At 38.5% G+C, this 110,000-nt stretch overlaps 10 protein-coding genes across 23 annotated transcripts; 7 read left to right on the top strand and 3 right to left on the bottom strand.

Moving 5' to 3' along the window:
* Nucleotides 1-5,067: 5,067 nt before the first annotated feature.
* si:dkey-33c12.4 (uncharacterized protein LOC560112 homolog) lies at nt 5,068-12,426 on the bottom strand. The gene is made up of 18 exons (XM_043255960.1): nt 12,239-12,426; nt 11,855-11,898; nt 11,676-11,751; nt 10,834-11,003; nt 10,677-10,760; nt 10,519-10,587; nt 10,201-10,386; nt 9,967-10,119; nt 9,214-9,277; nt 9,038-9,128; nt 8,809-8,950; nt 8,601-8,705; nt 8,352-8,442; nt 6,926-7,076; nt 6,761-6,835; nt 6,550-6,652; nt 6,268-6,374; nt 5,068-5,846 (listed from the first exon to the last, which is right to left on the bottom strand). The coding sequence occupies exons 1-18, from the start codon at nt 12,264-12,266 to the stop codon at nt 5,732-5,734; spliced, it is 1,854 nt and encodes a 617-aa protein (XP_043111895.1). The 5' UTR covers nt 12,267-12,426; the 3' UTR covers nt 5,068-5,731.
* Nucleotides 12,427-13,170: 744 nt separating this feature from the next.
* Nucleotides 13,171-25,163, top strand: alms1 (ALMS1 centrosome and basal body associated protein). Of its 5 annotated transcripts, none has more exons than XM_043255608.1 (19): nt 13,182-13,276; nt 13,976-14,135; nt 14,393-14,510; nt 14,595-16,488; nt 16,596-16,755; nt 16,863-17,801; nt 17,909-18,027; nt 18,928-19,837; nt 19,918-20,037; nt 20,791-20,916; nt 21,098-21,954; nt 22,582-22,702; nt 22,807-23,034; nt 23,120-23,379; nt 23,590-23,749; nt 23,841-23,898; nt 24,063-24,119; nt 24,575-24,674; nt 24,828-25,163. In XM_043255608.1, the coding sequence occupies exons 1-19, from the start codon at nt 13,211-13,213 to the stop codon at nt 24,870-24,872; spliced, it is 6,498 nt and encodes a 2,165-aa protein (XP_043111543.1). In that variant the 5' UTR covers nt 13,182-13,210; the 3' UTR covers nt 24,873-25,163. The 5 variants fall into 5 exon arrangements, with proteins under 5 accessions (XP_043111546.1, XP_043111543.1, XP_043111542.1 ...); XM_043255607.1 differs by having other exon boundaries at nt 23,838-23,898; XM_043255611.1 differs by lacking the exon at nt 13,976-14,135 and having other exon boundaries at nt 13,171-13,276; nt 23,838-23,898.
* A 311-nt stretch (nt 25,164-25,474) lies between these two features.
* Nucleotides 25,475-30,552, top strand: bbof1 (basal body orientation factor 1). The gene is made up of 12 exons (XM_043254662.1): nt 25,475-25,582; nt 25,694-25,946; nt 26,602-26,667; nt 27,026-27,169; nt 27,263-27,343; nt 27,420-27,490; nt 27,604-27,748; nt 28,268-28,608; nt 29,371-29,502; nt 29,614-29,715; nt 29,909-29,971; nt 30,220-30,552. Exons 1-12 carry the CDS (start codon nt 25,542-25,544, stop codon nt 30,314-30,316), a joined length of 1,536 nt encoding a protein of 511 aa, XP_043110597.1. The 5' UTR covers nt 25,475-25,541; the 3' UTR covers nt 30,317-30,552.
* Nucleotides 30,553-31,173: 621 nt separating this feature from the next.
* On the top strand, nt 31,174-34,304 carry zgc:123321 (Protein YIPF5-like). Of its 4 annotated transcripts, none has more exons than XM_043254657.1 (6): nt 31,174-31,274; nt 31,353-31,476; nt 31,567-31,700; nt 32,604-32,749; nt 32,867-33,048; nt 33,954-34,303. In XM_043254657.1, exons 2-6 carry the CDS (start codon nt 31,358-31,360, stop codon nt 34,114-34,116), a joined length of 744 nt encoding a protein of 247 aa, XP_043110592.1. In that variant the 5' UTR covers nt 31,174-31,274; nt 31,353-31,357; the 3' UTR covers nt 34,117-34,303. The 4 variants fall into 4 exon arrangements, with proteins under 4 accessions (XP_043110592.1, XP_043110594.1, XP_043110593.1 ...); XM_043254659.1 differs by having other exon boundaries at nt 31,176-31,274; nt 31,357-31,476; nt 33,954-34,304; XM_043254658.1 differs by having other exon boundaries at nt 31,187-31,282; nt 33,954-34,304.
* Nucleotides 34,305-34,480: 176 nt separating this feature from the next.
* On the bottom strand, nt 34,481-36,071 carry grxcr1b (glutaredoxin and cysteine rich domain containing 1 b). Its single transcript, XM_043254661.1, has 2 exons — nt 35,576-36,071; nt 34,481-34,741 (listed from the first exon to the last, which is right to left on the bottom strand). The coding sequence occupies exons 1-2, from the start codon at nt 35,975-35,977 to the stop codon at nt 34,706-34,708; spliced, it is 438 nt and encodes a 145-aa protein (XP_043110596.1). The 5' UTR covers nt 35,978-36,071; the 3' UTR covers nt 34,481-34,705.
* Nucleotides 36,072-37,044: 973 nt separating this feature from the next.
* pomk (protein O-mannose kinase) lies at nt 37,045-40,075 on the top strand. 4 transcript variants are annotated; one of them, XM_043255796.1, is made up of 3 exons: nt 37,045-37,187; nt 37,427-37,704; nt 38,565-40,075. In XM_043255796.1, the coding sequence occupies exons 2-3, from the start codon at nt 37,444-37,446 to the stop codon at nt 39,330-39,332; spliced, it is 1,029 nt and encodes a 342-aa protein (XP_043111731.1). In that variant the 5' UTR covers nt 37,045-37,187; nt 37,427-37,443; the 3' UTR covers nt 39,333-40,075. The 4 variants fall into 4 exon arrangements, with proteins under 4 accessions (XP_043111731.1, XP_043111732.1, XP_043111729.1 ...); XM_043255797.1 differs by having other exon boundaries at nt 37,060-37,187; nt 37,430-37,704; XM_043255794.1 differs by having other exon boundaries at nt 37,081-37,239; nt 37,430-37,704.
* A 731-nt stretch (nt 40,076-40,806) lies between these two features.
* Nucleotides 40,807-46,702, top strand: wdr32 (WD repeat domain 32). Of its 2 annotated transcripts, none has more exons than XM_043255793.1 (7): nt 40,807-41,412; nt 42,404-42,517; nt 42,737-42,934; nt 43,702-43,904; nt 44,751-44,822; nt 45,103-45,248; nt 45,328-46,702. In XM_043255793.1, exons 1-7 carry the CDS (start codon nt 40,997-40,999, stop codon nt 45,697-45,699), a joined length of 1,521 nt encoding a protein of 506 aa, XP_043111728.1. In that variant the 5' UTR covers nt 40,807-40,996; the 3' UTR covers nt 45,700-46,702. The 2 variants fall into 2 exon arrangements, with proteins under 2 accessions (XP_043111728.1, XP_043111727.1); XM_043255792.1 differs by having other exon boundaries at nt 40,808-41,412; nt 44,748-44,822.
* Nucleotides 46,703-47,535: 833 nt separating this feature from the next.
* On the bottom strand, nt 47,536-55,847 carry cpxm1a (carboxypeptidase X (M14 family), member 1a). The gene is made up of 13 exons (XM_043254503.1): nt 55,541-55,847; nt 54,729-54,838; nt 54,502-54,641; nt 53,577-53,661; nt 53,237-53,387; nt 52,566-52,654; nt 52,370-52,493; nt 51,181-51,377; nt 50,847-51,026; nt 48,898-49,192; nt 48,671-48,810; nt 48,470-48,572; nt 47,536-48,160 (listed from the first exon to the last, which is right to left on the bottom strand). Exons 1-13 carry the CDS (start codon nt 55,791-55,793, stop codon nt 47,838-47,840), a joined length of 2,190 nt encoding a protein of 729 aa, XP_043110438.1. The 5' UTR covers nt 55,794-55,847; the 3' UTR covers nt 47,536-47,837.
* Nucleotides 55,848-56,957: 1,110 nt separating this feature from the next.
* On the top strand, nt 56,958-70,436 carry slf2 (SMC5-SMC6 complex localization factor 2). The gene is given in 23 exon segments (XM_043255946.1): nt 56,958-57,037; nt 57,611-57,652; nt 57,846-57,888; nt 58,380-58,783; nt 59,623-59,856; nt 59,955-59,988; nt 60,111-61,078; nt 61,180-61,259; nt 62,773-62,883; nt 63,097-63,264; nt 63,534-63,636; nt 64,147-64,234; nt 64,318-64,459; nt 64,614-64,707; nt 65,085-65,261; nt 65,493-65,587; nt 65,680-65,767; nt 65,971-66,078; nt 66,202-66,279; nt 67,288-67,374; nt 67,477-67,545; nt 68,686-69,636; nt 69,639-70,436. Coding segments are annotated over 22 exon segments (4,275 nt in total). The 5' UTR covers nt 56,958-57,037; nt 57,611-57,637; the 3' UTR covers nt 69,777-70,436.
* Nucleotides 70,437-70,490: 54 nt separating this feature from the next.
* sema4ga (sema domain, immunoglobulin domain (Ig), transmembrane domain (TM) and short cytoplasmic domain, (semaphorin) 4Ga) lies at nt 70,491-102,428 on the top strand. Of its 3 annotated transcripts, none has more exons than XM_043255104.1 (16): nt 70,491-70,583; nt 70,818-71,018; nt 76,264-76,559; nt 85,688-85,836; nt 86,694-86,756; nt 86,832-86,930; nt 87,032-87,125; nt 87,210-87,323; nt 88,429-88,583; nt 91,140-91,315; nt 94,645-94,792; nt 95,560-95,782; nt 95,884-95,999; nt 96,189-96,343; nt 96,691-96,752; nt 97,333-102,428. In XM_043255104.1, exons 3-16 carry the CDS (start codon nt 76,433-76,435, stop codon nt 98,247-98,249), a joined length of 2,598 nt encoding a protein of 865 aa, XP_043111039.1. In that variant the 5' UTR covers nt 70,491-70,583; nt 70,818-71,018; nt 76,264-76,432; the 3' UTR covers nt 98,250-102,428. The 3 variants fall into 3 exon arrangements, with proteins under 3 accessions (XP_043111039.1, XP_043111040.1, XP_043111038.1); XM_043255105.1 differs by lacking the exon at nt 70,491-70,583 and having other exon boundaries at nt 70,639-71,018; nt 85,688-85,733; nt 85,821-85,836; XM_043255103.1 differs by lacking the exon at nt 70,491-70,583 and having other exon boundaries at nt 70,640-71,018.
* The last annotated feature ends 7,572 nt before the right edge of the window (nt 102,429-110,000 follow it).

Genomic DNA, 110,000 nt, shown 5'->3' with positions numbered 1-110,000 from the left:
TATTCCTATCCTTGTGACGACACAATAACGTGATAAATACCAGGTGAACACAAACACACACGGACACGGACACACACGCGCACACACACACACACACACACACACACACACACACACACACACACAAAGTACATAATAGACTCCAATTAAACTGTATAATAAAAAAAAAAATAATGAACATAAAAGTCTTGTTACATTTGTAAATTTCAGATCACAAAGAAGCTGGCCGGCCATGGACGGGGGACAGCACTCTGGGTAACCTCCATTGGAAATGAGGTTGGCCAGATAGTGTAACCAATACAAAGGGCATTATATACTGCCCCTCTGTAGAGACACTACCAAAGGAGCAGTGGTTGGAGAATATTAAAACAAAAAATAAAAAAAAGAAACTTTAAATAAGGTTTTATTTTGTGTATAGTTTTTTTTTTTTTTTTTTACAGAAGAGAAATGGAAACTTTTTATTTATGATGTTTATTTATGTGTAAAGAATATAAAAAGTTTCATTAATCTGTATAGCTTTGTTTTTGTTTGTTTTTTTTCCGAGAGGCATGGTAACTTTTTTTTATTTTATTTTGTTTTTTTATTTATATTTAGTTTTATTTATGTTGAAAGAATGCACAAGACATTTTATTTATGTGTATAGTTTTGTTTTTTGTTCTTTTATTTGTGCCAAGAATGCACAAGTGTCATGGATATTTTTAAGGTTTGTTCATGTGTATTGTTCTGTTCTTTCTGTTGTTTTTGCAATAATTGGCTATGACTAATTGAAAAATAATAAAATGGTCCTGATTACATAACTCTCTTTTCCATGTTTTACTTTTCTACATTTTCATTCATAGGTTATCGACATTTTTAAAAAAATAAGAGAAATTTTAGGATTGTTTCAGAAATAAACGGACTATTTATACTATTTTATTTAGAAAATAGCTGCAGTAGAAGTGTAATTTAAACTAAAAGTGAAAAACTGAACTGAAGAGAATATTGACAATCAGCAACATAAAATTAATAAAAGGTTTATTGGCAATTTCAGAAATAATTCGTAGCATTAAGTAACGACTTTTATTCCTGGCAGCAGCGGGATTGAACCAGGTACCTCGTGATCAACCGTTCTCCCTCACAAATGAATAAAACAACAGGAAAACGTTTTTTAAAAGCAATTTATTGCAAACAAACACTTACAAAAACATTGCTTTGGCGCGCAAAGGGATTAGAGCCACTTTCCTCCTCATTTTCCTCTTTTTCGCCTTTTTTCTCTTCTTCCCCCTTCTCCCCCCTTCTTCCCTCGCCTTCCATTTCTTCCCCCTCTAACAGACTAACAAGAGACGAGCGTCGCTCGGCTTGGCGCAGTCAGATCGTCTGTGTTTCGCGGTCGAACATTCCGTTTCGTTCCATTGTTGGGGAGCCAATCAGATCGCTCGCTGTCCATTGTTGGGAGCCAATCGCTCTGTGTTGCGAGAATGGACGTGAGCCAATCGCGTTGCCGAACCAAGTGAGAATAAAAACTGCTTAGTTTTAGCTGACTTTACGCAGTCCTGAGGAAAATTGACAGATTTCAATTCGACAGAAGAAAATTGCATAATTCGACAAAGTAAGTATTAAATGTTTTTTTGCTATGTTTTTGCACTGATAATTCATTACGTTTTCGTCCGTCGTTCATGTTTTGCGTTTAAAAACTATGACTTCGTGTAACGACTTTTGAACATCTTCTCTATAATTACAATTTGCCTTTAATCTTATTTATTACATTCCATTTAGTCGTTTTATATCTCGGGAAAAAGCGTTACAACTGTCATTAAATTCCCCGGGGAAATTCAAAATGATTTGACTTGAGTGACGTGTGGTGTTGTAACCATGACGTGTTTTGTCGTCGCATTGTTTGCCTTTAATCTTAGTTATTACATTCCATTTAGTCAGTTTTCAACTGTATAAAACAAAGTTTTGCTATACATAAAAATCTGAATGAAACAAAAACAACGTGACGCTTGTAAACATTTACCATGTGCAATATTTACTATAGTGGAAGTGTAGTAAAAGTGTTTTGTTAGCATAGTTTCATAGTGTATAATTTCACATATTAAACTCTTATTTGCCTGTAATTTTGCACGTTGAACAAGATTTTTAAAAGTTTATTTTGGGTAAAAAACAATCATTTTACATCAAAGTTTGTTGTTTTGCTATAGTGTAAATGTAGTAATCCTATTTTTTTGTTTGCAGATTGATTACTATTTGTATAAACACATATGCAAGTGCTAAACATAATCATTTTAAATGACAAAGGAAAGTAATACATCAATTAACCATAGATATAAAAACGTGCAGTTACAAAAAGTGTAGTTACTATGAAGAAACATACGTTTAACCACAGTTTTGAACTGAATTAACAATGCGTTTTATTTTTTAATGTCATTATTACACACTAAATGTAGTAACTAACATAACAGTAAATTGGCATAATTGGATGTAACTATTCAAACTAAACAAAAACTAATCTTACCTCTATTGTAAGCGCATTTAGTAATAATAATGTTCAAATACTGTATAATTGAAGTGTAACACTTTAAAAACAAGGTTTATTTATTATTTATTTGTAGTAAAATAATTTTCATTTGCTGTAATGAGTGCCATTATTTAGTTACCTTGAATGTGTATGTGTGTGTATATATATATATATATATATATATATATATATATATATATATATATATATATATATATATAATTGTATCATTATAAACAGATTGAAATTGTCTGTGTAGTTGTCTAGTACTTGCAAAAATGCACATTATTTAGAGTTATTTCCAAAGTATGTTTAGATGAGTACCAAGCCAAAGACCCACAAGGCCATGGGTGATGGCGAGTGGATGACCAGGTTGAGGGCTTTTGCAAGCTCTGGTGCATGGCCTTCTGGAGGCAACAGACCAGCACCACGGCAGCGGACGTGGTATGACCTCTACCAGAAGGTAAAGTTACCAGTATCTCATTACATTGTACGGAGGTGAATCAAAACCTGTAAATGAAACAAATCTTGGATTTGTTTGATATGATTTACAAAATTGACTGGTATTCCTATCCTTGTGACGACACAATAACGTGATAAATACCAGGTGAACACAAACACACACGGACACGGACACACACGCGCACACACACACACACACACACACACACACACACACACACACACACACAAAGTACATAATAGACTCCAATTAAACTGTATAATAAAAAAAAAAATAATGAACATAAAAGTCTTGTTACATTTGTAAATTTCAGATCACAAAGAAGCTGGCCGGCCATGGACGGGGGACAGCACTCTGGGTAACCTCCATTGGAAATGAGGTAGTGCCCAACCAATACAAGGGCATTATATACTGCCCCTCTGTAGAGACACTACCAAAGGAGCAGTGGTTGGAGAATATTAAAAAAACAAAATAAAAAAAAAGAAACTTTAAATAAGGTTTTATTTATGTGTATAGTTTTTTTTTTTTTTTTTACAGAAGAGAAATGGAAACTTTTATTTATGATGTTTATTTATGTGTAAAGAATATAAAAAGTTTCATTAATCTGTATAGCTTTGTTTTTGTTTGTTTTTTTCCGAGAGGCATGGTAACTTTTTTTATTTTATTTTGTTTTTTATTTATATTTAGTTTTATTTATGTTGAAAGAATGCACAAGACATTTTATTTATGTGTATAGTTTTGTTTTTTGTTCTTTTATTTGTGCCAAGAATGCACAAGTGTCATGGATATTTTTAAGGTTTGTTCATGTGTATTGTTCTGTTCTTTCTGTTGTTTTTGCAATAATTGGCTATGACTAATTGAAAAATAATAAAATGGTCCTGATTACATAACTCTCTTTTCCATGTTTTACTTTTCTACATTTTCATTCATAGGTTATCGACATTTTTAAAAAAATAAGAGAAATTTTAGGATTGTTTCAGAAATAAACGGACTATTTATACTATTTTATTTAGAAAATAGCTGCAGTAGAAGTGTAATTTAAACTAAAAGTGAAAAACTGAACTGAAGAGAATATTGACAATCAGCAACATAAAATTAATAAAAGGTTTATTGGCAATTTCAGAAATAATTCGTAGCATTAAGTAACGACTTTTATTCCTGGCAGCAGCGGGATTCGAACCAGGTACCTCGTGATCAACCGTTCTCCCTCACAAATGAATAAAACAACAGGAAAACGTTTTTTAAAAGCAATTTATTGCAAACAAACACTTACAAAAACATTGCTTTGGCGCGCACAAAGGGATTAGAGCCACTTTCCTCCTCATTTTCCTCTTTTTTCGCCTTTTTTCTCTTCTTCCCCCTTCTCCCCCCTTCTTCCCTCGCCTTCCATTTCTTCCCCCCCTCTAACAGACTATTGTGGCGCATACCCGGACGGCGGCATTCGAATACGGGAGCCAATCAGATCGCTCGCTGTCCATTGTTGGGGAGCCAATCAGATCGCTCGCTGTCCATTGTTGGGGAGCCAATCAGATCGCTCGCTGTCTGTCACACACATGGACATGCACACACACATACACACACACACACACACACACAGAGAGAGCTGTCCACTGGCGATCACTAACCTCAAACTGAAAGTGAAAAGGCATATTTTTCTCCGTAGGACTTTGGCATAGTCATAGCCAATAAAAGTTTTGTATATTTCATAACCATGAATGCCATGTAAAAAAAAACCCTAAATTTTAATAACGAATGACATAAGGCTGTGTAAATGTAAGAGGTACAGCTGTTGTGAAATACCATTAATAGGCCTTTGTAACGTGAATGTTTATAGATAGAAAACATAAACAATCTTAGTCATAATAAAGAGACATATGAACAAATGTACACCAATATATATTTATTGCACAGCCAGATTGTCCAATACATTAACACTAATTAGTTTTTAGTGTCCAATGTATTATTATTTGAGTAATTTGGTAATATATATATATATATATAGGCTTTTTAAAGAAATTTGTGTGTGTGTGTGTGTGTATATATATATATATATATATATATATGTGTGTGTGAAAGGTGAAAATATAAATACAAATCCAAGACTATCCCCATTTTTAGAGTGCATTTTATTTCATTTTACATTGCTTTACAGAGATCAATTGCAACTACAGTCCATTTATTTTTTTTTACCTCCTTCAGATAATCTCTACAGCAGAAGTGGCCCTGTACATCAAAAGTTATTGACGAATTTCAATTGTTTTAACTTTAGACATTTCAGCTTTTACACAAGCAGGTTAAAACCTGCAGATAAGAAGTCCAAATAAAACCTCTCAAAATGTAACAATACTTAAGGTTTAAAACTAGGGTCAAAAAGGCAAATATTTTCACCCCAGCAGCTATGTAAAAAATAAAATTAAATTCTGCAGTGGCCAATCATTAAATTTTTTACGGCCTTATGCCTTGAAAGACATTAAATCCAATAACTGACATGATTAGAAGGAATGCATTTTGGTGTGGGACGAAATAAAAATAAAATAAGATGAAATGAAATAGATTCAAATGCAGCCACCATTGTCCAAAATGTAAACTCTTCGTCTTTGTGTACTGGCTGATGTTAAGACATTTTTTAAAACAGAAACTATTAAATATTCAAAAGAATGAGCAAAACAAACACCAAAGCCCCACGCTGACATTTTATGCATGTGAATTTTTACTGTATCCAACTAATTAGAGTGATTGAGATGATTAAATCTCTGTCTGTGTGCAGGGAGTCAGGGGTGTGATTTGACTTGGTCAATGCCTTTGTTTTCTGGTATATGCTTGTAAGTGCAGCCATTCTTAATGCAGCCATTTGTCCTCCAAAAATAACATTCATCGGGCTGTTTGCTGGGGGAAAAAAAGTGGAGAAAAACATTTTACAGATTGAAATATTATTGCATTGCTCACCAATGGAGTGAACAGGTGCCGTCAAAATGAGAGTCCACACAGCTGACAAAAATGTCACAGTAGTTATAAAGTGACTATCTGCTTTATGTGAACGTGAGAAGTAGTAATAACAACAACAATAACAATAATAAACATATTTCATTCAGTAAATTAAAACAAAACATTGTAAACATCCGCTCCAATGAAGAAACAAACATCTACATCTTGGGTGTTAAGCACATTTTCAGCATATTTCTATTTTGGGGTGAACTATCCCTTTAAAAGTTGTTCATTCTGACTGACAGCTTGAATCAAAAACCTAGACACCAGTCATATCACGTGCAAACAAAAGACACGCATGCAAAAATAAATGTTCACCCACCCATTCTTCCCTGGGGAATCTGTAGATGCATCTCTGGACACTCCAAGACGTGTGTGAATCCTATCTGGATAACGCACCACTAGAGTTCTTCCATCAATGGCATAACCCTGCAAACAACAAAAACAATACAGACTTATTTCCCCCCTCGTTGAAAGGACAAAACTGATGCAACAAGGAACTCCAACCACTGATATCAACAGAGAAGGCTTAGACATGATTAAGCATCGGTATCTCTTACATGCCACGAAAAACAAAACAAAACAACAGAACAAACATACTCACATGAAAAGCTTCTATGGCTTTCTCACAGTCCTCCTTCCTGGTGTAGTTAACAAATGCACAGTGTCTCATTTGTAACACTCTTACACTATGGACATTCCCAACACTGTTTCAAAAAGGAATTTACACAACTTAAGATGTGCTCCATCACTGTGTTGAATAATGCTTTTTACTGGTTAAAAGACGTTTGCAAATCAAACAAAAGGTCACTTACGATCTGAATAAGTCATAAATTTTTGGCTCTGTTATGGAAGGCGCCAGATCTCCGACCCAGATGGGGAATAACTCTCTGATCGGGGATAAAAGACGTCCAGAAATAAGCAATTTTAAGGTGAAAGGTTGTATCCCAAATGCCTGTATGTGTGTGTGTGTGTGTTACCGAGGATGACGATGATCTGGAGAAGTGGTTGGCATACTGAAACGAGGCTGATAATGAGGAAGTGGTCTGAGAGGGAAATTAGCCGGGGGTTGTGGGTTTTGCTTTACGGACTTAAACTCATGTTCTTTGGGCACTAGGACGGGGATTAAACCTGCATAGAATGAGAGTTAGTTACAATGCAACCTCACTGTTTCATTTCTATTTGTCCCCTCACTATTTATATAAACATGCACATTCATCTATGGATATCAGCAACTTTCTGGAGGAATAATAATATAATAATAATAAAAAAAAAAAAAAAAAAAGACTAGGAAGTAAAGATCAAACAAGATGTGTGAACAAAACATGCCCTTGCATTTTTACATTAAAAAGTGTTGTTGTTGTCAATTTTAAAAATAAATAAATAAATAATAATAATAATAAAAATAATTCACATATCATAACCAAATCACATAAACATCAGCTGAATGAAAATGTATACGTTCATCTTCCGAACAGAAATTTTTATGAAATCCGTCAGCAATCGAATGTCCAGAACGTCCAGATCTTAATATAGTCCATGTGACATGTCATGTTACAGCCCTTATTATACTGTGATGCCATGTCCCGGCAGGACCATACAAAAACAATAAAAGACAAAAATTACACAAGGTTTTGTTGCATCCAGTGGGGACATAATTACTGATTACCATGACTTTTAACAGGACTTATGTGTCGCATCACGCCACGTAAACATTGCGATGTCTGTATTCATGATCGGAGAAGTGACAAACAATCACGACACTGCTCTAAATTTGCCTTTGAATAGCAATTAGCAGATTCTTTTTATAGGAAAACTAAACTAACAGGTTGTGAGTGAGAACCGAAGTGCCAGACTGCTTTAACAGAGTTAGAAATGCCTCACTCTATAGCCTCTGTAAAGCCAGCATAGGCTGCTCCCAGGTTCAAGAATCAGTTCTCTCTGTAAAATGCACTGAACACATCTGATTATTTGGCTTGAACTGTGTTGTAAATACTAATTAACCACTGATTTCTAGTTGTGTCCTCTTTTGAAAGAACAAAGTAGTGTCACTTTCACAACAAAACATCTCCAGAACATGGTGCCCGCAGCAACACTACAGCGAGAATAATAGCTCCGCCTTCTTTCTTCACGGAAACATTTGAGCAGACATTTATGAAAACCCCCCCACAATGTTTAAACAAGCGGTTTTAGGAAGACTTTAGTCTTCAGGGATCTTGTAATACTCCAAAGAGGAAGGAAAACCGCATAATGCGACCCCTTTAATTTGTGTTCTGAAGATGAACAAAGGTCCCATGTGTTTGGAATGACATGAAGGTGAATAATTAAATGACAGAATTGTTATTTTTGGATGAACTAGCCATAAGCATAAAAACATTTTTCAAAATGTTTTATCAAGACTTATACCTGACAGGCCAGAGAAACTTTCTAAGGCTTTTTCTACAGTTCCATGAAGAATAAGGGCGTTTGAACTCTGCTCTTTAGTGAGTCCCATTTCCTGTTGATGAAACGAGCATTTCTCGACATTATCATTCCATTTCTTTTTTTTTTTTAATAACAAATGCACAACATAAAACCAATACGCTGCTACTCACAATATTCAAGAAGCATAGCAATAAAAGAAAGTGTGATCCATTAGCTGCTCTCACCACTCACCATGAGCTGCATGAGCTGCACCCTCATCATCTCCTCGGCTGCGTCCTTACACGTGCTGTCCAGTTTTAACACTTCATTATATATAATTCTGGCTTCATAGTATCTCTGACAGAAGGGGAAACAAGGAGACTGTGTGAGAACAAATCAGCAGTGGGGAATCTGAGGATGAGCACGTACTCTTAAATGATGGATGACACTACAGTAATACCTTCAGTCCTACAAGAGCTTTGCCTTTTCTGTAAAGACCTTTAATCCACTTGGGGTTCATAGAAAGAGCAATATCAGCATCATTTAAAGCTTTCTCATACTGCAGCATCTTTTCATAACAGAAAGAACGATTCCCAAATAATCTGCACCAGACACAAACGAAAACACGTTACTGTGCAACCTCCGATCTAACTAGAGGTTTTGTTGTAATTAAAACGCTCAACACCTACTTATACTCTTTGGGATTGTGTTTTATAGCATCTGTAAAATATTTCACAGCCATTTCCAGGTTTCCTGAAGCGGCATACTGGTTTCCTACGACTATAGAAGAGAAGATTGAATCAGGAAGTCATTGAATAAGCCAGTTTTTTATTATTATTAAAAGAGAAAAACACCACTCACCCACCTGCCAACTCCATGCTTCTCGTAATCAAGTCATCTGCACTGACAGTCTCCTCCTTGATATCAATCTACAGGAACGACAGGTTAAAGTTCTATGAAGATAAACGGAGCACACCAGGAACTGGTTGCCTCCACAAAATGGTTCAAGAGGATTACGGTTATATAAAGTTTTCTGCAAGAATGTATACTGCCATTCAAACAATAAAAAAAAGCTCACCAAGGCTACATTTATTTAGTCTAAAACAATGTAAAACGGTTAAAAAAATTACGGTTTAAAATTAGGTTTCCAGTTTCATTAAATTAAATGCTATTTACGAAGAAAGATTTTTTTTAATGTACTTCATATTTAACAACTATTCACTGTTTGAATAGGAAGTTTCCAATCCAAATTTAACTGACGCGATGAGCGACCCACGACAAAGCAAAGATTATTTAGAAAACAAAATGCATTCTATTCAACTTTAATTTCGTAGTTCCTCCTCTTCCTTCCTTTGGAATTTTCCCAGCATTATTAACCTCCTACTTGGTGTCTGTGGGTGGTCCTCAAAATCATCACGCTTTCAGCGGCATGCAGTTAGACAGACTGATACTTGTATAATTATAACTATTAACTAGTTCCTTAACCAGTAAACGTTCACGGTAAGTCTTAAAAAAACAAAAACGCATGCCAAGAACAACGCATCACACCTACATCGGTCATTTTATAATCTCTCCACACAATCAAAACCGAGTGTAGTTAATGAGCCTCCCTACCAACCTGTTTTTGTGGTGGAGTGGTGTCTTTCTGCTCCGAGCCGCGCGGTTTACTTGAGTTGGCTTGAGCGTGTTTGTCAGGTTTGGGTTTTTGCTTCAGTTTGCGTTTGGCGATAGCGGCTGCATTCGACACAAAGCAGCTATTCATGTCAAGCTCCTAAGACACACAGAATAAAGCACTGCCATGAAAACCAGCATCTTCCACTCTCTCTATTAAAAAAAACCCCAAACAGCCCACCTCTGGTTCCATAGCTGATTCTTCGTCGTTATCATCTTCGCTGTCCTGACTGCTGCTATCACTGCTCTCCACAGGTGCTGAGGGACACTTAGGAGCAGCAGGCACAGGCGAACAGTTTTTGTTTTTAATTTTGTTCTCATTCTTATCAGCATGTTTAGTCTTTTCCGGTCCAGGGTCGACTTGAACCTTACGTCAAAGAAAGAAACAACAACAAACACTTAAGACACCTATAAGATCAAATCATTTTGTTTCAATGAGAGAAGCGCAAAATGATGGAGGTTTAATGCGTCAAACTACAAACAATGAGATTTGTCTCACCGGTTTATTTTTTTCTTTATCTGCGTTCTCTTTTTCTAATTTTTCCAGCCGACGTCTTTCCTTCTGTCTCTATTGCGGTTATGAAAAACACAGCTTAACAATATTCACACTTGCATCTTTCAGATAAAAAAAAAAAGTCTTGTCGTTTATGTCCTCACCATCTTTTTCAGTTTTTTCTTTTCTGCCTTTTTCTTAAGTTTTTCTTCTTCATCCACCAGCTCTTTCGCATTTCTTTCTGCTTCCTAAAAAGGAGTTAAACTCTTAAAGATCTTACTATACACAATAATGATCGAATCACAGGTGTTCGACACAAACCTCGGCTGTTATATGCTTGGAGGGTTTTGGTAGTTCTCTTTCAAGGAAGTTGCGAGAAAAGCCACAATATCTGTTGTTTGTACGAACGGCATAACTATCATCGTCATCATAATAATCCTCATCAGATGAAGCCTCATGGCCCGTAAACCGAGATCCAAACCGGTCCAGGTCTGGAATTTTAATACAAAAAATTGTATCACTTGCCCAGCAATCAAGTCTATAATCCATAAAGCTACCTCACTTTTCTTTCAAAAACCTTAAATCAAGGAGAAACGCAAGTGTCCCCAATCTCTCAACACAAGTATTTCTCTATCCTCTATCCGATTTCTTTTTAATGGTAGTGCACATATTTCATTTTTAGGTTTTTTTTAATACTTCAAGGTTCCTTAATTGAAAATGGGTGGCACTTTTCCCTTCACAATACATAAATGAATGGACTAACGTCTTGTGCGTCACTATTCAAATAACATCCTCACATTCTGACGGCACCCATTCACTTCAAAGAAGACAAGCAGTGAGCAAGCATTAACTAAATCTTGTTCTGAAGAAACTAAAATTCTAATCTTTGAGTTAACTACTCCTTTAACATTAAGGAAACTGATTTAAAAAAAGAAATATCGTAGTAACAAAGAAAGGAAAACGAGTTCATGCAGAATGTTATACTTAAATATTTCAGTCTGGTTTGCTGAATAAATCTTAAGAGTACCGGAACAAGCACAATGTTAGGTGTAGACTGAAATTAATCATGCTCTAAATAAAAAAAACAGGTTTTATTGAAGTGATCGTGGCTGACTACTGAGGCGTGCGTCAGGAAGATACAAAAATACAAAAATACAACTTACCAAAGCTATAACCAAAACTTAAGGCATCTAAAAAGCTGTTTCCAGGTCTATCATTTATAAAATCGACCACTGCCTCCTAAAGAACAGCACAGAATACAGCAGTTACAGACTGAAAGGCAGATTAACAAAAATAATGCTGATTCATCTCTTATAAATGAATTTACAGAAACTCGACTTACGTGCGTCCGCATGAGGCGCTCATTATCACTCATCCGGAAGTTTTCTGAAAGAGCCACAGTGTCAAACACATTTGATCGTTTTAACACGCCTTACACAGACACAGACCTGTGTGGGCAATCCTGCAGCTTTCAGCAAAGCGCGACTCTTCTTTCGTACACTACACGTTAGTTAGCTTGTGTTTTAAAAAAAATAATAAGTATATAAAATCTACTAGACTCACAAGACGACGTTAATATAACAGGAAACAGACAAACCCGCGCCGTTTTCAAGTACGTGTAGTTAAGCGACACGTCTCCTGTATTGTTATTATAGCTACATGTGTTTGGGAGCAGGCGAAGTTTTAGTGGACGTCATAAAAAAAAAAAAGCAGAGCAATGTCTTACCTGGTCCTAGGGCGTTCTTTCTTGACATTTTAGCGAATATATTTATATATATATATGAAACTAAGTAATTCTAAATTGTGAAAAATTTAAGCAACTTGCAAACGATGTAACATTCTTCCTAAACGTAGTGTTTTCTCGAGATTCTTCCCCACCTTCGCGCACAGCGCTCGCTCACACGCATGCGCAGAAGGCTACGAAGTGCGTCACGTGGCGCAAGACACATATCTTTACATTGAAAAACTAATACGCGTGCGTTTACGTCATATTGTGAAAACTACTGTGTCACATTTAGCGTAGGCTATATACTTTAGCCTAAAGACTTCCCCCCGTTCTGTGTTCATTTTTGCATGTTAATGCTGATCAACAATTATTACAATTCCAAAGCAATAGGTAATATATAGGTTTAGTTTCAGATCATTTGTAAGCCTTAAGTAAATGTAAAAACGGGTATAATATAACAACTGAAGCACTGACGGTTAACCTATTAACGGTGATTTTATTGTTTAAACAAGGTAATTTGGGACTTTTAAATGTTTGTTTCAGTCATCAAATGACGTTTCTCACATACATCCAAGGCAGTTTGAACCATTAGATTTTAGGTTCTGCTTATGCCTTTTTATTTATTTATTTATTTATTTATTTATGCATTAAACAACAGACGGCCCTGATTATGTCAGGAAACAACAAACGGGGAAAAATGTATGCCAAGTTGTGTACTTTCCATACTCTCAAATCCCGCGCAACACCGCGGGTTTTTCTTGTTCCCATAGCAACAGCGTCATTTTTGTCCTGAAAGCTAAACCCTCTGTGGCGTTTTTCAGTTTAACAGAGTGCTTAGAGACACCTCAGTTAAGACAACTTAACACATTTTGTTATTGGTACTCCTTTACATACCAGTTACCCATTCTAACGTGCTTATTATTATTTCTTTGCTCTGTTAATTCAAACTCCGGTGGGGTCAAGCAAGTGCGCATGCGCGTTAACGTCTGCGTCAGTAACGACATGGATTCAGAGGAGTGTGCTGCGGACGTAAACAATGTAAGTAGATTGAAATTTTGGTAACGTAGTAAAAGTAGAAATATGGCTTAATTGCGCGTTTTATTCTGAAATGTACGAGCCTTCGATATAATTGCTAAACTAACGTTAGCTAATTAGGATAACCGTGTAACGTTAGCTACTATTGCTGCATGGCAAGTGAGCCTTGCTCAAAGTTAGCCCTACTGGCTGTGCTATCCTCTGATGGCAGTGAATGTATGATTATTATTTTATGTAGTAAACATTGAACAGAAAGCACGGGAGCATACTTGGATGAACTTTAGAAAAGGCTTTGTAGTCACCGTCTAATGAACTGCTGACTGGTTCAGCGGGTAGCAGTTCTTCCAGGCAGAACTGTTTTATATATTTTGGTCATATGTAACTGATAACAGAAGTACACTTATAGACACTTGCATACATTATGCTTAGATACATGTGTCGTACATCTATTCCTAATGATGTGATTCAGGCAGATGAAAAACTGGTAAATGAAATTGTATTACAAAGATAAAATTCGAGCACAGTAGTTAAAAGTCAGAAAATATAGACATAAAACGGAATCGCAAATCAGATATTTGACTAATTTAAATTCAGATAAGCATACAAGGAATAGTGTCAGGGCCATGAAAGTACTCTTGCAACCATTAAAAGTTGGAGCGTTGCAGACACTTAAGTTTACTTTTCCTCTTTTTACTTTTCCAGCCCCCTGCAGATATTCCCTGCCAGCAGCATGGACAAAATATGCATGATTCAGAGGCTAGCAGACCATGCACAGATCCTGATAATGATGAAAGACCATTTAGTAACACTCAGGATTCAAGTGTGCAGCCACTCATAGACAGATCTGAGACTTTACAACTGGGTACAGAGAGCAGGTGTTTTTTACAGTGGGCTTCAAACATCTAAGATCACATTGAAAATCTTGGATTCCAATTTATTGAAATCGTAAATAAAGAGTGTTGGAATTTCGGGGGAAAAAAGTCTCAGATTTTTGAAATCCACTGTACCTTATATCATGCCAAAAAGCATTTTTTGCTGATATGTTGTTTTTGTTTTTGTTAATGGATATTTACCATATTTATTATAACTGATAATTATTTAATTTCTTTTCTTTTCCAGAGTTTCAGAATAGCCAGTTGTCACCTGCACTTACCCTGCATCCCTGTCTGGACAAATCTCACCTTCTTTCTGACTCCACATTTTATCAGCATTCAGATGCAGAATTTGTCCCTCTTCGGTACTGTGTGTTTAGTCAAGTTAACATTTTTCTACACCTTTTTGTATTTATCAATTATATTTTCTCTATTTTTTGTGCACACAGGGGATTTCCTGACTTCTCAGTGATGACTGAGAGATGCCCCAGGACTTCAAATGTAGCTGTTACTGATGATCCCCACCTCCAAAATACTGTTCTTGACCAGGCTGTGCTTTCCCAGCATCCGTTGGAGGCACCAACAGTCCTCTCAGAGGGTGAAAATAGCTGCTGTTCACTCTCCCAGCACAGCCTGTCACCTGGAGACCATTGCAAAGAGCGTGAAGATCAACGGAGCATTTCATATGGTGCTGAGGACAAAATCATCAGACATATGGAAGGAGAGGAGCAGACCACTGCTCAGCAGCTTAGTGATGGAATGTCTACTCGGCACTTGGTAGTGTCCAGGGAAGAGGATGTTAGTGACAACAGTACCATTTCCTCCACCTCTGAATTTGCCACACTTCACCAAAACATAGATAAAATCCAATTAGATACTTTCGTGAATCTTCAAAAAGGCAGAGAGCAGCCCCAAGGGGACTCTTTGTCATTATCATCTTCATTTCGAAAGGCTGCAGATGTTTCAAATATAACTTTTCGTGATTCACGGATACTTTCACATCAAACAAATGATCATCTTCATGATCATCTGTCTGCAGGACAGAGAGGCTCAATCTCAGCTCCTGCAAGCAGGCACCATAGTGGGAACAAAAGCTCTCTTAGTGGACTGTGTGCCACACCAGCTGGTGAAGGTTTAATGCGCGTACAAGATCTACAGAAAGTGCTCTGTAGCTCTGGTCATCTAACAGCAGCAGATGGTTCATTCTTGAGCTCTCAGCCTGTGTCTCAGTCCACACCTGCACTACCTCTCATGAGACCCCCACCATCATTGACCAAACTCTCACTCATACACTCCAAACAAGAGGCTGCTGCTTCTGCGGCTACATCCTCCCAAAACAGCCAATGCAAAAGTGGCTTAATTCCATCGTTGGACTTAAGCGATCAACGTTCCTCTCCCATTCACTCTCAAACAACAGCTACAGTTCCTTTAGAACCTTCAGAGACTGTGCAAACAATGTCACATGCCCATCCCATTTCAAACAAACAAGTTCCTCGTCCTATTTTAAATGCATCTCACCCCGATACTCAACTTTTTTTCTCTAGTGCTCGAGATCAGGTTCCTCTTTTGGCCCTTGGGAGAGTACATTCTCTTCCCAGTCTGAACTACTTACAAAAAGTGGATGCCTGGAAAGCCAATCAAAGTTCTAGCAGGTCGTTTTATGATAATTTGGCACAACAAGGGTTTGATGGTGTTTCTCCCAAGAAAAAAGCAAAGGATGTTGTGTCTGAAGAACTTAACCACATGCTCTCTCGAGATACACATCTGACATTTGGTACTAATTTCAGCTCCCAGATGACTCAGCCACTTTCCTCTTCTCATTCTGGAAGTGGCTCACCTCGTCGGGTGGATGTAGTCGGGATGGGTGCGTGCAGAGGACAAGCAACTGAGTCGCCTGTCAATCGCTCACACTCTCACTCCTCACTGAGCTCTGTGGTGACATCTATTCAGAGAGACACCGTTCCACACAATCAGCAAGTTCCAGTGGCACAATCTATTAACATCATTCCAGCTACCAGTACATTGGACTATCAGTCGTCCTTCAGTTCAGGTGGAAGGTGTGAAGGAAAGAATATCTCAGCTCCTCAAATTGATAAAAGCTCAGTGAAGATGTCTCATATGCCCAGTTTGGGGCACTTCAGTGATGTGTCATCAAGCTTTAACATGAGCAGCACTCTTTCAAGCTCTCAAGGCAGTTGCCGTGATGAACAGAGTATGCGAGCATCAGTGGGAGCCAACTCTTCGGTAGTGAGTCTTGAAGTAGATAATTATGCACCGTACTGGACCTCCAGACCTGCATCCCCTCCTCACACTAGAGAACTCAACATTGAGGACAGGATCCCTGTAAGTTCATAGTGCTACCAAGAACTTGGCACTTAAATTCAGCATGAATAGAATTTCCTTTTTAGAATGAATAAGTGATGTTTAATGAAAATCTTTTTGTTTTATAGTTGTATCTCTTAAATTTGGGTATCGATCAGTCACCTTCAACAATCTTAAATCCATTTACTCGTCGAGGACCGATCAGAGAGCCTGAATTCTCTCCTACTGACTTATGTACCATCAAAGGCTCCATAGGAACACCAACTAAAAGCACACAGCCATCTGAAGGTGAGCTACGGATATTTGATGTCTTTGTGCACTGTCAAAAGGTATTACGATATGGTTGGATTCATTTTTACAGTGTGAAATGATGTTCTGTTTTTTTGTGTATATAGTTGACAGTCTTCAGAAGGAGACATTCTCCAGTTCTAGTCAGCTCTCAGCTGACTCCAGTGCTTCTGTCACACAACGATTGTCAAAGCATGTGCAAGGCCAACCAGCCAGTGACAGAACTGTAAGGAAGATGTTCAGCCAGGCGGATACTCAACCAATTCTTCATTCAACTTTACATCCTTCATCAAGCCATCAAAGTGAAGGAAGCTCTGGCCTTCCTAGCTCAGAATCCGTGCCTCCTCCAGGTCCCAGAGAGGTGGTGAAGGAGGAGGATGACTCTTTTGTAGGCTCTGGAACACTGCATGAAATCAGACGTCTGCTGGGCCGGGCAGAAAGCTTGGTTTCTGGTAGATCTTCTCTGACATCTTCTCCTTGCTCACACCGCCTCTCAGAAAGTGACACATCCCTTGTTTCGTTAGGACGGAAAATTAAAAGTTATCATGATGACACATCTCTGTCAGCTGGTGGGAATCTTTCTTTGATGCTGACACGCTCTTCATCAGATTCGGTTTTGAAAGGAAGCTTGTCATCCTCCCAAATGCCTCAACAGATTGACCACACAACTATAGAGCCTACCACTCTCTCTTTTAGCAGAGAGGAAAGTTTGAAGTCACGTGACCTCTGTGTGACCCCAAGGCGGGCTGAACCTGAAGGCTGCAGTGCTGCAGACCCAGACAAGGCAAAGCCACCTACAGTCACATCTGCCCTGCAGATAGTTGTTCCTTCGATAGCAGAAACCCAGGACCAGACTGAGGATGCTCTGATTGGCTTTTCTGAGAATAATTCGTCTCAAGTCTCAGTTGAGGTTGAGAGTATGAGTGACAGTAGCAGCGAGAGCTCATTGGCTGCCAGAGTTGCCAAGCTCCTGCAGAGTGAGTCACCCGTTTCAATGGTTACAAGCCGTCCAAGCACCAGTGATCCAGAAGATAGCCGAGCACGAGGTAAAAAGCTAATTTTGTCATGTACTGATTTTGTCAGTACCAGAGTAGTTTTTAACTTGTCAGTGGTTTTTACTTTGAGAATGACTGGATTTGGTTTGTCTCTTCAGAATGGATCCTGATGAAGGTTTCTGGACGCCAGTGTGAAAGCTTAGAACTAAATGCTGAGGACAGAGAGAGAATTGAAGACATCAAAAGAGAGCTTCTACTCAACACCAAATACACCAAGGTAACATGCATATACTACCAATTTTATTTATGAATGTCAGCATTTTTAGTGACTTGCTGATGTAGGTCTATCTGTCTGCCAAACTTTTGACATCTCAAATAATTATCACAGGGTATGTGCCATTAAATCTGATAAGCTTGTATATCTATGATATCATTGAAGCAGTATAGCAGAATACTTACATTAAATGCATATACATTTTAGGTGTCATGCTATATCTGTCTATATGTAAAAGTTTATATGTAAATGCTTAAATTTATGATCAAAGCTCAGTAGTTTAAATTATGTGGAATTTTTTGATGCTCGCATTTTATTGTGATTTGTTAAAAAAGATGTATATGAATAATCAAGTACACTTTGATAAATCAAATAAGTAGCTTCGGTCTATTAAGTGTTCATCTTAAATTATTACTGTCAAGATGCGCATAATATATTGAATATATGGTAGTATAACGTTCATAACACAGTTCAATGTAATCTTTAGCAAATCTCAAAATATATATATATATATATATTTAAATACAGCACATCATAATGTTGTAAACAGTGTAGCAGTTTTTTTAAATAATTTAGACAAAGTAAGATTTTTAACCAAACTGGCTTTTAAATATAGCTATTATGATTATTTTAAGAACTTTAATAAAATTTCACCCTCACTGGAGAGTCTGAATTAATATGAGCTTTGTTTCTGGTGCGACAGACTGTATTATGGAAAGTGCTGATAGAGAGTGTTCAAGGTAAAACTGTTGTTTGCATCTGCGTGATTTATTCTGTGCTCTCATGCTTGCAGTGTTTCTATTGAATTTATCATTTATCTGCTTCCAGCAGTCCTCCCCAATTCCTAGTTCTTATCAGTAATAATAACACATCTTGTTCTCTTTCTCATGCTTTGTTTCTCAGTGGAGCTCAGATTCTGAGGGCAGTGCTCAGTCAAGTGTTGGTCCTGAATCTCAGCTAACAAAGGGTGGAGGTGGACTACGTAACATGGAGAATCATTATTCAGATCAGCCGCTGATAGTCAATCCAAAACCGTTGGACACAGTTCCTCTTTACATTCCTATCCAGCAGGATCTAGAGGCCAAAGTTCGCCAGATTGCCCTTAGAGAGGCGCTCAGTTCACAGACTTTTTCTTCTGTTACTATATCTACCACTCGCCGCACTCCATCTCCACAGCCACCATCACATTGCCCTATTAGTGCTACTGAGGAATTGAACAGTGTTAGTCCTGACCATGTGACTTCAGAGAGCATTAGCCAAATGAGACTTCATCAAACTGTTATACCCAATGAATCTGGAATAGAAAAAGAGACGCTGAGAGAAGAACAACAGAGAGATGAGAATAACAGAGAAGTAATGCCGGATGACAACAAAGAGAACATTGTTACAAAACATTCCCTAAGAATCCAAAGAATACCTCATATGGACTATCATGTCACTGGCAGTAACCAGATATTATTCAGTGCTGCATCAGATTCAGACTTTGACAAGAAGCCCCATCTCTCTCAAATGCACTTCACCTTATCGCCCAAATCGAAAAAGCAGTCCAATCCAAACTGCTTAAGCAGACTATCCAGTGAACACTCCAGTAAAGATGTCCAGTCTCCAGTGGTGTCAGGCATGAATGATCAACATCTGCATTCCTTTCAGCAAATTTCAAAATCAGATCCTGCCAGATCATATGAACACAGAGAGTCAGTTCAAGGCCAGAATGCTGGAAGTGTCAGTGCACACTTACAGGCCAGATTCCCACAAACTTTTGCTCCCTCTCAGAGGCTTCCTGGGACATCCAGATCTCTCTCTGCCCAAGCAGGTATATGATGTACATTTTGTATGCTTTTCAGTGGCATTTGATGTTGGTAAATTAATGTTGTTGTTTTTATTTTTCTATAGCTGTCCCTTCCCTGTTGCCATACAAACCTCATGGAAGCTCTGAGCTGTTCTACGTCCCGCAGGCTGATCCAGAGCTTTCTCCTGGTCGCTCTGACACCACTGTAGAAAGCTCGCACCCAGGTATGTTACAGAGAACTTTACTCAGTTATTACAGTTATTACACTGTACTACATAACAAGTGTATATGGAATGTAGCCAAAGCTCTTTTGGTTCTACAGCTAGGGTTACTTATGAAATAAATAACTAAATGGATTGGATATATTTGTATTATTGGATATTTGAGTCAAAAACTTAAAGCCATGAAACAGCTTAAGAGTACATAATATACATAGTTTCTGCCAGTCTCATGTTAGTCTTGAGTACCTATTGAGTAGTATTGCATTCTTCATATCTCTGAAGCGTATTTAGTTTGATCAGATTTCTAAAAGAAAGAAGCGGCTGTATTGCTTCTCTCTGAGTCGAGGTGCTGGAGGCGTGCTGTGTGGGGAGTTAAAGAGTTTAAAGAGCTTGCACAGCTTTTGCGTAGCGATTGTCTGCAACTGAATATTTGACCACAAAATGCCCTACTTAATGAAATAAAAGTTCTCCTGGGCGCTGTCTAATAATAAAGTCATTATGAAATACAATAATCATCCTTTTCATTTTCTGAATGCGTATATTTGATCCTTTTAGTGTAGTAATTTTAGTCTTGTAGATGGTTCACGCTCTCACCCTGTCCTGCATTATTCATGGTCTTTGTCCATGAGAAAGCCAATCCAGCAACACAAGCCTCATCTGATCCACATGCCAAACCCTTCTGGGCCCCTCTGCTTCAGTGCTGTTGGCTCTTTGTTTGATCCAGTTCTCTTTTGTTCTTTCTCACTCCCTCTACAGGTTCTGACGATGCTGTCCCTCCAAACTTTAATACAGACATTTTAGGCTCTAGAGAGCTAGAAGACAACATAATTACACCAAAACACAAGGAAGGCATCTACAGTAAGAGGGCCAATATGAAGAGAGGTAAGATTCACATTAGTGTTTCTATTAATACAATATTTGTTCAATTTAAAGAATAGTTCTAAATTAAATTGTTGTTATTTACCTCTCTATGTGCATGACAATATGACATTTTTGTAATAGAAACTTTGCCGGGGATTGTAAAAAACATCACAATATACTGTTCTTTGTCCCCCCCACTCAGTTTCCAGTGTGTCTGAAAATGGTCTCCTAGAATCAGTAGCCACATTTGCTGACCAGAATGACAATACTGCTCCTGAAGCTCATGTTCTTGAGAAGAACATTGATACTGTTGGCATAGATGATGAGTATAGAGATGAAGAAGAAAATTTTGTCCCCTTGCCCATGGAGGCAGACTACAGTACAGATGACGTGCATCTGCACACTAACACTATTCAAGAGCCCAAATTACCACTTGAACCACATTATTTACCTTCTCAGCCAATCAGAAAGTCCTACAGGGGTGACAAGAAAAAGGAGGACAGAACACCTCATGATGTTAGCATAGAGATTAGCAGCTCTCTGGACCAGCTGTGGCGGCGCTTCAGTGAAAAATGGAGCATGGAAGAGACAAGACCAACTGATAAAGGAGAAACGTCTCTGCTTGATAGACTGGAGCGTCTGTCTCGTCTCATTCACAACACTACTCCAACAGACCTAACTATACAACAGTCACACAGCAGGAAAGGAGGGTGTTACAGGAGGAGTGATCAAGAGGATGGGACCACAGAGGGAGAAGAGCAAAGAGAAGGAGTTCAGTTAGACATGGCTCCACAACAAGCTTGGACTGAGCATGAGGCGAGTCAGGACAGAGTGCATCGCTGTCCTGCTGAGAGAGATGAGTCTGCGAGTGTGGAGACGAGCAGTAGCCTGTCCACCGTTGACACAGAGCGGCTGCTGCAAGCTTTTGGACGTCACCGGGTCACCAGTAAGGCACTGAAAAGCAGTGACAGCATGCTTAAACCTGGCAGAAGGAAACCCCGTACTAAACATGTTGCCGTCTCTGTTGCTACCGATGATATGAGCACTGATGACTCCACAGTAAGTCTTTGCTTGTTTGAGTTCTTTAATTCAGGCCTGTTTACATTACTGCGTTTTTGTTTTAAAACTGTGTTTTAGAATTAAAACGATCCCCGATTACATTTGCGTTCCGCTATGACCTCAGTTTACTCTACACAACCTAAAATGCATGTCACATGACCATTCAGGCAAGTACAACCAGAAACACAAGTTTCAAACTAAACTGCGGTCTATAGCATTTTCAAAAGTCTTCGTTTTTGAGTAATGTAAACGGTAAACGTAGCAACGGTAATGCATTTTAAATGAAAATGCACTAGTGTAAACGGGGCCTTCGTTTTGATAGAGAACCAATTTAAAGAAAGATGTTTTATTTTTACACATCTCAGTATATTCTAGCTGTTTGAAATATACATAATAATAATAAATTTATAATTTTAAATCATATTTTTTGGATCAATCATTTCAACAAACATTGTAGCACAGTTTAGAGTGAGAAGTTAAGTGGAACTAAAATTTCTTAATAATTTTCATTTTTGTTCACAGCACATACAGCAGAATTAGCTTTTTTTTTTTACTCTGCATATTTGAGTGAGAGACCGTCATTCTTTCCTTATTTTGTAAGTGTTTAATCTTCCGTTAATGTTCCAGGTCTCTGCTGATTCATTGTCATCTTCAAGCGCTTTATCCCCTCATTCTCAAAGAGGTCTTTCCCAAAACCTCAATTCCAAAAGGTCAAAGGTCAAACTGGTCAGCAAAGGTGTGCAGGCAGGTCAGTTACACAACAGTGGTCAGCTTTTTAACTGAAACCAGCGCAAATTAGACACAGTAACTGCCACAAAATATGTCATGTGGGATTTTGTATTCTTTTCGCAGGTGATTTGGAAATTGTTATAAATGGCACCCGCAGACACACTCGGGACGTAGGCACCATCTTTCCCTCACCAGGTGCTTTCAAAAATGTCCGTTCATCGATCACATTTGGCAGAAGCATACAGAGTGGCTTTCCCATCCCCACTGCTTCCACATCTAAACCCACCCAAACCCTGACTTCTCTGAAGAAAGACACCAGTAACAAGAGCATCCGAACTCGCTACCCGAACGGTGCATATTAAATGTTCAGTGACCCAGCATTTTCCTACAACTCATCTTTCTGTCTCACTGTTTTATATATCACTTTCTCTTTAAGGTGTCTCATGGTTCGTCGCAGCTGATGAGCTTAAGTGTGATGGTCGCAAGGAAAACCAGCCACAGACCGAATCAACACCTTGCCCAAGCCAAGTCTGGTTTCAGCCTTACACTAGAACCAGACCCTGGAGAGAAATGACTAGAGAACCACTGAGAGAGCGACAGAACCAACAAGAACAAGAGAGACCAACAGAGGCATTAACAGCTACAGAGACGGATGTCAGTGACAAACCCTCAGATCTTGTTCGACTTTCACTGCAGGTGTGATGAGCAAATGTTTTATTTACCCATTTTAAAAATATTCACACCAAGGAGGCAAATTATAATGATACCCAAGAATGCTAACCAGAACAATATCATTGTTTTTGAATGTTCATTTTAGATTCTGCTGTGTGTTTTTAAGGAGTGCATTGAAGCTGATTGTTGGTTTTAGTCTAATATTGAGCATTTATATTGATGGTTTTCCTACAGGAAGCTCTGGAGCTCCATCGGCCAGAGTTTGTATCTCGCTCAAGGGAGCGGATGAAGCGTCTGGGCTTTCTGGTGGAGGAGAGGAGGTTACAGGCAGTCTTCAACAGAGAGAGAGAAGAGCTCTTCAACTGCCCCGCACCATCACGTCCATATAGACCAGGTGACTATATAACATAAGATATCTAGTGATACTTTACAAGGTTGATACAGTTTGCATTGAGATGTGAACTAAAGCATACCCCTGTCAGCAGCTCCAGTACCACGTAAACGAGTTGTTCCAAGAAGAGAGATGATCCAAAGATCCAAAGAGTAAGTGTCCTTTGTGTTTTTTTCAAACAATCTGGATGCTTTATGAAAGACAGTGCACATGTTACCAAATTATGCATATATGGATCATTAACACATTTAAAAGGCATTCCCAGGCTTTTGATGGTTTATTTGCAAGTTGTTTTGTGCCTTCTACATGCTTTCAGTTGGGTAGGGAGGAAATCACACAGTCAGAGAATAGTCAGGACAGACAGACTCAAGAGGTAATAGTGTGTGTGTGTGTGTGTGTGTGTGTGTGGGGTTTATGGGGAATGACGGAGGTATTGCAGTTTGAAAGTGGTTTGAGAGTTTATTACAAAATCAGTACAAGATGTGTTAAAGTAATTATAATGTAAAACTATATAGACCTATTTTTTTAAAAAAAATAGAAATAAAACTCACAACTGAATTACTACATTTAATAGAAATTTTTATTCAAAATAAAAAATGTAAATAAAAGTTATAATAGTAAATGCAAAAGTAAATAGTACAAATATAGTAGACAATGCTGCTAAAATAATACAGATCTCTATCCAACTTTTATTCTATTTTTGTGTAATATCTGAGATTCAAAATAGGCCCAGTCAGAGGCGTTAAGACCTAAACTGCAGTGTATGTTCATATTTTATTTGGATATGATTGATTCTGACAATTTTGAAATAAATGTGTATTCCTTCAGGAAATATGCTCAACTTCCTGAGGTCCAGAGGAGAAGGGAAGAGGAAAGGAGACAGGCAGAGCACCGCTCGTACCGCCTAAACGCTCAACTCTTTAACAAGGTATTGTTGAAAGGTTCTGGAGAAGGTGTTACACATAATAGCCCAGACACAATAATACTGGCAGTTTTTAAATCACTATTATTTCAGCAATTTCAGGTATACAAGTAACGAGTTTGATTAACCTTCCTAATGCATGTCGTCTTTCTTCTGCAGAAAGTCACCAATCGAGTTTTAGGAAGGAGAGCACCCTGGCAGTGATCCAGAAAGCCTTACTGTTCTTTGAATGTGACAGGTCCTGTGGGTGTTTTTATATGGGGTGATATTTTATAATGGTTCTCTTTTGCAAGTGTTGTTAGGTATATGTGTGCGTTCGGGTTTTAGATGTGAGATTTTAACCAATTGTGATCGTGTCTTATTTATGGAGTTGCAGTGTTGGATTGTTTTATTATGACTATTATAATTACAAAATTATTTTTTACTATGTCTGTCTTTGCTCAGTTTGAGCAATATTTTTATGAGCTGAATAAATAAGCAGGTATTTGTAAGAGATTTTGTGTTTGTGTGCTTTGTAAGCTTTTAAAGCGCAAGTAGGTGAATGGTGATTAACATCAAAATGGTTTGTTTTCATATCCAAAAAGAGAATGACGCTACAATATTCAGTTCACGTTCAGTTCACTACAAATAAAATAAAGTTGTTGGGTTTTTTTATGTACACTATTACAATATGAAATACATGTACAGAACATACTTCACAAATATTTGATACCCAATTTAAAATAATTAAAAGGTTAATGATTTTACGGAGAAAAAAAGTTTCCAGCTCGTATGGAGCGACGTGAGTGACGTGTGACGGTCTCCATGACAACAGGCGTACACAAACTAATCCTGAGGGGAGATCGTTGAACGGCGCCGATAAAAGCACAAGAAATGCCGGTTAAAAAAGGAAAGAAGGGAAAGAAAGCAAAGGGGTGAGTAAAAAAAAAACGTATTGATCTTCCTGCTTATTTCGACATGCCCTGAATTTGAAAACGAAAACAAAAAACTTTGATTTTAATATTCGCCCTTGTCATGTTTTTTAGAAAAGGAAAGAAAGATGGCAAGCAAGAGTCAAAGCGAGATAAGGAGTCTGATGTAGAGAGGGCGAAAGCAAACGCGGCTCTGTGGGAGGCCAGGTGTGATTTGACGGAGACTTCGCGCGTGGAGTACCGTGAAGCGGCCCGAAGACTGAGCAAAATCAACCAGCAGCTCACTGATGTACAGAACAACACTGAGAAGAGCAGCATCGAGGTCATCGCTGTTCTCAGGAGCAAAGACGTGAAAAACGAGGAGAAGGTGTACAGTACACATGCCTGCTAGTTTTTTCTTTTTATTGTTAAAGGGTTCATTGGTGCCACGGTGGAAACTGTCATTACCTACTGACCATTTCTTGAAGTTTTGTTCAACTTTAAAACGCAAACGAACACTTCTGCCTGTCCTTCTACTGAAAGTCCAGTTGTGGTGCTTCCTGAAATGTGATGCTTTTTTTATAAAGAGATCATAAAAGTAATCCAAACAGTTTAGTACATATCTGAGAAGGCGCACATTCCTTCATAAAACAGGGTTTGTTTTATAAACATTGATCAACTAACACATGGCTTGTAAAATATTATAAAACTAAACGTGTCACACTCAAGAACCAATGAGGTTCTTACAAAACTGAGCTTGAGCCTCCTTTACCATATAATGCCCTTTGTCTGTGTGTTGATCAATGTTTATGTGAATAAAAGACAAAATTATAACTGTTCACTATCATATAAGACTTGGAATAACCCTCTTGATTCAATTAATTTATTAGGTCTTGGTACATTTTTAGTGTTTTTATATAGACTTTTAATAGAGGGACTGAATGAAACATCATTTGTGTGCGAAGACGACAAACAAAAGTCTTAAAGGTTTTTGTAACAACATGTAACATGTAAAGTAACACTATAAACTGATGCTTTCTCAGATAATGGCACTGGAACAACAAATAAAGCTCGAGAAAACAAGGGCTTCTCAGGAAAAGGTGAATTTGGTAAGAAATGCCTTTCTTTGTATGGGAAAACAAGGATTAATTCACTCTTTGTTCTCTTTGTGGGTTGAGGTTCATATAGCCAGTTTAATGTATTAAACATAAAAATAACATTTTTGAAATCATATAGAAATAAAAAAGGGATGCATTTAAACGAAAAAAATAGTAATTATTTTTTAAATTCCATCTATGCAAATCAAAGATATTGATGAAAGAATTGATTTTTGTATAACTAAACGTTTCCTATTTGTGAACGTTAATTTGAAAAAAGGACAATGTATCATATTCAATACATTTATAATACTTTTTGTTATAATAAACACAATTTCTCAAGTCCAGTTAATCTCTGTTAATGTCACAGGCCTCTCAGTACACGCTAAAGATCAATGAGCTGGAGGAGAAGTTTCAGAAGAGGTCTAGCGAGTTTGACGTCATTCAAGAGGAGCTTAAGATCATCAATGACTTCCTTAAGAAAAAGCCTCAAATGGAGCAGGAACTCAAAAATGTATAGTTCATCCTATTTATTTCATGTTCACAGTTATGCAGAGGTACTAGCATAAAATACTAAGTCTGTTATAACCACTATTGATTTGTACAGATGAAAGAAACTATGGACAATGCAGATCTAGAACACAAGAAAACACTTGCAAGAATGGAGCAAAAGTTCTTCAATAATAAGGTTACAAATACAAACGACATTTCAACAATATCTTTCTTGTTCTCTTTCAGTGTCTCTCTCATTCTGCATTCATTAGGTTCATCTAGAGAAAGAAGCGGAGCAAAAGATTGCTGTGCTTGCAGAAAGAGCTCACAATGAAGCCATCATGTAAGTGTCTTCTCCCAGTATCCCAGCACCGCTACACATCTCTCTCGGATGCCTTGTGGGATACATTTAGCATGAGACAAATGAGGAGACATTCTCCGTCTTGGCCCTATCAGACAGCTGGATGACGCATCTCGCTCGATGTTCAAGGAGAATGTGCGTCTCAACAAGGCATTGGGTTACCACATCAAAGAAGTGGAGGATCTGCGGAAGAGAAATGCAGCGCTAGCAGAAGAGAACAACATCCTTAGTCTGCAAAAGGTGACAAACACCATAGTTTTTTTTCTCTCTCTCTCTCTCTCTCTCTCTCTCTCTCTCTCTCTCTCTCTCTCTCGAGTTATTTACTGTTGTTCAGCAAGGATGCATAAAATTCTTTAGATGTGATGATAAATTAGTTTTACATAATTGCATTGAAATGTGTGTTTCTTTTAATTAAATGCACTTACTATTATAATAACAATAAATTATCAATAATTACATGCAAGTAACCCAAAGCAAAACACTAATCATAACCCTAACCATGTAGTTATAATTATACATTTAAGTTCTGAGTAGTATTAATTAACTCAGTATTTAAATGTATAGTTACTCTGACGACCTTATAATGCTATATCAGTAAAAATTATAATTGCATCAACTTTCTTGTGCACCCACAAAAACACTCGCATATATACGTGCATGCACAAATTAAAAGTAGCTTAATTAGACTCTTGCGCACAAAGCAGTATACATTGATATCGACCACTTTCATTGAAACTCACAGTTTCCTTCACTCTGCAGGAGATGAGTCTGGACACCTCAAACGAGACCGTGTCTAAGCTTGCAGCCCAGCGGAACACAGTCTCTGGTCTGAGGGCGAAGGTGTTCACACTGGAGCAGGCCTTGGCCAGCATGGTATCTGAGTTTGAGTCGAAGAAGGCTGATATCAAGCAGCGTGCTGCTGTCCGGTCTCAGGCCGGCGGTGTGGAGCTGGACAAACTGCAGAAGCTCCTGAGCGTACGGGACAGGGAGCTGAGTCGAGTAAAGAGAATAGCCCGCAGCGCAGTGGAACAACGCTCAGACATGGAGGTCCTCTTCCATGAGGCTCTGAACCACGTGAAGCAGGAGATGTTGATGCACAGGTGCAGTTCAGCATTCGTTCTTTCACTCTATTTGCAAAACATGCTTTCACTGTATGATGTAGACTATTTGATAGAAAGCAGTTTGCATCTAAAATATAGAGGATTTATAGGATCATTTTCCCCATGACTTGTGTCTTAAGTATCAGTTGATATATTTAAGCAATATTATACAAGCAAGAGTGCTGTTTATCTTGATTATTGGAAAAATTGTGAATGTTGTGTTTTGTTTTTATTAACGAAAATGAAAATTTTTATTAAAATGTGCATTTTTAGTTACATATTAGACAATATTGTACAGTTTTGCTTTATTTTTTTCAATGAAAATTTCCAAATTTTGTTTTGTGTCTCCAACAAAACATATTGGTGTGTTTTTTTTTTATTATTATTATAAATCCGCATTTTGAACAATTTTATTTAATGTAATTAAATTTTTATTATTCAATGACTGATTGAATTGGCTTTTTGAACAAATCTTTTGAATGAATGATTCAGTGGTTCAACATGTTCAGACAGTGACTTGCTGCAACCTATTTAGATTCATATTTAAATATAAAATATTTCAAATAAAAAACAAAATGCATAGCATTCTTTATATAATTGTAAATGCAGTGTAAATACATTCAAACCACCAATGAGCTGCATTAAACGGTCTGTAGAAAGGGAGACGTTTGTTCTAAGTTAACAAGATCCAGGCTCCATTTTACTGCAAAACCTTCAAACCATTTTTAGATCAACTATTATAATCTACGTTATGTTATCCAGGCAGGAAGCGGAAGTGAATCGTAGCAAGCGGATGGATGAGATCCTATCAGGCAGAGCGGAGAACGATCACATTCACACCATCAACAAAACATCCCACAGCACTTCCAGTGGTACAGATGGGGCTGAAAAAGGGTGAGGAAACTTTCAAAACTCTCTCTTGATGAAATCTAAAATTGTTATTACCTCAATGATGCTTTTTCCATTAGCAAAACTGTCCGTGACGATGCTGTGTTATTTCATCAGCCATCTGAAGAAAGCCAAAGTGAACATATCAGAGATGACCTGGGATCAAAGAGAGAGAGTTCTTAGACTGCTCTTTGCTAAAGTGAATAGCTTGAAATCAAAGTAAGTATTTATTATTATCCTACATATTGAGATAAATCGTAAAATACATTTGGTGAGACAATAGTGAAAAACCCAAGCTTATTTGGACCTCTCACGTTCTTTGTACACTGATTGTGATGTGTACAGGACATTGACTTAAAGGAATAACAAATGTGTATTGTCCTGGAACTTTGTTTTTTCTACTATTCTGAAGGAAATCGATTCATGCTCCAGCTCTGACTGATTCTGAAGGGAACCGGTGTAGCAGCAATCCAGGGTGAGAAATGCCTACAGATGTGTAAAAAACATAAATAAGATAAATAAGGTTGATAAAATAAGAGTGGACACTTACATTTGTCAATTTTGGAAAATAATTCTAAACAACAAGCATTATTCATACAAAAGTAAAAAAAAAATATGTCAGTTTGTCTTTGTCAGAGCTTATCAGAAAAAGAAAAAACAAAGATTTCTCATTCTGCATCGTCACATAGAGAACTTGCAGTGATCTGTCTGTCTTTTCCACAGAAATGAAGAAGAGGAATCCCATGCGACTTTTTTGACCCAGGCGGCAGTTTCCAGCATGAGCTCCAGTGGAAACTCCAGTGCTCTGCCAGACCTGTAGACCATCTGAGCTCATCACGAAGTATAAGTTAAACGTTGCGTATCAGCTATGAAATACCAGTAAGTGTTCAGAAGTGTCTAACCTACAACTCAAAAAACCTGCCGTGGCATTGAAGTTTAGACATGAGGGAATATTACCAAAATAAGATTAACGGAAGACTTAAAATGTCTTGGAATAAATACACCCACAATATATTGCAAAAAAAACAAACAAATCAAACAGTATTTATTATAAAAAAAAAAAAACATGGCCGTAACTTTAACCATTCTTATTTATGTCTTTTGATCTAGTTTTATAGCTGAATTATTTCACAGACATTGAATTACAGAATAACTAAAAAATAACATGTTACTGGGAAGATGGTAAAATTGTTATTATCATGTTATTGTTATCAGGGTTATTTTCCTAAGAAATTATGTATTTCTGAAAATCCGAGAAATATTATGCTGTTTCAGTAAGCAAAAACCAATGTACTGTATTATTTTTTCCTATAAAACAAATATAAAAGTCAATGTTGTTTTTAGACATTTTTATGTTGTATTGGCAAACATTTAGCCTTCTGTGAAGATGCTGCATTTCTTGGTTGTTATAAAGCATCAGACATGATCTTTACTGATGTTTTGTTTTTATTATAAGACTTATGTCTCCAAATGACGCGAATGAAATTTTTGTCCTACCCATGTTGCAAAAATAATTTTGATGGACATATACAGAATGTATCATTTAATTGTACTAAACATTGAGAGATCAGCATGTCACCAGTCAGTAGATCTAGAAATCATCAGGATGGCTTTACAAACACGATCTCCCAGCACACTGATAGTGCTGCTCATGTCCCACAAGTAAATTTAGAAGACTATTAATAGCTTCTCATGCACACATACAGCAAAACAGCTGCTCGGTGACCAAGCAAAGACTCAGTACAAGATCTTCAAATCAAACCCTGACTTTAAAGAAGGTAAGAAGGTAAGAACTTAAATTCAGAACAGGTTTATACTACAGACGAGCTTGTGTACACACTCCTCATTATTTAAAGGCAGAATGGGAGACTTTCAAAACTTTGAACAAGACTTCTATCAGTCTGGATATTATATGGATGGACAGCAAGAGGATGCATATGGCTATGATCCAGCCTACGTCAATCCAGACTATAATGAAGCGTGAGTGTAATGTAATATTTCATTTATTCGTGTATATGTTTCTGTGTGCAGTTTAATTGCTGATTCATAATTTTACTGTCTGATCATCAGCGATAATTCCACACATTTAGCAAATGAATACACCACTACGGCATCTTATACCGGACAGGTGTATCAGCCTGGAGCGCCACCGGAGCAAACAGAATATATGGACTCATACGAGGAAGAACCACCGCTCCTAGAAGGTAAAAAGTATTATGTGTTTAACCAGCAGAAAGCTACTTGGTTAGAAAGGGACTTCTGTGTGAGCCGTGCTTCATACATCACTGCACTACTATGAACTCTGTCATCATTTACTCGCCCTCGAGAGTTTTGGCAACCAAGCAGTTGCCTGTAATAATATAATATAGAGAAAAGAGCAGATGCGGATGACTACTGGCAAATGTTTGGATATGAACACTCTTCAATATATGTTTTATTATGGACAGAGGAAAGAGGTTAATACGTTTGGAACAACAGTCAGTAAATTATGACAAAATGTTCTTTACTTGCATACTTCAGCTTCAAAAATGTGCAATCTTACGCATTAAAGTGACCCTATCATGGCTTATGAAAGGTTCATATTTTGGTTTTGGGAGGCCAAAACAACAGGTCGACATGTATGCATGCAAAAAAAAAACCCCAACAACATTCATTTTCTCATAATATGCATTTATTTAACCTTATTTGTTTAATCATTGCCGAACTATTTTTCCTAACCCCTCTGGTGATTGGTCGATTTCATTTAAAGCAGTGTTTGTGAGCTTTTAACGCTACAAAAGCGGCACCTAGTGGCAAAAAAAATTATTTCATAATAACATTTTCATTCAGACAAAAGTAAAAAGCCAACAAGTGGGCGGCCAATATGCTAATATTTAATTTTGGCGTCAACATGAAAAGTTTTAAAAAGACTCGTTTGAATGATTCAGAGTCGACTCTTTCTTTTGAGAGACAGTGCTTTCATTCACATTGCGCCACACACTAATGAAAGGTTGTTTTCAAAAACCCATAATATGGACGCTTCAATCAAACCTAAAATAAAATGTATTTTAAAAACGTATTTTTGTATTTTATACAAAAGTATAAAATGTATATACTTTTTTCCTCAGAGTTGGGCATTAACTTTGACCATATCTGGCAGAAGACTCTGACTGTGTTAAATCCACTGAAGCCCGCGGATGGCAGTATTATGAATGAGACAGACCTCACCGGGCCCGTTCTCTTCTGCGTTGCACTGGGAGCCACATTACTGATGGTACATCCTGAACCTTTGTGAAAGCATTAGCTAGAGGTATACAGTGACTTGTATCGCACAGAGTAGGTGAAAGCACATGTAAGGTCCAGAGCGTGTACCTGTGTGTTCTCTCGGCAGGCAGGGAAAGCACACTTTGGGTATGTGTATGGCATCAGTGCTCTGGGGTGCGTGGGGGTGTACATGCTGTTGAACCTGATGAGCAGTTACAGCATATCCTGTGGATGTGTGGCGAGTGTGCTGGGATACTCTCTCCTCCCCATGGTGGGACTCTCTGCCTTTGCTGTTCTGTATTCCCTTCAGTGAGTATCCGTAACATTTATTATTTATTTGAGTGTTACAGTCACAAAAACAACTGTGATGCGATGCAAAGAAAATTTGACCTTTTTATGTTCTGATCTCACACGTGCAAAGAACCTTTTTCTGACGTCATAAAGCTGGATTCAAGCCCTTGACCGACAGTTGGCTGATTTTCAGGAATGGAATTTTTTTTGAAAAACGGGTTTAAAGACGAGTTTGGCTTCATTTTGTGGGTTTAACGAGAGCTGTGGCGCTACACTGCATCATCACACCAAAAGACTAACGTTGGCCTGAAAAGGACAGTTTTCCGTTGTTTATCCTGGGCATGGTCTCTGAACTTCTGATCACCCCTTGTTTGTTTAGATAGCACGAATAATGTCCCTCAGAGCAGCGAGCGCAGCACACCTGTGCATATAACAGACTGTAATCAGACTCCTCCTCTTAACTCCATCATCTGATCCTTCATCTGTCGGTGAGACATCCATTATAACATCGCTTTAGGGCACCGACATCGCCACGATTGAGCAGATTGAGACGACCAAACCTAATTTCGACAAAAGAAAAATGACTTTGACCTATTTTTCGAATTGACTGAAAATGTCCCAGCGCGACATCCCGCGGGTTTTTCCAGATCCTAATTTCAGACAACATTACTCACGGATTATTGCGATGCTTTCATCACGTGTTTGGACTCTCAGCTGGCAAACATGGAATGCAATGATGAATTTCTCCCAATCTGGTTCTTTGCACTGTTATAAAAACTTGGTTTTTAAAGAACTGTTTACTGAAAACTTATGTGGGGAGCAAATTTTTATTTATTTATTTTTTTTTGCAACCTTATTATTTAAGAGCGTATCATTTCAGGTATATTGCATTTGAATAACAAGTGGCTTTTGTGTTGATGCAGGGGGCTCTTGGGAACACTGTTGGCCTTGTTTGTGATTGGCTGGTGCAGTCTATCAGCTTCTAAGATCTTCAGCTCCACTCTTGACATGAGTGGGCAGCAGCTGCTGGTGGCCTATCCCTGTGCTCTCCTGTACGGGGTCTTCGCTCTCCTTACTGTCTTCTGAAAGCTATTCTCGACAACCGTCTCTCTAAGATCAGATGATCAAATCCAGTTGCACGTAATTCACAGCTTGTCACAGTTGCTGCAAATGAAGGTTACTTTACAATTTTGTCAACAAAACTCGAGCTGGGTTTTCAAAATAATTTTGATATTGGAATGCATGCAAAAAGAAAATGTAATAAAAAGGTTGGTGTGACTTTTTTATTTTACTGCATTAAAACATAAAAGATATGTATAAAACTTGTTCTTTTCTAAAAAAAAAAAAAAATCACAAATTCATCACAAACACTGAAAGGTCCAAATAAAGAAAAGGCAACTCAAACCTAGGCAAAGAGTACGTTCTAAGCAACCACTAGACTTTACAGGTCCCTTCAGTTCCTTTTTTTTTTTTTAACGCTTTTGCAAAAAGTGAATATAAAATATATTTACAGAACTACAATATACACAAATATTGAAAAGCACTTAAAAAAACAAAACAAAAAAAACATTGGCCGCTGTTCATCACTTTCACACGCTCCAGCCCGTTGGTGATCTCCTGATCTGATCCAGCATCCTCTGCTGCAGGACATCCATCCATGCTTTCAGACAACATCTCATGGTCTTTTAGGCCGGTTCATAATAAGGGAATCCTTTGAAAGACACACATTATATAGATTAATGGTGAAATAGTGTGAAACAACCTCAGTAAAATTGACAAGTAACATCTTGAAAGTAACTTTTAACGTCATGACTATGAACAAAACTGAAATGAACATATATAATTAGCAAGAAAAATGTGGTTTATTCAAGAGCAAGTGTGGCCTACCGACCAACTTCAGTAACATTGCTATTTTATACAAAGACAATCCTATTCTAGCTCTGAATTTATAAGATAATTTTTTTTAACTCTTTGATTTAGTAGTTTCTACACAAATAGAAATTACGCCACACAAGTTTTAATATAGTGTACTTTTTTTAAGACAAACTTTTTATTGGCCTGTGACACTTTCACATGGTAATGTTATGCATCTTGATTATTATATCTGATAATGCCTGATACTGTATATATATATATATATATATATATATATATATATATATATATATATATATATATATATATATGTATGAAGTGGAGTAATGCTTTTTCTCTGAATTATGAGACTTTATTGGGTGCATCTCATGAAAACACCCGGCAATCAAAAGGAAAAATAAAAGATACTCTGTATTTTCTATATTGTGGTGCTTAACTGCCTGTAGCAACAGTGCACTACAGTCATTGTTTTATTATTTCTTGTGATTTTTAGGTGAAATATAACCTGGGTATGCTACTCTGTAAACATGGCCTCTTTCTTTCAGCAATTATTCGGTCATTAATCCTGAATGTCTTAATGAGGCTGATTGAGTTCCTTTCCCCAGCCATTATCTTTCCTCCTTTTGGTCTTCCCGGCTGTATACATATATTAAGTGATAATAAAACGTACCCCATACATCTTGGACAGGTTGTTAAACAGCACCTGTCCCGCGCTCACTTTGTCCCTCACGCCCCGAACCGTCCCGTTCTTGCTGAAGATGTTCACGCGTTTTCCGGTGAAAAGCTTCTCCTGGGTTGCGCTGGCGTACACGAGCAGCTCGTCCGGTTCGCTGCCGCTGTCGTCCGGTTCTGGCCCCAGCAGCAGGCCGCTCAAGTGGCCGTTGACCTCCGTGATAACGGGGGAGCCCGCGCGCTCCGGCTCCGAGCTCGCGGTGGTGTCGGTGTCCGCGGAGTCTTCGAGCGCGTCTCTGAACACCTCCTTCAGGACGCGGCCGCTGTGCGCCGACGCCACGCGGAAGCGCACTCTCTTCTCCGCTCGCTCCTCCTCAGCGCGGGATGTGCGTCGCTCCATTCTGCCAGCGGAAATCTACATTATACACATTATTATGGTCGCCTGAAATTAGAGTGCGCCCCGGGTAAAGTGCATGCCCTGACATTAAAGGTCCTGCCTGACGCGCGGATAAAGGGCTTGTGGCGCCAGGGTGTCAATTCGACACCGCATGCTTCAATATTTAATAAACGCTGTCCATGGAAACCGTGGAGACCGACTTGCGTTCTCTTATGAATAAAAGATAACTCACGTGCGGCTTAAAGGACATGTAGTGTCTAAACTAATAATAAAGCGCCTAAAGTGTGAAATAATGTCTCCCCAGTTTTGCTTTGAAACGACTGCAGAGGCCTTTTCAGTTTCATCTCTTAGTAATAGAAGTAGTGAAAATATTATTGCTTTTTTATATTAATGTGCACTACCAGTGCTAGGGGTAAGAAAGAAAGGTAAGGTTACCATATTTAAAGTAAGCACTTCAAAACGAACACTTGAAAAATATTAGAATAGATGCAACATTAAACCAAGTAGCATCTGTATATCCTAGAGGATTATTCTAGAGGTTTTCTCACAATTCACTTTTTGTTTCAGTGTAACCAGCTGGTGTTACGGTCAACTTTTAAAGTCAGTTTAGTGTCCAGACACAATATAAGACGTGTACACAAGTTTAATCATGGCTTAGATCTACAAATTCAACTGGGGCCACTGTATTAAGTATTTGGATATTAATGCATGTCTGTTTTTTACACAGCAATACATTGACAACACTATTTGAATTATTGAACTAGTCTATTTAGTGTTACCATTAACATTAAACTCTGTTTTACATAAGGATAAGATGTCAAAGAAATGAAAAATATTCATTCAAAACATTTTCATATATATATATATATATATATATATATATATATATATATATATATATATATATATATATATATATATATATATATAGCCTATTTAGCTTATATTAAACGCCCATCTGGGATAATTAGTGTACTTTTCCTCCTCTCCTCCTCTTCTGTGTCAGTGGAGATGTGGATGGCGCCTGACCGAGGTGTTGTATCCTGTGGTGCCGCTAGATGGCGATGTGTTTCAGGGTACAGTGCGGTGCTCTTAATAACTTCACAGAGCAAGACAGTCCGGAACCACAACATCAGGGAACCTGACGGCGTGTGAGATCCAGAGATCTAGACCAGCAGCTGGTGAAGCGGTGCACTCCTGCGGATGCGAGCTGGTGCGTTCAAGGCACGCATCCACAAAGTCATATCAGACAGAACCTTGCTAATGTTAGTATTAAAAATATACTAACGGTATATTTAGACCAAATGTATTATAACAGCTAACGCACGAATAATGCATTTAAATGCATTAAACAAAGTCTTTATAGATGTTATGAGTGATATGCTACCCTCGAACCCATTATAACCCCTGACTGCTGCTGTTTGTTTAAAGCTCTCCGTGTGTGTTGATCAGCAGGTTAAGATGTCATTATGGGTGGCACCTTTGGGACGAGGTGTGGACTGCCTGCGGTCTTGCTCTGTCTGGCAGCTCTCCTCTGCGCCAATCTGCTGCTGTATTTCTACCTAGACGCCCTGTATCAGGACACTGACCCTCTCTCAGCACACACGCAGTGCCCGCCTCGCCACTTCAAAGTGGGCACCATGACCACCTGCACCCCTTGGCTTCAGTGCCCCCAAATCCGGGCCGAGGTCCGCCGCGTGAAGCTCATTGGACAGGGGGCTGTGAAGAAGGTGGGTTAGGCTGCAACCGATGACTATTTTGTTAAACACTTAATCTGTCCATTCAGTTTTTTTTTTAATCATTTAAACTAATAGAAAACAATATCGTCCGAGATGTACAATGGTGTCCGGGATTATTAGAAGTAATTTCACCAATTAAAAAATGGTTTGAAGTCAGTTGTATCAATCTTTTGCTGTATTGAGTCAGTATTTCCAGTGATTCAGTATTTTAAGCCTTTTTGCACTTTTGTCTGGAATGACACGAAGAAACTGAAGAAACTGAGACGGACTGCATCTAAAAGAACAATGGCAGCGGTACTGCAGTACTGTTAAAAGTTTTATGACCTTGTGTAAAAATGCAGCAAAATGAGGATGCTGTCTAACATAATGTTTAACAGATTTTGAAATCAACATTTGTGTTTTTTTGCGTTTAATACAGCTTTTGTCCAAATTGTGCCCTTCAGGTAAGCTTAGCAGGCATGAGACATTGCCACAGTTTTCCGGAAATCGGATCTCCGTGTGGAGCGCTGGCTGTTTTCAGGACCTCGCTGAGTTACAATTAATGGCAAAATATATCCTGCCGATCCAATATATATCCTACTGACTCGCTACAGCAAAAGATGGAGAACGTAACACTAAACGTGGCCTCCACTGTAGACGACTTCAGTAGATTGCTAAATATGATTTTTAGCTTAACCCAAGGTGCTTTATGATTCATGCAAAAAAAACAACAACCCACGAAACGCAAAAGCTGATGACATATCAAGGTCTTCCGAAGTGAAACATTTGGCTTCACCGTTATTTCTAATATAGTTACTTGTATATTATAAGGGAACTGTGATTCGTCTTCTGAGCCGTCTACTGGTTTCTAGGTTTATTTGTCTGAGTGGCGAGGACAGAAGGTGGCCCTCTCGGTCCTGTCTTCGGAGCAGTACACGGATGATTTCCTCCACGGACTGTCGATGCTGCGCGCTTTGCAGAGCTCCCACGTCGTGACGCTCGTCGGGGCGTGCGAGGAAGACGGCGTGTTCGTCGCCGAGTACCACCCTCTGGGATCAGCCCTGACGCTCGACGCCACCCTCGCTCAGGACCGATACCGCTGGAGAAACTCCTGGCATACCCGACTGCAGCTTGCCATCGACTACGTGGCCTTCCTGGCCTACCTGCACAGCAGTCCGGTGGGCGTGCGGGTCATGTGCGACTCCAACGACCTGCACAAGACCCTCAGCCAGTTCCTGCTGGCGTCCGACATGCGCCTGTTGGCAAACGACCTGGACGCGCTGCCCGAGGTGGAGCCGGGCCGCCGAGGGGTGAAGTGCGGCCACCAGCAGCTCACCGGGGACTTCGTGGCCCCCGAGCAGTTGTGGCCTCACGCCGAGGACGTGCGCTTCTCAGACGAAGCCATGCCCGGTTACGACGAAAAGACGGATGTCTGGAAGATTCCGGACGTGACGCGCTTTCTCTTGGGCAGCGTCCTGGGAAGTGATGTCATCCATTTCCACTTGTTTCAGATCTACACCGAGTGTAAGAGGAGGGAGGCTCAGATGCGGCCCACGGCGCTGGAGGTCCTCGGCGTGTACCGCTCCGTCTATGACGCCATGATCGAGAGCCAGTCGCAGAGAGTCAGAGACATGTTGTAGAGCGCGATTAAAGGGGCTCATCCTCGTGTCTCTCCAAACCTGCAATGGACACAAAACACTTTCTGACCCTCCGTAGACAGCAGCGGAAATACCATTTTTAGATAAAGGGTGTTATTAAAATGACAAGGGTGCTAAAAAAACGAGTTCTTCTCTTCTGTGTCGGTCTTTGATAAGAGTACCACTGCAATTAATCTTACAGCTTCTTTAAATTAAAGTTGAACCACTGGTGTCACACGGACTATTTTAATGATGTCTTTACCGCCTTTCTGGGCCTGGACCGTGGTAGTTGTGTTGCTGTCTATGGAGGGGGTCTATTTCAATGTCTTAAAATGAGAACAAAGGTCTCACAGGTTTGGGATGACGTGAAAGTGAAAACTTTCACTTTTGGGTGAACCTTCCCTTTCCATTTAAAAGATAGCACTCCAGTGCAAAACTACACTGATGAATATGCAGCAACTGTATGACAGCGACGTCCAGCAGAGGAAGAGATGCAGCATCTCAGGGCTTCAGGGCTGAATCCAGCTTCAAATTCTCGACTAAGAGACGTTTCCTCATAACTATACCTCACTAAAGTTCTTTTCACTGAAGCGAACAGAACTTACCTTACTGATGCAGCGATCGAAAATGTGGAGTGATCTTATTTTAATTTCAATACGATATTGGTTATCATTCTTTAAAGGAACCTGCGCTTTTGTTCTCTTTCAGTCTTTGGAAGCCTTTAATAAATCGTTTTCTAAAGAACACTCCGATTGTGTCGTTGGTTTAACAATTAATGAGTGTTATGAAACATTTTGCTTGGAAACATTGTTGATCTTTTGTGTGCAGTCAGTGGTTATAACATGATTGCTGAACTTAAACCATGTTTCAGAAACATTTCAAAAATTAGATATTATGAACTATTGTCTAATGGTTTTACCGCAGTATTTATTAATCGGTTGATTTTTTTTGTGTGTGCATTAAAAACAATCTGAGCTAACAGTGTTCCTGTGTAAATATCTGTGTAGATACAGTATCAGGTAAGTTTGGGCGAGGTTAAACGTTTGTTAGTAAAAGCTCTAGTTGTGCACACTGAGGCCGGTAGATGTCGCCATTTTTTTGAGCGCTTCGAATCAGTGAGTCATATCATAAAGTTGATTCAGTGATTCGATTCCCAAAAGCTTTGTATCTCTCATCCCTAGTTGCCAGTAATGACTACGTGAATCCATCATGTATTATTCATCAGTCCATGAATACATTAAACTGATACATAAAACAGGCTCTTCTGATAGGATTGTGTGTTTTAATCTGGCTTGGCACATATCGGCGCATTCATAATACTTATTTAAAAGTAACACGTTACCAAAATAATATAACGCAGTTAAAGCAGTTATCTTAAATTTTAATATAGAAAACCCTTATTTTTTAATATAGACCGATAAGCCTTAAAACGAACAAAGAGCCCTGTCGAAGCCGCCTCACAATCTCAGTTCGGAACCGGAAACACGTAGTCTGTTGTGTGCGCGCATATCCGCAGCACTCTTGTGTTTGTATTAATGGATGTTTAAGCGGTTTCTGCACACGCTGCAAGACGGCCTGGCTCGCAGGTCCAGCGCCTGTCCGCGGACCGCAGGAGGGTGAGTTTGGGCGAGCCTCAAAACGGAGCCGCCGGTAACGCTCGTGCAACAATGAGCTCGGGACAGCCGAGCGACGGCGAGGAGCCGCGCGCAGATCCGCTGCGCGAGGAGGAGGAGGAGGAGGAAGAGGAAGAGGAGGAGGAGGACAGCGACGAAGACAGGTGCTCCAGCAAGCCGTCCTCTCCGCAGGCGGGCCGCGGGGGCGCCGGGACGCAGGGCGTCTGTAAGCTCGGGGCGGCCGCGGACGGCGGGACGAGCTCGGGGGGCAGGGGCTCGAGCGCCTGCGACTCTCTGTTCGCCTGGATCTGCGGGAGGACAGTCCGCAGGGGGCCGTTTGTGGACCCCGCGCGGGATCATTTCCGTACCATGACACGGCTTTATTCGTCCATGAGCCCGGCCGCGGATTCCGTGAACCTCAGTACAAAAACCCACGGAGCTGTCTTCAACTTGGAGTACTCTCCGGATGGGTACGTGTGTCCCGTTGCCCGGTATTGTTCGGGTGTCTCTATGACTGCTCATCATTAAAACAACACGAATATTTCAAAATGTATTCTTTGATAAACTTTCTTATGCTATCCGGTGTGCTGGAACGCTTTACTTGCTACTTAATAGTCAAGTAGTTTTAAGTTCAGTTCAGGGGGGAAATAAATACTTGAGCTGGGAATGACAGTTATGCTATTACTTTAGAGTTATCATATGAGTGAGTATTTCAGGATTTTTATATACATAACATAACTGCAACAGGATGTTGAAAAGTTGTTAGCTCTTTAATTGGACATTTATAAGTCATAAATTTAAAATGTCTGAACATTCTGTTGGATGCAAAACGATCTATTCAATTATTAAAATCTGTCAGTTATGTGTATATATATATATATATATATATATATATATATATATATATATATATATATATATATATATATATATATATATAAAATGCTTGTATGTATTCTGCCTAATTGACAAGTTTGTGCATGTGTGTGTCTTACGGTATTATTGACTTTTCCTAGTAGACTTTTATCTACCGTTCAAAACTGTTTCCAAAATGTTTGATGCATAAACGTTCATCTAGACAGAATGTGTAAGTATATAAGGCATAAGTTGCTAAGCGGTCGGTCCGTGTCAACAGACATATAAAGAAATGTTACTTATTTTCTTTTAAAGCATGTATTCAGTGTTTTGGGTCACTATGTTTTGCAAAGCACAATAGAGTTGTGATGTAAGTTAAAAATTCTACTCACTTTCGTAAAAGTTTTAACATCCTGTAAACTGTGAGTCAATTCTATCGTTTAATTAAGGTGATGCTATGTTTTTAATGCTATTTGTCTATTATATATTAAATTAAATCCTTGTTTTAACAATAGGTTAAAACTTTTTTTCAAGGACAGGAAACCTCTACCACAGAGAAAGGTTGTGTCATAATATATAAACACCTGTATAATGTTTTTTTTCTAGGTCAGTGTTGACGGTTGCTTGTGAGCAGACAGAAGTGCTTTTGTTTGACCCCGTTTCTTCCAGACACATCAAAACCCTGGTGGAGGCTCACGAGGACTGCGTAAACAACATAAGGTACATGTGCGCGCGATACGTAGTCGATCGAAGTGTGCAGAATCAGTTAATTCAGGAGCGTCGGCGTGTTGCACACGAGGGTTTGCATGCTGCTTAATTTGCCTGTCGCCTCTGTAAACGTTCGTTTTCCCGTCTCTCACGCCACAACGTGCGATGTCTGGCAAAATCACTCTGGGATGACCGCGGCGCCGTCTAAGCATGTGTTTGTTTCCTGTCCAGGTTTCTCGATAACCGGCTGTTTGCGACCTGCTCTGATGACACCACCATTGCATTGTGGGATTTGCGTAAGCTCAACTCGAAGGTGTGCTCGCTGCACGGCCACGCCAGCTGGGTCAAGAACATCGAGTACGACACGCACACGCGCCTGCTGGTGACGTCAGGGTTTGACGGAAATGTCATCACGTGGGATACCAACAGGTACTTCTTCTGGTTTAGAGCTGTGCGGTTCCTAAATTTAAAATAAAGAAATAAATGCATTTGCTGAAAATGTCCTCGCCCTCGAAGGCCAATCCGTTGTGTTTCTTCATCAGAATAGATTTAGAAAACGTTAGCGCATCGTTTGTGCAGTGAATGGGGGGCGTCAGAATGAGAGTCCCAACTAAAAACATCACGATAATCCACAAGTTCTCCACAGGATTGCAGTTCATCCGTTCATGTCTTGAAGTGAAAGGCTGTTCGGAAGAAGTGCATCCATCTGTCACCAAGGAGATCAATTCTGACCAAAATGTCCATAATCCACAATAATGCTTCCTTCAGTAAGTCCATCCCCTGTTCTCTCAAATATTTGGTTTCTCTCCTGATTCAGACGAGACCTTTTATTGACTAGAGAAAGCCATATCATGGATGGAAGACCCGTATCATATCCAGAAGCGATAGTTTTCAGTCAAAAGCTTCCTAATGACATTAGACAGACATAGAGTTATATGAATTGCTTGATGTTTTATCAGTCTCGTTCTGACGGCACCCATTCACTGCAGAGGATCCGCTGGTATGTAAGCGAACAAATGAATTCTACGTTTTTCCAAATCTGTCTTGATTAAGAAACGAACTAATCTACATCTTAAACGATTCTAGAGCGAGTACGTTTTTAGGACATTTTCAGTATTTTTTTTTTTTTTTTTTTTTTTTGGAGATTGCCAGTGGTTGTGTGCAACTGTGCTTCATCGCACCTGCTGTTTGTTTAGGTTCACAGAGGATGGCTGTCCACACAAGAAGTTTTTCCACACACGCTATCTTATGAGGATGCGTCTGACTCCCGACTGCAGTAAGATGTTAATCTCCACCTCCTCTGGTTACCTCCTCATCTTACATGACCTTGATCTCACCCAGAGCCTTGAGGTGGGCAGCTACCGCATCCATCGCGCCCGCAGAGCTCCACTCAGCACAGGTACTTACAGAAACTAACACGCGTGAATCTGAAAGGACGATTGCTAAACGCCGAAATGCATTCAAAGGGTGAATCTTGCTGTAGGTGGGAGAGGGCGACATTTAAAAGTTTCTTTTAATTTGAACTGATATTTACTGCACTGCATTTCAAAGAAATTCGACACAGACTCGCATAAAGAAAGGATTATTTCATGAATCTGACACCATTAATGCAAATAGTTTTTTGGGCGTGGTAGCCTTTTTCATATTGTTCAAAGACGGGGTTCAATTAAATTATAATTATAATGGGTAATAAAATTTTTCCACTGGGCCGTAAAATTATTAAATACAATGAAACGTGTCTAAATTGGCTTTACACAATAAACAATAGAAACAAAGCATGAGTTAATTAAATAAATTTTCAGCATCATTACTTATTTTTAGTGTCACATGATCCTTCAGAAATCATTCTAATATGCCGATTTGTTCCTGAACATTTATTATTGTCAATGCTAAAAACAGCCGTGTTGCTTAACATTTTTGTGGAAACGGTGATATGATGTTGTTTTTTCAGGAGTTTGCGATAAATTTAAAGTCCAAAAGTACAGCATGTCTTTGAAATAGATGGACAACATTACGCATGTCTCTTTACTATTATTTTTGATCAAATTAACTGCAAGTTATTTGATAGAATTAATTTCTTACATTTTTGCACAGCACTTCATGTTGTGTGTGTATATGGGTAATATAAAACTTAAGTTATATCAATAAAAAAACGTGCTATTGAAAACTGCTGATTAATTATGTTGTGAATCCTGTGCCCATCATCTTTTTTTTTTTTTAAGATCAAATCTGTTTTTTTCAGAAGGTTCATCGGCAGGTTCCCGGTCAGGAGGTTCCCGTCACACCATTGACAGCAAAACACATCCACACAGAGAGGGTAAGACTGAATTTAATAAGTTATTTGTTTTTTCATTTAAGATTTCTCCTAGAAAGATGAAAGATTTTTGTCATGCATTAAGCTGAAAGACTCCATGTAATTGTTTATATATATATATATTATATATATATATATATATATATATATATATGAAAAGTCATGAATATAGCCACTGATGCTCTTTGTGTTAAATTATGAATAAATAAGCTATTTAGTAGTTGAACCAAATAGTACTTATCCTACAAAGTTTTTATTCCAGTGTTGACCTGTCTTTATCCAGGCCTGTCTCCCAGAAACAGTCTAGAGGTTTTAACCCCGGAGATCCCAGGCGAGAAGGATCGTGGGAACTGCATCACCTCCTTGCAACTGCACCCCAAAGGCTGGGCCACGTTGTTACGCTGCTCCAGCAACATGGACGACCAGGAGGTCCGTGCCGCAAGCTACACCCACGAAGCGCAGTACAAACTAACGATCAAAGTAACCGTCTGCTTTCTGTCTTTCTCAGTGGACGTGCGTGTACGAGTTTCAAGAGGGCGCTCCTCCTCGACCCCCGGTGTCTCCTCGCTGCTCTCTGCGTCTCACGCACTACATCGAGGAGGCTAACGTCGGCCGAGGCTACATTAAGGAGCTGTGCTTCAGCCCGGACGGCCGGCTCATCTGCTCCCCGTACGGTTACGGCGTGCGCTTGCTGGCGTTCGACGAGCACTGCGCCGAGCTGGCGGACTGCATGCCTGTGCGGACGGCTCTGCTGAGGGAGATTCGCTCCATCTACTCTCACAGCGACGTGGTGCTCACCTCCAAGTTCTCACCCACTCACTGTCAGTTCGCATCGGGCTGCCTTAGCGGACGCGTAGCTCTGTATCAACCTCACTTTTAACATTCACTTACACTGATCGCTGGACTATTTGGAAGACGATTCTGATTGGTCGGGCAGATAATGGGAGAACGAAACTACCTTAAACAGAGTGTGTGTGGGTTTTTCTTTGTGTGTGTGTGTGTGCGTGTGTGGGGTCACACTGCATGTGAATGACCTTCTACATGTTTGTCATTTTTTTTTTTTAGATGTAATTGTTCCGTATGCTGTGTAAACCTAACCGTACGTGCGAGAAGGAAAGGAAAATGCATTGGTTTTTCTCCACGATAGAGGCTGAACGAGTCACGTGAGCAATTAGAGAATTCTGGGAGAGTGGTTTTTTTTTTGTTTGTTTTTTTGCAGCACTGCAGTAACCGCTTCAAGCCAATCATTTTCACGCAACTGCGAGCAGTTCGAGCCGATGGCAATTTTTGCATTTTGCCAAACGTTTTAGACTTTGCAATGCCATATTCGTTTTCAGAAACATTTTATTTCTGGAAGCGCGTCACTTTTACTAATCGTTTGTTTTAATTTTGGACTGCTTGTCTGTAATAACACTGAGGTCCGATTCATAGATTGTCAATGCAGTATGTACCATGTACGTGTGAGTGAGTATTGGGATGAATACGACTTCTGCTGATAGTTGACTGAATGGACTGGGAATTTTGTAATGTTTTTCATATGCTTCTGGCCTCTACGTGGACAATCAGCAGTTATGAAATGTTTAGATGCTCGCATCGTTGGGAGCTTTGAACTTGAACGTGAGGATGATGGGAGAAGGGCGGGTTTAATTGTTGGATGAGTGTTTTATACGGATGAGTTTAGCTTTCTTAAAATGAAAACGAGGACAAAATCTGAATGTTCGGCTTTTCTGGGACTAGTATCAGTTAGTCATCCTTCTCGGTTATTAAAATATTGACAAAGTTACCTTTATCCTCCACGATTCTCATTCGATTCACTTTATTCATGTTAATAACACTAAGGATGCAGTGGTACAGATATATTGAATAAAGAAACCCTTTTCATATCTCTTGTTTGGCGTGAGGGGAAAAAAAAAAGCTGTTTTTAAGCAAAAAATGAGACTTAGCAAACCTTAGCCTGACAGATTGCACGGAATATGCATTGCCATCTGGGACGTTATTAAAACCTTATTAAAATATTTAGGACAGGCGTGGCCCTTCGGGTCAAGCGCTGGATGGGGGAAAACGTCATTTTGTTAAAACTCTAGTGTTCATCATCCATAGGAAATAGAAAATATGTAGAATTAATTCCGTATGACAGAGTTTTAGATAATATACACAATACCGTTCATAGGATTGGAGTCATTAGGATTTTTTAAATGTTTTTGAAAGTCACAGTAAACCAGCAATATTGTGAAGAAGTATTATTATTATTATTATTATTTGAAGTGACTTGATGTTTGATAATTTGATATAAACCCACAGATGTACTGTTGTAGTATCTTGTAGTAAAAATCACATTTTTTGCTACATTTAAAAAAAAAAAAAAAAAAACTTTTATTTTTATTTACTTAAGTTTTTATTTTACATTACATTTACATTTATTTTAAAGCAACAGAGTGATCTTTTATGCTGATAACCGCAGGAACAGAAACGGATATATTGGTTTCCAAATCTTAATGAAAATGGATAAATGCTATATTTTAAATCCAGATATCCAGCTCTGAAAGTTTTCCCTTTCTTCTTGATGAACTGTCTAATTTCCATGTGTGATAGCAAGAGTTGTCCTCTGGTACACAGCTGCTTATCAGGCATCATGAATATGAATGTGTTTTACTGCGTTTCAGTAATGATGCAGTGCTGATGCCAGCAAATGAAGACAGCGGAGGAAACCAAGAGGTGCTTTCTGTAAAATCTTTTATTAGCTTTATTATAATATCATCATTACATTCTGAGCGTAGAAACCAGCTACGATCTCAGAGTCTCGCTCACAAGTGAGGCGTTTGTAGAAATCTCTGTTAGGAGTTTAAAAAAAAAACATTCAAATGTTGAACAGCAGAGAGAGAAAATAAGTAGCTTTTAAATCATTCATAAGACTCGACCGACTTTGGGGAGCAGTTTTCTCATTTTCATCTTTTAGGAGCGTGGAGGAAGCCGTTCCGTTAGTTTACAGCCCAGCATCTCGAAGTCAAGCTCATTATTTTATGCTCCGGCTTCTCGTTTCCGTCTAACTTTGTTGAGCCGCTGCTGTTCCCGGCGGCGGTTGAGGATCTTGGTGCTGGCGCGGAGCTTGCGCATTCTCATGGCCCGGATCCGTACCTGATTGTCCCGGGGGATTTTCCCACCGCTGGCCAGGATCTGTTTGAGACGGTCCTGCGAGGTCTTGGTGAGGGCAAAGTCACAGATGGTGGCGTGGGGCTCTGACCCTACGGAGCAGTGCCGGATGCGCGGGAAATAGCCTTCTGCCCACACCGTTATCTTGTACTCGCCTGGATTCAACAAACGCCAGTAATCGCCGTCTACAGCTGCAAGCATGTCAAAGAAAGGAAAACATCATTATTTTTAATATCAACAACTGTAGCTGAATGTAGCGATTTCTAGAGGTATAACAGGCTTATTATAATTGACCAAAGCAAGAAAAACTTTTACAGTACCTGAAATTAAATATTAAGTGAAATAAAGACAAAACAAATACAAGGAATCCTAAACTTATTTAATCTTTACATTTTTTTTAATGTAATTCTACTGTGAAGTGTGCAATCTTACATACTGCACCTTTAACCAATTATAAATCCTAAATATATCAATTATATTAAAATAAAGTAGAGGTATACCAGATCTTATGTCATGGTCCAGGCCGTCGACCTTAATGACAGCATTTGCGATGCCAACTTTAGTGTCCTTGTCTCTGATGACGCCCTTTATGCCTCTGTGCACCTGCAGAAGCCACAGAGAGAGAGAGAGAGAGAGAGAGAGAGAGCAGATGAAAATAGAAATGTGTTCGAGCAGGTTCACAGTCTGTGCGGTCACCTGACCTGCTCCATGTACAGCAGGAGAGACTCCTTGTTGTTCTCCCACTCGACAGGAAGCTCACTGGCATGTGGGAACTTATCACAGGACAGCTCTACAGTTATTTCGAAACAATTCGTGTGAAGGTAACTGAAGTCATTCATACCTATAATAAAGCAAAAATGGAACGTAAGGCCCTGATACGAGTAGGCGTGCGCACACTATATGCATGCGTGTTCGCTGTTTGACTCACTCCCTGGCACTGTGTGCCAGTCGGCTCCGTTGATGATGTTGTTGTGCTGCTGGAAGTCTTCAGAGTGACAGATCCTCCGCTCTGGGTTAGCCATCACCAGATTGGCTGACGCATAGACGGTGGCCAGCCAGCGGAAGAACTCGTCGTCTGCGGTGGGCGTGTCCTGGCGAGGGACCCAATCACGTGTGCAGTCGAAAGGGTAAGTGACCACCAGTTCTCCCCCGTGCAGATTAGCACTTAACACGAACGGGATGTCCTGCATCCAGCTGATTACAGCACGCGTCTCTGGAGCAACCTTAAACGTCAACATGTGCACAGGTATTCATATTATATACCAGGGTTATTATAATGAAACTAAAATTAAAAAAGCTTACCTGAAGGAAAATATTTTCATTAATTTTACAAAAGCTAGTTGCCAAAACAAAATTATACCTATATATTTGGACACAAATGTTATTATTTTAGCTGTTGATCAAAACATATTCAAGGTATTATATAATGAGTATGACTTAAAGTGCTCAGTTTTTACTGAATTGCAGCTCTTTGATATGCACCTCCCTCTTTTTAAGAGACCATAAACAATTGGACAGTATTTTTTACAGTTCATATCTTGCAATTGAGCTTTTCTCCCAAAATTGCTGAGAAAAAAAAGGTCAGAATCATAAGGTCATTTACCTAAATTTGTGCTCTCTTGAAGCTTTTATCTGTGCCATCCGAAAAAGGCACACAATTACACAAAAACAGACTTTTTACGACCTCTGGGAATGACTTGCCCAGCTCAATCCAAACAGCTGAAACCATTTTCAAGAAACGGCAAAAAACACATCTTAATCTTTATTTGGCCCTCCAACTCCAACTAGTACTCTCTATTCAAATTCAATTTCATTTATCTTTCTTATTTTTACTTAAAACACACACACACACACACACACTCTTGACCCTCTATCAATTGCATTTTTATCATCTAACTACTAGTTTTTCTTTAGAAACTAACTCTAGCTTTCTTTCTTCTATTCCGTTTACTTTAAATAAAACAGTAGGTTTCTTTTTTCCCATATTCTGTTATATTTTTGCTAACTGTACTGCATTAAGATAACTTGTGATAGTGCCTGCATGTTGTTGGTGTTTTGTTGGTTTTGACTGCTAAATGACTGACATGTATATGTAGATGTAAAAAATTAATAAAAAATAAATCTATAAACTAAAACTAATAAAGAACTGTTAAAAAACTATAACAAGCAACTATAAATACAATAAAATGGTGTACTACACAAAAACAACTAATCTATCTAAAATAACTAAATCTACACTATAAAAAACATCTATCTCAGGATCTGGTTTAGGGTCTAGTCTAGGATCTTGGTCTGGGTTTTGTTTCAATGCGAGTCTGGCCCCAGTAACCCCTCCTCAAGCACAAAAGTGAAATGTCTGCCTATAATAACCTCATAATCCACAGAAAAGACTTCTCCGTTTGTGTTGGTTTTATTACATATCAATCACCGTTCGGGATGAAGTTTGAATTTAATTTCTAATCTGTTTTCTTCTCTTTCTCTGCTGTGTTTTTGTATCTGGGGCCCCACCGCAGGGAGCTTCAGCTGACAGGAAGTGCTCACATTCTTCAGATCTGCTTGTGCACAATGCGTCCTCATCTCTACGGCACAGACTAACAGACTATTGAAAAGTTCAATCGACACTTAAACCTCCTTTTCACTCTGCGTCCAAATAAAGCAAACGGTATGAGTGTACATAGAAACCCCCGAACGAGCCCAAAGCTCCGCCGCTATCTTTGTCAAACAAGACGGATTCATTGGCTTCTCTAAAAACAATTAACACTTCCGACACAAACATTATAAGCTCTTTTTGAAAAATATTGAGACAACTGTACCCAAAGTGTCGTTTATAAGAAAGTGCCCAGTATGAAAGGTCCAGAAATGACAGTTCTTACGTACTAACGCTTCGGTCGAGGTGTAGTACTCTGGCATGGGAATGTAATGGTTGCTCACTCTCCTCTTGCCCATGGCTAACTCCTGAGCATCCCACATGATGTTGTTAAGGTCAGGGAAGTTATGGTTCATGTCAATGCCTTCAAAGCTGTATCGTCCAAGAGCCCAGCCTGACAGTTCTGAACCCTGTGGAAACCAACAGATGCAAATGTAAATACTAGAGTGGAAGATCACGCTATACTTTAACTGTAAATAGAAGGTGTGATCTGTAATTATAATAAAAACTCTACCACCTGTGACTTCAATGCTTTTTGCACATCAGTGCTTGGTGTCAGCTTACCTTCTCATAGGCTGTTTCATACCCGTCTGGGTTCATAGATGGTAACAGGTGGATGCGTGTGTCCTTCACCAGCTGTAGGACGCGCTGATTCCCTCGGGTATATTCACGACAGATGTACTGCATGAGATTTAGCAAAAGCTCCCGACCTAAAACTTCATTGCCATGCATCCCGGCAACATAACGAAACTCCGGCTCACCTACATGCACACAGTGTTATCACAAACAGTAAAATATGTCTATCTAGGAAAAAGAGTTCATTTAAAATCATGCATTCACAACCTTTTTTCCATTCTTTATGCACTCAAATCAATATTTAGGCCTAATTCTGAATGGCACAGATAGGTTTTTACCCCTAAACAAACTAATAACCTTAATGTGATGTGTATTTGATGTCAGGTCTTTTGTAATAGTACTAATTAACCAAATGAACAGTTTTTTTGAATACACAGTAACCAGATTTATGTTTTTCAACAATAAATCCAATTTGTTTCAATCTTTTTAACTGTTTGGACATTACTTGCTCCAGATCTATTCCTATTTGAAACATGCTCGTACTTTTTAACAGACTAAATATAACTGTTTTCACAATGAACACTTATGATTTCAAAGAATTAGAAAAAATGCTTTATGAAAAAAAGATGTTTTCAAATAAAATGTATCCCATGATTAGTCCAGCGATTTTACCCGTTTTTACCCGTGTAAACAACAAATATGCAACACATTATGTTTATGTATGTTAAACTAGAGGGTTAAACGTAAATTGAGGGTTAAAGCATGTGATGTATTTCTGAGTTAAACAGCAGCCAGAAATAATATCAGGCTGGTCTAAAATTCTCATTTAAAGTATCAAGGAACAATTTAATCGTAACATTTTCCGCGATCAAAGAGAGATTAAAGCATTCAAACTGCTACAATATGCTTTTGGTGCGTCCCCAACTAAATCTGATCGATGATGGAATGTTTATTCTGGCCAAATCAGTGATGAAAAGCAGATGTGTGACAACAACATGTTACATAAAAGTATGATGAATAAGCAAAAATGAGCCTAAAAGCGAAGAAAACATCTACTATCTGTGTCAAAGAAAAAAAAATGGTCATGAAAAATTCATTCTCTGGGAAACCGTTACTGGAGCACCAGATTATGTGTGTGGTCTATTATAACACCGGGGTCTTAAAAGTGAGCGCTTACCAAGCTCGTGTTTTCCTGGGTTGTCGGATATTTCCATAACATAAAGTTTGAGTCCAGTGTAGCTCCTTCCAATGGTGTAGATCCGTGTGATATTGGGACACTCGTCATTCACAGACTTCATCAACTAGAGGGAGAGCGATGTCTGTCAGTCCACTCACATTAATAAACAGAATGAATGTGAAGGTCTCAGCCCAACCTTCTTCATCTCGTTGTAATTATGGTGTCTGAAGTCAAGGTCGTCTGAAGATCCGCCCTCGTCCTCAGAAAAATGTGAGCTGTCAGGATCTACACATATAGACAGGTTTTGTCAAACCGCACTTTTAATGAATTAACTATTAAATAATTTAAAGCTGCAAAATAATACACCCCTGTGTTGTAAGATGTAACCCCAAGGTTGTTGAGGTGTTTGGCTAATAATTCTATGAAAGTGGAGAAATACACTGCCATTAAAGTGCCCATTATTTTTAAAAAACTATCTTTGCATGCAGTGTGTAACACAGCTCTAAGTGAACGAAAGCATCCTGCAAAGTTTTAAATCTAAAAGCGCACCGTGCATAAAGTTATTGTTACACGTAATAAAGCTTTAAACTCAACTTTGCATCACAAGAATTTGTCAAATTTTAACATGCATCCAAAAAGGATCAAAATTGTAAAAATATTTCACAATAGAACTGTTTTAACTTTTTTTTAATCACATAAATACAGCCTTATAGTAGGATGAGCATAAGAGACTTCTTTCAAAAACATTAAGAAATCTTACTGGCATCAAACTTTTGAATGGCAGTGTATGTGAGAAAATAGCCTGATGCATTTATATTCATGCTTAAACCCAATTATATTTCAAAGTGCAGTGGGTTAATGTTGAACCTGGCACTGGGCAGCCCAGCACTTCGGCGCGGAGGCAGATGGTGCCGTTGCTAAACCAGGTCTGTGGGTTAATGCGAATGTATTGTGCCACCGAGGGCTCGGGAAACAGAGCCAGAACCGGCGTCTCCAGATCCTCGTTCCCAATAAACACCTGCACAGAGATTCTCACATCAGGAGAAACAATATAGCACACAACCAGAGCAGAAAAACCTGTGCAGGACAACATTGCTTTACAAAAGATAGGCTTTAAAGAATGATATGCCCCTCTACTTTTATAAACCTTAAACGGAAAACCGTGGTGCAGAAGTAGTTTACCATTACTTATAAAACATAAACTTACAGCTTCCTCTGATCCGTTCATGCAGGGCCGCCAGACTGAAGAGTCATTACTGAACTGCACCTTATATGTGCGGACCCAGTTCAAGCTGCACACAAATAAAGACGAGCACTATTTTGGCAAGACGAAAAGAACGAAATTCATATATCTTAAAAAAAAAAGACTTTTAGTCAGCGTAAGCATACTTAGTACAGAAGCGCTTATTACAGAAATTATATACTTATAAATAATATAGGACTATTTAAGTGCAAACTGAATGTAATGTTTTCGGACACTGCATGTAATTTACATTTAAATATAAATGTATTATAATTTTTATTAAGCGTGACATTTTGCACATTTATGATGAGGTTGCAGTTTAATACATTTAAAAATATTAACTACATTATCAAAACAACATGCTACATTTAGAGCTAAAAATTATAATCAGGAACTTTCCATCTGCTTTATTCCTGCTAAAACAAGACAAATCATTACTGACACAGTGGTTTAAAATGTGCTATAAAATTATACATTTAAATTGACTTGATTAAAAAACATAGAATACATTAAGTGGCCTTTTACTTCATTAATGTCACATGATCTGCAAGTATAACATTTTTGTTTTAATAACAAATTTTACATTTCCAAGCACACTAAAACCAAACGATCAATACAATTAAGTGCACTATTGTTTTTTTTTCAACTATGTTGCTAAAACCAAACTACATATTTTAAAAGAGAACTGCGAAAGTTACATGAAGTAATAAATGATCTAACAAATCAAATAAAGTAGTAAGTAAAAAATAAAGCATAAATAATAGCATATATAAAAACGACCTATCAACGGTAAGCACACCTATGGCTGATATAATGATATACAAAACGACAGATTTTGAGTATAAAACGGTTATAGCTGATTGGTTGTAGATTAAAGACACACACCGACCTCCAGATAGAGTTTCGGCCCTGGAGGATGACGCCAGTAAAGAGGGTTGGTCTGAGAGCATTCAGCTGTAACCACTGCTCCTGATCCTCCTCCCCAGCGCACCACGCTCCGTCGTACTCATCCTCATCCTCCAGACCGGACTGCACACAGCACACGTACGCCAATCACTACACGCTTCACCCAATCCACCTCCAAAGGCTCCTCAAACAGACTCGCGGCGGGCTCACCTGTATGTTCAGGCGTCCTCGGTGAGGTCCGAGCCCAACGCTGAAATACGAGGATGACTCCAGCTGATCATCGGAGACTTTCAGGGACTCCAAACCCAGCGGTGGACAATCTGATCAAGTGAGATTGAGAGAGAGAGAAAAAAAAACATATTTAAGACTCCCAGGGAGGAGCCTGGCAGTGTTTAGAAGTTTAGGGAGCAATTTTCTCCCCCTTCCGAAACCTTTCCAGAAGTAAACATCTTCTTCTGGTGGGAATGCAGGAACGCTGAGCGTGCGAATGTCCCTTTGATTCACAGTTATTGCTCAAAACAAAGGCTGCTGAATCAGCATAATGCTTGTTGCTTAAGCATTCCTGGATTCCCACAAATTCTTGACCTAATTTCCCCTTAAGTATAGAGCCTGATATTAAACAGATGCCATCAGGAAAAAGAACAAACTTTTGCAACACAAGTAAAACACAAAACGACTGGCATTAAGTGAATAAGTATGTGCTACACTAATGTACTGAATAGACACCAGACACTACTGAATAATGAACAGTGACTAAATATTACTAAACATTAGACAAAGTCACTTTTTTCAAAAAAAAAAAAAAAAAAAAAAAAAAAAAAACTGAGACATTTCTCTAAATATCTTCTTTTATGTTCAATCCCTTACAAACATTACTGATCGTTTACTTAAGTAGTAAAAAGGTCATAAACGGACTCATGGTTGTTATTTTTAGGCATGTTATAACGGCGTGCCATAGGATGTTTAAAGAAAGCCGTTCTGAATGTATATATACTCCCAGACTGATCATGAACTCAACTCGCCTGCTTTTGCTCCTCGGGTCTCTTTGTTCATCTCTTCTCCATCTCCACTGGTATTCCTCTGAGCGTGGTCTTCGTCGGCTCTTGCTGGGTCCAAACCCTCAGTAACACTCTCAGCCAGATTTAATATTGACTTTAACTCATTAGATTCAGATTCGGTAACGTTATAATTAACTGTCTGATCTTCAGACGAAAAACAGGCACGTGCAAAGCAAAGTATTAGTGCGGCACAAACGTGTGCTCTTTGCATCGTCATTTTCCTTCTCCGTTATCCTATATTCGCGTCCAAGACTACAAGCAGAATTTAAAAGTCAGATATTGGAAGAACGCCCCGTAACTCAATACCGGACCGCGGCCGCTACCGTAAAGTGTAGAGTAGACGCGTGAGGACTGGGCTCGGGTTTTCAAGATGCATCTAAACCCTGGGCACCCTGCTGTATCGCATCGATGCATTTCCAAGGCCTTTAAATTATCAACAAGATCAAACTTTGTGAAAGCATCGTTGTACACAATTTTCATGTCGCCCTCTGATAGATAGTTCATACTTTTTTGGTTAAAAAAAAGAAGAAAAAGAAAAGAAAAATGTATTTATTTATTTCGTGACGATACAATTTAACGTTTCAGTCATGCATACTGCATTGCATTATGTATCTTGTCCCCCACATTTACAAATGAAAGAGCTCTGATTATAAAGCTTTTTTAAAAAAATCATTATATTGGTGTGATTTTTGGGAGATGAGTGACAACTGACAATTTTATTAATAAATCTGATCCTGTCTCGGAAGTGTAGCTGCCGTTTTGTTATATAAATAGCATATTTCTAATAAAAAATGTATGGCTCATGAAATATTATTCAACAAAAAAACATATGCAAACATAAAAAAATAAATAAATAGGAAATGCCTAAAGGTTTCTAAAACTACTCCATTAAATAAACAAATATTTTCGCATAAATATTTTCGTTATACGAGGCTTTACAGGGTTAACAGAGAGGACTCGTTCATGTTTTGGTGTTTGTACTGCTAGCGTGCTCAACAAGTGTGTCACGTGACCTGATGTGAGCGACACTTACAATCTGTAAAGCGTATTAATAGACCTAATCACATATTTAATCATTTTTGTGTAATTCTTGTATTTTCTTTTTGTAATCGTGTATCATGTATCTTTTGTATCGAGTAAACATGCAAGATATTCCAAGCGTAACTATTGTTTAAATGTGTGTAAAACGGCAAATAAAGAAACGGCATTTTGGGTATATTGTAAGAATTTAAATCGGTCTACCAACATTTAGTGACTCGTATGTTTTATTTATTTTTTAAATTTTTAATTTTTTATCTCTACTGTACCGCGTCTATGATTTTGGCGCTCCTTCTAAACGCCCCCTAACGGCCGTTTCCGGGAACTACACCGCTCGCTCCTCCCACCTACAGATGGCGGCTTCCCACAAACACAACAGCACTTTCATCATGGAGCGTATCAAATAAATTTCTGCAATGGCTGGTACGCATCGCATTATCGTTTTCTTACAGCGTGTACATAGACACTTTCGCTCTTTTCGGAGCTGAACGGACGTGTGTGGTAAAGTCACCGGCACTCGCGCGGTTTGACAGCTAGTGCGTTTTTCATTCACTTGCGTGACGTTACTTGCCAAATGTACTGTGTATAACGTTACATAACGTTTAGGCGGAATTGATCAAGTTTGTGAAGTTAGAGATGTCGTTGGAGAGCTTGTTTTCGTTTGATTGGGTAGTCGGTAAAGCCTCGTGCTTTAAGAGCATCTTGTGATTGGCAGCGTCTTCCGATAGACGGTCGGCTTTCTGTGTCATTTATTGTTTACGGAAGGATTTGACACAAAACATCAATCACTTCGGCCGAAATAACCCATTTCAATGACTTGAACTGTTGCCAGTAACGTTACTTTCGTTTTTCAAGACTAGCATACTAGCGCCCGTTCCCGCCCATATACATTTCAGTGACAAAGTACACATACTGAAAGTGCTAAAAGCAGGTATTTCCTTTTCTTTTCCAAGACCAACGACTAAAGTTTTCTCCATTGTACTTTTTTTTTTACAGACACACGCCCACCTGAATGCAAACTGGATGCGTGTAGCGCAGGTCTGTTGAAAACCATTTATTTCTATAGAAATACTGTAAATGTGTTGTGCATTGTAAAGGCACAGACTTCGCAAAACATGATTTGGTTGTGTAAATGTGCTATTTTGCATGCGCACGTGTAAGTTCACTTGTTTTAACACTTTTACAGATCACTCGGAAGACTTTTTAAAGGCACCTATCTGTGTTTCCTCAGTATAAAATGTCAAGTTTTCTCAGGCAGCACATCACCTCTATGGGTGAGAATGTATATGGTATATTTTGTGCAAGGATGCTTGGTGTGTCGGGCTGCCGTAGATCTGCTTGTGGGCTTATTGTTGTGTGGCACGATGGTAATACTGGATACGTTGACTTGCGGATTTTGCCTCCTGTTTTCTAGACTTAAGGCTGGAATGCATTGCACCAAAAAGGCAATAGACTAGCCATCATACAAGAAATAAGTGAAAATCAGACCAAAATAAGAAATGTGCTTGGACTGGATCGAATCATAGTTTGAAGCAAATTCTGCAGACTGCCTCTGACTCCATCAAACTGCAGATTGGGACAAAAATCATGTAGTCATGTAGTATATTCCAGCCAATGTCAATGCTTTTTTTATACGTCAGTCTGATTTGTGCCAGCTGGTAATGGTTATAAGCACGCGTTAATATTGCTTGGTGCTTCGGCTGCCGTGATCATATAAAAAGGCTGAATGTCTGAATGTCTGACGGTGGGTTTGTTTTATTTTAAGTGCAAGAGTTCATTCCGCTTGGTGCCCCGCGACGTGACGGTGTATCTGCCGCACCACATCCTGTGACAGGCAGTCCTCGCATTGAACCTCCTGAGAAGACTCCAAAGCTCTTGAACTCTCAGCCTAAATGCATCCCGCCCGCCAAACACCCTGAACAGGAGCAGAGGGACGAGTCCACTTCAGCCGCACTCAAGACCTCAAACAAGAGACCAGTACAGGACAATATTCTCGATTGCAAAGTTGTTGTGAGAAAACTGCAACAGAATAATGGCAACATTAACTCCAGGAAGAATGGCTCCGTCCATCCCACGGTTAAAAAGGATAAACTGCAGAGGACACTTTCTTACAACAGAAACAAAGAACTTTCTTATGCTCTCAGTAAGGAGCTGAATGAGAACTTGAGGGTAAATACAACTATTCATTTTTTTCTTGATGCGTTTTAAATATATTATCTACAGACTTTTCCAATGTAGACAGGACTGAATTGGATTCTTGTATGTTGTATTCTGTGCAATAGCAAGATAAAAATGGAAAATAATTTAATGCAAGTATTGCCATAACTTTTATATTTAATTAATTCCCATCAATTTCCATGACTGAATAAATAATTGCTGTACATCCTGAGATTTTAAGTTAATATTTCAATAATTTAACGACACATTTGCATGTACACACTTTTATAATTTTGATTAATTGTCCTATGACATGCAGGTAAACAACCTAAAAATTCTATATCAGTAGTATTTTATTTTAATATTAGTTTTTATTTAGATGTTTTATTAATATTTAGAATTAATTTAATGATTAGCTTATCACCTCATGAACCCCCTGCAGTTCTCTTAGCATTGTAAACCCTGTATTCCCTCAATAACCATACTACACTATACATTGCCTTATCTGTTCACAGTTTTTTTTTCTCATGGTGAATAACTTTAGGGCTTTGGATGTCAATATTCTAGAATTATAAAATGGGGTTTTCCAGGATGTACAGTCATTGAATCTTTGATATTGACTATAATAAATCTTTTTTTATTAAGATCAAGTCCAAATAGTGAGGTTTTAAGTTCTTTTCTGTGAATTGTCAATTGGGGGTTTGCCATAAATTTCAATAATGCATCTGTCGCAATCTAAGGCCAAAAATGTGGGAATCCTGTCATTTAGATGTTCTTACACCATTGGTATAGCTTGTGGTTGGTGTTTGTTTATTGTACTCTAACTTCGTAATCCTCTTTTCTGTGTTCAGCTTGGAGGAGGATTGTTTCAGTCAGATGCTGCGACGGTCCAGAGACATTCACTTCCTTATACATCTAACTCCAGGCGTAAGTCTGAGAGTAGTACTTCCTGCTTACTTCAGCAGAAACCTAAAGCATTACTAAACACGGGGGAGCGGATCATCCACCATCCTGATCAGAAAAAAGATGCAATGGAGAATAGAGACCACAAAACCTCCCATTGTAGCTACGTGTCCATACAAAAGGTACAGATCAAGCTTATATATATATATATTTTTAGGTGTGATCTCCACCTTTTTTTTGAATATGGATATCAAACTTATTTCCATTGATTGTTTAACAGGATTTAAGCACCCCTCACCACAAGACTAATCCTGGTAAGAATTACTCTTTATTGTACTACTGATCTTGCCCAGCTTTTTAGTTCATAACTTTTAACAGAAAAAAAAGTTAAAAAGTTGTTTCTCTTCCTATATTAAATGCAACTTTTTGCCAACAGAGGGCAGGATGTTTCTACCTGTAAAGAGAAAAAGGGAGAGTAGCACAGACAATGAAAAGGAAATGAAACGCCCATGTGTTGATAACCAACTCACTTCCAGTTCTTCCATCATAAACTCGCCTAAATTTGTCAAACGGGCGTTCGTGAAGTGCAGCAATGAGTCCGTAATAACTATAAAGGAGAAACTGTCCCCTAAAATGCTTCCTGCTGCACCAAACAGTGACAACAAACCCGGCCTTCTGCCTTCCTTCTCCAGCCGGTTGTTTAAACCATGTAAGGACTCAAACTCTGCAAGCGACAAACCTAACTCTTGTCAAACCAGTAAATTACACAAAGGCGCAGAGCCGAAAGATGCTATGGTGGCACATGCCAACAAAAATCCCAAAACTCCTCCCAGCCAACCACATTTGCACAAGGTCTCTCCGAAGTCGAGCACAACGTTCGACAGCATCGACACAGCGCTCTTTACGCCAGACTGTTGCCTACCATCGCCCAAAGCTCATAATAAAAAAACGAACGCAGAGAGAGAAACTTGCACACGAACAAGTCCCTCTTCCAACCATAAGGAGAGCGTTAAAATTGTCTCGTCCCCCCATCATCCCAATCTAAGATCACCCAGCTTCACAGAGCAAGCCGGTTCTTGTAAGATGGAATCGGATGAAAGCACGCAGTTGAAAGTGGAGCAGTCACGCAGCCCCAAGGCTATCATGCCTGCCCCAGCTGTGTCGGTAAAAGTAGAAGGATCAAGAGAAAAGAAGTGCTGCCCCCAGTGGAAAGATCCCTTAGATATTGAGTTGGGAGACGACTCTGACGGTGAGCACTGCAATATCAGCCTGAGCAGCAGCAGCAGTCACGAAGATGAGCCGCTGCCGTCTCTGGAGAAGCTGATGAGTCGGAGAGACCATGTGCCTGTTACACCCGGAAAAGATGCTTTTTCAGAGCCCAACACGCCTGTTTCTAAAGCAGCAGTAAGTTTAAGATGTTCAAAAAAACATGTCATGACCTCATGCGTCATTAATCACTCTTGACAAACACTTTTGCTTCTTTTTTCTTTTTTAATCTGTATTAGCCCGAGGCAGTGAAAACCAAAGCCGTTAGTTATAGAAATACACTGGAGCAGATGCTGCAAGAGAAGGAGCAATATAAGAGGTTGGTCTGAAAACCTGATTTCTTTTTCTCCTTGAACCTGATTCTCAGCATGTCTTAATTTGAGCTTGGCAGAAAATGATTTGTTGTGGTTCTTTGGATATCAGTGATTGAGAGGTCAAAGTCTCAATGCAGACGACTTTTATTGGTGGTGATTACCAAGGCAGGCCTGGCTATTAAAAGTGTGATTCACCTAAAAATCAAGTCAAGTCAAGTCAAGTGGCTTTCATTGTCATTTCAACTACATACACTGTACGCTGTGCAGTACATAGTGAAATGAGACAACGTTTCTCCAGGACCTGGTGCTACATGAAGTCACACTTACAACACAATACAAAAGAACTCACATATTAAGTTAAGACAGTGTCTTAGCCACATAAAGTGCAAAGTGTGCAGACTAGTGCAACAGCAGGGGAGTAGAGTGCAAACCCAGTGTGCAGACTAGTGCAAACAGTGCAAAGACAAAATCAGTGCAAGGCAAAGACATAATTAGTGCAAGAACACAAAATACAAACAAGAATAAAATGAAAATGAAAGTTCTGTCATCATTTAGTCACGCTCATGTTGTTTCAAACCCCAAACACAGATAAAGTGTTTTCTTTAATGAAATCTTGAAAGATTTCTGTCCCTCCTTCGAATGTCTACACAAAAAATATTGATGCTCATAAAGGTAATTATCATGTGAATCAATCAGTTGAATTTAAGAGTCGAAATGGAGAACAGATTTAATACCATATTTAATTTCCTCTATGTACTGTGATCAGTGTGCTGATCAGTGTATATATATATATATATATATATATATATATATATATATATATATATATATATATATATATATATATGTATGTATGTATGTATGCATGTATGAGGACATGATCAGTCAGTGATGACAAAATGTTCATGTGAGCTTTTCCATTAAATATGTCTTTATATTGCTTACATTAAAATTACTGACTTTTGTAAGCATTAGCTGTTTAAACAACAGACATGAATGAAAACTTAAATTGTAACTTGCTGAGAAGAGGTCTGCCGGTAATTTTCTAAGGTGTCAAACTAATCATTTTTAACTGAAAGAAAATAAAATGGCAGAAAGTAGTCAGTAGTTTGCTCATACATAAAGTGAACTCTTTTGCCAGACATGCTTTTGGGCTCTAAGGCCCTCCTGTGTCTGATACAATACTTGAAGGCCAACATTCATAGCTCTGGTTGAGAATTGCTGACTTAGTAATGAAGCATAGTAATGTGCTGAAAACCAGCTGCAGCTGTTTACTTCAGAAACAGTGACATTTTAGTCCCAATCCACCCTTGGTGTGTTAATGCCAGGCGTCCTGGATGACAGTAAAACATTTTGGGTGTGTAAAATTGTCAGATTATTGTTTTTTCCGACTGTCACTTTTCACAGACCTGTAATTATGCCATGGCAGAATTTGTTGAGGCAGAGCCGCTGCATTTAGCCTGCAGTCTTACCCTGATAAGTGTCTAATAATTACTTGTTTTTCATTTGATTACTCAGGTCAAAAGAGTTGGAGAGACAGTTACTCGAGTCGTGTGAAGAGGATCTCCTGAGTCTAAATGAGAATGAGAACAGTGAAAGTAAAGAGGAAGACATCTCACTTGAGCAAAGGTAATTTGTTCATGCTGGCTTAATAGCTGACTTCAATCTCTTTTTTTTTTTTTTTTTTTTTTTTTTTTTTTAATCCAGTCGTTCAAAAAATGTAAACATTCGTTATAAAGTAGATTTATATATTTTTTAGATATATAATAATTTTTACAATTGTGACAGTCTTATGATATCTATCATTAATCTAAAGTGTTATTTACTTATTTTTTTCCTCAGGGAATTTTTGCAAAGGTTCTCTGTCGCCTCATGTGCCATCAGGGACGTCCACCCAGGAGAGGAAATATTCCAGCCTGCTAGGTTTGGTCGACTCTTCAACCATCTGACGCTGGACCTAAGGAAGATTACTGTCACTCCTCATAACAAATCACAACAAATCCTCTTCCAGTAAGACTGCCAACACAAGTCATTTTGAGTCATTTTCTCTAGATTCAGTTTTGGCTTACGATAAAAGGTGTTTAAATATTATGTCGTGTGGGGAAATTGACTAATTGAACTGAATATTAAAGTTTAGCATCACAGCAATACATTAAAAATAGATACATGGATGATTTTCTTCTCCTGTTATGTTCATTTGCAGTTTGGCTTGGTGTTTTTGTTGTTGGTATATTTTGTTACGCTGTGCAATATGAGCGTTTTGTTTTCGTCCTCTATAGGGCCCGTACTGAGCATGTGCTGTCTCTGATCAGTGCTGGCTTGTTGAGGAAAGCCTACTTTTTTTCCCCTTGTCAGCCGGAGGTTACACACTGGCTTTTCCAGGTAAAACCACTCTCTTTCCTCATATTTTCTGTCCTGCAAAACACTTAGTCAGCAACACGTGAATGTACTTTACAGTGGGCCAAAAAATATAGACAATTAATCTACACTTAAATATATGAATGCTATGTTTTGATATTATTTCTTTAATGCTGTGCTCTTTTTGGGACCACACTCATCAGTTTTTATGAGTTGAATTACATAATATATGTATTTTTAGTATTTCCTTAGTATAGTTATTTGGGTGTATTGACGTTTTAGTTGTGCTGTTACTGATAATTATTTGACTTGTTGCATTTCTTCCACACCATCTTATATTCTCTAATGGGAAACCTGTATATACCCTTGGGACATTTGCGTTTAAACCTGTCAAAACTTATTCACTACAGTTAGATTACTTTCCTGAGAGCTTATGCTTTTAGTACCCCACCATGCACACAACTTTGCAGATTCAACTCATATGGTCCAATAACCAAAATCTATTTACAGCTAATAAGTATAATGCTTTTTCAGATGATGTCAGTTTACCCAAACCCAATTATTTCCTCACACATCATGCAGTCCTTGCAAACCATTGCTCTGTCTGCTGCTCAACACATAGGTATGCTTGAAAGACCTCATAATGCCCAAATCTGCAATTCCCGTACAACTGATGAAGCAATAAACTTGACTGTTGTGTTATAGTTGAACACCAGAGCCAGAGTTTTAAAGTGTGGGTACCTTCGGTATGGGACATCACCCTGGTTTTCCTGAACATGGGGGCTTCGTTCATCAGTCTGTTCCCGTTGGAGGCTCTGCAACCCCCTTTTACCGAGGGAGACCTTTTGTGAGTTTTTTTTACAGTTTAGTCTGCATTATTATACTTCTGTACTAGATATCTTTTTTTTGTCATCCAGCATATTTGATATAAGCCATGATAATACCAACAGCTTCATAAAAATGCTAAGTTGGTATTTTAATGCTTATGTCTGTGTTGGCAGAGAGAGCTTTCAGCCTGAAGAAACCAGCCAAGGCCGAGTGATATCTGACATGAAAAACAATTTACCAATACATAATTTGGAGAGTGTTCTCAGTGTAAGTGTCATGTATTGTACAGGAGTGTAACGAGATGTGTGTTGCACAATTTGTGGTCATTTTTCAAATCGTCAAAGTGACTTTGGCGTGAGCAGAGCATGTGCGTGTCATTATTTAGTATTTGGAATGCACTTGTCAAAGAGAGCGATGTCATTTCCTCATTATCTTCAGCTGGGATGTTCCCATGACAACTAATGCAGCACAGTGCGCGTCAGCATATCTGTTAAGGGATGGTTGTGTGGGGATGGGGAATCGTTACACCCCTAGTATTGAGCAGTAGGGTACTGTTCATTTGTTTAGTGATAATCTAGCATTAAATGCAATAGTAAGTGTCAGTCTGATTTGTGTCTGTGTTTTGTTTTTCTTCATGTGTTCAGTACCTCTCCTTGTGTACTGCACTGTGTCCAAAAGCGTACACTGACGAGGAGCTGCTCTTGCTTCTGACGCTGGTGTGTAGAATCGGACTGGACAGTCATTTTCAGCTCCTGCCAACTGGACACTTAAGCATCCTGCTCCAGAATCTGCTTAAAAATATCACTCACTGGGATGTACAGGTCAGAAAGAGCGTCTTTACAATTCATATTGCCCTAAAGCGAACATTCTGTCATGATTTATTTACCCCCATGACATTCCTAGCAATTATTATTTTGGAGCTGAAAATTCAGTGTCATTATATAATAAGAAAGCGAGTGCATTCTTGTTTTGTTTACCACAGAAAATGTTTGTATTATTCGGTGGACTGCACATAAGTATTAACAAATATTCTCTTTTTTTTCTATGTATAGATATCTAAAGCTTGTCAGACCCTGACTGATTTGTCAGAAGATCATCACAACCTCAGGAGACTCGTTTATCTTCTTCCAGACAGCAGTCGTGGAAAGTAAGTGAAAACCCGTAAAGCAATATACATATTTATATTTGTTTATAGACAAAGTGCTTTCTGCAATTGTTCATTTGCCATTTCTTTAACAGGCAATTAAAACGACAGCTGAGTGTATCGATCATCTCAAAGCTTTTGAATCACACCTGCACTTATAAACCCTCAGGGACAGAGTTTAAGGTGAGAATAATCCACAGAATACTAGCAGCTTTTCAGTGTTTAGAAAGTTTAGCACTTTAGATGCTTTATGGTTTGTGATGAGTGCATTACGCAGGTATATCATGCACTGACTACACTGGGCTGGCCAGGTTTTTGTCAAACTACTTTCATTTTTTAAAAATATGCACAAAAATGAATCTTTGTTTCCATCACTATTTTTCCAGCTATCTGAACTGAAACCTTTCCTACCTCAAATGCGCCCCTCGTCCCTGCTGAAAGGCCTCAGGTCTGCAAGGAGAGCAGAAGATTGTGATGTCAGTCTAGACCAACAAGTAAGCAAAAAGGCGTCTGTGGGCTGAGAGCTATTGGATCATTACTTTTTTTTTATATCTAAGAGTGATACTGTAAAACCACTTAGAATTTACTAAGCGGATAAATGATCTTCTTTTATACAGGCATATTACCTCTGCTACAGCCTTTTGACTTTGACAAATGAAGCCTCCAATTTTGAGTTTTTACCCTCAGCTCAGAGAGTAAGTGTCCAACTTCTGTTTTTATTTTGATTGTGTAGTAAAAGAGGAAATCTTTACAATTTGATTACATTAAAGGGAGTTGCAATCCAATTCCAGTGCCGTCCTCAATGCATCTTAATTGTCATTATTATACAGTTTTTATGTTTGGTCCGACGTATGAATTAGAATGATTAATTATGGACTTAGAAATGAGTTTTTTGTGGATCGATCCAGATGAATCAAGATGCTTTGTGAATAGATTTTACAGTGTAGATATAAAGGAGCAGTGTTCATGAATCAGTGTCAGAAAGACCCTGTCAGTGGACACAGCCCCACTCTGTCTTCTGGTACCATGCTCACCCTCAGGGACCAATTATGAACATAACTAATTTTACTCTCCCAAGAGAAAGCAGTACTTGTGTGAATTGAAATGAGGGATGATTTTACCAACTATAGACGTGATGTTTCAGGGGTGTTGTTTTTTTCTTTTCTTTTTAAGCATTGTTGATTAAATCTTAAGATCAGTGTCATTCATTCTCAGATTTCTGACTAAATTCAATACTGTCAGTGTGTATATTCTCTAGAATGGGAATCATCACTATATATACATTTTATAGTAAAAATTGTTAAATAATATTAAATTGATTTTGTTTATAAATGGACTGCAGTGGTTAAATTATGGTCATTATGGCAAAATAACAAGACTTGTCAGGTCTTGAATCATCCCAAAGGGGATTATTTTATGGTTATTCTTTCATGACAGACAGACCATCCATCATCTCACAACTGCTTACCAAACAATGATCTATAATAAATCTTTGAATACATTTTTAATTCAAACTGTTCGCTGCTTTAAGTCGCACGTGCACAACAAAAGCTTCCCGAGACAGGTCTAATTTATTCACTCATAATTGTATGAATAAAGTAAGTCACATCTGACTGTTCCTTTACTCTTTGTCTTGTCAGTGTTGTTTTATATCACAATTGCATCACTTAATCAGACTAACTTGAGCCCTCTTTCACTGCCAGAACGATCTGCAGAGTCTTTCTTCTCAGCTGGAGAAACACATTAAGTGTGACATAAGGGAGAGTGAGAAAATGCTGTATAGGAGCAAGGTGAAGAGCAGCTTCATTCTGTTCTCTGAGAATTCCTCATTGTGTTCGTATCAAAAGAGATCCAGATTTTTATTGACGGCGTGATTGCGTTTTCTTCTGTAGGTGAAAGACTTGGTGGCAAGGATATACACCAAGTGGCAGGTGCTTCTAACACGAACAAGACCTCAAGAGGTAATGTAAAAGAATACAGTTAACTGAAGAATACAAGAATACTGTTATACTGATAAAAGCTGTTGTCACTTTTGACTGGCTGTGAAGGCCACAGTTTTTTGTGACATTAGGCAGCATGAGTCCGTGCCATAACCTCTGATTTAAAGGAAAGCATTATGATTCAAAATTCACATGTAGTCGGCATGAAGAACTTGTGATGTTTTTTTTTAAGAAAAAAGAATATTTTGTTTCATTGATGTGTTTTTCATAACAGTCATGCATTGCTAAAAAAAAAAAACCTATTGGTTTTCCCAAAACTGTTGTGTATACTTTTACGTAACACAATATATATATATATATATATATATATATATATATATATATATATATATATATATATATATATATATATATATATATATATATTTTTTTTTTTTTTTAATAACTTCCTGATCAGTCAAAAAAAAAAAAAAAACCTCTCAAAAGCACCATAAATGTATCATAAAAGTGGTAGTTTCACTGAATATCTTGACGTGTTTAATGAATCAGTTGATCGAACACCGCTCTTGAGAAATTTGTTCATTGCATCTTGTTGATGTTTTGTTAAATCTCTCACAGGCATAAGCAGGAGCTAATGTCAAGGTATTCAGTAAAAAAAAAAAAAAAAGCGTGTTGCAAAAGATGCAGTTGTAACAAGCGTCTTGTGCAAAATGCAGTGCTTTTTTCTTACTGTAAACAGCATGCAAAAACAGCCAAATGTCTCCTTTTGTGTTTCTTGAGAGGTTAATACTTTAGTCTCAGGACAAAATTAATTAATTGAAAATATTAACTAGTTTCCTATTAGCAAGCACATTGGCTGCTTGTACTTATAAAGCACATAATAATGCCATGTCTGCATAACTATATTTTAGAGCCCTTATACCTACCCCATATCTAAACACTAAAACTACCTTACCAGCTACTAATAAGCAGCAAATCAGGACTTCCTAGTGGACTTCAAATCAGGAAAATCATAGTGAATAGTAATAACTGGTCGCCAAACTAAAGTGTGACACTTGGAAGTCAGTCATATGGGTTTGAAACGTGCGAATGAATAATTGATGACAGAATTTTCATTATTGGGTGGACTCTGCTTCAGTAGGCCTTTTGTGTAATTCACAGGGAAAGCTGTATGATTACTGGAAGCCCCCACCAGAGGACGAGGTGTCCAGCTGCCCTCAAAACAAGTTGTGCATCAAATCACAAGACACCTCAGAGTGTGCAGAAGAAACCCTGACCACAGAGTGGAGCGGTGCAGAGTCAGACGAAGAAGCTGAGAGCAAAGAGGAAGAGTGTGAGGAGCCTCAGCCTCCGGAGAGTGAGGTGAAGAGCAAACAGGATGAGGAAGACCTCAGCCATGAAGAGGAGAAAAAAGATCAGCCAATGCAACAGATGAAGGAACTTGAGGACGATAAAAAGTTTGAGCCAATATCTGATGAGGAGGAGTTTGATACTCATGATGACTCGGAGGCGAAGACCGAACGGGATGCTGACGATTGTGTGGAAGACATCAGTGAGGAAGAGGAGGAAAAGGATGAGCCCAAGCAACAGATGATGGAACTTGAGGACGATAGAAAGTTTGAACCGATATCTGACGATGAACTTTCAGAAACTCATGAAGACTCAGAGCGCGAGGAACCTCCGCCTCTGGAGAGTAAGGAGGAGACCAGACGAGACGATGAAGATTGTCCGGATGACGTCAGTGAGGAAGAGGAGGAAAAGAATGAGCCAAAGCAACGGATGACGGAGCTGGAGGATGATAGAAAGTTTGAACCGATATCTGACGATGAATTTCCAGAAACTCATGAAGACTCAGAGCGCGAGGAACCTCCGCCTCTGGAGAGTAAGGAGGAGATCAGCCGAGCCGATGAAGATTGTCCGGATGACGTCAGTGATGAAGAAGAGGAAAAGAATGAGCCAAAGCAACGGATGACGGAGCTGGAGGATGATAGAAAGTTTGAACCGATCTCTGACGATGAGCTGTTTGACACTCACGAAGACTTGGAGTATGAGGATGATGATGATCTTCTGAACAGAGAGGAGGAGCTTCTGAAAGACGAAGAGCCTCATGAGTGAAAAAAGAGCGCATACCTGTAGAAATCACTGAGGCGTTGGAGAAACTTGAGGACTTGTTAGAGAAAAAGGAAATGATTGTTGATGAGGGTACGGAGGACTCTGAGAAAGAACATATATATATTCTCAGGTCATTTTGAGAGAATTTTACACCGCACCTTTGTTGCCATCCATTCATAAATACTATGTGTGGTTTTGTGCATTTGTTAATCGTTACAGGATCTTTCAGTAACGTCATGCATGTAGTATCTTGTTTATAATATATATTCTGTGTATGTGTTTTGCATTTACCAGTTGTCCTTATTTTGTTTTTACAAGATTCTCCGTTTTTAAGATGTAGGATCTCTTTATTGAATGTCTGGTCTTCGTTTCTCCGAAAATGAGACCATGAGAACATATTTTTATGTCCACACATTTTGTCATCTATTGTATCATCTATACGTTAATGTGCACACTGATCGGTTTCAGGATCTACTTTTTATGCTGCTGTCTTAACGAGTCTTTTTTTTTTTTTTTTTTTTTTTTTTTAATTGCCAAAAAGCTGGGGCGTCTTTATTCAGAAAATACTACTCTAACAGTAAACACCAGAAGTTTTTATGTGGCTTTCAAGGATGTTTAAGCATCTCGGCAGGTCGAATATAGTGTATTTTTATTATCCATTTGTTTACAATCCAGTCTTCCTCAAAAACAAAAATTTAAAAGTGGTGTTTGTCGTAAAAGTTTATTTAAAGGGTTTCTGTATTTCTTAAAAGAAAAGATGTGTGAGAGAAATTGCTTTGCTTATTTTTATGAAAATAAATACTTGTTCTAATAAAAAGGTCTGTGTGTGTGTGTTTGTGTGTGTGTGTTTCCACTCACACTCCAGACTAGCTTGGTCTTACAAGTGGTTTACATCATAGTCTTGCACTGTTCTTCTCTTCCAAACGGTGGTGGTAATGGAGCGATATGTACGATTTCATATTTATTTATTTTAAAGAACGCCTTTTACACGCATATGAAGAAATGTGTATTCCGTATTGAGCGTTAGTCTGTTTCCGTTCGCAACGAACGGGTTGCGTGTTTTACCCGCCGCTCTTCGTTTATAATCATAATTGTGCAAGTGTGCTTTTTCCAATAGACGGCGAAGGAATGCGGTAGCCCAAATATTTCCCAGGAGCTCAGATGTGTCTTTTCTCTCTCAGTAACAGCGTCCTTCAGAAGCGTGCTGTCTGTCGGAGCGCATTGTTCGAGCCGGAGAAGTGGCGCAGGAGGGCGTACAGTACCTGTGTCGAGGCGCGCGCGCGCCCAGCTCGTTCCGCTCTGGCTCGCGCTCCTTGGCTTCGCGCTGACCGCCGGACGACTTTTCTGCGTTTTTGAGGCGATTTGTGGCGAGACGCGTTTCAGTAAGTAGACCACTTTGATGCCGCACGCGTTTTCTTGTTCTTTTGGTGATATCCGTTGTCGTCTGTCTTAATAGCGTCGTGCGAAAGATTAAGTTGTCTCTGACAGTTCGGTATGAATCTGTCTCTGGCTTGCTGTTGAGTGAAATCAGCATTTGGGCGACAGGAAAAAGCTTAAACAAAAAATTTTAATGAAATTATAATTTTGCACGGACGAAACCTCAAAGTGGATGGCAAGCCGCTTTAACATTTGTTCCTTAAAAAAAAACTTACTAGTACTTTTGAATTATTACGAAGTAATGAACTATACTTTTTGCTTTACTAGTATCTATTCAATTTCAGCTGTGTATATTAATTAGTAACTAATACAAGTAGCTGTTCTCTTTTAATCGATGTGTGTGTGTGTGTGTGTGTGTGTGTGTTAAATATCTCTTCTATACTTGGTACTAATTGGAAAATAATTATACGCTAGTGTCTATTTCAGTTATTAATTGTGGGATAGATTAGACTAAGAATGGTACATAATATATTGTACTAATAAATCTAAAATATGTGCCAGCAACAATTAAAATAGTCTGAGCCATATATTTGCAACCAGTGTATTTGTACCAGTAAAAATTGAATAGTAATCACTGTCAGGATAGTATTAGGATATAACTAGGTGCACCCGCCCAAGCCAATATTTACCTGCACAATCAAATTCAAAACCGCCCAATCTGGCAACACGGGTGCTAGTTGAAGAATGGCTTGCCACACAAAATATAATCTTTCTTTTTCCTGTGGAAGAGCAGTACATTGGAAGTTAACCATTAAACTGCGTGAAAGGCCATGACCGATAGATATTTTGGGCTATTGATTATGTGATGTGGAAGAGTGTCAGAAAGACTGGACACGTCTGTTTTTAGTCAGGGTATTAGTCGCCTGACAGTGGGAATTTTCAAGTCTTTTCTGACACGAACACATTTAACTGTTGACATCTGGGAGAAGAAAGTCTTTAGTTATAGTTTGTGCCTGGCAGTAACTGAAATGTCTAATAACCGATTCGTGAATGCGTGAATACCTTATCGAAGCGTAATTCTAAAGTCTTGTTTAGCTTTTCTGAATTGCTGCTGATGTTATGCTATCTTACTTATAATATACAAATATTAAAACCATAAATTACAAGACATGCTCTCTCGCTGCCCTCAACAAAGCTGAATGCATTTGATAATACAGAGGTGAAGCTGACATTTATGCGATATTTTGTCTTTAAAAAGAATTTGGAGCCGAGTTGCTCAGCTCTGCAAGGATTCCTTTGTTGCGTCCTGCCATATGATTTTTTTTTCTGCTCTATCTACTGCTTGCTTTTATAGTTCGGCAGAATCGCATTTTTTTTTTATCCTCGGCTGAAAAGACAGTCCCCTCGTGTGATTTAGCATCCGGTCAGTGACTCAGTGTACAAACGGCTACTATCACTGCTTATCCTCGAGGTCCCATGTATGCAAGAATGACATTTTGGTGAAAGGCGGCTTTCATAATTAAGCAGCAGCTCTGATTTATAAGCCAAACACTGATTTAGCTGTTACACCGATATCTAACCGCAGTGGTCTCTCTGAAAAGTTCCTGCGTTCTTTAATCACTGATTTATTGATGGATCCGCTTTCTTTGACGAGGAACTAGATGCTGGATGTGCTGCTGGATTTCTGTGGGAGATTATTAGGCTGATTTCTTTTAAATAGCCTTGAACTGATGCTCTTTTCTTGAATGCTTTTTATTTAAGGTTTTGTAGATGCCAGAATTCTACTTGTGCATTCGCTCTGCAGGTCCTTAATGCATGAAACATATCACTGCTTGTTGGCGAGACGCTCTCTTTTGAGGCAACTGACCCTTAAACTCGCATATAAAATGCGCTCGAAGTGACTGACAGCTGGTTAAAGATGCATGAAGGCTCTCACGCGGTCACTGTTGGGGCTGAGCCGCTCGCAGAAACAGAGCTATCGTTTTCTCTGCAGCTGCTCAATTCTTGTCAGTCGATTCAGTCCGTCCTCCGGCCTGATACCACGAATCCCGTTGTACAGCTCAACACTTTATTTTTCAATCAGCTTGCAGCTGAACTTCCATTGTCTGGAACTGGCTTCAGCCCATCTCTACGGCTCCGAAAGCAGAATAAGAAACAGCGGTGTGTGTTTGAGCGATCTCTGAAGTGACCGCTGTCGCCGTAGGTACAGCGTCCGCCAACTGATACGCTTTCATTTGCTTTCTTATGGTGTTAGCGCTGAGAGCTTTTCCACCGGGAAGATTTGGCCTCTCAAACGCGTCTGACCTATTCTTTCTTTCTTTATAGTTCTCATTCTCTCTAGGACGTCTGAATTGGCTGAATAATAATACCGCTGACGGTTGTTTAGATATAATCTTATAATGGATTTCTTTCATAAACCTCTTACTCTTAAACTGGATTCTAGTTTTGCACCAAACTATTACTCAATCCGCGCTATGCTCTGAGCCGTTCAGCAGAAAAGTTATTTGATTCCTGAAACGTTCAGTGATATTTAATAGCGTATACTGTCATATCTGCTAATGCTTTGTTGACATAAAATCTCTTCTGGGGCTGCACAAACCTTTCAAAGCATAATTTAAATGATGGGATATCACTTTTTTTTATTTAAACCAAAAAGACTGTGATTTAAATATGTCAAGGTAATTTAAGCAAGAAAAGTAATAATAAGTGCAAAAAGAAATTATCATATTAATATCTGAAAGCTGAAAGTGCAAACTTGGAAATAAAATGTAAAAACTGAATTTTGTTTAATAATTTGTTTAATTTTGTTAATATACATTATGCTGTATAATTTGAATGGATTGAGAATTCAGAATTAATATTTTTAATAAGCAGGGATGCATTGAAGTGATCAAAAGTGGCAGCAAAGATATAGTGTTACAAAAATGTCTATTTAAAATAAAAAATTTTGAACGTTCTATTCGTCAAAAAAACTGTTTTCAATATTGGTTGTAATAGGAAATGTTTCTTGAGCTGCGAAGCATATATTAAAACAATATTAGAGCAATGATGCTTGAATTTAGAAAAAAACGTTGCATTTTGAAATATATTAAAGTAGAAAACCGTAACGTTCATTTGTAAATATTTTACATTTGCTATATTTTTAATCAAATAAATGCAGCTTTGGTGAGCATATAAGTAACTGCTTTAAAAAAAAAGAAAGCGTCAGTGTATTTCTCATTGTGTGATGTTTCAGCCTTGCTTCTGTTGTTATGAAGGAGAGTACGAGGGTTGCTGATCTGATACAGCTCTCTGGCGCAGTACTGCTGATTCCTGCGCTACAGCAGGTGTGAATTCAAGCACATCTGTGCAGTTATGTTTCAGATAGTTTGTGTTTCTTTATACGGAGAGAAAAGGAGTGAAAAAGTTTTGAATGAACGGGAATACGGTGGCCTAGAAAGCCACTGGGAATGTGCTCTCCGAAGAGGAGATAGAGGGGAAAAGAAAACACTGCTCATCTGGTGCGTAAGCTTGTTTAATGGAATGAGAGAGAGAGAGAGAGAGAGCGTGTTTATCTGAGAGAGGGGGAGAAGTCTGGAGTGTTTACAGAAGAGAGGGCCTGAGTGTGTTCGAGTAATGGACGGAGGGAGGCCAACAGTTGGATGCTCAGGACACTGTCCTCTTAAATCACATCAGACTCGCACACACAAGCACAATGACTCTTCCTTTTTAAGTAACAACCAATGTCTTGCAGGTCAGTCGTGACTGGAACACAACAATAGTAAGGATCGTGTCAGGTTTGATGTAAAAGGTGCGCTAAATAACTTTCCATTAAAAAGGTTTTAGATCGAAAGAAGTGCATTCAGTCAGGACAAATTCAGCTGGTATTTATTGAAATGGCAATGGAAAATGCATACGCTTGATTTTATTCTGCTGCGGAACAAATAAAATGACTAGTTGAAAAATAATGGTGAAGAATGGCGAAGCTCCTATCAGATCTCTACAGGTGGTGCTGGGGAGGAGGAGGGGTCCAGCAGCATGTTGATCCTGATTGGCTGGTGCTACGGCATTGAAGGAGTCAATTAGCAATTAATCAGTTTCATGTTTTCGATAGATATCTTTAAAATCATGCATGCTCACAATAGATATCAGTGGCCTTTAAAAACCCTTTCACAGTGGCTTTCATATTTAATAATACTTCAGTTCTCTAATAATACGCAGTCTCGATAACCCCTATGACTGGATTTTAATGGCACAAATGAATCACGGGTGACAGATACACCTGCTTATAACCAGGCTCAGATGAAAACCTTGGACTTTTCTCACCTTGTGATTCATTTTTATTTTATTTTATTTATTTATTTTTTGCCAAACACGTCATTCGACTGCGTGGGGTTGGAAACGCAATAAAAGTCCCTCCCTTTTATTTTTGTTTTAAAACAGTGCTACGTTTTTTTTTCAGTATTCTTTGATGCATAAAAAAAGTCCTAAAGAATAGTACTTACTTAAAATGTAAATGATTAATTCATCCTTGCTGTTGTTTCTTCTTCTTCTTTTTCTTCTTCTTCAAAAAACAACAACTTTGAAGTAGAACTGAACTAATTTCCACCGACTGGCACATATGCTCCCAGTTTTCCCCAGAGCAGTTTTCTCGTGATTTCCAAACATGAACATAAAAAATAGAGCATTTCCGGACTAATCCGACCTGCTTTTGATGCAAGGTGAGGGAAGTCAGGGATGAGCTCTGGCGGAGTTTGTCATAGCCCTGGCTCTTTTGGATTAGGACTCACACTATTCAGTTGTCATACATTAATCACCATCTTATTATTCAACGCAGTCACCTCAGACACAGCTCAGGATTAAAGGCCTGAAAGGTCGGGAGTCATCGGATGCGCAGTTGCATCCTTTGATCTTCACTTTGACGTACCTTTGAGTGCCCATGTGCTTTGTGCACGTGTCACTCAGTCTTTTTTAGACTTGAATAGAAGACTTCGTTTCTATCAGAGAGACCTTTTAGTGCCACAGGGTGCACTGGTTTCCTTTTAACGTGCCCACGTTCCTTTGTTCGGTCCAAACACGAGAATCTTGATAGTTGATTGTCCCTGGGGCGATCCTGGCCGAGAAACACAGTTAGATTGTGTTATTTGAGAAATCTGATTAAGCGTCAGAACGCACTCTTCACCTGATCACATGTCAGCTTAGCTATGACATCAGCACCGACTAGTCAGTTCTCTGCATGTCCTAACCGTCTTGTTTTTCCTTGTTTTGCAGAGTGAAGCGCTTGAGGGAAAGAGAGCTGCTTTTGGCGAAGAAGAGCAAAACGGCAGCATTTGTGCATACCGGAGGAGACGGTGTGATCGACTTCCCGCTCCCTTGAGAGGAGGGGTGAGCGGCGGTCCCGTGGTACTCACCCCTCCTGGTCAGACCGCTGACGCTGAAGATGTTGACCCGTAGCGCGTGGCTGCCGTTCCTGCTGTTGCTGTGTGCTGTGTCCACTCTGTGGGGTTACCCCTTCAGACCCCCTCTAGACCTGGACGTCACCCCCAGAACTACGGTCCTCTTCAACGGTACGATGCACGTGGCTTGTTTTTCATTCATTTATTCATATAGTACTGAAGAGAGAGATCCACCAATCAGACAAGTCACTGTTGCTATGGAAACAAATTATGGAAAAAAGAGCTCTGTGACTATCCACACCCGCAAAGCATTGCTAATATCTCGATCAAGCCTCTCTCGAAATACTTATATATTTATATGTTTGTGTATGCATGTATTTGGAGTCATTCAAAAAAAAAAGAACTAAACGTTTTTCAGCAAGGATGCTTCAAATTGATCAAAAGTAGCAGTTGCAAAAGTGTTCAAAAAAGATTTATATTTTAAATTATATTCATGAACAAGTAATTGTTTCTTGATTAGCAAGACTACATATTACAATGATTTCTGATAGATCATGTCACACTCAAGACTGGAGTAAAGATGCTGGAAATTCAGCTTTGCATTGCAGCAGTGAATTAAATTTGATAACATATTAAAATATAAAACAGCTCTTTTAAATTGTAATCATATTTTACGATATTGCTATTTTTTACTGTATTTCTGATCAAATAAATGCAGCCTTGCTGAAAATAAGACACTTAAAAAAATGTATATTTAAAAAAAAAACTTTTCAAACTTTACATATGCACCATTGCTTTCCAATTATGTGATTTTTTCTGTTAATTTCCATCGTTTTTTTTTGCTTAAACTCAAAGTTCGAAATGATAGAGCTAGGGATGGTTTCAAGCGTAAGAATAGGTTTAGAGTAGAATTGTTTGAAATCCCTACGGAGTAAATAATCGGGAAAAATGCTTCCAGAACCAAGACCGCTGAAAAAGCAGGCGGTGGCTGTAGCTCTCTATATCATAATATGTAACTGTGATGATCATTCTGTGCCATGGTATATCGAAGTATTACGTTTCATTTGTCCATTAGCATCACATGACCATGGTACTACCTCGGTACGTTTCTGCAAGCATCCAAGGGTTAATTTAGAAGTAAATCAACCCTGCTCGGGCAGATGCAGAGAAGCTGCCGCGCGGTTACGTGAGGGGGAGTGGGTTCAGGGACTGTTTATGACTCTGCACTTAATCATTCAGATGTAAGCGGGGCTCTATCACACTCGTTTAGATGACTCCCCACGTGTTTGCCAGCTTGAATTTTGTATATCTCTTCGCCGCTGAACAATAAAACGCCTTTGTCTCACATCTGTGAAGCAGAAATAAAGGAGAAAAGGCACAATAAGCCAACCCAATGTTACCTTTATCTCTAGTGCTTAGTTACACAAGAGAGGTCAGAGGGCTGAGAGACTTGAGGCCTGTGTTGAGTTTAAAAACACTGAGAGAGCAGCAGGTTCACTCTCCAAGACTCGTACTACCTTTCCCTGCCGGGTCAATGCCCTGAGAAGAAGCTCTGCAGCATTTTCAATGAAGAAGATGTCAGATATTTGCATTAAATAACTAATTATGTTAAATATGTGGAAGACACATATTATTTACTTTTTTTTATAGATCTTGATTTTTTTAGATGATAATCTTTGCCAGGGTTTTTGTATTCAAATTAGAGTTATTTGTCATGAACCAGTTTATTGATAAAAAAAAAAAAAAAAACATATTAAATGAATCAATTGCGCATTTGTAATCAATTGATCATACGTCCTAAAAAGTGTTATTTTAATACATAGTTAATTAATATTTTCACATTTTTAGGTTTTAGTAGGTTTATTTTTTCACAAACATGCACATGTGCACACATAAATATAACATCTAATGTATAATATCTAATAATATCTAATATAATGAAATATTAATTATTTTTATAATATAAAAAATGCTAATTATATTTAAGCAATATTTATTATATAGATACACAGAAATCCAAATATGCTTGATTAGTGGCCGCTTTATATTATTATAATTTATTATACATTTGTTGAAATATCTTTACTTACATCTGACCCATTACTTGTGTAGAAAGTAAGTTCATGTTTTGCTCAGAAAAAGCCAAGCTCGGGGCCTCACTGGACCATAATCCATCCCTGCATACATCTCTGACAGATCTTTTCATCAAGTTATTTAACAGCTTCTGCACTTACAAAATCCAGTGAGATCATCTGTCCTCTCATCATTTCCTTTAGCATCCCTGTGCAGGCATGAGCTCAGATTAGCGCTGTGAGTGGAAAATGAGATGTCAATTACTTCTGAGTTAATATCAAACCCCTGCTCAGCAACAGGCAGGAGATAAGAGAGTGTAAAAAGGAATACATTAAAATAGGGTTTTTGGCATACTTTGTGCCCTAAATGAGATAAGACATGACTGAAGAGGGAAAAAGATTCTCTGACCCTAGATTGCATTAAGCAGGTCTTTTTTTAATCAATATAAAAATTATATTCCCTATAAAAAAAAAAGCATGTCTCTGATCCACATTGATATCCTATTTCTTGGTTATTGAATGGTAAGAAATTATATTTTGTGTCAGTACCAGAAGAAATGAGGTTCCTGTTATTTATTTATTTATTTAAATCAATAATAATAATTTTACATTATTATTAAGAAGACACTTAAGTGTAGGTTTTTGGGTCATGCTTCGTGTGGTTTTAGCACTCTCTTTTTTTTATAAACGTCAAAAATCAAATAAAAACCGTAAAAAGTCAAAAATCTTAAAATAGTACACATATTCTCAGTCACATATTATATAATGACCACTTAGTGTATAATTAGCTGTTTTTCTAGGCACTTGTCTCTCATAAAAAAACTATACTCACTTTTTACACATAATAAAATAATTTAACAATTTTATTGAGGATAAAATCTAAATATCTAAATTGTTTTTAATCAAGTCAAATATTTTTTACAAAATAATTTTTATAGTTCACTGTTATTATTATGCAATTTATTACTTATGAGTCTGCCATGAATATAGACTTTGATGCAATATGACATTAAATTATTATTTTAAACAATAAATAATCGATTTATTTAGTTATCTGTAAGCACTTTGCACAGCTAAGTAAAACCCTTGCAAAATAAAAACTTTTTAAACACTTTCTCGTGCATGGTCACCCGCGAGAACCCATTTAATATGGACTGCCTGTTTGAAGAACTCCAAAGCTTTAACCGCAGAGTGAGTCGGTATCCTAAACCCCCCCCATCACCCCTTTCTTTGGCTGTTTAATCATTAATGAGTTCAGAGAGCGCTGTACTTTATACCCTACTAACCCTCGGAGACACGAGACCGAGTCGAGATAGCGACAGGCTACCTGAGGGAGGACAGTGTAAATGATATTTGCGCCGTATGCGTTGTACACCCTGAGCACACTCATTATGCTTCTGTCAAATATCAAAGCTCACGCTGCTGTGAAACTGTGTGAAGTGGCTGGTTTAAACATGACTGCGAGTTCCTCGCTGGTCCTCGGGAGACCTTCACTTGTTTATTTAGCAAATACACAGCCTCTCACACACACACACACACGCACGCAGACACACACACGCACGCACAAGGCCTCTGGGATGACAATCCGAATCATGTCGTGAATGTCATATTGATTAGTTCATTAGCAGTGCAGTTGAGCAGACAGAGGGTGTGTGTGTGTGTGTGTGTGTGTGTGTGTGTGTGTGTGTGTGTAGAGACTGACGGACTGGACGGGTGTGTCTTGAGCTACTATAATGTCAGTTGTAAAGCAAAGGGCTAATAGTAGTCATTCTATCTCTGTGCTCAGCTGCATGTTCACTACACGGCTAACTGTATGTTGACATCCCCTGCTAATTGACAAGGTTGGTTTAGGCCCTCAATTCCAGTGCAGACAGATGTTAATGTTACATTCTAGAGGCTTTAATGCTTTCGTGGAGTCGAGTTTCAGTTTGAATCTCTTCATCCATGTTACGACATCTATCGCAAACAAAAAAGAGTGATGGGGTTCAACTCCTTATTAATACTAACAGTGCTGAAATGAAATGCTTAAGTCAGATATAGCTGTGTTGTTGGAGCGTCCACATACTTTTGACCATAAAGTATCATTGCGTTTTACATATTAGATTGGTGAAAGTTGACAAAAAGTCTAAAATATCATGCAAATAATAAATAAATGATTTATTTTCTCTCTCTCTTATAGTCAAAAGGGCTGCATTTTTATCAAAAATACAGTGAAAAATCATAAAACACTGTTACAATTTCAAATGTCTATATTAGTGTGTTGTAAAATGTCATTTATTCCTTTAAATTTAAGCTGAATTTTGATCATTATTCCAGTCGTCATTCACACGATCCCTCAGAAATCTGAAGTGCTGCTCAAGAAACATTTCTTATTATAATCAGTGTTGAAAACAGACTAACTTTTTGGAAACCTTAATTCACTTTTCAAGATTCTTCACTGATTCGAGAGAGATCGTATTTGTAACAAAATAAAAGCCCTTAGTCACTTTTGATCAATTTGATGCATCCCCGCTAAATAAAAGGATTCATTTCTTTAAGAAAATCCAAACTTTTGAACGGTGGTGTATGTTGTGTGTGTGCCACATTCAGTTGTGTTTTCCTGTAGTGCTGAGTCATTTTACCGTGCTGCTGCCTCACCTTACCTGTCTCAGTGGTCGGATTATACTTTATCCAGAGAACAGGAAATGCTGGTATTGTTCTTTATTGCTTCATTGTTACTCCACAATGGATCTTACACCAGACTGAATTACAAGAATCTGTGATAAAAGAAGCAGGACAGCGAATCAGCTATTTAGGGCCAGAGATTTAATCACTAAACTGAATGTTGAAAAATAGCTTAAATCTTTTATTTTTTATTTTTTATGAAGGCTTTTACACCATTTTTTAATCCCCAGAATAATAATAGTCTTATACATTCTCAGGAAAACAAACACTATGGAGACTGCATTGCACAGTGATGTCAGAGAGTAATACCACGGTAGTAAATGATTACAGTATTTGTAAAGCAATGTAAATATAGGGAAGTGAATTGTAATGCCATCAGTTCAACCACTTCAAACAGACTCGGAGATGTTTAGTTTTCAGACAGTGTTTTATGTATTTAGTCTTTTTATTTTAAATTTATTTATGTTTCCTGTAATTGTGTGAGAAAGGGCATGACAATTTAGTTTGACTGCCATTGTAAATTAACCTTTATGCATATAAACATCTGGCTTTTAAATTAGTATTAATAGGGGGAAACAACAGCACTCTTTGTACTTGGCATTCATTTACATATACTACAGAATAACGTGTAGATTTCTCTAAATTATAGAATAATGTGGGATATTTAAAGTTTTAGTCACAGAATACTGCCATGGCACTTGTATACAAAACCATAGTATTAGTATGGTATCATATTCAAAAATTAAACCTGGTGAAAATTATTTTTTAAATAGTGCTGTCAAATGATTAATCGCATTTCTTGATATATGTGTGTGTGTATTCATTAAGTGTATATAAATACAAACACATGCATGTATATATTTAAGAGAAATATGTTTTATATCTTAAACAGAGATAATCCTTTTCAAACGGACAAAATAATCATATGCAGGCAGGCAGGCAGAACATAAACCACACGTATTAACCTCGACGATCGGACAAAGGTGATCTCTATATGACGTAATTGACTAAATTAACAAGAAACAGCTGAAGACAATGATACAGTTAACAGGAACGGAAGGTAGGGCACACAGAGCACATGACTCAAGACAAAAACGACAACAAAAGAGTCCAAAGACGTGACAGATATAAATGTATACACATGTTTAAATCTTTATTAAGATGTATACTGTATGTGTGTGTCTTTACATTTGCATACACATGTATATGTAAATAAAAACTTGAATTTTGGATGCAGTTAATCACGATTAATCGTGTTACAGCTCTATTGAGTATATTTATATATAATATGATAATATAAATGTATATAGATGTAAATATTCAATAAAATATATACATGTATGAGTGTGCATTTATGTAATCATAATAAATTACACAGTACACATACGTATAGTATGTAAGCGAATACTTTTATTTTGGATACGATTAATCATTTGACAGCACTAAAGCATCCCAATGTGGTTAAAGTTAAAACTTGTTCCCACCGAACTGTGTCTTTATTTATGCCAGCGTTTCATTGACCTCCATCCGTTCCTCGTAAGATCCCATGACCATCTTGAACAGACAACCGTTTGTGCAGCTTTAAATCCTGAGGAGCTTTATTTGAGCACTCGGGAAAACGAGTAATTCTGGTTTGGGGAAATGATAGCGTGTCTCCGCTGCACTGCCGTGTGCCTGAGAATGACAAGCACGTCTGGGTCGTGTGGTTTGTGTCTGTGTAATAGCAGGCCTGGAGAGCGCTATCAGTCAGGTCGGGATGGGCGTCGCTTCACGCCGGGCCGGTGCCATTTTAACGCATCTCTTGACATTCGTTTGAAGTTCAAAGCTGCTCTGCTCGCCCCAACACAGGGGTATGCTGGAGCTCTCTGTTATGTGCTTGTAAACCTTTGTTCTGTTTGAATAACCTCGGCTTGTAATTGGTTTACCATTCTGAACCGCTGTTGGTGACGAATCTGGTGCCTGGTGGAAAAGTACAACGTGACGTATCAGTCGGGTGATATGTGTATGTGTGCTGTTTATTTCCGGTGTGGTCAGACTAATAACTGTCGGTTTGAGATTGACCCCGCGCTTCTGACCCACTGAAGAGCGATGACTGAATCATTTCTGGAGGACTGTGGGAAACACAATGTGATCTGATAGTGTATGTCTGAGAGGATCAGTCTGTTCTGTTAACATTGTAGGCTCTGTTCTGGGGATGGAGGGTGAAGATATTAAGAGGATAGATGACAGCAATTGGAAGCCGGCACGGAGTGGATCATTTTGCTGTTTGAAATGAAATCTCATGACCTCTTGCACACTGATTATTATTTTATGGTTCTTTTCAGCTTTCAAGCTGCTTCATAAGGAATAATAAAAGGAATAATATTCAGAATTATGGTTAAATATATCTAAAGATAGATAGAAATACCTTTTTTTTTATTACTGTATTACATTCGCCCAAGGGGTCGAATGTTGGCTTCTTGACATTGTCAAGTAAAGGCGAGTCCGTTTTATTGGTGGATATATTAATAATGTCATTTCCAGCCATTAAATTGCAGATCTTGAGTAAGTAAAGCCGTAAATCTAGTGTTTGTGAAATGAATTTAAATGTCAAATCAGGACGTAAAAATCAATAAATACAATAAATTGTGCTCAAGCCGTGCAAACAAAATTAGTTTTCTATGCGAATGCACATTCAAAAGTAAACAACAGCCAAATAGCTGTGTTAACTATAAAACCCTGTCAACTAATAAGGAATAAATAACAGTCATTTATTATATCCACACTAATGAACAATAACATTCTGTTTATTATAAATACTGCTGTCTTATTTTTTGCTGCTTTAAATGCTCATGCTCTTCAAAGTGGATTCTGATTGGCTGTCAATGTTTTTATTTCTCTCTTAAAGGTATAGTTCACCCAAAAATTCAGGTATAAATAAATAAACAGTTGACGCTAGCCACTGACTTCCTTATTATGGAAAAATACTGTGGAAGTCAGTGGTTGCTGGCAATTTTTTTGCTTCTCAACATTCATCAGAAAACCTTCTTGTTTATTTTCAACAGATGAAAGTAACTGAAAAATTGAGGCTTTGACCATCCGGCCATTATACATGTCTTTATCACTGTCCATTTATCACCTGACAGAGAACCGATTATAGTTAGTTGAGTTGATAGTTTGGATGTATTTAATAATGACGATTTGATCGTTAATAACATCATTTGTTGAGCTGAAAAATCTAAGAGTAGCTCATCATTCCTAACATGGCCTGAGCATTAGAGAGAGCTTAATCAAGTCTATTGAGCGTGTGTGTGTGTGTGTGTGAGAGAGAGCAGGAAGCATTAAGGAAATGCAGACGTTTCTGCATGTTTGCGAAACACAGCAGCGCTGTGTCAGCAGGGATTCACAGGGCACCTTAATTATCTTCTTTTTCTGTTTCCACCTGTCTCTGGTATACGCTGTCCCTGCAGCTCACTCCCCTCTGTCTCTCCAGAGCCGTGTTTGTCAGCTCTGCTGTCAGTGTAGTGCTCTGCGTCCTCAGCCAAATCCGGCTGCGCTGCATAACCTGTCCTGTCCCTGCATGCAGTGCTGCCTACACGAGTGGAGACGTGTGGCCTGCGGGCTCGTGTGTGTTGACGTTCTTCAGCATGTAGCGTTATTTTTGCAGTACACATACCGTACAGCGCGCGTCGCGAGCACGGCATCACAGTAAAACAAGAAACCAGGAAAGTTTGTTTGTGTATCTGCTCGCCTTTGTGTTAAAAGGGTGTTCTGCCTCCTACGCTCATTATGAGTGATGACTACTTGAAGTAATTACACGAACATGCATAGTTCAGTACGGATCGTAAACAATAATGTTTCTTTGTGTATTTATTTTAGTTTTGGTTTTGCGTTTTTTAGTTTAGTGAGCACCTTTGTTACTCTGGAAGTGAAAAGGTCGGTTCTAAAATTCTACATAATAAGAGACCCCACGCGATTCATTAAAGTCGTGCTGGGAGTAATGTCGGCATGAGGTGTGTTGTCTTGCCTCCTCTGCAGGGCGCCTTAGACACGGACCTGGAAACATAAAAACAACAGGCAGATTGACCCTTAAAGATGCCATGTTTCCTTGCTAGGCCTGAAAAGCTTCCCCACAAGTTCTACTGCTGTAAAATATGAACAAAGACGAAGCCAGTTACCTCAAAAATTAATAAATAACATCTGGATGAAGCATGCATTTATTTCTAGTCATTTTTAATTCATTAATAGGAAGGCTGATGAAACCTAAAAGCATGCCAAAAAGTACTTGCCAAAAAGCCAAGTCACTGAAAACGAGTAAAGTTACTTGTGTAAACTTACCCCGGAGCAAATGTACAGTAGTCGTCTTAATGATGTTACAGTTTTGAATGACAGGGATGTGGAGATAAATCCGCTTCTCAGGATTTGGAAAAGGGAAGCTGAATGTTAATAAATTAAGCACGGACTCGCTAAAACAGGAAGCTGCACATCTTCACAACACCAAGCACCCACGGACCTCAGCGGAGTATTTACGGATCCTTTTATGGATAAAATATTTCTTTAACTGCTCTGTCGTGTGTGTTTCAGGGCTGCTGGGCCTCAGGCGCTTCAGAGGCTCGACACTGAACTACAGTTTATTGCTGCTGGAGGAGGAGGCCGGCCTGCTGTACGTGGGAGCGAGAGGGGCTTTATACGCCCTGCAGGCCAGTGACATCTCCAGCAGTTCTCCACAGACCGTACGTACTGACAAAACACATCGGCGCTTAATTACAGAGCTTGCCAGGCAGAACTGTATTGATATTCCTGAAATATCCTATTTTCATTCTTCTTCCGCTCCACAATTTTCTGCAATTAATTCAGCAGAAAACGCTTAAGATGCAGACTCCATTCAAATGCTACGTGAATAATTTCACTGTTAGGTGTCATCTATTTTTGGTTTATGCAAACTTCATGCATTTTGAAGCATTTTGACTATCTTACCACAGCAGGAATTTGAAAATATCTGTAGTGATGTATGGAATATAGAAATGAAATAAAAAAAAGCATCCTTAAAGTATTTTTAACTACATTTTGTAAAATAAATGAATACTTATACTTTTGATGAAAAAATAAGACATTTATAATGTTTGAAAATATTTCCACTTCAAATAAATGCTGTTCTTTTGAACTTTGTGTTCATTTGTTGACTTGTAATCTTAAAGAAATTTGTTGAAATTACTTAAATGGTTTAATTGTTTCATTGTTAACTATAATTATGAAAATAATGAGTTATTTTGGTTTCTTTTTTATCGGTATCTTAAAACTTAAGCTTAAATATTTAAAAAAATGTATTCAGTTACCATTCGTTTCTTTTTAAAGATCGCTAAAGATCCTTTTTTAAACAATATGGAGATTCTTTCCTCCTGGGAATTCAGATTTTGCGTCCCTATTTAGTTTCAACTAGTGCGCATAATAAGTTAATGGGAGAGTTGTTTACAAACACCAGTTGGTACAATCTGGCACTGCAAACTGGAGCAGGAAGTTGCTGTGCCAGGAAAGCATTTTTACAAGTATTGACAGTGCAAGAATTCTTGTTAATCTCGTACTTGCACAGATTGACTGGGAGGCATCGGATGATCAGAAGAAACAATGCTTGAAGAAAGGGAAAGATAACAAGGTTGGTCACGTTCTCCGTCAATTGTGTTATCCTCTCTAGTTCGCATACTGACGCGGACGTCTTTCCCCATTACAGACGGAGTGCTACAACCACATACGATTCCTGCAGAGGTTCAACAGCACACACTTGTACACTTGTGGCACGCACGCCTTCAGCCCTCTGTGTGCTTACATCGTGAGTAACTGAGATGGCTGCTTTATATGCCTCCTAACCAGGAGAGATTCGACTTTAAGATGGGAACCGTCATATGTAGGACATTTTGTTGTGTTTTTCAGGATGGGAGGGAGTTTAAGATTTCGTCAGCCTTCGAGGAGGGTCGAGAGAAATGTCCATATGACCCCACCAAAGGCTACACCGGCCTGTTGATTGGTATGGCATCCATAAATCAGTTAGCAATATGCATTTCGTTTGACATTGTATGATATTAACGGTCTCATCGTCTGTTTCCATTAGATCAGCAGATGTACACAGCGTCTCAGTATGAGTTTCGGAGCTTTCCTGACATCCGACGCAACTCTCCGAATCCCACATTGAGAACAGAAGAGGCTCCGACTCAATGGTTGCAGGGTCGGTCTGCTGCAGCACATTTTATTAGTAAAATATTTCATCCCACCCCATCAACATTACCTTGTGTTTGGATCTCCCAAGTCATAGTAGGTCAAGAATCTTCGGCCATTTAGCACTACAGTGGCGTCCGCAAGTCTGAGACCTTGGTTTAAAGTTGTAGGATTGAATTATTTTAGGTCACAAATCAACAGTGTTTTGGGTAATGCGTTACAAGTAACGTGAGTTACGTAATCAGATGGCTAACTAGTAAAGTACCACAATACTTTTTAATTTACCACAAAGTATTGTTTTTTAAAAGATACGTTTTCAAATACCTAATGCAAGTTACATTGTTTTCCCTTTTATTCACTGACATCTTTCCTGTTGCCATGTTGAGAGAAATCTTCAATACGTCCATATGCAGAAGCGCTTTCTTTAGCCTGAGGATTAACTTTTGATGTAAAGGGCCTTTGCAGTTGCCAAAAATATACATTTTGGTACTTCTGTCATTAAAAATAAATAAACTAGCCTGGCTCATGTGACTCAGAAGTAAGTAACTAGATTGCATTTTTATGGAGTAACACAATATTCTAATGTATTACTTTTTTCCCACACTGCTAATCTAAGCTAATGGTTCTCCAACATTTTTACAAATAAAAAATGTAATTCTTTATTTAAATATAATAATATATTAAGCACACTGCTTTTTTAAAAAAAATAAATTCAAACTTTACATACAAAGGATTAAATTATTAAATTTAATTAAATGATTGCAGTTTGATTAATGATAAAAAGATATATATATATATTGAGCATCACAACTCTTTTCATCATTGATAATAAAAGGAAATGTTTCTTGATTTCTGAGAGTCACACAGAAGACCGTTGTGTTGAAAATTCAGTTTTGCATCACAGGAATGAATTAAGCTGTAAAACATAAAACAGCTATTTAAAAATTTAATAATATATATTTTTAAATTTTTTGTTTAGATAAAATAGATGAACTCTTGTTGAGTGTAAAAGACTTATTTCACAAACATTTCATTTATAATAAAATCGATTTATATTTTTGAACCACTTTAAATTTTCCATTTTAAAATGTAGTCTTCTGTCTTGTGCCGTACAGATGCTGATTTTGTGGGCTCAACACTGGTGAGGGAGAGTGTGAGTAGCTCAGTGGGAGATGACGATAAAATATACTTCTTCTTCACTGAGAAGAGTCAAGAGCTCAGTCCATACTTCAGTCACAGCAGGGTGGCACGGGTCGCCCGTGTGTGTAAGGTAAGAAGATGTCTTCACTCCACACATGCTTATTCTCGTCTGCATCTTAAAGCCGTTTAATTGAAATGTTAAAATTAGGGGGTAGATATTCAGACTGCTGTACACTGTACACATGGGAAAGTGAAACAAAATAGTTCAGATTGAATCTCTTCAATCAAAGCAAAAAACAACAAATTCTCGTTAAAATATAATAATGATAAGACATCGTCCTCACATTTAAGTTGTTCATAGACATCCATTGCCCTGCCCTGGAAAACTGCACACATAGTCTACTGAAAAGTCCTCGCCAATGCGTTTCTAGCCTCTAAACTCTTTCATTCTCTGCATTGTAAGGACTCTGGCCTCAAAATGCTGCTTTATTTGAAGTGTGGTTTTCTACAGGTTTCCTAATAGGGTTTTACAGCAACATTTTTGCCAGGCATCTCACTCTCTAACGGCTCCCTTCCCACGAGACTCTCCTCTCTGTCTCGCTTCTCAACCCATCAGTCTAGCTCCACACACTCAGATCAAAGTGCCAATTGAAAATGTCTGCAATTTCACGTCTTTTCTAGGCTTCTACTCTGCAGTGTTTGTTTACCATCTGATGTTTTTGCGCACATTCGGCGTGCTGCTCGGTGATCAGTGCATTTAAGTTATAGTGCGTGTAGTTTGTCGAAGACACAGAACGTGTCTTTACGGTCTTAGAGGTCAGGATGTTGGATGTTTACCGCAAAGGGCATTTTGTTGTTGATAACTGGCTTAGAAGTTGGGATTAATAAAAAAATAGTTTTTAAATGTTTAGTTTTCAGTCTCTTATGGTCATCAAGGCTACATTATTTGATCCAAAAACAGTAATTTTGTTAAATATTTTTGCAGTATAATATCAAGGTTTGAAATTGTTCTGCTTAATATTTTTTGACGGATAGAAAGGTGACATTTTTATTTGAAATAGTAATCCTTTGTAACATTATAAATGCATTTACTGTCAGTTTTGACCAACAGAATGCGTCCTTGCTGAATAAAGGAAGGTAAATAAATAAATAACTTCAGTCTCCAAGCTTTCAAATGACAGTAGAGTTGCATTATAAGCCAGTATATTAAGGACGGGGCTGGTAAAGTGTGTGAAGCAGGCTGTTTGGACTGAGGGTAAAATCAGCTTCTCTGTGGCGGTTCACACAGCAGGATCACCTTAATGAGTAGATTATTGTTCATTATCCACATGCTAGAGGGATTGAATGTTGTTAATGCACACTAGCTGACATTGAGCTGAGGAAAAGCCATAATTAAGCACAGTACCTCAGCTGTTGTCAGTAACAGTCTGTATAAAGACTTAATAAAAGCTTTCTTTTTCTTCATTCTGGCGCAGACTACAAATCACTTGCACTTGTTTTTTAAGTATCCACAAAGATGGATTGAGACGGTTTATCGCATCAGCGCCAATGCATTAGGCTCTGGTTTTATATCACCATACATCTGCTTATGAATATCACCAGGCTCAGATGATGGCATCATACATCAACATTCAAAAGCTAGTTTCCCTTTTCCACAGTGGAAATGAAAGGCCATTACATTATAGCGTCTGTGTTATTACCGGAAACTAAGTAATGGGGAAACCAAAAATTGTTGTAAGATGCTTTGGGATCTTGTCAAAGTGATTTCGTCATGAAGATTTATTCTCCTCTTGCGAGGCAGCATGGAAAATTTACTTGATCCCCATGACATGATGGGAGATCCCTTTACATACAAAATAACCCATCCAATTCAGTGCATTTCCTTTTCCCACAGTCACTCTGGTGATAAGGTTAGCTGCCACCGGCCATGCCAAGAGCCAGTGATCCATGTTAAAAGAATGTATACATTTTCTTCTTCTTCTTTTTTTGGTAAAACTCTTGAGTTTCTATAATAGTGTTAAAAATGTACAGTAGTCCACATTTGAAGTGGATCAAAAAAGACAAGATCTGACCAGAACTGATCTCACTTAATGATTAATATATATACACCTATTGATAAATATTTTATGTTTTTTTGTTTGGTTTACCGTTTATTTGTAAGTGGCTTTACATGCTAAATCAAGTAGCAATCTTGGGACAATAAAATGTTTTTGAAAAAAAGTATCTTATGTGGACTAAGACTGCAGAAAAAAAATGCAGAAAAATATACTAAAAGAATTTGTAATCATTTAAAATATTATTACAATTTAAAATAAATGTTTTAATATATCTTAAAGCATAATTAATCCATTTAATAATTGCAAACATTGCAGCATCACTTCAGTGTCACGTCATCTTTCAGAGATTTGCTGCTCAAGAAACATTTCTTCTTATTATCGATGTTGAAAAACACTTGCGCTGTGTGTAGAAACCTTAATATGGTTTCTTTTAGGATTCAATGATGAATGGAAAGAAATCTTCTGCATCTTTATAAATGCAAACTGTCACTTCATGTATCATTGCTAAGTAAAAATAATAATTTCTTACTGGCACCAGACCTTTAAACGGTAGTGTACATGTTAGCAGGCCTTTCAGATATCTGCTGTTGCATCTTACGATTTCCTTTCTGCTGTTCTCTGTCTTGTAGAGAGACAGAGGAGGTCTCCTCACGCTACAGAAGAAGTGGACCTCCTTCCTGAAGGCCCGTCTGGTGTGTTCTTTACCTGACTATGAGTTTCACTTCAACGTGTTGCGGAGTGTGTTTTTTCTGGAAGGCTCCAGCCCTCAGGACTCTGTATTTTATGGCATATTTGGACTGGAATGGTAAGATGTCTTTTGTACTCTCCTGTTTGCATAATTGCCAATTTATCTTTCCGCAGTAGTGTTTCGATTTCATTGTGGGTGTCAATTACGTTAGTTATCTGTCATGATGAAAGTCACTTCTTCAGGTTCTCCTTCTCAGAAGGAGACCGTCTTTCTTAAATGATCCTGGCAGTTGTTTGTGGAAGGTTAAAGCGTTGTCCTGCCGTGCATTCAGGGTGGCATGCAAATGACTTCTCAGTCGATAGCGATCGAAGGATCCTGCCAGGGAACGTCGCGTGATTTTGCTGTGACTGGCGGGTTTGTTGAAATGGATTTTGTCTATTAGTAAGTTCATCTGTCAACCCTGACTCGCTCCGGCCATTTACATCAAATAAGGCGACAGCATTTACAGTCCACCTGGATCATCAGAATGAAAATCGCTGACACGTCCTCATGCTGCCTGGAGCACAGGGGATGTTTTATTCACAAGCAGGTCACGTTTTCTCAGGAGATCAGAGAATTTGTTCTGGACACATTACAAAGAGGCCCGTGAGCCAAGCTTTGACTAGTCATTGATAAAACTGTAAGATGTTGCGCTTTGAAGCTCGAGGGCCGCGCTTTTTTTTTTTTTCTGTCAGCATGACAGTCGAGCAGTTTCTTTTTATTCAATTGTTTCTTTTCACACATTTCTTTAAAGCTAAACTGGTTACTACGCATCGGTCACACACGCTTAACGTCTGCCTCTTTGACTGACACGACAGTCTTGACGCCCTGCTGAAACCAGAGGGGCGGTTCTGATGAGCTGCCAGGCAATCAATCTGTGGGCTGCGGCTGCCTGAGGTGCAAACCGCAAACATATGAGTAACAGTGATGAATGACAGGACAGGCAGGACCATAATGTCTGCTGCGTTAGAAAATAATTAAGAGGCAGAAGGAGAGAGAGCGAGAGCGAGACAGGGAGAGACAAATGAAATGAGAACGAGTGCATCAGCTGAGCGGTGATGACCTGATCACACTGACCTCTAGCAGGGTAAGGTTGAATGACTCTGGTGTCACCATGTCATCAGGTTGGGTGTAAAGTCTGCTTTGACGTGGGAGCTTGTTTTCCTGAGTATCAGGCAATTCGGATTCAGTCACGGAATCTCCAGCGAAAGACCTTTTCTTTTAAGGAAGTGTTCTCACAAAACGGAAATCTGTATCATACATTATCTACTCGTGTTGTTGTTTTTTGTGAAACAGTAAAAAGAGTTATTTAAAGGGGTCATGAACTAACTTTTTTATTATTTTGTCCCCTTAAAATGCTCTCAAGGTTTTTACATCAAGAAACATAATTAATGGGCTATTTTCTGTCCTGTTTTTAACCCCCCCTCATTTGAACTCTGTTTGTTTGAGTAGGCGTGATGGATTGTAGACTCAGAAGTAAACACCCACTGCTATGATTGGCTAAATGTTGTGTGTGTTTGACAGCCTGCAGTTCGTCCAATCTTTCTTAATGTTGGGATCAGAAGGAAGGCAATGCAACCTTTTGTTTTGCATCCTTTTGCTTCTGCGTAGACCAGTTGTTGATAGACTGGCTTCAGTATAAGCTGTTTTTAGACTAACTTGAAAGTTTTGAGTTCTGAAGCTCACCGGATATTTTTAGTATAATGACCTTCTATGTCAATATAATTTTTATTTCTCAATTCATGACTTTTTAACAGAATGTTAAAGCTGCTCTTTTACTTGAAAAATAAAAACAGTACCTGAGGCTGTGAGGCTCTATGAAGATTTTTTTGTGTGTTATAAACAACTTTACATTTACAGTATTTGAAATATTATTTATATAATATATGTTGTCAGTATATAATTAATTTAATATATCAATAAAATTAATATGTATAGGATTGCAATATTCTAACTTATTAATTTAGCTAAAATAACTATGTAGCAACACACTGATGACATTTTCAAATTAGAAAAACTTGCAACAACAAATTTTGTCAAGCTTGAAGGGATAGTTTAACCATAATTCAACCATAATGTTATAAGCGCATGAGAATACTTGTTATGCATAAATAAAACAAACAAAAAAACTACTTTATTAAAACAATACACTTTCAGAATAGTACCACAATGCGTGCATGTGTTGCTGCTGACTCAGGAGCCTGGTTGTTAAGACATATTGAAAGGACATGTGGGCCAATCTGTTTAAAGCTGCTTTTCCACTATCTCCGACATTCGTGCACGATGGTCTCATTTCAAGCCCTAGTTGCAGTTACACAGATCTTACAAATTGGTTTTGAAGCAACTTTCAAGGTTGTTAGCAGTGGTGAAACTAAATAATGATAAATGTATGAATATAGCCAACAGAACCAATGACCACCAATACATCTGTAAGAAAACACAGTAAGTTTTCAATGGCTAAACAATGCAAGTAATTATAGAAAAATTGGGCTGGCTTGCTTATCACAAAGACGCTAAAGACTGCAGCCTGGTGTGCCTCTTAAAATCAGGGCAGTGAGGTTTACCTGCTCAGCTCAAATTATGGAAAATGATTACTGATGGCTTGGTGGTTTTATTTAAACAAATTGTTGAGCCCAAATGCAAAAAAATATTTTACTGACAATACTTTTTGGGGGTAATTTTGACATTTTCTGCCACTGTCTATCGTCATTATCTGGAATAGAGAGCTTGGATATTATGCACAATTTCTATTTTTGAGTTCCATGGAAAAAAAATAATCATACAAGGTCCAAATGACACTGGGTGAGTATATAGTGACAGAATCATAGTTTCTAGTTGAAATATCCCATTAAGCTACTACTAGAAGTACTCTTTCCCTTTCTTGTTTTGTTCCCTATAGCCACTTCTAATAAGTGCCCCTTCTTCTTTTTCCACTAGGTTGTACTCATCACTTGAGGAGCTTTGTCTGTGTTGCTGTCTCGCCCCTTCACCCACTCACTGTCATCCTCACCTCTCACACACTTTTTGATAAATTTGTAATCTATTTTTCGTGTTTCCATGGTTACGCAGTGGGCTTATGAGGATTTTATGCCGGCATGCCAAGACCTTGAGAAACAATGAGCACAGCACAGGCTGAGAGGCTCTTCGGATAATAAACCCAAGCGTACAAACTGGAAACTGGATCGACCACAAAGCGATCACACCTAGGCTGATTCACCACTTTCATGAATGCACCTTCTATTCACTAATTTTCTTTGTGCTCCCTTGAAATATATCCTGAAGAAATGGCCGAGTGTGGGTGTTCCTCGTCCCAACATTGGCTCAGGGTTTTACCTGACATCATGTAGTGTTGGGTTTCTCTTCTTTGTACTGCTTTGAAAGAATACTGACCTGCGCTTCTTTTTCAGGAAAAACGTAAAGGCGTCTGCTATCTGCCAGTACTCTATTTCGGATATCCAATGGGCCTTTGAGGGGCCTTATATGGAGAGCAAAGAGGACTCCAGCTCCAAATGGACACAGTACACAGGAAAGGTGCCAGAACCACGACCCGGCTCGGTACGGCCAACAGTAGCTATACTGGATTACAGTAATACTGATCCCCTGTTTCGTCTTACACTGGCCCGATTATCCTCATCTCTGAAACACTGCCTTCTCGCTGACTCTGACGGGGAAGCACAAGTCAGCACTTCATAGGTTCAGCTACTAAAGTTTTCTAATCACCGTGTGCTTTATGCACAAGTCTCCGCTTCAGAGAGCACAGCGAGATACAGGTACAGCGTCGATCTAGTTTCATCCAGAAATCAGACGCTGATGAGCAATTTTATAGAGTGCACATGGAGAAAATGGGCTTATTTCATCAAAGCATTTTGCCATGGAGATTAGTAGCAGGCAGAAAATCTTTGCTGATTGGCTGCATTATGAATTTTGAATCTGTGATATTGCTAATGAGCGAGTGTGTACTCGAGTGAGCAGCTTTAATTGCTGTTCGAAAGTTTTCAGAAATTGAAATCATTCGGTTTTCCTGGCCTATTTTGAGTTTTTGGAAGAAAAAAAAAAAACACTTCTCAAACGCTTGAACAGTGTCTGTCTGATAATTGAAATGACAGTTAAATTACGTCAGTTTTCAGTCAAGAGGCAGAGAATAGCTCAATGTCCTACATTCTCAACGGGTTCTTGGAAATTAGTATGCAATCCCACTGTGCCAGAAAAATAGAGAATTTCAGACCCTGTATTGTCTGTATCTGCTATCCTTTCAAGGATGTGAAAATGTCAGGTATATGCAGCTATTGTCAGAAAGTGGTCTAATCATACTTTCTCTTCAGTGCATCACAGATCAACTTAGAGCAAAAGGCATCAACTCATCCGCTAACCTGCCAGACGATGTACTTCACTTTGTTCGTCGCCATCCACTCATGTACAGGCAGATCCTTCCTCAAGAACAGCGCCCCCTGCTGTTTAGGAGAAACGTGGACTACACCAAAATTGCTGTACAAAGAGTGACTGGTTTAGATGATCAGATATACCACGTACTCTTCATTGGGACAGGTAATGAATGTCACAGTGACCTTTCTTTAGCTCTTATCTATCAAGCACTTGGCGCTTTATTGAGTGCAGCTGGGTTCTGAGTTGTTTTGATGCTCTTCCAGACGAAGGTTGGCTGCAAAGGGCTGTGAAGGTTAATGGTCAGCTTCACATCATTGAGGAGCTGCAGCTGTTTGAGGAACACCAGCCAGTAGAAAGTATAGTCATCTCTGAGAAACAGGTGAGAAACAAACCTGTGCAAATCCTGGAAGAAGAATTAAACAAAAATGTCTCTAAATCCATCATTACAACAGTTAGTTCTCATTATAGTCTCCAAAATCCATTACTTTCAGTTTGAACTGATGCGAGTTTGACTTGATTTTATGCACAGCCCACAATGTGAATCTTACTACCCACTTGAACCTTTCAGATGAGTGTGTACGTGGGTTCGCCCACCTCTGTGGTGCAGCTGCCCTTGTCCACATGCAGCAGATACTCCTCGTGCTTTGAATGTGTGATGGCACGTGATCCCTTCTGCGCCTGGGATGGACTGGAGTGTGTGGAGATTACATCACACAACAGAAGGTATGAGTGCATGGTCATGGATACTTCTGTTGGCCATTCTTAACTTTTTAATGAATTGATGATTCATAATATGTCATGGAGCTGCCCAATCCAGATAAATGTCTGGCTTAGGGCTGGGGAACTCTGATCATTGAATTACTTTTGACACCTGAATTCTCACTTAATCTTTAGCTAATTGTAAAAGTAATATTTATTTTTCATATGAAATGTTGCAGTGCCTACATTTTTTTTGTTTTAGTTTTAAATGATTTTTATTCAAACAGTCTGACATTTATTAGCCATAGTATGGAAATATTGGTATGATAATATAATGCATGAAAATAACTAATAATAACTTCTGTCTACAGGGCCAATCTGACACAGGACATTCTGAATGGAAACCAAGGCTGTGATGAATCTACAGCAGATGGTATGAAAATAATTCTTAAAATAGTCAGTGTTGTGGTGATGATTCAGTGATTTTAGTTTTTACATTTTGAATTAGCCTTTATTTATATATTTACGGTAATCATTTTAATTTTATGGTACGTTTTAGTCATTTTTATATGCTTTTGTAATTTTTTCTTTTGTAATTTGTCATTTCTTTTCAGCTTTAATTTATTGTTAATTTTATTTACTTATTAATCATTTTAGCACTTCAACTTTTTATTTCAGTTAGTTGCTGAAGCCATGCTGCCAAGTGTTTTAGTAATTTTAAGTTTTTCATCTAAGACTGTTTCAGTTTATTTCAGCTTTATGTCCTTTTGCAAAAATTATTGTTAGACATAATTTAAGTAAACAACATTGTGAAAATGTGTTTAAAATTTGTGTAGTCAATGTGTCAAATTCTTCAATGAGTCATAGCTAGTGGTAAAAGTCATATGAAGTTAATATGAACCAATATCTATCCAGTGAATCATTGTTTCTGCGGTAACATGATCTAGCAGATTAACCATAAATTATTCCAGTGTAATTATAACTAATGTGTGTGTGTCTTCACTCTGTCATAGACCAAGTGTTACACCGCTCTCGCTCTGTGATGGCGGGTGATGACGTGCTACTACAGTGTGAGCTCAGCTCCAATCTGGCAACCCCTAAGTGGATGCTGAATGGAAAGAAACCTCTGCAGGGTTACGGGCTGGACTCCGGTTACCGGATCGGCACTGACGGCCTCCTGGTCATCGAGGCTCGACCTTATCAGAGCGGCGACTACTACTGTTTTGCCCTGGAGAATGGTGTCCATGTTCCTGTGGTGATCTACAGCTTGACAGTCCGCCAAGAGCTTCCCGCACCTCCTCCCGTGGAGCCGACGAGGCCACGTTTGACCACAGCGATCTACTGGACCATTCAAACTTCCGCAAGTGACCCCCCGGAGGACTTCTATCCGACCCCAATGTCTCCTCGCTTCGAGTTCCTGTCCGTGAGGAACATGGAGGCCATGTACCTGTCCCTAATCACTATCCTAGGAGGCCTGTGTTTTGTTCTAACAGTTGTCCTGCTTTACGTGGGATTCTGTTTGCAGGGTCGGAGGGGTAAATACTCATTACGGGCTGCAGCTCGCGCCGAAAGAAAGCGAGGTGCCCACATGGAGCTGAAGACCATCTCCAGCCATTGCAATGGGAAACCGGACGCTCACGACGGCCTGCTGCAGATCGTCCCCGGAGAAGCAACTACGTCACCCAACAAAGACCTTCCTCCTGCTCCACCTCTCCCACCGCCTCCAGAATCAGAGTACGTCAATGGACTCTCTGCCACTTTACCCAGCGTCTTACGCAAGATGAATGGCAACAGCTATGTGTTGCTGAGACAGACAGATGGAGACACCACGTCTCCGCTTTATTACTCCTTCACAGAGGAGCTCAACAGGATCCTGGAGAAGAGGAAGCACACGCAGCTGTGTAGTAAACCTGATGAGAGCTCGGTGTGAAATCGAGATGTGTTCTCGACTCTTGTCGTCTAACATCCCTTCTTCACTCAGACTAACTTTAACTGGATGATAATGAGTGCTTTTATTGGAAGATAAACAAAGCATTGGTATTTCTCTAAAAGAAGCAAACTCCTTATCCGTTTGAATTTCAAATGTCAAACTTGTGACTTTTAACAGACTGGGGAAAGCCCGCTGGTCACAAATTACAAGGAAAGGACCCAAACAATGGAAATTCTACCTCAGCACAGCTTTTGGCTTATTTTAGAATGCTTGCGTTAAAATTGGGTTGGAGTTGGGGATGTATAGTCGGGCACACACAACAAGAGAACCAATCTGGGGGAATCAAGTAAGTGATTCAGTTACAAACTAGTTGGAAAAAACTTTTACAAGGCAGCGTTGTAAAAAAAAAAAAAAAAAAAAAAAAAAAGCAACAAGATGAACTCAAATGGAGGTACTGCACCAGAATGGAGCGAATCAGATGAAAACTCTAGTGCCATCGAGCACTGAATGTCTTTGATATGTCCTTTATTTTAATATTTTCTAATTTATGCCAACACTGACCTTTTCAGTAACAGCTTGTAATAATAAGCATAATTAAAAAGAGCAGGGATAACAGACTTTAAAAACAATTAGAAATGCACTTAATGGTACTAATAGTGTAAATATAGCATTTATTGATAGTTTCACAAGAGTGGGAACCTAGGAAGATGACAGTATTAACCACTGAGATGCACTTTATAGACCGGTAGCATTTGTTTTGCGTGAGGTGCTGCTTATTGTGACAGATTTGGAGAAGACGGAATGGATTACAAGGACAGGACCGCTGCGGAAGATGAGAAAGCGACAACATGATTTGACTCTGAATGCGAGAGGGAAGACTGTGCACGGTATCTGAGCAATGGACCCCTAAATATGTCTGGATTGGTTTGACTTGAGATCTGTTACGTATCAGATCTGTATGTCTCTTGTAGTATAAATCCACATGCACATGAACTGACATGATTCCTTGTCGGAATCCTTCATCGGAATTCCGGAGTCATTGGCTGCTAGGTCTCCATGGCAACCACAGAGCAGAGGTAAAGCTGATGCTGACCTTTTTAGATTATCCTTTTGACATGACCAATTATTACAGCACCTCTTACAGTCAGGTCTCGCAGTCTTAACGGGGATTAGCGAATTAGCGCAGCGTCGTGAAATTAGGCTTCTGCTGCCAGTAAATAAACTAAATTCAGTTCTAGTCAGGACATGATGAACACTGAGTATTGTAACATGGCGATATTGGGGGGGGGGTTAATTATCCCTTACACTTCCTGTAAGTCCATTAAACTGTTGTGTAAATGTTCGTCTTGGAACTCCTCCAGCTGCTCTGACTGCCCACATTTGCGTGCAAGAGCATTTTGGCGTATCTCCCACTATTTAAGGGGAACGAAGCACCTGGTTCTGTCTGTTTAGATCAGAATATGCAGATTGCAGTGGAGCCGAGTGGAGAACATTAAGGCCACATGTTCAGAACAGAGCTAAGATGAGCACTGCTGATAGTGCATTTCGCTCTCTCTCTCTCTCTCTCTCTCTCTCTCTCTCTCTCTCTCTCTCTCTCTCTCTCTCTCTCTATGCTTTGTGTTCAGATGTATTGTTTTTGTCTTGTTAAGTGGAGTTGGACTTTAAATTTATCCTCATGTCATTAAAAACCTGCATCGTATTTTTACACAAAAGAAGATATTTTGAAAGTATCTTTCCGTGGCTCTTTCTATAGAGTGAAAACTTTGTTATGACCAAAAAGGATAAAAAAATATATATATATATATATATATATATATATATATATATTTCTCAGGATATTTGTCTTGTTTTCCAGTAGATATATGTAAACGTTATTAAATTAAGGTAGATTTATAGTTGGATATTAAATTAAGCTTAAATCTAAAAAAAAAAAGTTTTTCATTTGAATTAGGATTTGTTTTCTTACCCTGTTGACAGATGCTTTTTTTGTTTAAAGCATATAATTTCATTAAGTTGTCTTCTTTTCTAAAAGAAAGTATGTTGTTGTGCTTCTGTAAAAGTAAATGTATCTTGATTTAAAACTGTTCTGATATTTCTATTGGAAAACAAGATGAAAATACTAGGTAAGAAAATTATTTTTGCAGTGTAGAAATACAACAAGCCAGATTCAAAATGCGTTGCCTTTGACTCAAAAACATTACGGGAGCAGACCTTTTATAATGAATATAGCAAACGCATTTTATTGTACCTTTGTCATTTTTTGAGCTTGACAGATTGTTTCCTCCATTTTTTTTCTCCATCATCGCTCTGAATCCCCCAACGCCACCTTTTTTGTTTGCATTTGACAAATGGCTTTCATGTCCGTGCATACACCTCCATCATGGTGTCTAATGAGAGCAGAATAGATCTGCATACGCATCTGACCTCCACTTTCCCAGAGGGTCACAATCTGTGATTAGATGCTTGTCCTCATGCAGCTCATATGGTCTGTTCCTGCAATGTTTACATCCCTTGAGTCTTATATTCCTATGAGAGAGGTGCTCCTGCGGATTCTTCTAACATGCCAGGACAGGTTTGTGGATGAGAAATATTTCATCTGCTGCCCGCATTCAAAGTGAATTTAAAGTGCACTACAGAGAACGAGATTGACAGAGAAAGATCAAAAGAGAGTCTGGAGAATGTATTGAAATAGATTAGAAAATGGTCATTAAGCCTTTTAGTCTCATTTAGAGCAACTACAGAGCCCTCAGCAGAGCCGTATCTGATCCCAGATTCAAAAATGGCATGTTAATGTTGCTAAAATGCCATTGGTCCTCTTGGGTGAAGTAGCTGAACACGATGCTCTACTTTTGGACTTAATGTACCACATAAAGAGTCATATCGACCACTTTAATGATGGTTTTTTAATGTTGTGTACTGGCAAGAGCTACATAATGATTTCAGTTTTAGGAAATATTTGCAGCATACAGGTTTGGAATGACATGAGGGAGAGAAAATAATGAAAGAATAAAGAAAGATGAAAATACCCATTTCTATGTAAACCAACAAGTCACAGAACAGTTTGGCTCAGACATTTTTAGTACATTTTTATTGACATAGAGCACAGTCCCAAAAACTGAACAATGTTGAACAAGACAACAATAAAATAGGACATTTTCAGACATTTCAGTCCTTACACAAAAATAGATCTTTGTGGCATTATCTATAAAGCATAGAGGTTTATTGGAGAATTGTTATTGATGTGTGTGTGTGTGTGTGATTTGTTGTTTCACTATTAAGCCATTCACCTTTTTCAATATAACACTTAATGAAAAATTAAAGAGGTTTATGCCCCGCATAGATGACCAGAAGAGACATATTCGGTTGAATGAGTCCCTTCAGCCATGCATACTTTATTCTAGTATACAACGCAACTGAAAAACGTGTCAGTGGAAATATTTATTTTATAGCTTTGTACAGTTTTGTGTATATTTATTTTCGTAATGTTTCAAACTGGGATTTTCTAAATTGTGGTCGGTTAGTGGTGCATGAATATGCATTTCTGAGAAGATTATTTACAATTTTTGAAAACGGAGAACCATATAATGGCTTTTAAAACGTAATATAAACGTGATGCTTATAATAACAGAAATGAAAATAAACCCAAATAATTCTAATAAAGCATGCGTTGATTCCATTTCCCTTATTACAGCAGGTTGTATATGTGGAAACGCGTTCCTACTAAGATGGTGTGCTTCCTATTTCTCGTCTTGCGTTCAGAAAATACTGTTAACCCTCCTGCAGAGCCAGCCACGTCTCAGAGTCACTTCAGTGCACAGTTGTATGCCTCTTCAGTCGTGGGTAGGATTGTGTGGGCTGCCTCTGGAACTGCATTTAATGAAGCTGGTTAGACCTGTGCTTGTCACCATGGTGAAAAAGACCATAGAATTATCAATTCGCTTCATGTTTATTTCTCCGCCGCTCTCTACATTCAAGAAACATTCTCTACTGTCTTGCCCCGTGTGCGTTTAAACAGCCCAAGGTATGCATTTGATGTGTACGTCTCTTCTTTTGTCCAAGGGTAAAGTGTTTAATTAACACAGTAATACTACAGGGAGGAGGCTGAGAAGTGTGAATTCATTACGTTCAACTTGTAAGTCTGTTTACATTTTACCTTTTAATAAACAGTATTGATGCTTCTGTTAGTGTTCCTTTGCTTTTTGGCATTACGTGAAATAAATGCACGAGTCAAGCATAGTATCGAAAATGAGGTTAACATCCTTGTCTGTGCTGACGTGTAGGCGCTACAAAACAGGTATTTTTTCTCATTGACTTGAATGAGAATGAATTGAAACAAAGCACAGGTCAGTCCAGGTTTGAACTGCGAGAGAGCGCGGGAGGCGTTTCATTCATGAGGGTATAGTCACAAATCACCAGTTCTTCCATTAAAAATGAGTAGGGTGTCTGTTGCTTTATTAACGGCGATTAATGTGCTACAAACGTGATTTGGTCTAACGATGCCCATCCTGCATAAACATGCATTAATCCTCACATAAAGGTTCAAAATGTCAGCCTCGGAACCTGAGCCGAGGAGATACAAATCACTAAAGAGATTCAAACATTCACAGCATGATAGTAAAGCGTTACGTCTCGTGACGACAGAGGTTGCAGGGCTGCGTTGGCCTTTATGTTGGTTATCGCCAGGTGGAATGATACAGGATAAGAGAGAGGGAGATAAGCGGAGTTTGTACGTGAGGAGGAGTGCGGCTTTGTTTTGCTGGAGTTTCTATAGAAAGTGGCTTGTAGAGGCCGCATTATTCTGTTCTGTATTCTACAAAAACGTTCCATTGAAAGCATTACAATCCAGTTAGGAACCTCCATGTTTTGTGATACAGGAAAAAAATACGATTTGAATCATCTCGAAAACAGTTTGGGTGTCTTGAAAGAAGCCCGTGTTACATAAAAGTACTGTTTCAGCTGGGTTTTCAAACTTAAGGCGTGTAGAAGGTTAGACACCGCACTGAAACACGGATGGAAATAAGATTGAGAGGGTTTGACTCACAGTCTTTACAATGGCACATGCTGTATAAAGTTTCGAGATAACTCAAAACTATTAAACTATTAAAACCCTTTTTTAAATGACAAAAACGTTTCCATTGGAAATAAGCATAACAGAGTGGATATCAATGTCTAAATAACATACAAAAATATATTTTGTTAAGGAAGATAATAAATAAGAATATACAGCAATATTTAAAAAAAATCAATTTTTTAATTATTATTATATTTGTGGCAGAGGTTACGTAAGCTTACTAGGCATTTTAGCCTACTTGCACTTAAGTATTTTAAATGAATTAATTTTAATCACATGTTTTTGTGTTTGGTTGTAGAGGGGCAGTCACTTTGTAAGATCAGCATTCAGAAACACTAAATATATCACACTATGTCATGGGGACTCAAATTGGGGAGAAAAAGAGGAAAACTTCATACTAAAAACTATAATGCGTGTATTTACACGTTTAATAAATAAGCCATATAAAACATTAGCCTCTTTTAGACTAATCTCTAACAAGAGAGATTCGCTCTTCTGAAGTTTCTGGGCAAATCATACCGCATTTGTGCTTAGTCACACCATACTTAATCAGGCAAAGAAGCGAAACCCTGCCACTGGTGATTCCTGTCCTTTTGCACTTATCTTTTTGCTCAAATATTTTTATAGCCTATCTGTTACGTGACTTCCTGCTAGTTTATGACCCACTGTAGTGATCTCCAGCTGTGCATAATCGTGGCACCGTCCACTGAGTCAGTAAACATCACGTGCGTGTGTTAAAGGTGCTAGAAATCACCGGCTCGGCGCCACACCCGCTGGAGGAAACGTGGGGTCGCCAGGTTTTCACAACAAAACTCGCCCAGTTGCTACTACTTAGTAATAGAGTGAAATACAGTTTTTTTGGGCTGGGTTCCCATTGTAAAAATCTGCATCGTGCGGGCTAAATATCACTATTCGCGGTTGTTTCGCCTAAACGGTGCGAATTAGTCCAGTTCAGCGGGAAAAGCGCGGACATGGCAACCCTGGAGTCACCAGTTCAGGTATCACGGACTGATCTGCTGTTTCAGACAGTGCTGTGCAGGTAAATAGCAGGTAACTAGGTAAATAGGTAAATAGAGCCCAGCGGACGTCTAATGCGCAACATACAGGTCACCTTGTAACAAATCAATGTTTTTTATTTGTATCGTACATGCCCAGGTGCTGCGGTGAACTGTGGGTGGAGACTGACAGAAGACCTTTATAATCTGCTCTGACAGGGCAGGAGTAATTATCTATTCTGTGAGCTTTCCTGTAAAATTAAACATTTGCATGCATGTCTGGCCTTTAAAGGTATAACACGTAGCAACAACACATTTTAATACGCTGACCTTCGCTAAGTCCTGCTTTCTCGTTTTCCTTCCGTGTGTTTGTATGTCTCTAATGTGTTGTTTGTTTTTGCAGGCAACACCCTGAACCAGAGGAACAGGCTGTTCGTCACGGCATTTTTTTTCCACTATCGTTTAGTGGCACGTAATTTCTCATCTCTGTTTAAAAGAGATTGTTTTGACACTGCATGGTGCTTGATAGGAATCTGTCGCTCCTCCGTAGATGATGGACACGCAGCATCCTATTACAGGCGCCTTACTACAGCAAGTATGAGCAGATGTTTTCAGAAAGGTGCATTTACATCTTAAAGAATCAAGTCTCTCGTGGATATCTGGTAATGTAATAGCGCTGCAATAAGTTTCAGGACACTCTTTCTGCTGAGGGCTGAATTTTTGATAAAATTGTTGCGCCATCTAGTGGTCAACCATGTACGATACAAGCACTGCACGAGACGATTATAGCTGCTAATGGATGCATGATTCTTGATGTATTTGATTTTACCGATGACAGCAAAACTATGAGATATCAGAAGAATTATTAACATCTGCCATTTGTTTGCAAGGACTTCCTTATTGACCGAATAATGTCTCTGGATCATTTTAGGTGTCGCTGCCGTTTGTAAACATTTCATAAGTGCAGCTATCAAACTGAACCCTGAAGAGCTAAATCATTCAAGTTTCAATAAATCAAGTTTGCATTTTATATTAAACTCTCTGTCGATGCACACCGGTTTGCACTGTGATACATATATTCTGAAATGATAACTGAGGAAATATTTATAATCCATTTTTGTAAAACACATTTTCCGCCGGTTGCACAATGTTTTGTGACTGTAGGGTTATGTGGTTGAAGGTTTGTACAAAAATAACTGGTGCCTTAGTTTGCAAATGTCCTTACACCGCAGTAAATTATTTACAGTCGGAATTCTTGTGCTTTGTGCCAAAAACAATATTTTTCCTGTGAAAATGCTGACTGCTCTGAGCTTGATGAAGACTGTAGGATCATAAACGTAATGAAATAGTGACAATATACCTCTATGTTGCTGGGAAGATTAAATATTATTTTCAAAGGCAAGAAAAGTCTGTCTAATCAGAAAGTTCAAGGTAAAAGACTATATATATATATATATATATATATATATATATATATATATATATATATATATATATATATATATATATATAACAGAAATTAAATAATAGACCTCTAAGTAAAGGTAAAATTTGATTCTAGATTAATTCAGCGTTAAAATCAAGTGCTATTCTGATGATGACAGCAAAAGAAATCAACAATTTTTTTTTTTTTTATAAATGACCGATATAAAAACCCAGATCCATGTTTTGCAATGAATCCTTATTCAGTTACCTAAAAACAATATAAAAGTTGTGATTTGTCTCAGCAAATCAGATGCTTTCAAACCCGAGGGCTGGTGCTGTGAGTTTTACATGGAAAAAAAAGTTTGTTGTTTGACCATTGACTTAATACACTGAGCTTGAATCCTTGCCTGGACAGATGTACGGCTTTCTTGACAAAGTGAGAGAGGCTACTTTCCTTTTCCGTGAATTCAATCCAGCATCAAAGACAAAAGAGAAAGAAGCTAGCTTTTCCAAACGCAGTGTTCTTTCTGTAAGGTAAGCGCTGAAATCCAGACATTTATTGAACGTGTGACAACAGATGCAATGCTCCCTGTTTCCAGAGAGATCAGACTCAAGCTTACTTCTGTGAGTTCTGACCGCAAATGGAGTAAACTTTAATTGAGTTAGATGATCCTGCTGCATAAAAATCCTGGATTAGAGATTATCTCACTGGGCGTTTATCTCTCAGAGGATGTTCCAGAGGGAATTAACCCAGTTAACAATACAGGCGCTCTGAGCGTGCCAGTGGAAGCAGATGGCAGCGTGTCGCAAACTTAACTATATAGACCTGTATCAACAGCTCTGTCCTCAAGTGAAGTTCACACAGGATTATTAAGAGACCAGCTCTCAGTAAAATACACTGACACCTGCTGGCCGAGTCAGGGGCTGGAAACAGCACAATCCTGTAGAAAGAAATATGTATTTAATATAATATAAATACAGGGTCAGTACAATAAAGAAATTGTATAATTGTTATTCAGCTAGGATGCATTCATTTAATCAAAACGGACAGTAAAGACAAAAGGTTACAAAATATTTAGATTTAAGCTGTTTTTCAACTTTTATAAAAATGTAATTTCTTGATCAGCAAATCAGAATATTAGAATAAAAAAACTGAACTACTAAAAAAATTAAAAAACTGGAGTGATGATGCTGAGAATGCTGTTATCTAAATATATATATATATATATGTATGTATATATATATATATTACAATAGAAAACAATACTATAATTAGTCATTGTAAAAAATAATTCACAATATTATTGTATTTAACCTTCAAACAAATCCAGCATTCATAATGGATGATACAATGCATATTATTATTTTTAATATACATTTTTAATAATTGTAAACAAAGTTTAAATGTATTTTGATATTTGCAGATTCCAGTTATTGGTGTGTTTTAATGCACTGTACTTAAAGTGTAAAAATGAAGTATTGTAATGTATTACAACTGTGTTTAAGCGTACATAATTTAAGCATTAAGAAAAATGCTTTTAAACTTTTGATATACAGCGGTGGCCAAAATGATTAAACACTAGTATTTTCACCAGCTAAGTTATTTCTAAACTGTATAGTGAGTCGGTAGGAAAAACAGTTTACATTTCCAAACATTCATTTCGTCCTTAATTGTTATAATTCAGTGAATTTTTTGTTTGCACCTTCAAAGTTACAGCAAAATATAAATGGATTTTCTATATCAAATCAATTAAAACTAACTAAATTAAACTGTTTGTGTTTCAAGCATCCCTTTGCTCTCGGTGCACCCGTGTATAGTTTTCAAGTATGAAATATAGAAAAAAAATGAAATATAGCAGCTCTGTCCTTGTGCACCGCTAAAGACATACTGCCTCTCCAATGCTTTATCTTAATGTCTGATCTGTTCATATATGCTTGAGAAATTTGAGCGTGACTCTTGTATTATGAGACGTGGTCTCTGTCTCCGGCACAGAGGTTTTCTTTTCTTCACGTGTCATTCTGAACTGAAGCAGGGCCTCACTAATGACACAGGAATCTAAAGCCCACATCTGCTGGAGGCTCGGGAGACAGACTGAAGCGTTGTGGGAACGGTTGCGAATACTAGGCAAAATGCATGCTTTGTGTTTGCTCGTTTCATTTAGATTAGAGCATTTCAATGCATCAGTAATAATTTATCGATTTACACGATTTTAAGTCCTCCCGGGCCCCTTAAAAGGTTCGCTGAGGTTGAAAGCCGCTGACAAACACGGGGATCTTTGGAGAAAACTCTTAAGAAGCAGGAGCCTCGTCAAAAGTCCGCATTTGATCTCAAAGGAGAAACGACATGATACATTAAACTGATCAGCTTCGCGATTTGTCTTTCTTATGGAAGAGTAGCTTAAAGTGAAAACAGCGAAGCGCCGGGATGGCTTTTTAATGCTGCCTGCAGCTGTTAAGATCTCAGCATTTCCACATGTCTCGTATCACCCGTGCTCCTTCAGTATTGCAAGCGAAAGCTTTTAGGCGAGCGATTGAGACTGCGAGGGTTTGTTTTTCTTCCTGATGAAAGCCCACTGGAGGGAGATGAAGGGGGGTGGATAGTACCAGGAAAAAGAAGTTAACAGCTGCATGTACCGAAGGGTTCTTGGAGTTTTCTTCCCATGTGGATGCCCAAACGCCAGGGATGACAAACACACAGCTGCTGAGGGGTTAACCTCAGTTCCCATCCCTGCAGTCAGTGAATGATTGTGAGAGCAGTCACGCATATGTAAACCCGTAAACACATAAATAACTGGACGTTAACACACGTAAGCTCCAGTTGTGTTTTGGGTTCGCAGCACATCGACCTCCCCTCATTCACAGCTACAGACAGGAAACGAATGCAGCTGGAGCTAAAAGCCATTGCAGACCGTTCCACTGAGATAGGAACTAAATCAGGAGCGTTTCGGGTTAACAGCTCTGACATTGCTTAACAGCTTTTAATGTGTTTTCCTTTATAGATCACCTACTGGTGATTACATAGAGATCTAGTGAGAGAAAATGTATGAGATTTGGCTTGCTTAGTGTAATGTTTAATGAATTAAAACTATAAAAAAGGGTAATATATAGTTATTTTGTATTATTAGAACGATAATATAATTATATAAAACACTTCAGGAGACACATTTGTTAACATATTTACAACTGATATAAAAATAGTTATAACACAGTCAACAGATACCTGTATATTGTATGATATTAACAGATGCTAATTTTTGGTTAACATGTTAAATGAATGCTTTAGAAGTATTTAGTTGTTACTAATGTTAGCAAACTTTATTCTAAAGTGTTATACACACTCTCTTTACCTTTTAACTTGTAATTCCTTTATTGCACTTTCTAAAAGAAGGTTCATGCATTGTCATTTATTCACTTTTTCTTCACCAGGCAATGGTCAGCGAGCTGGGGAAGTAGTTTCGCTCTCGGACCCCCCATTTCCCCATTCTCCATTTACACCACTTCTGTCCTCTTTCATCATTATTACCTTTCATGCCGAATTAATTCTGTACAATGTCCTCTGCTCAATTTGAAAATACGAGTCTGCTGTGTTAATGTGGCTGGACACAGTACTTAACCAGTAAATTTAGACGGAAGTGTTCTGCGCAATTTATATATTGTTTAACGTATAATTTATATACGGTTACTCTACTTCTGCTATATATAGTACTTACACGTCTTATAATTATGTAGTATAAATAAATGGAGTGCTCTAATTGAAAAGCACAGAATCGTAGATTAATTGATCATTCTCGTGGCTTGCAAACAACAGATTAGTGTGTCTGATGACAGCATCAATTTGTATGTGTGTAGATTTGTAGTTAGGCGATGTTTCTTTAAACGCATACTGCCTAAAATAGTCTGCGGTTTTTTTGTTTCTGGATATAGTGCACGTGGATGTCCTCCATGGGAGTTTCAGCCGTTCCACATTAAGAGCAGCTCTCCCCACACCCTTCACTTCCACTCCTGTCTTCTGATCATTTGTCATTCTGCGAACGTATGAAGTCCGGGCTAATGCTTTATTCATTCATTATGGGGATGGGTGATCATAACAAATTACATTTTACATAAACGTGATATAAATAACATTACACTGACCTATCAGCTGATGTTATGCTTTTAACTGTTTGTTTTTCTTGGAAATGTGTTAATATGCTAATATCTTAATAGGCATGCTAACAAGCAATTAAAGTGGGTTTTTTTTAAGAAAAACACTTTAGTAAT

The sequence above is a fragment of the Puntigrus tetrazona genome, chromosome 13 (genome assembly GCF_018831695.1).
Source record: "Puntigrus tetrazona isolate hp1 chromosome 13, ASM1883169v1, whole genome shotgun sequence".
In the NCBI taxonomy this organism is placed as follows: Eukaryota; Metazoa; Chordata; class Actinopteri; order Cypriniformes; family Cyprinidae; genus Puntigrus; species Puntigrus tetrazona.
The sequence above is the reverse complement of the archived record's forward strand: the minus strand, read 5'-3'. Positions and strand labels throughout refer to the sequence as shown.

Coding starts and splice junctions, on each gene's coding strand:
- pomk (XM_043255796.1), top strand. CDS start 37,444: ATGGGTGGCACCTTTGGGACGAGGTGTGGACTGCCTGCGGTCTTGCTC. Junction 37,705..38,564: donor GACAGGGGGCTGTGAAGAAG/GTGGGTTAGGCT, acceptor ACTGGTTTCTAG/GTTTATTTGTCTGAGTGGCG.
- wdr32 (XM_043255792.1), top strand. CDS start 40,997: ATGAGCTCGGGACAGCCGAGCGACGGCGAGGAGCCGCGCGCAGATCCG. Junction 41,413..42,403: donor TTGGAGTACTCTCCGGATGG/GTACGTGTGTCC, acceptor TTTTTTTTCTAG/GTCAGTGTTGACGGTTGCTT. Junction 42,518..42,736: donor GACTGCGTAAACAACATAAG/GTACATGTGCGC, acceptor TTTCCTGTCCAG/GTTTCTCGATAACCGGCTGT.
- sema4ga (XM_043255104.1), top strand. CDS start 76,433: ATGTTGACCCGTAGCGCGTGGCTGCCGTTCCTGCTGTTGCTGTGTGCT. Junction 87,324..88,428: donor TCCGACTCAATGGTTGCAGG/GTCGGTCTGCTG, acceptor TGTGCCGTACAG/ATGCTGATTTTGTGGGCTCA. Junction 91,316..94,644: donor GGCATATTTGGACTGGAATG/GTAAGATGTCTT, acceptor CTTCTTTTTCAG/GAAAAACGTAAAGGCGTCTG.
- si:dkey-33c12.4 (XM_043255960.1), bottom strand. CDS start 12,266: ATGTCAAGAAAGAACGCCCTAGGACCAG. Junction 8,706..8,808: donor AAGCTCTTGTAGGACTGAAG/GTATTACTGTAG, acceptor CCCTTCTGTCAG/AGATACTATGAAGCCAGAAT. Junction 6,653..6,760: donor ATTTATGACTTATTCAGATC/GTAAGTGACCTT, acceptor TTTTTGAAACAG/TGTTGGGAATGTCCATAGTG.
- alms1 (XM_043255607.1), top strand. CDS start 13,211: ATGCGCGTTAACGTCTGCGTCAGTAACGACATGGATTCAGAGGAGTGT. Junction 17,802..17,908: donor AGAAGATAGCCGAGCACGAG/GTAAAAAGCTAA, acceptor TTGTCTCTTCAG/AATGGATCCTGATGAAGGTT. Junction 19,838..19,917: donor ATCTCTCTCTGCCCAAGCAG/GTATATGATGTA, acceptor ATTTTTCTATAG/CTGTCCCTTCCCTGTTGCCA.
- zgc:123321 (XM_043254659.1), top strand. CDS start 31,358: ATGGGAGACTTTCAAAACTTTGAACAAGACTTCTATCAGTCTGGATAT. Junction 31,701..32,603: donor AGAACCACCGCTCCTAGAAG/GTAAAAAGTATT, acceptor TTTTTTCCTCAG/AGTTGGGCATTAACTTTGAC. Junction 32,750..32,866: donor TGGGAGCCACATTACTGATG/GTACATCCTGAA, acceptor TTCTCTCGGCAG/GCAGGGAAAGCACACTTTGG.
- cpxm1a (XM_043254503.1), bottom strand. CDS start 55,793: ATGACGATGCAAAGAGCACACGTTTGTGCCGCACTAATACTTTGCTTT. Junction 53,662..54,501: donor GGCCGAAACTCTATCTGGAG/GTCGGTGTGTGT, acceptor ATTTGTGTGCAG/CTTGAACTGGGTCCGCACAT. Junction 51,378..52,369: donor CCCAGGAAAACACGAGCTTG/GTAAGCGCTCAC, acceptor GTGTGCATGTAG/GTGAGCCGGAGTTTCGTTAT.
- bbof1 (XM_043254662.1), top strand. CDS start 25,542: ATGCCGGTTAAAAAAGGAAAGAAGGGAAAGAAAGCAAAGGG. Junction 25,583..25,693: donor AAGGGAAAGAAAGCAAAGGG/GTGAGTAAAAAA, acceptor CATGTTTTTTAG/AAAAGGAAAGAAAGATGGCA. Junction 25,947..26,601: donor ACGTGAAAAACGAGGAGAAG/GTGTACAGTACA, acceptor ATGCTTTCTCAG/ATAATGGCACTGGAACAACA.
- grxcr1b (XM_043254661.1), bottom strand. CDS start 35,977: ATGGAGCGACGCACATCCCGCGCTGAGGAGGAGCGAGCGGAGAAGAGA. Junction 34,742..35,575: donor ACCTGTCCAAGATGTATGGG/GTACGTTTTATT, acceptor TGTCTTTCAAAG/GATTCCCTTATTATGAACCG.